This window comes from Vanessa atalanta, chromosome 26 (assembly GCF_905147765.1).
Source record: "Vanessa atalanta chromosome 26, ilVanAtal1.2, whole genome shotgun sequence".
In the NCBI taxonomy this organism is placed as follows: Eukaryota; Metazoa; Arthropoda; class Insecta; order Lepidoptera; family Nymphalidae; genus Vanessa; species Vanessa atalanta.
Window position 1 is genome coordinate 6,480,960 of NC_061896.1, and position 108,588 is coordinate 6,589,547.

The window sequence follows — 108,588 nt, forward strand, 5'->3', positions numbered from 1 at the left end:
TTATTATCATACTTACTCACCTTCTAAACCTTCCCTGGACTTCCACAAATAATTCAAGACCAAAATTAGCCAAATCGGTCCAGCAGGTCTCGAGTTTTAGCGAGACTAACGAACAGCAATTCATTTTTATATATATAGATTGCTCACTTGCATAACTATTATTTTAAAAATAATATCATTACAAGCATTAACTATAATGGCAAAGTGGATGCAGAACAAAATAACAGACAATGCGATTACTCAGAGAGGCCCCGGAGCCTACTGTTGAAATTTGCTCGATTAAGCGCTTCTATCGCGATATCTGTTACGTATCGTACGTATGTTGCGTATCTCTTGATGGCGTAATTCTTTATCTCCCTTATGGCATTACATTTTTATAAAGAAATGGTACGTATAAGAATAAGGTCATATGTGTCAACTGATGGTAAGTGGGCACCGCCAATAGAAATTTTAAATAGATTTTTTATCATTCCTTACTTCGCACAGCGCCACCAATCTTAGGAGCTAAGATCAGCTCATAACGTTACATTGGCTCATTCAACCTTCAATCCGAGATTCAACAATAAGTATTACTGCTTATCGTTAGAATATACTATGAGCCAGATAAGCTTGCATGTAGACAAACTACAAAACAAACTTTTTTTTCTTATTTTCCAAATTCTCTGGTTTGTTGATAATCAGTGGTACGGAATATACGATGGTCTAGGACAAATAAGGTTAAGTTAAAATACTATGCCGAAGCCGAGATGGTCCAGTGGTTAGAACGCGTGCATCTTAACCGATGATTTCGGGTTCAAACCCAGGCAAGCACCACTGAATTTTCATGTGATTAATTTGTGTCTATAATTCATCCCATGCTCGGCGATGATGGAAAACATCGTAAGGAAACCTGCATGTGTCTAATTTCAACGAAATTCTGCCACACGTGTATTCCACCAGCCCGCATTGGAGCAGCGTGGTGGAATATGCTCCAAAACCTTCTCCTCAAAGGGAGAGGAGGCCTTGACCCAGCAGGGAAATTTACAGGCTGTTAATGTAATGTAAAAAAATACTATGATTTTAAAGTTTATTAAATTAATAAGGTCCCAAAAGTCCTTGGTCCCAACTATAATCACACGCGGTTGTGTAAGCCATTAGCGATATCAAATAGAATCACTCGCCTTAAAATTAACCAATATTTGCACACACTGATCTAGAATTACGTGAGCTTGTTATATATCTACGCGTTCCAATAATATTTTAATTTATCGTCCTTGATATAATCTCGTATTTACCTATATTTAATTATGACATTTTCATTTTACAAATATACGTACGAAATGTATTTGTTGTAGCGAAAGAAATAGTCAACACGAGTCCCCGGTTAGGAGACATGTATCTATCTATATGTCCCGAGTGACTAGTGCTATCACTTATTTCATTGTCTTATAACAAGGATGTTAGAAAAGGATGCGCTATATGGACAAACCATTATTGTACAGTAAAAGCTGGACAAAGACCTCCTCTTCCATTGGACGCTTTAGTTGGAGCTTATCGTACTGTTTCTTCTAATCAGTGGATGAACATGTGCCATATTGCACTCCGATCTTTACATATATCTATAGTACTATACTTGCCAGATTTGAACCGGTAATCTCTGGTTAAAATTGATGTGGTCCACCTATTGTTAATACTTTTGACCTGAGGTCTGTCACATCAGCGATTGACATACTTATGCTCTTATTTCAGTAAATGTGCGTGTATGTGATATTTTTTCGTATACTTCGACGGCAGTTCAGGAAAACATCATGACATAAATTATTGTAGAGCGTAAAAAAGCAACAAGATCAAAAGGCATTTTGAAATTTATTTAATGATAAAAAATGCTAAATTTTTATTTTGTTAAAAAAGAGTTTGTTTCGAAGTAGGACTGCATGTAAACTCACCTGGCTTATCGGATACTCTAATGCTAAATTTTTATCTCTATTTATTATTATTATTAATTCGAAAAAAAATCACAATCATTGCGGTGGCATTTATAGGATACAATTTAATAGTATCTATTTTTATTCGTATTCGTTATATTTCGTCTTATTATTTGTATTATTTCGTAAAAAGCATAAATTTATTGAAAGGAAAATTAATGAATTTAAATTATTATTTAAAAACACAATTCAGTTGAAGTATATTATGTACTGTCAATTTCCGTTTCTGTTCGTCCCGTTGAGTTTCTTTCGCCGGTTCTTCTCAGGTCAGGGTGTTTTCTTTTTCCGAACCGGTGGTAGTGTTTAACTTGACAATCAATAAGAAAGTGTAATACTTCTATATTGAATAAAGGAATTTGAGTTTGAGTTGAGTTTGAGTTTCACTTTTTCGTAGAAACAATCTTTTTTTTTTTATATATAAAAAACCATAGCGGAGACAGAGGCTCGACGTTTTAAACTAGTTTTATAATGAATAAGCAATATAGGTACCATCGCTTTTCACGTAGTATCTCATAGACATTAGTTGTTTCCCGCCCGTTTCGCTGGGCATTAAATAAAATAAAAAATATAAAAGGGGAAAGGATTTTGATTTCCCCTTTTGGTTCGATTGGTCTTATTCTCATCATCATACTGTATCAGCAGACTTCAGAAGATTTCACTCGATAGACGCACAAAATAAAAAATACCATTTATATTTATTATATATCTAAATATATAAAAATATCTTATAACTCGACTTTACGCGTCGATAAATTCTAGGTTAAGACTTTATTTTCTTCAATGAAAATCAAGTATATAATTTATTCGAGTAGGCTTTTTACAAATACTCTCGCATCGAAATATAAAATGAAATGTACTAAACGTAAAACTACCACCGGTTCAGAATAAAGATTCTACCGGGAAGAAACGGCTTGAAACTCAGAAACTTATATTATTTACAATCTAAATTCTGTATTTTGAATATTATGGAATTGGAGGGAGGACCTTCCTTTTTCAGAAAAGGTTTTCAGTTTATTTTACCCGATTGCTCAAATGGCACACATGTGACTGATCGACGCATGAAGGTTTCCTCATAAGCACAAGATTAATTATAAACACGAATTAAGCAAATGAAAACTCTGTATTGCTTGCCCAGTTTGAACCCATAATTTTCGGCAAAGACACGCGTACACTAAACCACTAAAAACCATCTCATTGTTGAATGATAATATTAGTTTCATTAGAAGTCGATTTTGATGGAAGACTTAAAGTGCGTTATTGATTCATTATTTAGTCATAGAAAAAAATAGTACAACACAACTTATATTGTTTGTATATTTATGTATATTATAAATATATATTATATACTAGTTTCCGACCGCAGCTTCGCCCTCGTATGAGAGGAAAGTGCAGGTGTTGGGATTTTTTCCGTTTACTTGGTGGTAGGGCTTTGTGCAAACCCGCTTGGGTATGTACCACCCACTCATCAGATATTCTGCAGACAAGCATCAATACTTGGTATTGTTGTGTTTCGGATTGAAGGGTGAGTGAGGCAAGTTGCCAAGATTGGTGGCGCATTGGCGACGTAAAGGGTGTTTAATATTTCCAACAGCGCTAATGTCTATGGGCGGTGGTGACCACTTAACATTAGGTGACCCATTTGCCGGTCCGCTTACCTATTGCATAAAAAAGATCACAATTAACTTATTATGTACTATTCCAGACAATAATAATCTATATCAAAAACTAGGGCAAATATGCCATTCAGATCCGTTCAGCAGTTCCGGCAGGATTGAGTAACATCCATCCATCCAAACCTTCGCATTTACAATAATAGTAGTAAAGTTTTTATAGCACTCCTCTGTATATCCTACAAGCATTTTGACAACCCCACCGGTTGTCCGTTTTTCCGTAGAAAATTTCCTTCGCATGTTTTTTTTTAAAAGCTGTTTTATGTTTTCTGTTCTTTCTGTGGTATTCAAGAAACATATTAACTATTATTTTTATTTAATAAACAGCAAGAGGAAGTAACAAGTAACATGTATTCCGTATTTCAACTAGTTCCAAGCGTAAGGTCCAGGTGAAACGCGCGTCTTCAAATAAGACCTTGACCGTCGCTCCATTTCGCGTCCACTGCAAAAGACAATCAAATAATTATATTACAAATATTTGCCATAAGCCTCGGTTTGTTTGAATTTTTTTATCAACGTCAAATCGTAGTATAAATTCTGCCACGATCAGAAGGAGGCATCATTCGCTTCTCATTTTCGAAGATCTCAATATCTTATCAACATGAAGGTAAATACTTATTTAAATATAATATATTAAGTGTTTTAAAACTGAAAAGTTTATTTGAATCTTAGAATTACTTTTTGCGTTAGATATTTTTTTAAGTATTGTTATATATAGACCCATTAAATGGGACCGCGTTCTACATAATTTATAAGTTAGAGAAATGTTTTCGTGCAAACTATAAAATAAAATCAATCATTTTGAGCACAGTATATTTTGCCCTTTTTAAAGTACTCGTAAATGTTTAATTGCCTCTATTTAAATTACTCTTTAGTTCATATTCCACGATTCTACTCAGGACTAGGTGGATAGGTATGCTTTAGAAGAATTAAAAGTAAGTTTGTATTAAAAACTTATTACATTATAACTTGTAATTAAATGTGCTTCATTTTCTATTTGTTTTACAGGTTTTGGCATTAGTTATTCTCGCCGTGGCTTCCGCATCTGGCAAGGGATCTGGACCCTACCTACCCAGTGGATGGAGGCCAGAAGGGCCAGCCTTCTTTCTACCGTCTGAAGTGGTACAATGATTTATATAGATATTAGAGTTTATAAAGCCTTTACACCTTCTAGCTAAAATTATTTATTTTTTATTAACAATATTTAAAAATAATATTTATTTTGATGCGTTTATATTGTCAATTAAGCATCAGTTAAACTTTCTGTATTTTTCGTGATACAGAAGAAATGATTAAGTTTGTATTTATTTCAGAAACCCTCTGAAAATCCACTTAAAGATGTAATCCTCGCTGGTTCTGAAGCATCAGGATCTGATTTCCTCCGTGAATACGGACCACCGAAAGTTCAAGAGGTGTCCCAAAATTTGATCAACCAAGGACTCCCCGATGTAGCTACCGAACAAACTTTTGACATTATTCCTCTATTTATTGCTGAGGCTAAAGAAAATGTAGAGGCAGAAGTAGAAGCAATCACAGAAAATACTGAAAGTGAGTATTTAATACAAATTAATATCAAACACCTCAAAATTAAAACGAAACTTTTAATGAATTAATTAACAATACTATGTTATCCTTACTTTCAGCTAAAACAGAACAATCCGAAGGTACCACAGAATCAGTCATCCTAGAAGAGAAGACTACATCAATCAATCTACCAATTGTAGAAGTCGAAAGGATTGTCGAAACTTCTCAAACAACTCTTGAAAATGGCGTCGAAACCACAAACACTAACGTTGAAATATCTCAGTTCGAAAATATCGTAACGTCTGAGGGTACTGTTGAGAAGGTAGAAATCACTCAAGAGAGTAGCCAGAAGACAGAAGTAACTAACCAACAGTCAGCCCAAGAATCGACTTCGTCTAACGTTGAGGTGTCGAAAGTAGTTGAAAGGATTGTCACCGAGCAAGTGTCCCAAGAATCAGTAAACCAACAAGAATCCGTCACATCCACAGCTGAATCTCAGTCTGATGTTACAGAAAAAACTGAAGCCGCAATAGAAAACTCAGATTCATCATCAAGTCTCGTTACTGAAGTTACTCTTCAACAAGCTCAAAACATCCCCGATATTATCGCTAGTCTTGAAAACGAAATCAAAGCTCAACAAGTATGTACATGAATGATATTATGTTTTAAAAATATAATGCGACTCTGATTAACATTTAAATAAATCTATAATAATATTACAGGCGGAAGAAAACCAAGCAGTCAGCGACGTGTCTGCTGTTCAAAGTACTGGGTATGATAATTTCGACTTTCGCTAATAATTATTTCCAAAAAAAATATGTTATTTTTTTTTATTCACAAATTCGCACTAGAACAACGTATTGGTATAAGCTTAAAATCTTCTACTAAGAAAGATATAATCTTCATCTACTAATTTACAAATTGTTCCTTTTTTATACGTTATTTTATTACTACGCTAAATCCGGTTCTATTTAATTATTGGATACAGTAAATATAGACAATAAAAAGTTTTTTTCTTATTTATTCAAAAACATTTTATGATTTTTTTTTGTTCTAGTTCCATTGAGCAAGCCCCGGAAGGTTTCCTTGAGTACGGTCCCCCTGGCTTCGCCGAGTACGGACCCCCCAAAGGCGATCAACTTACTCAAGAAGCTAATGAGGTATATACATACATAATCAAGTATATTTACAATTTTAATTATATATCATAAATGATAAATGAACCAGTACGTACGTAGTATCAAGTTTTTATCTTGTAAAAAAATAGTAAGCGTCATTTCTCCGTAATAAAAATATTGTACACATCTGCTCACTGTCTAAGACAATAAAAATAATTCGAAGCCATTAGTTCAAACATACAAGTCATCCAGCAATTTTATTTACAATTAAATGATTACCTATTTACTCATTTCAAATTACTTACAGGAGAAATCCGCAGACCTAACCTTCGAAACCAACGAGACCAGAAGACGTCGTTTCTCACCAAAATTCAAGTAAATATATTTTTATTCCGTTACAAATCTTAAAATTAATTCTTTTTTTTATGGCATTTGTTGGCGGACGAGCATATGGGCCACCTGATGGTAAGTGGCCACCACCGCCCATAGACAAAGGCGCTGTAAGAAATATTAACCATTCCTTACATCACCTATGCGCCACCAACCTCGGGAACTAAGATGTTATGTCCCTTGTGCCTGTGATTACACTGGCTCACTCACCCTTCTAACCGGAACACAACAATACAGAGTACTGTTATTTGGCGGTAGAATATCTGATGAGTGGGTGGTACCTACCCAGACGAGCTTGCACAAAGCCCTACCACCAAGTAAAATTCATTCAATTTCATCGTAAACAATTCAAAGTTTATTCACATCTTTGTATTTGATACAAAATAGGTATTAAATTGTTCACCTATTATTGAAGTGAAGTTTCTTACCAATAAATGAGTTCATTTCGCAATAATATAACTGCAATTTCATGATTATAATGTAATTAGTAATTACTAATTAGTACACACATATTGAGATGTAATCAGTGGCGTAGCTATCGTAGGGCCAGGTGGTGCAGTGCACCAGGGCCCCTGAGGTCTGGGGGCCCTCTAACCTAAGCTATGAAAAGAGCTTTGAATAGAGATGAAGTATGGATTTAACTTACTAATGATATGTTCAACTCACTGTATCCTGTATCCCATTCTTATTACTATCTATAATTTTGAATGCCAATATACGTTAAAGAGGGGGCGAGGGCCCGATTCTTTTTCTATGCACCGGGGCTGCACCCAGCTACGCCACTGGATGTAATACTAATGAGCCAGTGATACCTTAACGAAGATTGCAAATTCAAATGGCGAAAACAACTGAGTTTCCATAATCTGTGTCCACAGTCATCTCGTGTTTAGCGATGAAAGAAAACATCGTGAGGTCCAAACATTCTACTCAATGGAGGCCCTTTGCCTTTTTTGCCTTACTACTTTTATACTTATACATAGTAATGAGTACCTCACTAAGAATTAATGTAGATAATCCTATTACATATTGATTAAAGTTTTTAAAATGTTAATTTTATGTATAATACATATATATATATATATTTTTTAATTTCAGATCGTCAAAGAAGCACTAACGGTAATTTTCACACCAAGGTCGGCTTTAAGATTGTAATCTAGACTATGCTAATCAACATACTATCCTTAGCGCAATATAAAATGTAAACATTGAAAAAATAATAAATATTGATATTATATGCATAAATTTTATTTTAATTATTTCCTTATTTATATATAGTTTTAAACGATAGGCATGAAATTATCCTTTCGTAAGTTTTATTAAGTTATCAACGCCTAGTGTTTTTTAAAAAATAATCTTGAAAACAACATTAATTAAAATCTAATTATATACGCTATGTTTTAATAGTCTAAAATGTATACCTATAGGTATACGTTTTATACTTTAAAGCCTAACTCTTTACTCGTTGGCAATATAAGGTTGAAGTCGGTATTGTTAATAGCAATCTTAGGGGTTCATAAATCTAAAAAAAGGTAAAAATATATTATAAAGATGCAATAAAGTATATTCCAGTCCTAAAACAATTATTATTTTTACATTAATAATAATTTAAATTTTTTATCAGTCGATCGTTTCTGTATACATATATAGGTCAGGAGTAAAGCAAGAAAACAAGCTCGTTGCCAAAATGGTTATAATATTGCTCATAAATTTATTTGATTTGATAAAATAGATAAATCATATTAGTCATAATGTTTAAATGTTTACGGTTAGTCGGTTACGTAAAAAAATTACAGGTACAACTTACAAGTTACAACCGTCAGCAATTAAACCTAACTTCAGGTTATTAAATTTCTTTAGACAGATAAAGTATCGAATCATAATGAACAATGTTAATCGATTATGTTACTCGATACATTAAGTACAAATTGCAGTTTTACTTATATGCTTGCTTTAAGCATGAGCAAATATTTGCCTATTTTATCAAATATATTATATTATGACATAATTTAACCTATGAAATAACATTATTTATCCTATAATATTTGATTAAATTAATTAATTACAGTCTATATGCTAATTGAAACTAATGTTTGCTAGAGCATACATTGCTCATTTATTGCAGAAAATTAATTTATAAGCAGATTCGTGGTTCCTATTTTATCTCAAATGTCAGTGTAATCGTCTATAAAAGAAAAAAAACACCTTCGAGAAAAATCGAGATTATTCGACTTTGTGATCGAATGCGTAGATATACTCTGTGGGCTGTCAGTTTTATTTCACATCTGTGACTAAAGCAAAGAGTCCTTTGCCAAATGGCAACCTTCCACTAACTTCAGTCTGGTTTGGTTAGTCATACAGTTTTGTTGGGTGTCGTTCGTAGTTGTTTTGTTTACATTTCTTTGGACGTATTTTTTTTTTCATTTCGGTTTATGTTTTTAAAATTTTAACAACAAAATTTAACGGAAATGTGTTGTGCTAAACTGTGATATTTACTAAAAACGGTGACATTGCTTCCAATTTAAAGTCGTCTTCGTTATGGTCCAATTGTCTTGTGATTATTTTGATTTTTTTTATATATAATTTGCAACGTTGTACAAATTAAAGTGATTCTGTGTGATAACATCTTCACATTACGGTGAGTTTATGTTATGTTTTCCATTTTAATGTATATATTTTTTAACATTCTGAATCAGCATTGGTTGATCGAGACTTTTTGCCTTATTTGACTTTCATTGCAATTTTTTTAACCTCCTATAGCTTGACCTCGATGTTAAGTATAATCTCATATGGAACAAATTTGAATTGTATTTATGAGTTGAACAAGTTTTGACTCGCATCAACTTACTAACATAGACAATTCAGTTTTCATATTGGTTTAATTGATAAGTATTTAAATCACACATAGATAATTTAAAAACGTGCTGGGCACTTCGAAGTTTTTCATTTGATATGACATCATGAATTTAAAAAAAAAACAACTTTATGACTGAAAAAACACCCAATACCAGAAATTAAAATAAATAAATTGTGAAATTGTCTCCTCTCTCTCTCCTAATGTAAAGATTAACATTGCAAAAATAAGCCATTCACGAAACCTGTTTGGTATTCAAACCAGTACCTTACTTTTGTTGTTCCTGAAACACAGAACTGCATTATTACCATAATTTGCATTTTAAATTCACCACTCATGAGTGTACTTCACAAAACATTAACTTAAACTGAGCATTCGGTAGTTTATTACTAAAAAATAAATAAATTTAATTTTTAAACTTCTAAAAAAAAATATGAATTTATATAATTCATGCAAATTTATAATAAAAATAATCTATTAAAGAATGAAGTTATTAACATATTTTTTAATACAATTTGATAATATTAAATTAATACCCTAGCCAAAAATAAATTAAAAAAAAAAACAGTTAAGTAGTAATTATTTCAATATTAAGACTGCACTTGAATGTTGTTCTGTAGAACAGAGAAGTACATTCAGCATCTTTGATAGTTTATTTAATCATAATTATTGTAAATAAATTGTTTATATAATATTAATAATATAAAATCTTATTTGAACTATATAAAATTCTATGAAAAATTAATTGTTATATTAAAATTATATAAATGGTAATTTTGGTTCAATCATTATTATTATAGCATGGAAAGCAATAATCCGTCTGCTATTATTTAGATTTTACATAACCACTATCTATTTTGTTACATAATTAGATAATTTGATCAAAATGAAGTTGCAAGTAAGAGATAATTAATTTTGAATGTTTAAAATGTCATGTAATGTACAAATTATTAGTAAAACGAGTTTATATATACAGATAGTCTATGTTAATAAAATTGTTACATTTGACTAATAATTTATAAATCGTTCTAAATTTATTAAACAGAGGTCAATGTACATTATTATTACATGGTAACAGGCCTTAAGAGATGCATTACTGTTTCACATTAACTGTTAAGATTCTTCTCGTGCACATAGTGTTAAATTGCTGTTTCGTAACTAGCTCAATAAAATTTAAGGCTGATTACAAACTAGTATAAAAATATTTGATTCATATTAATAATACCTAACTCATTCATAATATTAATAATGTAATTCATAATAATCGTTATAAGCAAAACAGAGAAGAAAAACAAAGAATGCTTAGTCTGTGGAGATTTGATAAAAATGTATTTAAAAAATAAAATAAAAACATAGATTCAAAAGATATATTTATATTTCGAATTTGAAATTAAAATTAACAAGATTTATTATAATTTTACTTTTGTATTAGTCATTGAAATAAAATGAAAAAAAATGTTTTTTTTTTAAATTTTAAAATTGTTAATAGTTTACAGTTCATAGTGTACAGCCTCACATTAAATAAGTTTACATGTTGTATCACATGGTGCACTCGCAGCGTAATAAAAGCACTTGAGAATCATTACTTTGAACATGTGTGAAATTAGGACGACTTGTTAGTAGCATAGTCGATTTCATTGCTCTTATTTCGACCCACCCATAAATAAATTAAAACAATCATGTATGAAAGTGATGTAGGTAAGTATTAAAAAGTTAACTTTGATTTAGAAAATTTATATTTTTGCCTATTTAGATGATAGAATAAATGAATTTGGATTGCAATGGTTGTGTAATATACAGCAATTAGAAAAAAAGATTATGTATAATTAAACATTTGAAAATAGAATTCCATTATTTTTTGTGATGATTAAAAAACAAGGGAGCGAATAGTTGAGTCAGTCAGTAGTTCTCTCTTGGAATTGCATCTGCTATCTTCAGTTAATATTCACTTTTAATCACACTACTGTACCATGACCGTTGTTAATATGATGACTTTATAGTATTTTTTTTGTAGTTAATTATTTCAAGTCTTGTCAAGGTATTCGTTTTTTGTTTCCAATGTCGTGTAATGTGATAAAATTTTATTTCTTCCCTGATGATAGAGGAAGTGAATTAATTGAACAGCTGTGACCTTCACAGAGGTAATGAAGATGCAATTGTGTGGAATGCAATGCGGTATTTTTTCGCGTTATTAATAAGTGTTACAGTAATTAATGAATAATTGATTATGTTTTCATTGAGCAATCTATACATGATTTATATAAAAACTTGTATTGTTCGAGATCGCGTGTGATGTTATGTATTCAATTAAGATAGTTTTTTCGAGTAAAATCGTGTTTAATTCAGATTTTTTAGGCGAGTAGTTTACTAGTCTTATTTTTATTTGTATTAAGTGAAAGTTTTATATTTATAAGTAAATACTGCTTTCAAAATTAAGAAAAATAAATTCCAAACACTTTTATAAATTATAGCGGAAAGAGGATTGCCAGTACTTAATTTTTTTTTCTTAAGTTATTTATAAAAGCTTAGGAATACCGTGCGTTTTTATACCCGTACAATATTATTATCATATACGACGATCTGATAAAAAGCCAGATATGTGGAACAATATTTATCCGAACACGACAGTTAAACCCCCAGCATGGCAACCCTTAATAAGAATGTGTTTAAAACCGAAATTTTGATGACTAAAACGGTAAATATAATATTGCGGTAATTGGTTAAACGAATAAGTAAAATTTAAATTGTCACTGCTTAGGATTACTTGCTTGTTGTTTGGGTTTATATAAAATTCTACGCACGCCGCTTATTATTTAATTTATAGAGGATTATTTCTTATTTAAGAAAACGTTAGATTTTGCTAAATACCTGTGTTGTATCGATTACGATTTATTGCGTTGCGAACGTAATTAATTACGTTTAACTAAAAATCGACCTTGAAATTTTACTTTCGGTAAGTAAATAAAAAAATCGAGTGTACCTCGTGTATTGACTGAACTACAGCCACTGCGAACAACCTTATAAAATAGCCGTAAATCAAAATATACTTAATTCAAGTAGGCTTTTACGAGCACTTTTGAGTCGTCATTTAACAAGCTATATAAGTGAAGCTACCGCCGATTCGGAATGTAGATTCAACCGAGAAGAACCGGCAAGAAACTCAGTAATTACTCTTTTTCAACATTTAAAAATATAGTCATGTTAGTTAAATACAATTATATATGTATGTAATATGTAATATATCCTGCCTGGAAGTCAACTTATTAACTCCAAGCTTTTTTATAATCTGTATAATCTTGTATTGAATTATATGCCTTTTTTAACTTTGTAATTCTGGACTAAAAATTATTTCAAGGAAAAATATCTATCACTGATTCCGATTCGAACGAATCATACCTATAGCCTATTACACTAAAAAGAAGATATCTTTAATAAAATCTATACCCTATGGTATTCATTATGGATTCGCGAAAATGGCGTTTTGAATGTCGGCAAGTAGCTACGCGAACTATGAAAGTAAATTTATTGTGTATAAGTAATTACTTGAAATTGTGTTAATAAACTTTGAAACATATCTAAGTTTTTAGAGTATCTTTTATATATGTAAATCGAAGGTTTGTTTATCTTTATTCCTTATTCGATTGGGACAGGTAAGGTATAAGGTAAATATATTGGAGGTAATTATAGAAAAATAATACCTAACTTATAAGTTTCTTGCCAAATCTCCTCGCTAGAATCTATTTTCCGAAGAGGTAGTAGGGAGCATTTACGACGACGTTCCAAAAGTGATTTTTACAAGATTTGATTAGAGAATAGGGTCAATCTAGATTTTCTAGCAGTCGTCTTGTTGTACAGGTGTGGTTGTAGCTTTAGATATTATACGATTGCAGTCCCTTGTGCGTATTTGGGTTCGAGCATTAATAAAAATATAGTATTAATGGTTATTTTCGTCGCAGCCGGCGGATGTTGGGCCTAGACAGGCAGATGTAGCGTTTCACAGATATAAAATAAAGCTACGATTGTTTATCTTAAAGAACAGAATAAGTGTGGTTAGTGTTACAATTCAATAGTAATATATTTTATGTAATAGCAAGGCGGATAGGCAAATGGACCACCATGGGCAAGTGGTCACCACTGCTCATAGACATTAGCGCTGTAAGAAATATTAACCATTCCTTACATCGCCAATTCGTTACCAACCTTGGGAGCTAAGATGTTATGTCCCTTGTGTTTGCTATTACACTGGCTCACTCGCTCTTCAACCCACAGCGATACTAAGTATTGTGGTTTGGCGAAATGTATGAGACGGGCATAAAGTTCTACCACCAAATAAAATAAAATATAAACGTAAATTATTCAATTCAATGAACTTTAACTGAACTTCGCTTTGCTAATGTCACCATATGGTCTAATTATTTGTATTTTCTATTAACATTTAAATGAAAATACTTAAAGCTGTTTAAATAGCAAACACTTAACATCACATCGACATGTATCTTCATCAGAACTTATATGAGATAAATTAACAATCGTTAGCTCTGTCATTATTACTCTATATATTTGGCAGTCCATTAAATACTCGATGATTCAGAAGCACTCGGAAAAGTCTATTGAAATTTAATTTATTCGAATGAAACGAATGAATGGATACGACTTCAATAAAAAATAATTCAAAAATGGAAGTGGAACGTGAATCATAGGTTTCTTTAGTCTGTGGTTTAACCCCTCTAATTAATTTGACTTTCTAACGCCTACTGTCTATTGATTCAGTAATTATTCCGTGAAACGGTTTGATATAGTCTCTATCTCATTGAGGATAAAGACGAGAATGCCTTGAAATTTAAATAGTAAGTGTTTTATTGAGCGAATCGATGAGGGTAAGTGCATTCGGCGAAGCAATTATATGATATCATTTGACGATTCGCTCTGTAATAGATAGCTTATATGCCACTTAAGTGTTTATTGGTTTAATGGAACCAGCTGCGAGTGTTCAATTGTGTGGCCTTTGCTTTATTAGCATTAGACACGTGATTTATATATATATATTTAAAAAAAAAAAACATTTTGAACGTGAACGATTCGTCAGAACTCAGAAGTGATAACGAATTATATTTCTTAATCTGTGTAATATGCAAGGGTCATAGTATATTACAGGAAGATCGAAACAAATATTAATCTTAAAAATATATTTAAGATAACTTTTTTCTCGTTTTCAAATTTACTTTTAAAGAGCTTTGGAATTGTCAAGCTTTACTACCGGTTAGGATGTAGATTCTATTTAGAAGTAAAACAGGAACAAGATGTATTTTATAAAATAATTTGATTTCATTAAACGAGGTCCATTTAAAAGAGAACATACTTATGTTTAATAAATAAACTCCTTACTACACTAAGTCTTTGAATTTGGATGTTTCAAGAGATAACCGGAAGGTATTACCAATCTAATCGCCACTTACCACAAAATAAACCGTTTATAGTGATATAACGAACGCCGTAAACATGATCCAACAAATTGGGTCGCCTGAAATAGTTTCCGGAACTTTGGAGTCATCTTCTGTAATATCCCCGAATTAATTGAAGATGCGTCGTTGCCAAATCGTATATATCCGTTTCGGGATCTTTATAGCTGTTCCTGAATGAAACGTTGTTTGATTAATACTATGACACTATTACTATTTATAGAATATTTCCGGGTTAGAACGAATCAATTTCAATTTGGAGTAAAAGTAATTCACTCTAATTTGGGTTTTTTCTTTCTGGTATAGTGAAATAGATTTCGTTTATGTCTATGATCGGTACTAGACACGTTACATCAAGCGAGGCTCCTCGTAAAGCCTCTTTAAATAACCAAAAAAAACTATATTGTGGAGTTCTATAAACAAATTTATGAACAGCATATTGTTATTATTAATGTTAATTTTAAAATATATTTGAATTGATTCACATAATATATTCAGGTAGTTCAAAGCATTGAGTTCTTTTCGGTAAGATTCAAATTTCGGACCGGTCCGTATAACTCACACGAGGTACTTGACCGGAATATGGAAGAATGAATATACTTAGGTCTTGATTTTATAATAATCTCAGAGGCTAAGTCATGAGAATCTTACCAGAAGATTGAGTTCAAACCTGCTTCGCTGAATTTTCATGTGCTTCATTACTGTGTCTTATTCTTTTCGTGTTCGGACAAAATGAGGAATCCGGCAAATGTTGGATAAAATTCTGCCACAAGTTCATTCATCAAACTGAATTAGAGTAGCTTGGTGGAACAAGCTCGAAACCATCTCCTCAAGAGAGCACTTTACTCAGCAGTCTGTCAGAAAAAATAATTTAAAAAAAAAAGTAGTTGTAATAAGTGCCACTACTTATAAGAAGATTTTAAATATTAAGTTAAAAATGTGAAAACGTAAAAGAACAGGGACATAACTGTTCAGTTTTTTTTGCTTTTTTTTATGACAGAACAGTTAGTATTTTCTGGGTTATATTAATATGAGTGTGTCTTATTCTCACCTTAGATAACTTGCAGTAAATTCTTGACATAACAATATCGTATCAAGCAACCGCTAAAATTGTAGATCTCTAAGCGAATTTCAGAATTACGAAATTCAAGCGTGAACCCTTTGTTCAAATGTACGCTGAGCAAAATCGTTTTGAATCATTCGCTTCGGTCTGATACAATGACGGTTGACAAAATATATACAGTTGCAGGTCATTCGTGGAACCTTTTTTTTTTAAAATTATCATTCGGTTCATTAATTCATTCTTTTAAAACATTGCCCTTTATAACGAAATTGCCGTTTCTAAACGGGTTAACTCTGGATTGATACGGATTTTTTTATAGTTTTTTATAGTAAGGTTGCGTTTTGGTAACACAATCTGTTGATCAGTTCAGAAGCTCTCTAGCTCAACAACTTGATGATAACAATGTCTTCTGATTGGTTGATTTTAACCACAACGTCTCCCTTTCATGCCATCCGCGCAAAACATATTATAGTACAAAGTTGTGTGCCCAAATTTTCTACTGTTCTACTACTACTACTTCTCGACAGAAAACCCTTATAACTTATTTATTTTTCCGACTCAGAAGCTAAGGGAACCCTAAAAGTTAACGAGGCACTCTATTGACATTCAAAAAACATTAACCAAAATTTCCTAGCCTATGATCTGACAGCAAATATAGCAGAAAGCATTTAAAAGCGGTCGTTGGATGGTAGCTGATCATTCTCCATCAAACTATACGACGAATCGCACAATTATTTCAGATCTATATATTTTTAAGAATATTCATGGGAACCCCCTAGATTTTTAGTGCACCGTTATCTAGGCAAGATTAAAATTGCTAAGATAAATGAGGTCTGAACAATGCTAATGTAATTTCGTATCAGGCCTCGCTTCGCAAGTAATATTGTTAGTTTATTCACTGCGCTAATTATTTTTATCATCATATTTTTCAATGGGCATGAGAAAAATAATTGAATGAATAGACTTAAAATACGGATTGTGATCTTGAATGTAGTGTTTTATTTGTTAAGGAAAATTTTAATGGGTTATATTTAAAGCTATGTTATAATTATGGCATTATACACTGTACTATAAATTGCACACTAAAGTCTTAAATGTGTTTTAATATTTTATGAATGAAGATTTTGATTTTTTCACCAGCAAAGAGATGTTACGTGGCAAACAAATTTTCGAATGTGTTTTATGATTGCCAGCGCTAAAATTTTGTTAATTTATTTTTATACACAAGTTTTGTTTACAATTTTAATACCAGCTCTGAATTTTAAACTATCTTTCGCTTTTGGAAGTTAGTTGCTTCTCAGATTTTAGGTACATAATTGTTTCTTATTTATTTATTTATTAACTCCTTATTGCACCCAAACTTAAAACTAAAAATTACAATTTTGTTATACAAAAGTTGCATGAGGTGCAACAGGCGGCCTTATCGCTAAGCAGCGATCTTATATTACATATATATATATATTAAGCAAATATAATAATCAAAAAAACAAAAAAGGACACTTTTTTTGACCATAAATGTAATGTATTGAAATGACAATTAATTTTATGTGAGCACGCGCGTGTGTAAGTGTATATCTGTATATTTGTATTTATGTGTGATGTTGCATTCTATGAATGTATATATTACATTAGCAGCCTGTAAATGTCCCACTGCTGGGATAAAGGCCTCCTCTCCCTTTGAGGAGAAGGTTTGGAGCATATTCCACCACGCTGCTCCAATGCGGGTTGGCGGAATACACATGTGGCAGAATTTCGTTGAAATTAGACACATGCAGGTTTCCTCACGATGTTTTCCTTCACCGCCGAGCACGAGATGAATTATAAACACAAATTAAGCACATGAAATTTCAGTGGTGCCTGCCTGGGTTTGAACCCGAAATCATCGGTTAAGATGTACGCGTTCTAACCACTGGGCCATCTCGGCTCATGTATATATATTAAATAAATAATATAAAAACCTACCGACTCCATTAATAGATATACACTTAGCAGAGTTTCCGCTCGTCTGTTTTTGCACCATAAAAATAAAACGAATCTGCCAATTATTATGTTCGCTTTGAACTAATTCAGTTTTAATGGTATCACATCTCGCGGTTATAGTTGATGTCTATGCGTGCTAATAACTCGTCTATTCTGCGGTCTGGCTACTGTTAACATGATGTCATTGTTTCTTATGTTCGAGTTTGTTATAATATTATAAACATTGAAGCAACACACTTGACTGACGCTGTTTTTACAAGTAAGTACGATTTTGTTTAGTATGATAAACATTTTTTGTGTTTCTTGTACATTTTCTTACAATAATACCTTCGCTAAGACATTGTTATCGTGGTAAATATTAATTACTTTTGATAGTGTAAGATAATTTTACAGTCAACTATGGTTTTTAAAGTGGTATAGTTCTATTTCTTGTAATCACACTATGAGAACATAGCAAAACTGGTTAGTCAGGGGCTCCTTGCTCTATGCCTTACCACCGATAGGGTTGCAAATGAAGTCTAATTAGCGTTATCAGTTATAATTTACAAGTCCAGGATCTTTTCTAAGGAAAAATGTTTACGAAAAAATATTTAAGATGTTTTTAATATTTTGACTCGTGTAAACTTGATCCAAAGAACTTCTACAATTTAAGTAGAATTTATAAAAGTTAGTGTTATAAATCTACGGCTTTATTACGTTTACGTTCCAAAGTTAAATATATTTTGACTCAACAAAAACAATTTGCCAAAATTCTGAAAGATTTAAGTCGTAAAAAGCAATACAAACAAATTTACTTTAACGTTTATTGATTCTAGAAAGTAGATTCATTAATGACCGTAACAAAACTTTGTGTTCGTTATACCAATCGGTTGAAGATCGATGCCATTGACGTCAATGAATCGGTGTGACGGTTACTGGTTTATGAAACGTCAACCAAACAGCGATCGTCGATGAGGTTCGGCTTTGCTCGGGTAAAATAAATAAAAGTAAAAGTAAAATAATAATAATCAAATATAAATATACTAACTACCGAGTACCGTACTCCTGTATGAAATTATTATTTGGATGACATTTTCTGAACGCACCCGTAAACCTCAAACATGGCCGCCCGTTGAACTGTCATGTCATAGAATTTTGTGGATCGAAATGTCTCGATTATACGAATTTGCGGACATGTGTTGTAGACTCAAAAATCATTGTTTTTTAACAATCTATAATAAAATTGTAGATAGGTTTCGATCGGGTCTATAGTCCTGCATGTAATTACTATTATAGATAAGCATTTTATAATATAGTAGTGTCGATCGACAATCGATCGATCGATGTGGAAACATTACCATCACTAGAGAATAAGTTTTTTCTGAAATCCAATTCAAATAAAATCGGTCACGGTTGTCATGAATAAAATTTAACGTTCAATTTGCTTGTGTTTTTTACAATTCGATATAAATGTATTGAGGTCGATAGTCATACCTATTATAGGACGTATTATGCCGAACTGAAAGAGGTTTTTTTTACAACTTAACATAACTCCATAATATGCATGTTGGGTAAAATTTGCAATGGGACTTACATAATCATTTTTGTATGTTTAAGGTAAGGAGGCAGACTGGCAAATGGGCCACCAGGTGGTACGTAACCACGGCCCATAGTCATTGACACTGTAAAAAAGAAAATCACTTACCTCACATCGTCAATGCGGTACTAACCTGGAACTAAGATGTAATTTCCCTTGTGCAAGCTAACGTACCTTACAAATTAGTTTTTAATAATGATAATAGATAATGAATATTGGACAACATCACATACATTACTCTGATTCCAATGTAAGTAGCTAAAGCACTTGTGTTATGGAAAATCAGAAGTAACGACGATACCACAAACACCCAGACCCAAGACAACATAGAAAATTAAAGAAGTTTTTCTACATCGACTCGGCCGGGAAACGAACCCGGGACCTCGGAGTGGCGTACCCTTGAAAACCGGTGTACAGGCTACTCGACCGGAGGTCGTCCCTTAAAAAATCGCATAGAATATTTAAATGTAAGTTTTGTTTATTCTTTCGCCTTCGTCGGTTGGAATATTCTATAAGTAAATAAATTACTCATCTTAGCACAACATACAGCTTCATGTAAAGCTTAAACTATTCTGTCATAATGTATCTTAATCTTAAATACAATAGGGTCAATCTGTTCATCATAGTTAACGTTATTTTCGTCTCAAACAATTGAGTTCGCCCTCATTCTTGTTTATCTATCGCTAATGCACTGGGAGTTGGTAATGCGGTGGAAGATGTGTGAACGAATGTAGACGAATGGTTATTGTTCTGTTTCATCCATACGAACCGGTTCGATCTAGTTTGAAATATCACTAAGGGTAAGCCTTATGGTATTTGAATTAAAAAAATATATATATTAAGTATATAATTTTTTTTTCGCATCACAAAATCAAAATATACTTTATTCAAGTAGGCTTTTACAAGCACTTTTGAATCGTCATTTAAAAACTATATAAGTGAAGTCACATACTCTATCAACAATAAAAATATCTCGTAACAATAAAAATCAAAATAAAATTAGTACATTTATAAATTTACTTTTTTTAAGCTGAAAATAATAGCAAAGATATATATTTTTAAAAATGATGTGCATTTGATACTTTAAATATTATATTTCAATTAACACGTTATTGTGAATGTTTATGTCACTTCCAAACAATGTTTGTTCTGTGTTCCAGAATCTAGGCATTCAGTGACTTGTAAGTGACTAATCTTTTAATAATTTTATCAGCATTAAACGATAGTGTGCCTTGTTTGTTTATGAATAAATACTATTTTCGCGTTTCATTGATACGTTATTTGCATTTCGAGTTAATAATAGCTGTAAACAGTTTGATAACTTCGTTATAGTTCAGGTATATGTATTAAACTGATATCTTCGTTGGTCTTCGATCAAAATTACAACTATTTTTTTTAAATAAAAAAAAATTAACTTCTACAATTTATTCCATGACAATCGATTTTAATACCAAATTTATTAAAATGCGTAGGATTGTTTTTTTGACATGAAAATAAAATGCTTCGGATTGTTTTTTTTGTAAGTCTGTATTGTTTACTTTTGTAAGTCTGTAAGTAAGTCTTTAAATGGTCATATTTTTTAAAATACATGATATAGATTTTTTGATTGTTATGACCTGGCCTATCACCCGGTACCGGCTTGACGTCGCATTCTGGGACAACCTGTATGTGTTAGCCTATATATATTATATATATATATATATATATATATTTAATAACTATTTAAATGGTATTACTGTTCAATTGATTCAGCGTGAATTACAAACTTATTCCGAAGTGATGGGCCACTCGATAGTGGGTGGTACCTTAAGCATATATTGACAATAGGAAGTTGAAAGCGTTTCTTACGCGGTCATTGCTTCGCCGACCATATAAGATACACATATACAAGTAGATATTTATATCCAGTGCCTGTAATTATCCTATCTTACTCATCTCTAGACTGGAACACAAATAATATAATTGTCTCGTGAACAAGACATTCGTAGATAATGTCCAAATATCGAGCTCCAACAAATAAAAATAAAAAACATGGTAAATATCCCGTTTTAAATACTGTTAGTAATAAAAATAACCATGTTAATTTAAAATCTTATATACAGATAATATAAATTGTCGTTATTGGTATTGCTACTAAATATTTTTATTTGGTCGTATGATGTGTTATGTGTTTTTAGGATATTATTAATAGCATCACGTATATTTTCTTAATTTGTATTTGTATTGTTGTGTTCAGGTTTGAAGGATGAGTGAGCCAGTGCAACTACAGGCACGAGGGCTATAACACCTATGTTGGAGCATTGACGATGTACGGAATGGTTTATATTACTTATAGCACTAATGTATATGGGCGGCGGTGACCACTTACCATCAGGTGGCCTGATTGCCAGTTCGCCTACATATATTGTGAAAATATCTTATGTGGCCCGATGGTGTACTTACCCAGATGAGATTTTAATTTGTATTTAGTCCTATTGCCGGTGAAATGTGCACGTTCTAACCACTGGACCATCGTGACATTTTCTTTGGTATAAAAAAATTATAATCATATATAATGGATACATTTTCTGCGAAGGTCGCTACGTCATCGTTTTTTATCGCACTAAAAGATAAGTCTTATGGTTAGTCGGAACTTGTTTCTTTCATTCTTACAAATAACTTGAATCTTAGAGTTCATTGAATTTTGAACAGTACTGCGATGGAATATAATTGATTTTCGATAAACTTAGTTTATTTGTCGTGTACATGTACATTATATATTATTATTTGAAACTGTATTAGTAGATACATAGTTAATGGTTTGGTGGTATGTTTTTGATGTTAAGTTACTTAGTTTCGATGGTTGACATCTCGTTACCGATCTAAGCCACATTTAGATATGCACGAAGCATGATAGAGCTTCGAATGTATTACCGCTGTTATCGTCATTCCCCTGGCGTATTCGCTCGTCGAGAGCGACTCGTGTCTGGAGAAGTTTTTTTGCTCGAGTCGAGTCAAAGGGTCGTATCCAGGTTATTTAGGTGTGTTTCCATTATAGGCTCACTGACAAACGCGTATTGATTTTTGATTAAATTAGGACAAGTCAGTGTATATGCACGAGGGACATAACATGCTCCCAAAGTTGGTGGCGCATTGATGATGTAAGGAATTTTTTGAAATTTCTTACGGTGTGAATGTATATGGGGGGGGGGCCGGGCACTTATTATCATATGGTCCATTTGCTCGTCCGTCTAACAAATTTACGAGAAAAACTGCGAATGTTACAAGATCAACCTATCTTCTCTTAATTTATATATTATATATATTTTTTTCAAACAATAAGAACGGACAATTTAAAAAAAAGAAAATTGAAATTAAACCACCTCTAGTGAAAACGGCACAAAGATCATTATAATTTTTTTTTTCATTACAAAAAAAAAGTCACATATATTTATTTAAGTATATATATAATATATACACATTACACATAGACTAGTTCAAAAAAGAAATTAAGTTTTTTTTAAGCTAATATGATATGAATGTAAAGTCATCATTCTAATAGATTCGCATATATAATATTGAAACAGTTATATGGCAGAATACATAAACAAAATATATGATCTAACTGTAACGGCATCTCTGTTCCTAGAAGGTGTTATATAAATAAACTCCTTGTATCAATATCTCGAATTGATTCGTGGAAACTTATGTTCGCAATTGATAGAATATATACCTACTTATATTACTTATGTACCAAATGTTGATCTCCTGAATTGCGTTGTGTTATATTTATAAAAATATAACACATCATAATTTAAAATAACTAAGATATTATATATTATATAATACATGATGACATAGATGATGAAAAGTGTTTGGTTAGTTTTCTTTTTTATGGTATCGGGAGGCGGACGAGCAAATGGGTCACCTGATGGTAAGTGGTCACCAATGCCAATATACAATGGCGCTGTAAGAAATATTAACCATTCTATACATCAACCTTGGGAACTAAGATGTTATATCCCTTGTGCCTGTAATTACACTGACTCAGTCACCCTTCAAACCGGAACACAACAATACTGAGTAGGTACTGCTGCTTGGCGGTAGAATAACTGATGAGTGGGTGGTACCTACCCAGACGGGCTTGGACAAAGCCCTACCACAAAGTAAAGTATTTATCGACTTTCAAATTTAATTATAATGATTAAATTATATTCTGCCATATGTGTCCGCCAAGCCGCATTCGAGCAGCGTGGTCCAAGGTGCAAACCTCCTCCTTAGCTCAGCAGTGGAACAGGCTGTTACTATACTTTTTTACTAGGAGAAAAGATCAATTTCGCAGTTTCTTTCCGGTTCTTCTCGGTAAAACATACCATCCGAACGGGTAGAAGGTTTAGATTTAATATATTTTTATAATTCTGTACAATGAGTATTCAATAGTGGTTTGAAAAGCCTACTTGAAAAAAATATATTTTGTATTTGAACTTAAATTACTTCACTTATTTTTCGTTGTTTCAATGCAATTTCTAATGTAGAAAATGTCACGTCTGCCAAGTAAAAAAATTGCAGTAGTAACCACTTACCATCACGGATCTGTGACCTGATGGTAAGTGGTCACTACTTCACATAGACAATGGCGCTGTAAGAAATATAAATATAATTATATCCATTCCATACATCACCAATCCACTTTGGGAACTAAGATGTAATGTCCCTTGCGCCTGTAGTTACACTGTCTCACTCACCCTTCAAACCGGAACTCAACAATCCTGAAAACTGCTGTTTGGCCGAGGAATATCTGATGAGTGGTACCTTACCAGACTTGCTTGCACAAAGCTCTACCACGATCGGATTTATAGGAAGGGCCCAATCGAGCAAGGTCAACGACGTATCTCCTCTTGAATTTAGACTGAAGTAAATTTATTTGTATATAATATCAATTAATATATTTAGCTCACGACTTGGTAATGTAAACAAGTTTTCTATAGAAACGAAATATTTGCAAAGAAATCGCGCTGACGTCAACGTCACGTTAAGTACAAGACTTAATAAATAGCGCAATTTTCATGAACCAATGTTTTTGATTACATTTCTCATTTATTCATCTCAATATAAAACGTGACACACAGATTAGTGTCAATGTAAAGATAATGTGATGTATTTCACTAGAAATTTTACGAAACAAAGTAGCATCGTAATAGTCCCTCATTTAGTTAAGCTAGTTCGAAATTATATGTTTTGTTTTTATATTAGGTTTATATTTATGAAATTATAATAAATATTGGACAACATCACATACATTACTCTGATCCCAATGTAAGGAGCTAAAGCACTTGTGTTATGGAAAATCAGAAGTAACAACGGTACCACAAACACCCAAACCCAAGACAACATAGAATACTAATGAACTTTTTCTACATCGACTCGGCCGGGAATCGAACCCGGGACCTCGGAGTGGCGTACCCATGAAAATCAGTGTACACACTACACGACCATGGTCCATTAGACCTTAAATAAAATAATAAAAAAAAACCAACGCTAATTCTAATACGATCGCGAACAATTTGGGAAGCGCTAGAGTATCAATGTTAGTACTTGGAATTATAAATCATATCTATTAAACTTCTTTTTGTTTGTCATCGTTATAAATTTTCCTAGTAATCTATTTGAGAATGTTAAACAATATTTTGCAATAGTATCTAGGCAAAACAAACTGGCCCACCCGTGCTTATCTGTCTCAGCTTATCACCAGCATCCTATGTCACTGATAAGGGGGTAATTTGAATCCGTACACTACAGGTGTGGCCTTAAGATGACATTATGTATGTCAATTGGATTGATAAGCAAATTCTATTTTCAATATCTTCCATAGAGTAATTTTAACTTTTTACAATCTTTTACTTAGTTAAGGTTTCAGGTATTGCTTGTTTGATTCGAGATTGTTTTCGAGTTATTGTATATATATATATATATCGGAGCGTGGTTACTTTGGTTGTTGATTTGGATAATTAATGAATCGAATAGTTGGCAATAATGTTTGATAGCTGATTTACTTATAAGAGCGGGTCACCCCGAATGGAGTTGTAAGTGTCATGGCAAGGCGAGTCGTTATGTTTTGACAAGCTTCTCGAATGCGATGGTTGCTTGCAAACCCATTTGCTCTTAATCGAGATGAATTATTGTAATCCTTTGATATTATTGTGGTGTACGATTATTGAATCAATGAATATAGTGATTAGACAATATTAAATACGTTTTATTTTGTGAATATCTCCATTGCGTGCCCACATAGTCTTACAAATGTCGGATCAATCCCCGAACCCAACTGTTCGGCATCCTGCTTCTCCGACATATATATATGGAAGGACATATTGCATACATACATATATAATATTAATAGTATTTAACTACCATGACTTTGTATTTTTAAATGTCGAAAATGAGTAACTACTGAGTTTATTTCCGGTTCTTCTCGGTAGAATCTGCATTCCGAACCGGTGGTAGCTTAATATTGTTTGTTAAATGACGAAAAGCCTAATCGAATAAAGTATGATTGGATTTGATTTGGTCTCTCCGATTTCGGCCACGGTTGTCTTGATGATCATTCCCAAGGCAGGCTTTCTGTATAGAGTCAAATGATAATGCACAAGTGAGTTTGGACACAGAGGTTCACTCTCACTCACGATGGGACGGTTTTCAACGGTATACGACCAGAAGTACTACTTGCGTCTTGACGGAAATATCTAATCAAATCGAAATATATTTTATTAATAATGTATTTTGCAAACACATTTTACAGAATAGTTTTAATTAAAAGCTACCACCGGTTCGAAATGTATGTTCTATCGAGAAGGACCAGCAAAATTCTGTTGTTACTTATTTAATTTTGAGGCTTTTGATCCCGGTTTTGAATTCAGAACCTCGGGTTTTGCGGCCTTGAAAGCTAACCACTATTAAAAGCAGACAATCAGTGATATAACATAGTTTTATGATGGTTATAGCATAGGTAATATATATTACTTGATAAAATTTACATTTTAATGGAAAATATATTCATGAGATAACGTTCGTTCGTACATTATTTAAATTTAGTGGAAGAGATAGTCTAAGAACCAGACACTTAAAATACAAAACGTAAGGACTTAAATAGATCAAGCCATTGTCCAGATTTGGGTATGGCTCTAGGGTCTGGTCTGGTCTAGGCATCTGACTCTTATCCATCTGATGTTAAGAAGTAGTGGATCCAAACTCGAAGACGGCCAGTACTATTCGAGAGAATTAACAGCACTAGTCGCCCTCGTCACTCCGGTCCGCAAGATCTTCAAGCCTCGCTTGAAGGAACCCTGGCTATGTGAGGAAGGGAACACGTGTGCTGGTAGAGAATTTCATTTCTTTACGGTGCGACTTAGCTTAGCCAAGATTTCTTCGTATGCGATGGATTTGATGTCACAGTTGGGCGGTGACATCGAAATAATATGGATAAAAAATGATGGTAGAAGCTAATTAAGAAATGAAAGTATATAAACTACTTTCGATTCTAGTAATACCCAGTGATCAAGGCCTCTTATGTTATTACATAGCTGTATAGTAAACTCAACCATTCCCCGGCCATTATTGTTGTGAAGAACGCATGTATAATGTTTAAATTGTCTAAATTACTCGTGTTGCAATTGTCGATTACTTTCCAATATACTTATCTATGGTCGAATTAACAGGAGGTAGCGTCATCAAGTTTTTTTTTTTATGTCAAAAATCTTTATTCAATGAAGAAGTGTTTACTCTTATTTATTGATAGTCAAAAATCTACCACCGGTTCGGAAATAAACATCTCGGACCTGAGAAAAACCGGCGAAAGAAACTCAGCGGGATATATTTTTTTTTAAATTTCATTTTCACAAATATAGTATTTAGTTCATGTACAATAATAATTAAATACATTTTCGTTATTTGAAACAGCCTGGAGGCGATCATCTCGTTCCCATGGTGTGCAATCGACTAAAAAGTCATTAGTATTATAATATCCTTTAGCATACAAACGCTCTTTAACGATTCTTTTAAATTTTACAATTGAATTTTTTTTAATTCTAGATATATAAAATCAATACAATAGCTTATTTTAATATAAATTTGTGATATTTTTTCATTTTTTTAAATCACTTTGCTTTGCATGTATTTAAAATTATTTTTAATTTTCCATTAGGGGATGAGTTTATTATCCTTAACACAGGTTTTAAAATTAACCCATAAAGGATAATAAGCATATAAATTGCCAAACCATACGTAAAAATAGTACTAAGAATTTTTTATTGTAGTCATACTTAATTTTGAAACTCATATGTATAACATTATTTTTATAACATTTGTCTTCTGCGTCAGCATTATTAATAAAACTAAAATCATAACATGACGTATAGAAATAAACAACACGAGTATTTAATTATTATATCAAATATTCATGTTGAATATATTTCTTCGTTTTCTCTTAACTTCGAACCTCTAAATGTTGAGTGACTCGACGATTCTATAGAAATGTTCAAACGGTGTACGAGCGTTGTTTGATAATATTATTCTTTAAAATACAAAATAATGGTTCTTATATAAATATCACAATTCGTACTTATGATTATTGTTGTTTTATAATGATAGCTGCTGCGTGCGGTTTCGCCCGTATTGAAATATATTTTTATTTTTCTTTTAAATTATTTCTTGCGGACTCTTTGCTTGGATGCTAGTCTATAATATAATACTTATTATTTTGTGTACGTATTAAAAGATGGTAAAGATTAAAGTAAAACATGTAGCTCTATAAAAATGTCACCCACACTGAAAAGATATGCTTCTATACAAATGTTATAAATGCAAAATAAATTCTGTCTGCCTTTTTGTCTGTCTGTCAGTCGGTCAGTTGCTCTTCACGGCCAATCAACTGAACCGAATTTTATCTGAAATCTGGTATGCTAGGCTACTTTCTATGCCTATTACTTGACTAACAAGCCCTTAAACACTAATTAATCCTCTCGCATCAACCAGCAAACTATATTTAAGCTGTACAAGCAAAAAATACAATTCAAAGTAACCGCCATTTTTATCGCATAAATTTAATCTTAAGTGACCCGGTAAAAAAAAGACTTAAGTAATTTAAGATCTTTATTATATTCAAATATAATTAAAGAAATTTTATTAAGAAGATTCGTTTGATATGTGAGATTATATTATAATTATATTAATTAATTGTGAAATTAAAAACTATGTTTATTTGTAGTAATTCATGAACAAATATAATATCAAGATTTGTAGTATCGTAAATTTTATACAATTATTGCTAGATTTACAGAATAATGTCTCAATGCTCGTCAAACGCAAATCACCTCTTCAGGAAAAAACTGGAACGCTGTTCAAATCTCGTATTGGGGAATTCACATGTAGCAAATTACATCCAACGAAATGCAGGTTTCCTCACCGACATTAGATGTTGTCCTGGTTTGGATTTCGAATTTGAATCCGCATGTTTGGCTTTAACAATATTTTTTTTTAAACGAGGTTTATTTTAATTAGTAACGACTTTATGGAATTGTAAGATTTTAGTTGCGAATTAAAAATATTTTTATCGTTCATCATAATTGCCAGTTTACAAACATATTTGCGTTTTTTATTACGTAATATAGCAAAAAAATGTAGGCGTCGTTAGCTTTCTAAAGTATAGTAACGAATTATCCGTTTTGTCTCAAAATTGTCATCGAAAACGATTCGTTCCTACAATGTTGGTAAATATAACGTTTTAATATTTTGTTTGATTTGGAGTTTTTTCGACTGTTATAGACTAGGCTATATAATATAAATACACTTGCATTTAAAACTAGGTGTTATAAAGGATAATTATAACTTAAATTATATTTCATTGTGAACATCAGTTCTGTCTAAATATAATATACTAGCTTACCCTATAAGCACACGGGAATAATTTAGTTATATACTAGTGAAAACTTTTTTTATAAATGTAACATTCATTCCGAAGATTATTCTTTACAAACAAACAAATTTTATTCCTGTATAATATATATGTATAATATACAATGCAGTTTTGACTTAAATATATTGATATTTTTAAATCAATAACATTTAAAAAATATATTTTATTGTTTCAAGGTTAAATAAGCTATATCTACATAGTATAAAAAAGTCGCTTCACGCTGGTACTCTTAGATCTTTAATTACGCAACGGATTTTAATGTGGTTTTCATAAACAAACAGATTGATTCAAGGTTTACATGTATAATAAATACAATTATAGTAAATAAAAGCTTAGTATTTCAACTTTCCTAGCCGGAAGTAGGTACAAGAGTTTTTCTTTATATGTTTTTTCTTCAATCTAAAATATGTATAAGACCCTTATTGTATTCGTGTGATTCCGGGATGAGTAGCTAGTATATGTAAACATTCGTAGTTGGTTAGTTATACGTAAATAAAAACCTTGCGCTACACGTGCATTGTTCCGTCGAATCGTTTAGTTTAATAACAAATGTTGTTCACACATGATTACGGTTACTAATATTGGGTTACTAATTCCATTTAGTATTAATTTGCTACAAGCGATTTTATTCGTTACTATAACGATTTAACGACTAATTTCCTGTGCTATGTTTTGATAATGTTTTACTTTTTTTTTGGTTCACTGTCCTATTTCTTGAATCTGCGTTTTTTAATTAGTACAGTTAGATCGAATCGGATTCAGGATGATGAAATGTAAATATGTTTGACCGAGTTGCCTATTGGATGGAACACGTAATATATTAAACGAAGGTCACATGTTCAAATACAGGCGAGCAAAATTTATTCAATTAGGCTCTTACAAGCACTGAATAGTCATTTTAGAATATTAAATAAATTTATTGTCCTTACATTTAAATTTCTGAAAATGATCCAATAATTTTTAAATTCAATAGCGAAGTTCTTATTTGACTTTTAAAAGTCAAAACAGTCCAATCAACGAACACATATGGTAATTTTTACCATGTTCTTAATATAGTCTAATCTTTATAAGTAGTTATTAAAAGTATTCATTAATAAAATCTTAATTTAAAAAAAATAATGAATTAGTATTAGTACCTTGAAATCATTTATGTAATTGGTAGTTGTCTCTACGTCTTAATGTAATCTTCAAATATAACATCCTCGTCCACCTATTGGGCCACTTGTAATGCTACAAGGATGGATCTCAAGGTCGAACCAAGGAGTTATTGGTTTTTGAATGTTTACAATACCCTTACATGAAAGATCCATGAAGCATAGTCCATGATCCTTTACTCGATGGCTGTCAAGTGTCGAATTACCGGCTCATTTTTATAAGTCAGGGAATATACTTGTGTGTGCACATAAACTTGTGCTCTATATTCTCATCTGCGCAGATGGTTAGTCTTCGTTGAGGATAGTCGTGGGTACGTGGGTACAGTCACGTGTGGATACATGAACTCCTACATGAATATTCGTTTTCGTAACGTGACCTACTATACATAGTATTATATAATATTTTTGTTAGAAAGTCATTTACGAAGCTTCTAAGGGAGGAATGGAGTGGGGAGATTAGTGAACAGTATAGTAATTATTAATCTATACTTAGGTAAATTCCACGAATGAGTTTTTATGAAACACTCCCTTTGTACCTAATAAATATTTTTAATATGTCGTTATAGTAAATTTTATGTTGTCCATCTACGTCCAAACCACTAAATTTTATGAAATTTGTTATAAAGCAAGATTAAACCCCAAGTAAGGACATAGGGTACTTTTTTACGCCTAACATCTAACGACTAATCCATTCAACGCGAGCGAAGACGCGGGCGACGACAAGCTGTTATATATTTTTAACTTTTATAGATGAACTAAAAAGGAATTTGTTTATACATAATATACTTTTAATAGTTAAAACAGTCGTTTAACGTTATGTAGATGATATATAGTAGAATAAAAAATCAAAAAAGAAAAAAATGCAACAATTGATGTTTTTGATTTTCATAATAAATAATATAATTATTAAAGTGTATTATATAATTATATATGTAATTTTCTTTGACAAAGGATAGCGTGATTCAGAAACACGAATAAAATGTACAACGACATCTATTGATAAACAGTAAGAACTAAATAAATGTTCAAAAATTATACACAACGAGTATTCAAGTGATCTGTTGAGTAGTTAAGATGTTTATGTGTGACAAACAAACTTAAGAAATAATATTAACTAGAATTACCAAGTCCAGTTAGAAGTGACGTATGGTTAATAATAATTAATTGCTCGTCTCACAATCAATATATCAAAGCGGCTTTGTGTGGGCTCAAATTATTTATTTTGGACTACGTGTGTGTCGCAAGCGCAACACAAGAAAGGCCGTCAGCGTCAGCGTGAGGCCGTTGCGTCCTACGACTCAGCTTAGCCTGTAACGAATATAAGACGTTTATAAAGCGTTTACCGGATGACGTCAAATGATCTTAAGTGATGACTTAGAAGTACAGAGATTTATTAATATTCATAGTATTTTTTATATAAAATAATTATAATGTAAATACTAAATAACATATTTGAATTCATATGTTTACAAAAACTATACAAGTAAATATGCGTATATGTAACTTACTTAAAAATATACTAATAATATAGTTATTTTTTAATATTGACTATATATGTATATAATATATACACCTATGTGTATATATTTAATTTTCATCTGGTAGATTTAAATATGCCAACATCCGGGAATTAAGCTAGTTGAATATTGAAACAGCCCCTACGTATAATATGTAATGACAAGTAAAATATTCTTAATTTTTTTCATATTACAATATTAAAAGTAACGATAATGTACGAAGTCAGAATTGTTAGTGGATTCGGAAAGTTGCAAAACAACAAACTTGATATCGTCTTAATCACATTTTTACCTCCAAAAAAACGTCGAACTACTTTTTTATGATATAGGTAGGTGGACGAACAAATAGGCCATATGGTAAGTGGTCACCTCCGCCCATACATATCGGAGTTGGAAGTGATATTAACCATTAATTGCTTCGCCAATGCACCACCCACCTCGGGAATTAAGATGCTATGTCCCTTGTGCCTGTAGTTACACTTGCTCCATCACCCTTTAAATCGTGATACAACAATATTGAGTACTGCTGTTTGGCGCAGAATATCGACTCTGGAGGAACTTAAATTCATTTAAAGTAGATTTTATAATTTAAAAATTAGTCAACCCTCGGACATTGTGCCTAAGGTTAATTGCTAATTCGTATACGTGTGTAAATTATTGTAGTTATAAAATTTTTTATACGTTTATAATAAATATAATTATTTTATACGATTGCATAATTATTCTTGCGTGGCTTTAAATTTTATTTTATGTGTGAGTGTGGATGTAAATAAGAACACAGATCACACATCTAACAACCGAATGATATAACCTTAAAGCCTTCAGAAGAAGCAGCCATTGCCCAACAGTGGGACTTCAATTATCACTATTAATTAGATCTTACAAGTCGTCCTGATCACCTTTCACGTAGTGGTTTAAGTCTCATTAATTACTCGTTTTGTTAATACTTCGAACTCCTTAAACGTACACTATAATGTCAAGGCGAACGTAATTAAAATCGGTCAATGAATTTATTTTTGAACGAAAGTCATTCAGTGTGTCACGATTCAATTATCTGATTATTTATTAAATATAAGTATGTACTTTTGTTAATGAGATACTTTTGTTTCGTTCGAAATGCGATCTCGTGATGTGATAAGGCCGTTTAAGGTTAAACAGTTACTTGGTAGTAGGGGTTTGTGCGAACCCGTTTGGGTGGGTAACATCCACTGAACGCCGTCAAATTTATCCTTGTGTTCAAGTTTGATGGATGAGTGAGCCCGTGTTACCGTCCTTGTGTGTGTTTTCCCAAGGTGGTGGTGCATTGGCGGTGCAAGCAATGGTAAATATTTCTCACAGCACCATTGTATAACCTGATGGTCACGACACACGTGACCATCAGGTTGCCCATTTGCTCGTCTGCGTATTTATACTTTTTTTTTAAATGTAATACCTATAATGGCGGACCGGAAGATGGGTCAACCGATGTTAAGTGTCAAAAATATGTTAAATAAAGCCATTTTACGTATATCAATGACTTAAATCCAAGTGTTCTATCCATAAGGCCATATAGTAAACAAAATATTATTAAGAAAAACATATGCTTTCTATTTGAGTTACAAATATATAACCATTTAACATCGCTTAAAGAAAGTTTCTTTCTAATGGTCCTTCGTAAATATGCAACACGAAAGTAGCCCTTTTAGTAAATAATGCGGTGGTTCCCAATTACAATCATAGACAGCACAGTCTAGACACGTGCAGACAATGGTCTAAAACATAGGCATATGATTTTTTTTATTTTTATTAATTTTTATTTTTCAATCGACCAGTACTGTCACTTTTATGTCTGTGGATTGTTTGATTTTGTCTATGAAATCAAAATGAAAATAGTCTTCTGTTTTTTTTTATTATATTTTTTTCCCCACTATAATGACATTTTTAGGTCTGTGGATTGTTTAATTGTATACAAAATTAAAATATTCTTTTATCTATTTGCTCCAAAGCATTTTTAAATTTACTTTCACTTTTGAATAGTCAAGTATATACGGAAAATAACCGTAATAAAAGAATACCGAGATGAACTGGCAAGATACGTCTGCCTGGATATATATGTATAATATGATAAAAACGCTTTTATATCTTGTATATGTATATAAGTTTACATATTTAGTGTTCTTTTTTGTATTCGAAATATATGTACATATATAACCTCTGATTTAGTTTGTTTATAATAATTAGTCTTTAATATTTTAGCAACTTTAACCTTTATTACTAATACATAAGATTAAATTCAACCTTATGATAAATTATCTTCACTATTATGAAATATTTGTAACTCAATTACGTCAGAACTAACACCTGTATCTCGTTCATCATATACAGACAAAGCCGCAGTTGGAAACTAGTTAACAAATCAAAAACAGTTCTCGTGTTTTAAATATAAGTTCATTTACTGTTACGGATTTAATTGTATGTTACGTCAAAGTTACATCGTCCATTTAATAAAGATGTCAGAAACTAATTTCTCATCCTTCAGTCTTTAGTAATAGAACTTAAATTCGCTTGTTTACGCAACAGTGTACGTTGTTCTCATCACTTATACCACACGATATTTTAATGATAGTCAACATAAGTGACAAACTAATACGAGGACAATACATTTAACATTACAATATGCGAATTTTAATTGCAAAAACGTAAACTCCATTGTGAATGACGGCGAGGTCTTAAAGGTGACAAGTGAAATTTGAATATTTAAGTAGTTTTCCTCATCTTATGCAAAGATCGAAATCAAAACGTATTTAATTCAAGTAGGCTTTTGCTAGTACTTTTGAATCGTTATTTTACGTATTAAACGTAAATCTACCGCCGGTTCTGAATGGTTGTCTACCGACAAGAAGCGGCAGGAAGCTTGTCCAATATTTAAGGTACAAAGTTATGTATGTATATACATATATATGTATATGCTGTATATACATAGGTATATAATATATCCTGCTTGAAAATTAACAAGTAATAACTCCACGCTTTTTTATCAACTTTATAATCTTGAGTCGAATGCCTTATTTACAAATGTGAATTTTTAAACAAACGATTTGGGTTTATGAGTCGGCATAGATAAGAATAAATTAAAAAAACAAAGATATATTATATTATATATCGAGAAGATCTATAGCAGATTTATCTTTATATCCATCATACACATTTAATTACTTCCAATTGTAGTATAGATACCTATACAAACATTAGATTTACATAGTCTATACGATTTGCTAATAGCTCTGTTATATTATGCAATATATACAATATGTTAATTACTATATCTTTACTTATAATACGACACTATTATGCTTAACTATTTATTTCAACTTTAATTTCAAAGTTCCGATAAGAACTTCGCTAACAATTAAATAAATATATATTTTTATTTTATTCTAGATCTCAACCAGCGATGTCATGTCTATTAAAGTCTACAGTTGTTTTTTGGGATATATAATAATTTATAATTATATTCCATTACCCGATATTAACCTTAATTTACTTTTTTTTTTCAACTAAACACAATTATTATAACTTATTTACAAAAATAAATTAAAAGAATATGCAAAGAAAATAAACTAAACTAAATTAAATAAAACTGTAGAGACATGAATATACATTAAAAAAAAACACGCCATCCATAAGATTGTCCCGGGGCAGTGTACCCAACAATGACACTACTACCTCTCTGTAATGGCAAGGCCTAGTCTTTGAGATGAGTGAGAACCAGCTCGAGGGTCAATAGAAGTGTGGAGTTTCTTTCTAAGAAACTGGCTTAGAAAGATTCCTCAGTCCTCCTGCCATTGAAATCGATTAGATTAAATAATACTCGATATAAACTTTGTAGCACTAAATTACAAAATGATTAGAAAGTTTTACAGAGACAATCCATCATCCATTATATTATTAAAGGCGAAAGTTTTTCTGCGTGTCCGTTACGTTTTCACCGCTGAACCGATTTTAATGAAATTTGTTATAGATATATAGTTTAAACTTTATACACAATGTGGCAGAATTTCGTTGAAATTAGACACATGCTATTCACGATGTTTTTATTCACCGCTGAGTACGAGATGAATTATAAACACAAATTAACCACATGAAAATTCAGTGGTGCTTGTCTGGGTTTGAACCTGAAATCATCGGTTAAGATGCAGGTGTCCACTGGGTCATCTCGACTCAAATCAACAACGTATGAGAATAATTAAATGACAACATATAAAAATGTTATTAAAAATTCCGTGTGAATTGAAACAATAACAAAAAAATATGTTTAAATAAAATGTATGCTATTAATATAAATGTGACAATAACTTCACCCTTTAAGTAATCATAAATTTTGCCGATTAACTTCGATCGGGCGCCCTGTGACGTCACAACAAATAAAGCAAATTAAAGTTCAGTGGTTCTTGTCCGGTTGAATCACATTCTTCGGCGAAGATTCCCGTGTTCGAATCTCCATCTCGGTGATACAAGTATTGGATAAGAGTAAACATGTTTAAAGTAGGTATCAATTAAATTGATTTATTTAATGGTATGCGAGCGAGTCACAGTTGATTAGTATTTAAAATAAATGAATATAAAAATAAATTAAAATTCGACCTTATCACTGATAACAATCTATTACTGACGACCTTGGATGTAATTAGATCGAATGGATTACGAATGACAGTTCGTGATTGCAATGAATTTTTTCGGTATTACGATTTTGAGTAGTGAATTTTTTGTTTGTATATTTTACTTTGAAATAAAGTGACTGACAGATGGAGTATGGTAAGTGGTCACCACCATAAACATTTGTACTGTTAGAGTTATTGACCATCGCTTAAGAACTTAATAAGTAATTTTAAGAACTCGATGTAAATAATATTTATTATAATTATCCAATTTGATTTTATTTATAATCATAGACAAAAAATAACTTCTATCTTTAAGTATAACCGTACAAAACCAAAAATTAAAAAAAAAGAACATTATTGGGTTCCTATACGGTTACGGAGCTCCATAACATCCCTGGTCCGGATCTAAAGTTCATTATTCCCATGTATATTGGAATCGAACCTTGACCGTGGCAGTTCTGTTTCTATCAAAATGTAACATGAAACAAATAATATTGACCTACGTAATTTACCATAAACTAGTAACCGAAATGTAGACCAAGGTCATTGGATTCGATGTAATGTTTACAAAACTAAGGCAATACAGGTCGAGAGAACGAATGGCATAACTCCACTAATTAGAATGATGCGGGCTAATTATATCGCGAACACTCGCAATACCAATTACATTTGTAATGACAGCTTAAAACAATACACGACTCAAAGCAATTTGTGCCTTTGGTTTTAACAAGTATAGTTGGACGCAGTTACTCTAAAAGGATCCAACCCACGAAATGTTACACCTGAGTTGTTCGAGTTGAAAGTTTTACCTGTATTTGCTTATATTCATTGCTTCCTGGAGATATCTATACTAATATTATAAATGTCGGTAACGCACCTACAAAAGCACCGGTGTTGCAGATGTGGAAAGGGTATTGGTAGTCACTTTCCATCAGGTCCTCTCCTGCCATAAGAAACAAAAAATCATATTTGGTTATATGACGCTTGTTTTGTTTCTTTATATAAATACCAGTTATTGTGTGCAGTATCCGCGTTAAACGTTACTGCGTTAAACCCGCGTGGGTGGTATCGTAACGTCTTTAACCTTTATCAATAAATGGCTTATCTAACGATAATAGATTTGAGAGAGACTGGTATATCCTAAAATGTGTGCGTACAAACAAAATCGATTTTTGTTTTATGTTTCTGTTGCTTAGTAAAAAGTTATTAGTAAAATAATAAATCATAATAATGTGTTCCAGAGATATTACACAGTGTGTGCGTACACACACACACACTAAGGTCCACTCTTTTCCTTCATTCTTAGTCCCGATGACATATTAAACGCTATTAACTGTTAACACTTTATAGTTGTATAAACATAGACATTAGTTTGACATAAAAATATCTGTGATTCGATTTTTAAATTCTAAGACTTTATTAAAATTAATAATAGTAATTTCAAAACAAGTTCCCTTATTGGTCTTATTGATTTTTCGCTTTGTGAGAAAAACTGCGATGTGTCTGAGACGTAGCATTTAAGATATGGGAGCAATGTTAGACTATTTGAAGAGGATTTAAAAGAGGCGCACCCTTAGCTTCTAATCCTTTGAGAAGTACTAGTCTAAGTACGCGTTAGGTACAGGGGATATAAGATTTTTGTTTCCAAGTTTGTTGGCGAGTTGGCGATGGATGCTGATGAACAATAACCAAGCATTGGCCTATTAGTCTGTCTTATTGTTAAAAAAAGTCCACTCAAACATATTAATCGATAGTTTAGCTATTAAGCAGATTTTTTGGGATAACTTAGTCCGATATATATTTGTCACTCACTGCGCATGCACCATAAAACGGGCCGTCTGCCAGTCTGCCGTCGTTTTACACGAAATCTCGGGTTACGCCACTACATCTCAGACGGTTCCAATTAAACATAGTTCGTTAAATAAATAACGTAGCCGTGCAACTTGAGATTGTTAACACTTACGTAAGTATCGGCTTTTGTGTTATGTATTTAGTGATTCCTTGTGTGTGTGTGTTACAAGGTTGTATTGAAATTGGTGTTAGGTAAAAGTAGTCATTAAAACCGAGATGGGGCAGATAGACCATGTGAATCGAAACAGTTGATCGTAGGTTCGAATTTCTCTCACAGACAGACTAGTTAAAGAAGTTTCGTAAGAAAATGATGCAGTTCAAGTAAGATAAAAATAATTTCTTCATAATAAATAATAATTAATGTTTTTAATTGTTTTATATGTATTGTGAAACCATTCATCCGATTGTGATGAAACTTTGGTGAGTTGTTCTGCGTACGCCCGAGAAAATTCCCGGCCCGATAAAAACATTTTTCGGAACAGTAAGGATTTTTTCTTTGTATGACTGTCCTTTAATATAAACTTTCTAAAGATTCAATATTCTCCGTACGAAGCCGGGAAGGGTAGCTAATTTATAGTAAATTATATCTTATGAATCATTAGTCTATCTGATCTTATACAAACTAATTGATGGTGACATATCTTCGCCTGAATTAATCCAGCATATCAACTTATCAGTGCTTCGTGCTATTCCTAGACGCCCAATTAAAAAATCTTTTAACACTACAACATCTAAAACAAATTTAGGTAAATATGCACCACTTAACAGACTCTTGAATTCGTTTAATGACTTGTCATCGCCGTTAGATGACAAGTCATTATTGACATCTTTCGTAATAATAAAACTAATTTCGTCAAACATTCCGGAGATCTCATTGTTCGATCTCATACTTAATAAGTAAAATATTTAAGTTTTGTTTTTTCCTTTTTCAATTTTCTAATTTGCTTTTATATTCATCAGTATAGTTTTTATCTTTGTTGTCTTAATTTCAATTATTATTTAGTTTTTAAAATTTGATTTTGTATTTTATATAGTTTAGTTTGGTTTATATAAACTATATCAAAAACATTTTTGAAGGTCAATGTTGTTTACACCTTTAAAGACGTATCAATTTTAATGTTACCCACATCAAATATTAATTTTAAGTGCTTAGTTATAAGTTGATAGTGTAACCTTTTCAATAAATAAAATAAAATTAGTAACGATTGACTACATATAAATGTTAATTCCATGAAATATTTCTAACTGATAACAATTTCATGAGAAAAACCTTTTTTTATATTTCTCATAATAGTTAATCAATCGTCTATATAGTTATAGCTTGTAATATTAAAGTTTTAAATAAACTACAAAAGCAGTCGACCCCCATATATCAGGACTATAATGAGCTCAACGAACGAGGCCACGATACATCAAGATCAACAATTTATTCGATTTAAATTATAATTTACGACTCGCTTCAATTATTTTTTGAGTCGTATTTATAATCGAAATGTCCGATATTCAATATTGTATGTCATAACTATCAGACTCAACTTCTTACGGGTAAAGATTTTATCTCCAAATATTTTTTTAAAGATTATTAAGTCATTAATACACAAAAACATTGAAAGATCCGGGTCACATACTGGGTCCAAGTAAGACTTAGAACGGTCTAGATGATAACCATTTGTAAACCCCCCCTATACAACCCCCAAGCCATAATTACTGTTTAAGTAATCTCGATCGACGAAAAACTAATAAAATTGGGACACCTATCAAATAACTACTACCTTAATGGTAGTGTGTGTAATAAAATGTAACTGTATACGAAAATTTAAGAAAAATAAACGTAATAGACAATATTTATGACCTATTAAATACAATTATATCAGATATCAGCTTATTGCTACCACTTGAAATTGTCAGGGTGTTGAGGAAAACCCAAATTACCAGACTGGCTAAGGTCAGTAAGGAAATAGGTACTCACCGATAACAGAAGTTTTTAAGTGAAAGAGTTTCTAATATTTCAGATATCTTGTTTAAGTTTATGTCAAAAGTTATTGCTAACATTTATTTTTATCTGTTCGTAAAAAAATATTGGTTTCGTCATCATGAGATTTGACATAAAAAACAAAGATATCATTACAGTAAAATACACATAATATCATATTTAAATGGCTTAACCGTCGCTACAATTATAGTATCATTTGAGTGTATTTAAACTTTGTGAAACTATAAGTTTATTGTTTTATAATTGTTCAAAACTATTTAAGAGTAATATACCAAGCAATTATAGCCAGTGTAACAGTAACCACTATACCATCGGGTGACCGATTCGCCTATTGTTTGAGATAAAGGGGAACATAAATTATTTACGGCTCTATTAAGTCGTTTATGTCTTATGACACTGTAGACTAATCTATACTAATCTATACGAATATTATAAATATGAAAGTAACTCTGTCTGTCTGTCGCTCTTTCACTGTGAAACCAATTAACCAAATTTGACGAAATTTGGTATGAAGCAAACTTGAACTCCAAGGAAGGACATAGGCTACTTTTTTGCCTAACACATGACAACCAACCCCTAAAACGCGAGCGAAGCCGCAGGCGACAATTAATATTAGATATCGGCAATGTACTCATTGCCATACCGACGCCGATCGTGCTGATTTTACGTTGTTTCTTGAGCTTGTAACAACACTGTCTTGCTCACCAGCCGAAACAAATCAGCAATGTAAGGCTTCGGATTATAACGTTTGACAGCAGTCTTTGCGAAATATTTATACCCTACGAAGCTCATACCGATCAAGAAATAAAATATATTTATGTAAGCGAGCGTCTTTTAACATATGTTAAACAACCTAAACTAATTTATATTTAATAAACAGTTATGTAACGGCGTTTTATATTACGATTACAACTTCCTTTCCTTTCGCCTTATATGTTCAGTTGATTCGCTTTCTGAATTTAAATCCGTAACTGCCTTTTTACAGACAATGATCCCGATTGGCTAATCGAGTGTCACGATGACGCGATAAACGCCTCTGATTGGCGGTGGACTGCGTTCCGTACGCTGATTGGTGAAAAATGTCGGGTTTGCCGACCAGGGCAGACGACCCGATCAATGGTGTCGATGTTCGGGAGCAAGGAAGCGCTTTAAGGTTAGTATAGTTACCTTGACTGTTTAGGAACGACATTGGTTTCGCATCATAAGGCAAACCGGCTTTTCAATTAACATTGAACGCTATTACAATGTATTGAAAATCTATTTTAGATTGTTTGAATCTAAATGTTGTTAGACTGGTTTTCATTCAATACGATTATGGTTGTAAATTATGTAATTTAAGAACCAGCGAACATTATTATAGTTATGGATTAAGCTATTAGCGTATTTTAACATAACCAGTTAGTCGCAAAACCGTTAATTTTCAGTACTGTTTTATATACGCCTTACAAGACTGCCTTTCCAAGGAATTTGATAGTGAATTTAGATGTGTGAAATAAAACGAAATGCTAAAGAGAATCTAATCCTTATTACAATGTAGTAAGGACGATTATATTTGGTACGTCATTCGATGTAATGCATCCGGGGTTGGTCAGCGGAGCGAGAAATTACTCGTAACCTTCGTTATTTGTCGTGATTGTATCTTTACGTAAATTAAATGCTACGATTTCTGGTTTAATTCGTTCAAACAAAAGTGCCTTACCATAATTTTCTTTTGCAGGTGCTTTAAATGCAAAATGTATTTTTGGAAAGCGCTGTGTATTGTATGTACTTTGTTTTACTTGTGGTCACAAAAAATGCTGTTGATATTTATTGTTTTGTATAGTATAGTGTAAGATACATAGCTAAAACATATATATTATATATGTATATGAAATATAGATATAGTCCATTTCGACCAAAACAGTACAGAAGTCAAATAAACATTTGACACCGAATTGACGCTTGCATAAACTATTAGGTATATTAATTATGGATATTCATTGGAAAAAATGACGTTTTAAACGTCGAGCTGGTATTGGAACTTTGGAAGTAAGATTAAAGTGGATATAAGTAGTCTAGTGGAATAATTCTGTGGTACAAATAAAGATATTAATCAAGATCTGTTAGTACTGGTAGGTACTATAGCTGGGCTTTTGGAAAATCGCGTGGCTTACGTAAATCTAAGGTTTGTTTATCTTTATTGCTTCTTCGATCGGAATAGACTATATATGTGGATAATGAGCATGCTAATGAACAGATCTAACATCATACTCAGTATGTTGTCTGTTAACATGAGGAGCCCTCTCTGGGAGAGTTGGTGTGCCAATCATGACTAGGGCTTATTGCACGGGTGGCCCAGGATAGATAAATACTAACGTAGAATAAGTAATTTTTACAAACGGAAAATTTATGGATCCCTGCTATGAAAAAAAAAATCTTTTTAAAAATCGAATCTGAATCGAAAATGTAATCATTGGAAATATATTTAGAGCTACCGATTCATTATTTAGTATTTAAGTCACTGAATTTCGAACATGGCGTCGATTTTCGAACTCAACGGAATCTCTCCCCCCACCATTTACCTCATCCCTCGTTACGTCTTCCGTTACTCCCATGCAAAGTTCATCCATCTTCTGTTTTATGTAATATTAGTTTCTGCTGGCGGTTTCACCCGCACGTGTGAGGGGAGGCAGGTGCTACCCGAGGTCCTTTTCTGTACCACGTGACAACGTGCTTTAATGATAATAATCGATTAAGTAGTTAAGACGTAAAAGCGCAACAATAAACATAATCACTTTCGTATTTATTTATTTTTATAACATTATAAATTTATGCAAAAGTAACTCTGTCTGTTACCTCTGTGATTTAGATAAAATTTCCTATGGAGATAGATTGAGTTCCAGGAAGGAGATGAGCTACTTTTAAGTAACCCCTCGAGGGGGGAAAATTGGGGGTGACGGTTTATGTGCTATGGTAAAGTTTTATGATTTTCACGCCAAGTTAAACCCGTTTAGGTAGTATATATTTTAGTATGCAAGAATAGATATCAGCGCGTATTTGTATGAATGGCGCTAGTGCCTACAACCTTTCTTAGTGTGTGTGAGATGATTAATATAAGAGTATAAATATACAAATCAGAATGTATTTATAATAATTTTACGTGAACAGTCGGTTTGTAAGTCATTATAATAAATATTTTATATAAAACCGAATTCTGGACATCTCTCAGGAAGATTTGCCAAAAAATATCTTTAAAATTATTGAACCTAAATGAACTCGTTGTGATTGAACTTAATATTCATTTTTATTTATGGAAATAACTAACCGTGAACTATAAAGACAATTTAGTAAATTGTTAAAACGTAATCTAACGAAAAAAAAAACAGTAGATATTTTATATTGCGTTCCGGTTGGCAGGATTCGTGAGCCAGTGTTATTACAAGCACAAGGAACGAATTAATTTCCTAAATACTAATTGGCGACGCATTGAGTAAATAGAAAATTTTCACAAATTATAACAAACTACCGGTTATTTATTTAATACAATGTATGTAATTAAATTACATGAGCAATGAACATCATGAGCAGAAAAAAATGATATTATATCTCGTGCTCGGCGGTGAAGGAAAACATCGTGAGCCAACCAGCAAGTGTCTAATTTCAACGAAATTCTGCCACATGTGTATTCAACCAACGCATTGGAGCAGCGTGATGGAATATGCTCCAAACCCTCTCCTCTCCACTCAAAGGGGAGGCCTTAGCCCAGCAGTGGGAAATTTACAGACTGTTAATGAAAAATAAAAAAAATGTGTTATTACTTTATAGTACGGAAATGCAAAACGACATTATGCATTACTAGAAATAATTTTGTTCGAAAAAACTCATTAATACTGAAGGCGAAGTGGTATGATCTTGCTGGCTTATTCTAGTTGCTCTACGTGCTCCGTCTATTTTAGGGCGTTTTCAAATGAGACGATGAGTCGGAATGATGCCGCGATGTTGATACAATTTATAGTATAAACTTTAATTTAAAAAAACAATAATAATTTATCCCGCTGAGTTTCTTTCGCCGGTTTTTCTCTGGTCCGAGGTGTTAATTTCCGAACCGGTGGTAGACTCAATAAGCAAGTGTAATCACTTCTATATTGAATAAGATTTTTGACTTTGACTTTATGGCAGTATGCGCAAGCGTGCAACATGCAGGATAACGGTCCAAGTATATGGTCGATACCAACCGTCCAATTTGAAAGCGGACTTTTCCTTTAGTTAGTGCAGCTATTCTGTGAGAACAAACTCTAAACTCTAATCATTGACTACAATCATTATTATATTTGAATACATGCATCAATAGCACATCACCGTAAGTAAGTTTTCAATAATTCAAGAGTGAGTTTACCCTTCCCACCGTGGTGTCTATTTGTCCTTTTACTTGCTACTAATCAATGTAACTCTTTAAATGGGTAACGTTATAATAGACTATTTGTAATTATTTTCATTTCAAGAATGAAATGTTTACCCTGCCCATCGTGTTGTCTATTTGTCATTTTACTTGCTATGAATCAATGTAACTCTTTAAATGGGTAACGTTATAATAGACTATTTGAGATTATTTTAATTTCAAGAGTGAAATGTTTACCCTGCCCATCGTGTTGTCTATTTGTCATTTTACTTGCTATGAATCAATGTAACTCTTTAAATGGGTAATGTTATAATAGACTATTTGTAATTATTTTCATTTCAAGAATGAAATGTTTACCCTGCCCATCGTGTTGTCTATTTGTCCTTTTACTTGCTATGAATCAATGTAACTTTTTAAATGGGTAACATTATAATGGACTATTTGCAATTTATTTTAATAGCTTAAAATGTCGTTGTATTGTTACAAATTAACAGATGACGTCAGAGACCTTGAGTCCATATTCGTATGAAAGATTTAGATCGCCTCGTTATAACCATGTTTCGACTTTGTAATAAATTTCGAATGACATTTAAATATTCATGGTATTTAGACATTCCAATGTAAATAGTTGATATGTCTAGAAATAACTGTTGCCGACCAGATTCGTTGTACTTGTTATTAATAGTTATATATAATAATGTTTATGTTTTTAATTAATCTAATGATGCCATACATATTATAATACACAAGTGTTAACACTGGATAACTTCCAAATTCCAAGGCCGCCATTGTGAATTTTGCGGCAAAAAATACAGCTACTTTTTTGATCCGACCCGAAGACTGTAGCCAGGAGTCAGGATCTCGTCATCAACGGCGGTGTAAGCTAGCACCTAGAAACGGGGCAGAAAAATATAAAATGTTATATTGACAACAAAAACGATATTTTCATGTAAAATACTACAGGACTGTATGTACTGACAATTTTAAGTTCACACAGACCCGTCTTAACCCAGGAAGGGTGCTACTTTAAGGAGCACCTCGCCGACATTAGATAAGTCTGAGATTACTGGCAAGGCGCCCAGGATAGGTTTCCTAAAGTTATTCTTTTGGGGGAAGTGAGACTGAGAGAGACTGCCAAAACACTACTGGCACTGCAAGTGCTTGTGATCCTTAAGACGGGGGAGACTTTACAATTAATGTTATGTCGCAATAAGGGTTAGTGTATATATAAATTGCATTTTAATTGACAATTTTATTTGTAGATACTTACCCACCCACTCACTCACTCACTCGCTCACTCATTCACTCACTTACTCACTCATTCATTCGCTCACTCACTCGCTCATTCATTCGCCCACTCACTCACTAAAATGTATAAAAAGTGCGTAAGTATTTAATTAACGATTAAACACATAATAAAGACGATGAAATAACTTCGAATCCAATTGAATGTATTTGTCCAAGCCCAAATTGGAATTACAAGCAATTTACTATATACATATGTATATACGTAACATAAACGTAAAACAATCTCGTAATATCTATGACATAATTTATCCGTATGCCAAATTTCATTTCACTCCACTCAGCCGTGATTGAGTGATTGGAATGATAATATCTAAATAATCATTTCATTCACTCAGTCCTATATTATATAAATACCTATTTTATAGGAGTAGACAGTAGGTACATCGTCTTTTAACAAGATTAATAAATCGTTAAGGTACCACCGCTTCGGGATGTAAATTCTTTAAGTGTGATATTTCTAAAAACGTTTGACAAATGTCTTTAAGTCATTAACTTATATTTCTAACATCAGAAATTATCGACGAAATTCCATACAATCTTTCATCCAATCTTTCATCCTCCATTTAGCCAAAATCATCCTGTAGTTTTCATCCTATCAGTCATTTTAAAATTTTATGGAGTAGATATAATATTAAAATATTTTAAATAGTACTTTAAGCTATTTTCGAGCGCGTTTGTCAATTATTCGCCTATGTCTATAATTCAACTCGGAATCATGTGTTAGTGTAATCTCATTGCGACAAGGTTCTACAAGGTTGGAAATCGGAAGCCATAAATATGAACATGTGACTCTGTCATGTGATATATTATTGAGATAATTTATGTCTTATTTTTAAACAAAGAGAAGATGAACGATCCAGGCAAAATGGTGGGAATATTTTGATCTAAGATGTGTTAATTTTACCTTAAAAACTGATTATTTAACAATGTTATTAATGTTAAAAGAGCCGAGGTGGCCCAGTAGTAAGAACATTTGAATCTTAACAAAATATTGGTGGTTCTAACCCGCGTAAGAATGAATTTTACTTGTAATTAATTTCGTGTTCAGCGGTGAAGGAAAACATCGTGAGAAAACTTGCTAAATTTGCTTCATGTATAGCTAACAGGCTAATTGGATCATTTTAGACTAATACTTTTTCTTTTTAAAAGTTATAATTGAGAATAAACTATTAAGAAATAAAATTTATAATGAATGTAAATAATGTCTAATATTATTAACGCGACAGTAACTTTGTCAGTCTGCAAGTCTGTTACGCTTTGAAGGCTAAATCATTGAACCGAATTTTGTATGGAGTAAGCTTTGAACCCGAAGGACATATGCTACTTTTTTTATACCTAAAGCCAACGACCTAACACGCGATCAAGGACGCGGATGAATTATAATAACAGTATGTATATAGTATGTAGTAACTATAAATTATAAAGGCAACATTGTGTTTAAATAATAAACTGGTCGCCCGCGAGACTACACGTTTATTCAACAGATTTTTAGGAATTTCGAAACCTATGACAGGTTTTGTTTTGATTTCATTTCATTGTAAATTGACGTCGTCTGTACAAAAGTAGTAAATTTAAATCAAGAATCCTCTTTTCAATTTTCTGTAAATCTACGGCTGGAGCTCATCAAAATAAGACCATAGACGATCGATAGATCTTCTACGTGCAGCTATCGTCCCGTAATCACTGAGACAAAAATCGGCTGACGCTATTAATATATAAGATATTTAAACGTTTTACAAGCTATGTACATATAATTGTGAGGCACGTACGTCGTCTTCCCCGAATAGCGACCGCGGAAATGTATAAATTGATGTCGACATAAATAATTTTAACGTTTAAAAGAATTGTACGAAATGTAAAACAAGGAAACGAAAAAAAACCTCTGAGTAGAGGTTTCATTTAAAGAGATATATTAATATGGTCTTCTCGAAAATAAGTTTTTATTTCAGTTTTATTTTGTGGTTTACATTGTTTATGAACAGGTTTGAATGTTACTTTGCTTAATAAAATATTCTGAGAGTTCTGAAGAAAATGTTTTACACGTAATGTAGAAATTGTTTTGATGCTTAATCGACAAATTTTATTGAAACGGGGTGTTTAGAAAGCCTTAGTTAAAATAAAAGCTATCGTCAAAACAACAATGACGCATCAGCATCACCATCAACGCTCAGAGAAAAAACAGACAGGTGGAGTAAGGCGACAATTAAATGGTGTTTAAGACCTGGATTCAAAAACATCGGTCGTGCAACAGCAAGGTAGATGACATTGCAAAAGCCGTGGGCGGAACCTGGTTAAGACCTTGAGGCCAATCCTCGGACAAAAAGGCCAAGGCCTATCCCCAGCGGTGGATAGAATCTGACTGCGGCTTATGAGGATGGAGTACACTTTAAAATTAATAAAAGAAATTCCTATACTATTAAATACTTAATTGACAAAAACCTTCTTTTTGGAAACGTGCATATAAATGAAAATATAATTCACATATTTCTAACCAACCTTTTTAAAAACACGAAAAGTTTAACCCAAACTAATAAAATGTTTAAATGAAACTCAAAATATATCCAACATCAAATAGCAACCAGTAGTCCTAAATATTCGAGCTATAAAACGTTTTTCAATCTTGAAAGCGCACGAGATGTTTATCTCATTTGAAACATAACATTTGAGAGGAAGCAAACATCAAAGTTGGTAAACAGTTGACCGACTGCAGTAACAATTAACATGAATTGATGCAACTATGGGTCAACGAACTCACTATTCCTGGCTGTGTTCAAAGATCAGATAAGCGTAGAGTGTAGAGCGGATTAATGGCTAGCGATGGAAATTCGATCTGGTCTTTGAACTTTACGAATGACTAATAAAAATTTTAATAATAATTGTTCAATTGGAGAGTTCAATTTATTATTTAAGCGTGAAACATAATACATATCTTATATGGATGTCAGTATGTCTATTCGTGATTAATAGACTTCGATGCCGCTTGATCAATTACCATGAAAGTTAGCACATTTGTTTTACTAGTTGTTGTCCGTGGCTTTGCTGGCGTTTTAGGTTTTGGTCGTCAGGTGTTGGGGAAAAAAGCAGACTATGTCCTTCCTTGGAGTTCAAGCTTGTTTTAAATTCGGTTGTGTTTGGCAGGAGCAATAGACCTTCGTTGGTGGTAGGGCTTTGTGCTGACCCTTCTGGGTAGGTCCCACCCACTCATCAGATATTCTACCGCCAAACAGCAGTGTTGTTGTTCCGTTTTGAAGGACGATTGAGCTAATGTACTTACAGGCACAAGGGACATAACATCTTAGGTCCCTAGGTTGGTGGCGCATTGGCGATGTAAGGAATGGTTAATATTGTCTATGGGCAGTGGTAACCACTTGCCATCAGGTTACTTTCGCATTTATAATATTATTATATGGATCTCTAATGTTTATGGAGCAGCTTTGGACAGTAGACTATTCAATTTATTGTAACTGTTTGGTAGATGGCGCCACATACTTACAACCGATCACTATGATCATTGACACATGATATAACATTGGTGCATGTACAGGCAGGAAAATGTCCGATTTTCACCAGTATAGATTAAATATACGTGATATATTATACTGTGCACAATTTCGTCCGGTTATTATGGTAAACTGGTAGGTGATATTTGCAATATGAATTTTATTTCAACAAATTTAATTAATTTCGTAATATAATATTTCGTAGGATGAATGTCCAAGCAATTAAATCGAATTCTGTAATTGGCTTTTAATTATAGCTAAGAGAATCGGTACAGGTTATTAACAATGTCACGTAGGGCGGAGAAGGCACGGAATGGAACAAATGCGCGCGAAAACATTTTACATTATAATATTTTTTCTCGTTTGTAACATTTTTTTTTTTAATTGTTTAGTTTTGTGTTTATTGCTGATTGTGTTTTATTTTATAATATTTGCACTGCTGTATATTGTTAAACCTTGTTTTGAAACATGTGATATATTTTTTATGCGTGTAATCGATATTCAGATATATTATGGTAAATGAATAATCCCAATGCTGTTTTTATTCTTTAAATATTTGCACCAAATCGGAAACACGTACTGTAATGTTTTACCAAAATTCAGTTTTTTTTTTAAATAGGTGTTATTTTTGTTATTAAATTATATATAATTCGGTGATGCATTTTAAAAATCGAACGCTACGTAAACGACTTGACATTTAAATTTAATTTTGATTTACAGTGACATTTACGGAGCTCTTTGTATTAAGTGAGGCGTCAAAATACCCGCTTTTGATGTTTATCTTGTGTTTATTTTATTCTTTGCCAGCGCGCACTGTGACGAAGGAATGATAGTCGGATAGCGTATGTTTTGGTATTTTAGTTTGTCTAAAATTAACGAAACGAATGATTCATTACGGTTTTAAATTAATTGGAGAAATCATATTAAATCTTTGTTAGTTACGAAATTGTATTGTATTTTTTATATAATAAATCGGAAGGGTACAAGTAAATATTCGTTATATCAAGTAATTCGTTAAACTGAGGTTTGTTATGTTGAGGTTAGGTTGGTCTAAAATTCGTTATAAAGAGGTAAAAAAATAGCTCTATTTCTATCATTCACCTCAACATTACGTACTCATCTTGTTATAGTGTACAATTTCTACTATTAAATGATAACACACTTTTGTCAAATGACTGTATGTATTTTCTATTTAAAAACAATTAGGTAGGTAACAAAAATTTTCGGATGTAACTTTATATAAAGGTTGTAGTATTGGGTAACAAAATCCGTTAATTAGAGGTATTTACTTATACTTTCTTGATAGTTGATAATTCGTTATAAAGAGGTTGTTCGAAAAAATGTTCGTAATGTAAAGAGATATTATACATTGACTCATATGGACAATTCAAAGGTGCTAATTCTACTATGCTGGTCCAATGCAGTTTGGTGTAAATGCAACATTTAGGCACATTTTCATTATAAACATGCACGTTTCCTCAGATTGTTTTCCTTCACCAACTTGCAGATAAATTATTATTATTGTCCGGTTTCATCCGTCAATCTCAGGTTAAGATTCACATGTATCGGCCACTGTAATAAATTCGTCTGTAATTATAATATTTATCGTATCCGAATGTATATAAAAGCAACATTGCTCACTACATGTACGGCATCTTGTGCGAAATTTACGATCAAATTAAATGACGTTACGGCAGATGTAATTAACTGTATATTCGTGTTTTCTGAATCATTTACAGGGAAAGTATCGTCGTCGACTCCTGAGTCACTGTTGTTTACATTCAACTCGCCGCGTTTGGATAAAGCTACTTTTTCTACTCTTTATTGAGCATCGCCATGAGATACGCATATCGTTTGTGTAATTATCCCAGTTCTCTGTTACGCTCCAACGGTTTGTGATAAGAAAGTTTTGTGTTTAATTTTTGGTATGTCTGTTGGATGTTTCTAGAAAATGCTCTCTTAAATAATTGTATTGATGATAATACCACCTTAAAGTTAGTTTCTATAAGTTTGTTTATTGAATTTGTCTACGACGAGTATATAATTGCGTCTGCAAAACGTTTATAGTGAAAGAAAAACATCAAGAAACAAGATAAACTCAAGTCTCTTTTTGCATCAGGCCCTTTGCTGGTATATGCAAACCACCTCACTGAGATTTCGTTAAATCGGATGATAATTTAGGAGTGCATAGAAGACAAATTTACAAACGTTTATTTTTATTTAATAAGAAGATATAAGTTATCGAATAAATTTAGGCAATTTTAGTCAATTGGTCAGTATCTAAGTTAACTAAAACTAGGAAAGGCTAGTGGAACAGCTTGAAGATAAGTTGTTCATTTATAATGGTCAATAATTTTATTACAATCAATAGAAATGAACGTCTTATAAAAGTTAAGTAATATCTATGCGAGATCATTTTGCGTACTCGTTGATATGAATATGTTACGTTGTTTTTTATATCGCTTTGCCTGATAAATGACTATATACTTTAGTTATAAGAGGTTGATTATTTTTCCTCGATTCGCGTAAATACTACTACTCCGATTGATATGAAATTTATCTATCTGTTTAAACCGTTTAAAATAGACTATAGAGTACGTCAAAATATTTCATATTTTGACTTCGAACTTATTGAATCGAACGTGGTCAAAACTAAAACATCCAGTATTGAAGAGGTCGCCAAAATGACTTAAATAAATAACAAAAATAACTCGTTTTTTTATTTTTATTTTATCACACATCATCAATCCTTATTAATAAACACAATTTGTGTATTTGTATTGCTTATATAATTAAATCTTATTTTTAAATGCTGTTTGAATTTAGAATAACGGTTGCCTTTGCTTTTTTACAATTATATTTACATCTTTTCATACAATTAATTTTAAACGTTTAAAGTACATAAATACTGCGTTCAAATCTATTACGTTCTGTATGTAATGTATTCTATATATCAATATTTCAACATACTGAATGAGTGAATGGATCAAGATGAATGTGTATAATTATCTAATCCTTATTTCAGCCATACGGAATTGGGACGTGCAGCGCGTTATCATATTAATAGAGACGTGAATTCATCTAATTCAGTTAATTTGGTTCACTGAATTGAAATTTAGATTGCTACTCGACTAATTTAATTAATAATTAATGAAATATGTTTCGACCTTTTTTTACATATATCTTGCGATAAACCTTTGCGCCACCAATTTCAGGAGCTAAGATGCCTTGTCCCTTGTGACCGCAGTCGCACTGGCTCACTCATCCTTTAAATTGAAACACAACAATACTAAGTATTGTTATTTGGCGTCAAAATATCTTATGATTGGGTGGTACCTATCCAGACGGTCTCGAACTCAGCCGTACGACCTAGTAAACGAACTGCCAAATATGTGTAAAGTTAGGGTATGAGCTCTATTCAAAATTGTATCTAAACCACAGTGTGATCACTTACTTATCTACAAATATTTATATTTGTATCCGTGTCGACGCCCTCCGTGGTTGAGTGGTGTGTTTAATGGGTACGTCACACCGAGGTTCCTTGTTCGATTCCCGAACGAGTCGATGTAGGAAAAGTTAATTAGTTTTCTATGTTGTCATGGGTATGGGTGTTTGTGGTACCGTCGTTAATCCTGTTTTTCCATAACACAAGTGCTTTAGCTACTTACATTGGGATCAGAGTAATGTATGTGATGTTGTTTAATATTTATTATTTATTTGTATACCATACAATAATAATAGGAACAGAAAGAAGCATGGAGTTCGTTTTCATTGATTTCCATTCAGAGAGCTAATTTCACTAACAATTTGTTAGTTTTTGATACGTTTCTCGTTGCCGTCCATCAGTTTTCCTATCCTACTAACACAACGATCCAGTTGCGATTCGCTCGATACATTGGTAAAGAAGGCATATTATACAATACAAGATTTTATATATGATAAAAAGCGTGGAGCTAATTCTCGTTGACTTCCAGGCAGGATGTGTTATCAATATCTATAATTGTAATTAATATACCTTTGTATTTTTAAATGTCGAGTAAGAGTACTACTGAGCTTTTTGCCGGTTTTTCTAAGTAGAATCTGCATTCCGAACTGGGGGTTGCTTCACTTAATATAGTTTGTTAAATGACGATTCAAAAGTGCTTGTAAAGCCTACTTGAATAAAGTATATTTTCAATTTTGAAGTTAGATCGATATAACCGTAACGTAACGTAACCGAAATAAATGAGTAGAATACCTCAGTTAAGAGATTGAGCTGAGGTTGGTTTTTGTAAGGACTAGTTGAAGTTGGATCGGGAATATAATTGGCAAGGATCATGAATGTTGTATTTTAGTAGAATTGACCCCTGTTCATCCAATGTAATTGTAGGCATACCGTATACTATGTGTTTCTGAATCTGTTCATGAATGTTGTATTTTAGTAGAATTGACCCCTGTTCATCCAATGTAATTGTAGGCATACCGTATACTATGTGTTTGAATTTGTCTTCCAATACAGAGCAGCTACTAAGGATGGGTGGCCTTCGCCGAACAGTGCTGCGTTTACTGTTAAACATATTAGATACTTGGCAATTTATATGATATTACATGAGTTATGTACAATTTTGTCATTTCTTCCTTATAATGTGTGTGTTAAATTTTACAATGATCGACTGAACAGTTATGATGTCATTCGAATCTCAACTGAATCGGCATTATCTCGTGCAAATCTCTAAGTATTATTATCGTTCGTTTGTATTCTAGATGAGTCAAGTGCAATACAAGAAGGATGTTATCTAATCGAATATCCTACGTTAATCTGTAAACATCCGGTGATTTACATACGACATTATAGTTTAAGTAACATATAATGTGTGTAAATTATGCATTTGATTTTAAAACAATTATATTTTCTTAGAAGTCTATCTATATATATTATATCTATATTATCGGTATCATGACGTCTTCCTGACCGACTTCGTCCAGGCGGTTTTTCTTAAATAGACTGGTGAACTGCAGGGCGTAACTACCGAATCGGTCCTTTGTATTTTAGTTAAGGCCTGATGGGGTTGCAACTTACTCTGATCGAAATGTTCAAGTGAAAGTTATTGTACAGAAATCCAATTCCTTTTACCTAATACCAGGACCTTGGGACCAACGAGGCAGTCAAGCTCATAGATGTTAAGCCACCTAGTGATGTGAAAATACCTGATTCAAATGTGGTTAGTTTGTGGTACTGTGAGTACTGTGTTATTGTTATACCCCACTCCTAACACAGGCTTTGTAATAAATTTGGAGCTACATTAGGAATATATTCAATTCAGTAAAAACTGATAATCATGGTATTTCAAAATAGGTGGTACTAGTTGGTTGAATAAATGTTATCTTTTTAAGTATTTTTTGCAACTTGGTGGTTGAGTGCGGTTTGGTAAGCCCGTCTGAGTCTCCAGTTTAAAAAGTTGTGTTCCAGTTTGAAGGGGCATAATATCTTAGTTCCCAAAGTTGGTGGCGTTTTCACGATTTATGAGATGGCTAATATGTACTGTAAGAATCAATATCTACAGGCGGTAGAGACAAATTACCAATAATTTTCCAGCGTGTCTGCCTTTTAAAAATTAAGAAGCTATATCCTATATGTATAATTCTTCATATTTCCCTTGATCTGAAAAACAAACACCACATATTCACTCAGGACGTACAAACTCGTAAAGTTTAATTAATATACTTAAAGAGTACTAACTGTTCAACACAGTTTCAGGTGACAGATTGCTTCTACCTGACAATATTCAACATTAAAACATTAACTTTACAATCTGCTAATTTCCCACTGCTGTGCTAAGGCCTCCTCTCCCTTTGAGAAGGTTTGCATAGTCCACCACGCTGCTCCAATGCTGGTTGATGGATACGCATGTGGCAGAATTTCGTTGAAATTAGACACATGTATGTAGGTTTCCTCACGATGTTTTTCTTTACCACCTAGCACGAGATGAATTATAAACATAAATTAAGCGCATGAAAATTCAGTGGTGCTTGCCTGAGTTTGAACCCGCAATCATCGGTTAAGATGCACGCGTTCTAATATAATTTCAAAATATTCGTTTAGACAAAAACGTAACAATTTTAAATGATCCGTAACGAGACATTACAAGAATAGCGACAAGCAGGAAGTTTTGGACAACCTTCGTCAGAAATGAGGCATAAGATTTATTTTGGTAATTTTAAAGCTTTGTATACATGTCGTATTTGATAATAATACAATGTTAACTATTCGACGGACCGTATTCACCGTCTGCTAGGCATTTGAAAGCTATTGAATATTCGAGTCGAGCAATGGTTACGTCAATATGATATCATCGATGGCGTTTGTGGAATTTTAAACGGTACCGAATATTTGCATGATTTGGTATTACTTTGTTTTAGGAATTATGTTAAATAGGCAGTTCGTTCCAACTTTGTACGGGTAAAATTCATACAAAGATATTTATTCAATTCCCCTCCCCCCCTTAAGTTATGATTATCAATAATCCTTTCGTTATACAATAGACCTATGTTTAAAATTTCAGCAATCTATCTGGACTCAGTGCTTTGTCTGTGTCTTGATAGTCAGTCACGGCCTTTACTTGGTAGTAGGGCTTTGTTTAAGCCTGGCTGTGTTACTTGTACAACAGATATTGTCGGCCAAACATCAATGCTTAGTATTGTTGTGTTACGATTTAAAGTTTGAGTGAGGCAGTGTAACTGCAGGCACAAAGGACATAACTTCTTGGTAGTAAAGTAGCGCTATGTCTACGTGTGGTGGCGACCACTTATCAGGTGGCCTGATTAGTTGTTCGCCTATTTATATCATAAAAAAAAAATAAAGGGCAAACGACTATTAGTATAATATATTGATTGTGGTAGATTCCAAAATAGGTTTTATGGCTTTTAAGTGGCTTGATCTAACTTTCCAAATATATTAATAGGTAAAGAAAAAACTGTATCCTTTTGAAGCATGTTCCGTGCACAGAGGAGTTTGAGATTTGGCATTCGTTAAAATGAATATAGAAACTGAGCGCAGTGAACTAAAATGTTTATACTAATTGTGCTACGAATTACAATATAATATCAGTAACAGCCTATAAATGTCCCACTCCTGGGCTAAGGGCTCCTCTCATTTGAAGAGAAGGATTCGTGCTTATTCGAACACGCTGCTCCAAGGCAGAATTTCGTTAAAATTAGACACATGCAAGTTTCCTCACGATGTGTTACCAAATATGAAATATTTGGAATTTGAAAGAATGTACTTATCGTATACTATGATCTTAAGTCTCATTTGTATTAACAAATAATTACAGTTGAATTTCGACCAATGAGCGATTTGTAAATGCAAAAAGCTCATACGACAATAGATATTAGGTACATTGATAGGCACAATATACAGGTGTCCCGGAATGCGTGGTCAAGCCGGTACCGGGTGATATTTATTATAAAGGTGATGTATTTTAAAAATTATGACCATTTAAAAAAAAAAACAAAAATAAACGTCCTTTGATGCATTTTCACTTCCCATTTTTACAAATTTCCACTTTATTTTTATTTTTTTTAACCCTGAGTAATGCTTCTGTAGCTAGTAGTCTAAAATTTTAACCTAACTCCTCAATTTTGAAAGAAAATTACACATTATTCTTATATCAAAAGTGAAATTGAATTTTTCGTTCAATTTCAACTGACTCCACTGAAAAATAAATGTACTATACTAGTTGGGCAAGTAGCTTTAAAACTGTTATGACCTGGCCTATCACCCGGTACCGGCTTGACGTCGCATTCCGGGACAGCCTGTATAATCATGAGTGCATCGAATAAAAGTTACTGGGTATTTTTTGGTCCGGGTATTCAATAGCCTTTGGTTGCTATGAAGTAGTTATTGCCAGAGTAAGACTCTTCGAAACGCCGTTGCTCCTCAACCTGATTTCCAATCGTATCTTATCCCACATTTAAGATAATGTTAAAAACTCATTCAAACACTCATTTTTTTTTTTTTTTTGCTTTTATTTGTGCCAAAAATGGACAGATTATTTCGCCAATGTCACGTGCGATGGAGAAGACACGGTAGAGATTGATAGGTGCGGTCGAGATTACAGGCTCCACTCTCTTCTTGTGGAAACCTATATAGCGAAATGTCATCGCTTACGACACGATACAGGTTTTCTCTCTACTTTGCTTTTGTTTAAAGTTTTGCAAGGTGATAGTACTGCGTGGGCGTTTTGTTTGACGACGCCAGAATCAGGTGGCGTATTTGTCATTCCTACCTATGCCATAAAAATAAGTATTAGATTACAAGCGGGGGTAGATTTTTCTTCTGCTAAACAGCACAACATAACATCTTAGTCCCAAGGCTGGTGGCGCATTGGCGATGTAAGGAATGCTTACTGACAGTGCGAATGTTTTTGGGCGGTTGTAACCGTTTAACATCAGGCCTATTTGCGGGTCCGTTGAACTATTAAATAAAAAAATAAAATAGCCATCTTCAGGTGGAATCAGTATTCGATCATACATTGAATACAAATCAATTGTGTTCAGCGTTTCGTGATGAATGTTACTTATTGAAGGCGTTTACGAATGATCAGTTACTATTTATATTACGTAAATCAAGATCTGGCGTCTTGTTTGTTTGTACAATGAATTCACGGCTAGTGTTACGTAAAACATTTAAATAAACGAGACGAAGATTTCCTTTATGAACGTATGTATACACTAGTACTGATTCTATTATTTATTTGCACTATTATTCCAAGGTAGACTTAGAACTGAAAAATACTTGAAACGCCAATCAAAATTTAAAATCAAAATGTAAAATCTATATTGCGAACAGGTGGTAGCTTAACATTAACACAATCCCGTAAAATTGTATTGTAAAAGTGCTTGTAAAATCCAACTTAGGCTAAAAATAGATAGTAACGCATTTTCTAATAAAAAAAAAATATAATTATTTGTTTTATATTTTATAAATATAAGAGCCAAGATGGCCCAGTGGTTAGAACGCGTTCATCTTAACCGATGATTTCGGGTTCAAACCCAGGCAGGCACCACTGAATTTTCATGTGCTTAATTTGTGTTTATAATTCATCTCGTGCTCGGCGGTGAAGGAAAGCATCGTGAGGAAACCTGCATGTGTCTAATTTCAACGAAATTCTGCCACATGTGTATTCCTCCAACCCGCATTGGAGCAGCGTGGTGGAATATGCTCCAAACCTTCTCCTCAAAGGGAGAGGAGGCCTTAGCCCACCCGTGGGAAATTAACAGGATGCTAATGTAATGACTATTTTATGAGTTGATAACCAGACGGGCTTGTACAAAGACCTGTCACTAAGTAAATGTATAACGAATGTATTAATGCAAATTAAATAAAATTACATTTAAAAAATTTCTTTTCATTCAGCTCGAACATTTAATGTATTTAAACTAGATTCATAATCACCAATACCACAGACGATATCACACATGACCGACTGTACAAAACTCGTGGGTCGGGTAACCTAACGCGGCGTCTAGATTACTGTAACGCTAGAGGTTTACGCGATTAGCTCTAATGGTTATGTGGAGTACATGTTATGTAATACATACGTCCATAGCCATGTTAGATGTGAACACGTAAGTCATGTGAGAGTAGAATCAAAGTATTCGTCATGTAAAACTTGATTGTTCTCTTGATTGGCCTCAAGTGTAAGGCCAAGTAGTTCTGTGACCTACATACATACATCTATTTCATATACACACATAAAATTAACAGCCTTCAAATTTACCACTGCTGCGGTAAGGCCTCTTCTCCCTTTGAGGAGAATGTTTGAAGCATGTACCATCACGCTGCTCTAATGCGGGTTGGTGGACAGATATGTGGCAGAATTTCGTTTAAATTAGACACATGCAGGTTTCCTTACAACAAACACAAATTAAGCATGTGAATATTCAATGGTGCTTGCCTGGGCTTGAACCCAGAATCATCGGTAATGATGCACGCGTTGTAACCACTGGGCTATCTAGGCTATCTTTTTCATATAGTTGTACAGAATGTACAAAATAAATACATTTTTGGCCACAAAAAATCGACTGAACAAATTTGGACCTTTTCCCTATATGAATCGAATCATCTATAAAAAATATATTTAAATGTCAAAAGAGATTTTACTCTTAACTTGTAATCTTAATAACAGTAGTAAAATATTTCTTAATTATGACTTATGAATTGAGATACTTTCATTGTAATAAAAATTTAAGAAAAAACAATTTAAATACAAAAAAAAATTCATTCAGTCATTTAATAGAAAAAAGTTATTTAAGGAAAAAAAAAATAAACAAATTTTCATAATGACGCTGGAGGCACCTATTTTTAAAGTTGCATGTGTCAGCTGTTTATAAATACTAGCTGAACAAAAATAGCTCTTATAGTTAAAACGTAAAGTCCAAATAGCATAATCACTAATAAACAAAACACAGTGCAGTCGTAATTAATGTGTTTTGCGTAATTGATCATTGTGAACAAGCGTTAAGATTCATTCTTGCTTGTCAGTAAATTTACGATAATTATAAATGAAATTGATTGCTATGCAATCTACGCCCTTACGGGCTAAATGTTAAAGGTGATTTGAAATTAGGAGAGAATAGGGTGACCAAATTAAAATTATTAGATAGATTTTTATTGTTATTTAAAATAAGAAAGCTGACAAAGGACCACGTATGGTCACCACACATTAGTAATAAATAAGATAATGATAATTTCTTACATTATTAAGGTGCCACCTACCATTGGAATAAAGATGTTATGTCCCAATTAATTGCTGTGTGGCGTTATAATAGTAGTACTACACTCGAACAATTATTTCATGATCATTATGGTACCATCCATCACAAGACGGTAGCAATTTTTTTATTACTAAAAAATAAAATTTTAGCATGTGGTTATATTATAAATCAAAGTAAATTTTAACTCTTAAAATCGGCGAGTTAGTTACAAAATAATATATTTATCTTATTTTCAGTTAAAGATGAGATAAAAATAAGAAATAAATAATATCGTGAAAGCAAAGTCGCGAGACTGTGGTAACTCCTGCAGCATTATATTGGAGTTATATTTTAAACAAGTATAGATATACTTGTTTAAACAAAATATCTTCAGAATCACAAAAACCTTTCGTTTTTATCCGAATCTGTGAAGCTGAATGGTTATATATGTTATGGCTTCGTATGCATGTATATTATGTAGATAAACCTGTATATGTATCGTAGTGTGTGTAATTATTTGTTTATTATATTATTGTATTGCTAATGCATATTTTATTAAAATATTAGCTTTCTGCATTCCTACTCCACATAAACTTCAATAGTGTCAAATCATACACCTCAGTCCGCGTCTTTTTTAGTAAAAAACTGGTACAAAGTTATTGCTTCACGTATTAATATAAAGATAAGTTTAATAACTATTTTTTGTATATGGTCCATTGAATGTATATGTAATTGAAATTCGGCGATAAGACAAGCCAGCTCGTGCCGATGGCACCGTGCAGCTTCAACTTTAACGCTTGATTAATAATTTATTACACGCCTCGTTTAATCGTGAGGAAATCACCATAAAGAAAGACGAGAACTACCTTCTTACAAATGATATTGTTGTTTTTATCAGTGCGTCTGGAATAAATTAATACATTTTACTTGTAACTTATTTACACCGTGAAGCTAACGATGTATCTCATTCGACTGTGTGCAAAACAAACTAAACTTAATATAGATAATATAATTTATTGATTGAAATACTAGGTGTCACCTAAGGCTATGCTTGCCTTTTAGGGTCGGTTGTATGACAAGCATTCGCCATAAAATTATTTATCATATCTAGTTTTACCTGTGTGTTGGGAATAAAGGTCGTAGGTGTTAGACTTAAAAAATATATTATTTCCTTGAGAGTTTAAGCTTGCTTCACACTAAATTTCATCGAAACCGGTTCAGTGATTTGACCGTGAAAGAAAGACAAACGTAATTAATTTAGTATTTATAATATAGATAATTGTATTAGTAAGTTTGTATAAAAATGAATAAAATTTGTAATATTATTGCTCTCCATGCTATCTGTTTATTCGGTACTATCGGTATATTCGATAGTATCGTTACAATTTTTTTTTTATATGTTATGTCACAAATAGTTTTACATACGACACGTTACGATAACTTTAAAATTCTTCTCATATCGATATGAAGTAACAACCCGGCGTTTTGTTTCTATTATCATGTTGTCAGTCATCTGTTATCAGTCTGAGATACAACGGAATTTCACGTGTTAGGTATATTTGATATGACAGTTTATTTTCTTCATTTGTATTTGTAGTCGTTGTGTATTCAAGAAGTTACAAGTGCTTATTATAGGTAAAATATTAATATATGAAAGTGTCAGTTAGTGTTAGTTTATAATGTTTTATAAAGTAAATAAAATTCACTTCGAAATTGGATAAGTTACAGTTTTAAAAATATAATGTAATTAACCTTTTTCGTCTATAAAAATGTATTTTTGTGAATTCTTGGTGATTTAATGTTATTGAGAAGAGTTCTGCGAATGTGCGCGTCAAAAAGTGAACCACGGTGAGGCTGTTTCTATAAAATATATTTTATTATTTTTGCACGTGAACCGCACAGGTTGGTGGAGATGTTAGGGATAAAAAGAACCCTAAGTGCTATTCCAGACTACAATCAATCGTCAAGCGTAAACATATAATCAATACAATCGTGATTGAGTAACAAACAGACATACATACATCTATTCAAACATTCGAATTTATTATATTAGTAAAAAAGTATGTGTGCTATGGTGTAGTCGACACGGTTGCTAGTGTTGGTCTAGTATAATTATAAGGTTGCAGATCCCGAGGTCGTGTTTACCAATTCCGAGTCGGGGTTGTAAATAAATTGTTGAGTTGTCTTTCAAGAAATTCTCAGTAACAGCCCGGTGTTAACTCCCATGATTACGAAAAAATCGTTTGCTCTGGTCGAATCGATCGAAATGCCGTCCGATCGAATTATGAGAGTAAGAGTTAGGTAGGTAGTTAGGTTTTTTTGTTCAAACTTATCCACTATATCTAGTGCGCAGGTTAGTTTTTAATAATGATATTCGTTTTGGAGGGCATTATTAGCATCATTGATTGGAATGTGTTGACACAAAAATACGGTGAACTATTTGGAAAAAGCCGTCAATATTATATTTTCGTGTATAAAATCGAAATTAATATTTTGGCCATTTTAAGTTGTCAATAACCTTTAAACACAATTTGCTAATATTATTAAATAAAACAAAAAAGGTTTTTAAGTATTGTACGTTTTTTTTAATAGATTTCTTTTTTATTTCAAACATCATGGACACCCTACACGTACCGAAATATCCACAACAGATGCAAAAGACGACACATGCCAGATTAACTTTTATTTATATTTCACGACACGCTTTTATCCTCAGATTTTATTTATCAAAACTGTGTGGTTTTATTTATAGTCATAATTCGTGATTTATTATATTTCAGTATTGCTTTTGGTCGCAATTAAGTAATATTATTGGTGACCAAATTTTTAAGTACCGTATACTTAACTTTGGAATGATATGTTACCTTCCTCTATAATAAAATATTGTTCAAATTCTATAATTATCAATACTAATTTTATAATTTACTTCGTGGTAGGGCTTTGTGCTAGCTCGTCGGGTAGGTACCACCCACGCATCAGATATTCTACCGCCAATCAACAGTACTCAGTATTATTGTGTTCCGTTTTGAAGGGTGAGTAAGCCAGTGTAACTACAGGCACAAGGGACGTAACATCTTAGTTCCCAAGGTTGGCGCATAGGCGATGTAAGGAATATTTCTTACAGCGCCATTGTGGTCCGTGTGCTCGTCCACCAACCGGTACCATAAGAAATAAATAAATGTGAAACTAACTATGTCTGTCTATCTGTTGCTCATTCTCTGCCGAAGTACTGAACCGAATTTGGTATAAAGAAAGCTTATTCTCCAAGGAAGGACGTAGGCTACTTTTTATGCCTTATATCAGAAAACTGATTTTGACTGATTTTATAATTTATACCATAACATAAGCTAGGTTCTTTTACGTCATTCTATCATTCGTTGATCTTTCATCATTCGTTCATTCTTTTCCGAATATGTGGTGATGTTAACCGTGACTATCAATGAGTAAATACTTCTATATTGAATGTAATAGAAAGTTCCGGCGAACAAAGAGAGTTGAAAACTAGTACGTTAATAAAAGCTGAAAGTGAAACTGACAAAGGGAACGCGATGCCTGAAAATAGACTGGTTTCCTGTGACGTCACGCTTCCGTGCCACATTAGCTAGACCTGAATGTGTACCTAGGTTTTAGCGTTCATATTGTGTGCAGGGCATTGCCCTCAAATGAGAGTTTTATTGTATACGCTTAGAAGTACCCAAGGCTGTACCGATTTTAATTAAATATATCTTAAATATATAGAGCTTATTAATTTAACGTTAAAATTTCCGTACTGTAATCATTTGTTGTATTGTTTTGAGTGTTTTTTTTATTGACAGCGAATAGTTTTTTTCTTGCCGGTTCTTCTCGATAGAATCTTCATCCCGAACCGGTAGTAGCTTTACGTCTCATACGGTACCTACTGTAAAATGATGATTCAGAAAGTGCTCGTATAAGCCTCGAGTAAAAATTCTTAAATGCTATTTGAATTTACTTAGACATAACATAAAATTACACGTGGCAAAGAACTTTAGCCGCTATGCTTAAAAAGCATAGGTTCCAAATTTAATTAGGGTTCAAAAAAAGCGTTTTTATTAAATTTGTCTTATTGAATGTTAAAAATTTTTTTAGTAAGTGTAAATCGTTAAAGAAATTTTTAATTTTTTTTAATTTACATATACTACTAAAAATAAAAACTTTTGTAAGAACTCTTTTGTTGATGACGATGATTAAGTAATAGTTGCGTTGTTGTCATCTCTTTTGCGATAAATACATACAATTCTTTAAAAATATATATATTTGTATAAAGTGTAAATGTGTGACTTTGTAAAGAAGTAATAAATGTTACTAAGTTTAGGTATGAGCTGCAGCATCGTTAAAAAACCTTTAAAACGTATTGCAATGTTTTCGCATTTCGCTATTTTTAAAATACCTATAACCACTAAAGTTTAAATGTATATGTGTGTTACGTGATTACATTTGAACTACGATGTATTTGAATAAAAATAATAATGAATTTAAAATACGTAACCATCTCGTCTAAACTTATCGAAGCGAGTCGTATATACATTATAAATATATATATATATATATATATATATATATATATATATATATATTAAAGTAAAAGGTATTATTATCTTGATTTTCCGGCTGTTCCGGTGATGTTCCGGTTCGGCTTATTGTTGTGTAAGATAAACTTATTAATTTGAAGAGTTATAGTGAATAATAAATTGCATTCGTTATGCTAATGCAATTCTGACCGATGTTCCTTCGGTAATAAGGTTCACTGTTCAGTATACATCTATCCTACCCATAAGCCTATTTTACAAACTGATAATTTCATAAATTAACTATACTTCTAGTTGAAATGGCTAGTCGAATAAAAATATTTATTTCAATTGGTTTGATAATTAAATTAAAGTTAGCTTTTTAGTTAAGTATTCTTTGGCAATCACCCAAATCGGTCTCGTTTTTGAGTAAGTTATATACAAAAACCACTTCGGACCGCACATATAACTCATGTATGAAGTCAAAATATATGTTTTTAATGAAAATTCATGTCTCATAACCAGTATTTTTTTTTTATTTTAGGGTGGCGACTAATACTCCACACCTGGTCAGTCTCGGCACTGGGAGGCTGAGTACCGCCGTCACACTACACCCAATCAAACAAGGTATTGCTTTAATTCTATCCTATTCTATATGCAATGGTAATTCAAGAGGCCATCTGTTGGTAAGTGGTTACCACCGCCAATAAACGTTGGCGCTGTAAAAAATATTAACCATTCCTTACATCGCGAATACGCCAAACTTGAGAACTACGATTTTACATCCCTCATGTAGTTACAGTGCTGCAATCACTTTTCAAGATTTCAGAAAAGAAGGTTCTGGAAGACGACTTTTCGTCTGTATTTCGTCTTTATTTTATTTGGAAAACTGACAATGTTTTTATTATTTGTATACATTGATTTTAGTACAAAAGTATATTATTCACTGACCATGTTATGTTACATGGATAAGTACCTAGTTTTCATTTTCTGATGTAACATTAACGATCAGGTATAGTCAGAGTAAGAAAACTTTCGTCAGTTTTCAAATCCATTCCTGTATCAAGTCGTAAACTCTTAGTACATTTTGAAACTAAAGCATTAAACAGAAAACTGCACATAAAATTAAACTAAAATAGTACGATAACTAGGTTTGAAATAGTGTACATTGCGACGCAATATGTCATACTCAATCGGTAAAGCAGTATATCGCGCATACTGAACACACGAAAATAGACCTTAAGGTGACGAACCTTTTCTTACAGTTTCCATAGACAACATATACTAAAAATATAAAAATTGTATATTATTCAAATTAATTACAATTGAATTGTTATGAGTTTATATGTGTTTTTAATCTTTTTGGCTTAGAGGTATATTATGCACCGATCTTGATGATTCTTTTTGTATTGGGCTCAGTATATATAGCTCCATAGATTCAATTTCATTAATATTCATATATTGTTAACTTTTTTTTAATTAATGCGTAAATTAATGCAAATTAATTTTATATATTATGTTTAAACATTAAACGTGTTCACGAGATCTGCGAATGATATTTGGTTTTAATAAGAAGTGTAACTAATAGATGACTTTAAAATTAATATCTGATATTGTATTAATGGAATACATCGCCCCCCCCCCCACACATACACACATATGCAAATAGAGAGAGAGAGAGATACATCAATGCGCGTGTATACAAGTTTTCTTATGCTGAACATATCTGACGTTTAATTTCAGGTCGCGTTACCATCGGTTCAGATCCGACATGTGATATTTATGTGGTTGGCACGGGGGTAGCGAACGTGCATTGCAGGGTTGAGAATTCACACGGCGTTGTCACGTTGTACCCCATCAGTGGTACCACTCTGCTCGATGGGCTCCCAGTTGAAAAACCTACCCGTCTATCTCAAGGTATCTCTTCGATATATTATGTAAAAGAACATCAACTTGACGCTTCTTACGACTTTTTAGAAGTGTTATAATAAATATACAATTAACTAGTTGTCGCTTGCGGTTTCGCTCATGTTTTAGGAGATGGTTGTCACGTCAGGTATTAGAAAGGATAATGCCTTAATCCATCCATGGGCTTCAAGCTGGCTTTATACCAAATTTCAACTTATGTTCCCACTGAAGTGGCGTAATGAGCAACAGACAGACAGAATCACTTTCGCATTTATAATATGTATTATTATAGATATTCTAGATTAATTAATTTATTTAATAATTTATTAATTGTGTTATATTGCGTACAACTGTGTATGTAGGTGTGTACGTTTAGCTTGAATATATACGATTTCAATTTCAGGTAGTATGTTGACAATCGGTCGTTCCAATTATCTCCGTTTCAACCACCCCGAGGAGGCGAAGCTGATGAAGTCCGTCCTGCCTTCCGGTCACGTCTCCATGGCTCCCATACAGTTTACACCGAACGAACAATGTGTATCCACAGGTAACTTTTTGACTAATCACTTGCAATCACAATCGTGTTAAACTGTTAGATATATTTATTGCTAAATACCGATTACAGTGGATTTAAGTTTGTTTTGGTTTATTTTTATTATATGTATAAATTTAATTTGGCAATTATAATATTGTTTTTAATGCTGGTAACACTGAGTCGTTGTGCCAATTGTTTTAAAAGATATAATAACGGGAGGTATTTTGTTACTAAATAGTGGTAATAGAAAGAAATTACTACTTAACAGCAGGTGATATATAAACTTGCCTTTGCCTTCTTGATTGAGAAGTAAATTTATTTAATTATTGTGTTGTCTACTTCTCAATTTAATTTAATTTAAATAAAATTTAAATTAAATTAAATTGAGAAGTAGACAACACAATAATTGCTTAAAAAATATACTGTCGATACTATACAATGAATTACTAATATTATTCTTTTCCACACCAATAAGCATAAAGCTTGTGTCAATAGTGTCTCGCTAATTAATACTTAAATTGTGTTTGTTATTAAAATATAGGTATATATATATATATATATATATATATATAATATTTTTTATATTGAAGTGAACAAAATCCACAGTAAATTTGATCGAGTTAATGAAATTATTATTTATTATCAACAGGCTATGTCAACCACCACTCAGATACAAGCAACCAATGTTACCAGAACACAAACATACAAAAGATATACAAAGACCATTCCCTGTCGCAACTGGACCAAGAATTAGACATGACACTCAGGGAAATGTCCAAAAAGAAACCGCCCGTAGCACCCAGGAAGCCTTACAAAGATTTAGACACGTCAGATTCAAATTCAGACCAAGAATCGAGACCGAAAATTGGCAGTATAATGGCAAAGGTGTCAAAGTTCGAATATTATGCCAAACAGCAGAAATGTGTTGGCAGAAGTCAGTTTTACACGGCCAGCGAAATTGAAATATCACCGAAAGTATTCAGCGCAAACTCGCTAACAGTGAACACGCCAGCAAAAGACGTCCTCGGTAACAGAAATATACCGAATTACATGAATAAAGTTAAGCAAGAGCAGAAAATGATCGTCCTCAACGAAAACAATAGTCTAGATCCGAAGAAATGTTCGTACGCAAACGTAGCCATACGCAATAAGACCAAAATCGACGACATTGTCAGGAATTTCGACGATACCACCAGAATTGACCAGAAATTACCGAAAAAAATTAACAATGACCAGCAAAGCAGACCAGACAATAATATCTATGGAAAAATAAACGTTGATCGAAAAGATACAAGAAACAATCTAGATTGCAAGATTGAATCTAGCAAGAACAACTTGGAATGCAAGAACGAATCAAGCAAGAATGAAGTTAGCAAGAATAGTTTCAATTGCAAGAATGAAAAGAGTTTGAATATGGATCTAAGTGATTACGGAAGGATTTGTGGTGTCGGTAAAGTTGTGTGTTTGCCGTCTCCAGCATACGATAGAAATCCTCAATACTCACCGGTCTACGCGAATTGTCACTACGATAGGAGTTTCGAAGCAGAAAGTATGAGAATCAAGGTTTGTGTTATTGTTTAATTTTTAATATATGTGTTTGTGTTTATATATGTATGCAGTTGCTTATGTATGCGTGTTTATTACTAATGTCAGACATATGAAAATATTCTGAGAATACAATAGCAATAAAAAAGCCGTCACGGGATGCAGATGGTTTCGAATCATCATTAAAGGTTTTTGAAAAAAATATAATTAAATAACACTGATATGCGCTATGCTGTTTGTCGGCAAAGAATACGAGCCAGTCTTACCCCCAAAGCGCGCCAATAAACAACGTGGGTTAGAGAGAAAGGGGAGAAGTGTGCCTACCGCTGCCGTATGCGTAAGAGAAAGGGAAGCCAGACAAATTGGCGCCGTAACGCGTTACGTAACGCAACGGTTTACCCTCTCATTCTCACTTCAAAAATCGATAACATGTTTTTGGTTGTCATAAAGTATGAATCCTTATCAAAATAAATAACATATTCATTTTAAACGTCTTAGGAAATAAATATTGCAACAAAAATATTATCTAAAACTTCAAGGTCAGGCAGCCTGCGTGTCGCTTGAAGTAGGTTACATGCTTATTAAATAATACTAAAACCGTCCGTGTCATTATTCTCAGCCGTATTGTAACTCACACACACGCGATGCATTAGTGCGGTGCACACACACATTGAATCGAATCGTTTTTTAACAGTACGAAAATTATATGTTACATTAATAAAAATAATATTTATGCTCACAACTGTAACTAATTTAAAAATGAAACAAGCGTATTTTACTTAAACATTATGAATTAAAAAAAAACCTACTAAATTTATTTATAAGTAACATAAATATCTAAATGACACCCAGCACTGTTACGGTCGGTCTTGAATTTGTCCCATTAAAAAATATTAATTTCCATTGGTTGTTTGAGTTGAGTGATTTATGAATTAAAATAATTACAAAGCGGTAAAGTTTAAGTACGAAATTAGATTTATGAACTTTTACACTCCAATTATGTATTTAACCTTGAAACATCCGAACAATCAACATATTTAATAAAGTGTTTTCGCATATTTGTGTTACAAATAAAATATTATTATTAATATGGCGTGCTAATTAGAACTATTAATTATAATATTTGTAAAGTATCACTCATCGTATATTCGACCGCCATCAAGAATACTTTGTTATGTTCCGGTTTGAAGGAGTGAGATAGAGTAACTATAGGCACAAGGGTTATAACATCTCAACTTAAGATTGATGGTGCATTTGTGAAGAAAGGAATGATTAAATATTTTTTAAGACACTAATGTCTATAGGCAGCCAGTCCGACTAGTAATGTTATAAAAAAAATTCACCGTCAGTTTCTATTTAAATTTCGAACCGGTGTGGTGGTAGCTTTATATTTATTTAAGGTAACATCCTATGATGTTTTTAATAGTGTTTCCGACCTTGCCAGACATATAAGGAAATATATAACTGAAGACAGTTATATACGTCACATTATCAACATTTATAGAAGAATTAATACTGATAAAGTTATAATCAGTCGGTAAGAAAACAATCGCTGTATCTGATAGCGAAGATAAATTGACGATGCGGTGTTACTGCGACAAATTAGTTTTAATAAAGATTTCGTTCAAACTCCTCGTTTAAAAATATCTTTCTTTTTTTTGGTGTTGTTGATAATTAAAAAAGTTCTAAATCGACTGTTGAATAAGAAAAATCTTTTGTGATTTTTGTTTTATACGTGATAAAAAAAATATTTAATATTATATATAAATATATATTTTAATTTTTCTCTGAAACACGTGTGTGATATTACTTTGTGTGACATACCAGTGGTATTGTTTAAAATTAATTGTTTCAATGTATGAATGTATTTATGTTTGTTTATCATTTCTAATATTATTATTTTCCAAAAGGTCACAAATAATAAAAACACTCAATGAATAAAATAAAAATTATAAAAAAAATTTAAGCTTTCATCATGTATAATAAAAGTGTAAAAATGCCTAAATCTCAACCAAATAACAATAAGGATTTTTCACATAAACGTCTGTTAAAACTATTCGTTACGAGCCTCAAGAAGAACACGCTTGCTCTAAAGAATTTAAAGATAAGTTTCGACTCGAAAAGTAACCGCAAAGAAAACTTCGACACCATAATCGACGTAGCGAACTCTATAAACGAAAAACTCGAAACAGTTCATAAACTTCGAAACGACATCAAAATATATCGTACGATAAATACGATACTAACCAACCATTACATAAAAGAAACAAGAAATCACGAAAACAGTATCGACGCAAAAATTATAAAACTAGAGAAACAAATTTTGCAATCGTACGATGTTTTACGTAGTGACATTTCCAAGATGGCCGACATCTGTGTTGCCTGCGAGAAAAAATCGAATATATCAGCACCGATACAGAATAGTAACGTGATCGTTGTCGGTAACGATTTAAAAGTAAACCAGTTCAACGAATTGTATATAAGGAATCAGATTTATAATACAATTATTAGGAAGATTGATAAATTATTTGTTAATTTGGTGAGTCTTAATTATAAATAAGTCTTTATTACTAACAGTATTCTCGTGAACAAGACATTCGTAGATAATGTCGAAATATCGAGCACCACCAAATAAAAATAAAAAACATGGTAAATATCCCGTTTTAAATACTGTTAGTAATAAAAATAACCATGTCAATTTAAAATCCTATAAATAAGTCTTTATTATACTTTAGATGATATCTATCATCAAAACGATAGGAGAACCTAGTAAGGTATAGGCAAGTTATCATTGAATTCTGATATAAGTTTCTTTAGTGCTAAAAAGCAGGCGATTATAATGTAGGTTGCGCTTAAACGCAAAAGCAATAAACAGCAAGACATCGTTAGTCTATATATGTAACCTCCTTACCGATTTATCCAACATCTCTTCTTCTAACCAAAAGTAGTCAGGAAGTGATCGTACTCATTATGGATTCCTGTAATATATGTTTTTTTTTAACTTGGTAGGTGGCATATGGATTAATTGGTCATGGGAAGTAAGATGTTCTGTCCCTTGTGCCAGTAGTGTACTGGCACAGGGGACAGAAAGTCACTCACTCTTTAAACCGGAACAATAATTCTAAGAATAACTGCTTGGTGGTAGCATATATGATAAGTGGGTGGTACCTCCCCAGCACAAAGCTCTCCTAATATCTTACTAATTCAACAGTTGTTGCCTTAAAAAAAAAAAAAAAACAGAATTTGAACTGTTATTTAAATAAAATAAATTTTGTATGTTAAATATTTAGGGCAACATAACGTGCATGTTTATAATTGCATACATAAATCTGCATGTGTTTGGACATTTACGGACTCCTAGTTTATCTCTTTCTTATGTATGGCGTTAAAAACGATAACAATCATATATTTGGTGTTATCAAAGAAATTTGTGTAACCTAAGATCCTAAGAAAGTTGTCTGAGAAAAATCGTGGGAGTTGACGAGGCTTGGTTGATGTCGACTTTCTTGAAATGGAATACAACGAATTTACATTTTTGATGTGTAATTCTTAATTTGTAATGGCAATTTTTTTACAATTTAAAAGAAGATTTTTTCTAGAAATATGTACCTATCTCTCAAATTAATTCGGTAATACACGGAAAATTACAAAATCCTTTTGTATTGTGAGGAATTCAATCGAGGTCAACTTTTAAAAGTATTCAATAAAAGATCTCATTTGACAATTTAATTTATAGTATATATATATATTATCTGTGGAATAATAAAATTTTAATTATCTGTTTCAGGCGTATCAAGATAGAATTAAAGAAGAAGAACAGAAAGAGGCGGAGACGGCTCGTCTCGAAGAAATACTCAACATGTGCGCTGAATATGAAAGACAAATAACTTCAGGTAATCTAGAGTGCATTTTAATTGGGTTAGATTATCTCGTTAGGTCATCGACTGATTACGTTTAATAGATTACTAGAGATCTCAATGTTATAAATATTTGTACGCTTTAATTATTTATACGTCGATGTAGACTGTCAAAGCGAAGAACGCGTCGAAAATAATTGTGGCCAAAAATTGTAAACTAAGTACCTACACGCACACTAGTAAAGTAATAGTAAATAATCTTACTTGGTGGTAGGACTTTGTCCAAGCCCGTTTGGGTAGGTACCACCCACTCATTAGATATTCTACTGCCAAATAACAGTACTCTGTATTGTTGTGTTCCGGTTAGAAGGGTGAGTGAGCCAGTATAACTACAGGCACAAGGGACGTAACATCTTAGTTCCCAAGGATGGTGGCGCTTTGGTGATGTAGAGAATAGTTAATTCTTCTTAACACATCTTGGGACATTAATTAAGAGATTTTTTTAAATAATTTATACTCAATAATGACAATTAAAGCGAAAAGGAAACCTCTTCCCATCTATTTAAGTTTACACTATTTTAGCGCATAAGTAATATGACAGCGCAATGTATTAAGTGAGGCCATTGTAAAAAAAATATGTAGAGATTAATTTAGAAAGTAAAATGACGACTTAAACAAGATAGATGTCTAGTAAATATTGTTACTTGCCTACTGTATATAATACTACTTTTAATAATCATAAAATGTAGTATTGATCTCTACCCGTTGTCAAAAATACAGTGCAAATTTTTCTTATGGCATTGTAATAGAGCCGAGATTTATCCAGGTGTACAACTCATGCTTAATCAATAACAGCGTGGATAAACCCCGGCAATCACCAGTGTAATCTTATGTGCTTAATTTGCTGTAGTTGTGCTCGGCGGTGAAGGAAAACATTGTGACGAAACCTGCATGTGTCTTTTTTCAACGAAATTCTGCCACATATGTATACAAGAACATGTATCGGAAAAGCGTGGTGAAATTAGCTCCAAACCTTCTCCATAAATGGAAAGTAGGCCCTAGCCCAGCCGTGTGACATTTACAGGATATTACGTTTACTTTTATTAAAAATTTTATATTGTTATGTTCAGGTATACCAATAACTCCGACAGAGAAGAGGCCGCACAATAAGATAATAACAAACGGATCGCTGCCGAGGAGCGTAACGCTGAACAATCCCAACTTTGTACAAACTAGCGAGGGTTACTATAAGTAAGTACATAGTAATCCTTAAAAATACTAGTAATTTTCGTTTATGGTATTTAAATGCTAAGTAACAGAGTTAAATGTAATTGAAAATATAATAAAAGTTTGTAAATATTTATAATTAGTGACCATTTTTTTATATGACAAAGATACGATTGTTTATGAATCAGATGAAAAAATACCTTACAGAGATTCACAATGTAAACCAAACACAACACTAAATATGTGATCGGTGATTAAGTTCCTTGTGTTAGATTAAAACTCAACATTACAAAATAATTTTGGCTGTAATATAATTTTATGTGTTTCCCAGATTGCATATAACCGATACCGAGTAATTTATTTTTAAACATTTAACTCTGCTACGTATAAATATTTAGTTAACAATATTTAAAGAGATATATTTATTTAACATTGCCATAGATAAAAATATTTATCTCATTCTATAAATATAATTGTTAATGTTTTAAGTGAAGATCAAATGATAAGTGTTATCAATTCCAGGTTCGATACTAGTCATAATAGAAGTTCGCCTTCGAGTCAATCACTTCCCATACAAAGAAATATATCTAGTTATGAAAATTACGAAACATCACAATCACCAACACAATTAGAAACATTAACACCAGAAGTAACAATACCAGCTGATAATAATTATGAAAATATAGGTAGGATGGACGAAATAGGAATACCAGTATTCGATGATGTACCCAGAAACGATTTGTCTAGTCCAATTATGATAAGGAAACTTCAGAATGGTTCATTGTCTTCACCGATCGGCAGCCCTTATGAAAATGTCTACTTTAAAAATAATTTAGGCTTCAAGCCAAAATCGCCAAATACACAAAGCCCTAGAACGAGAATAAAGACTAGTTTCGCGCATAAAAATCTACCGTCTCCTCAGTATTTCATATTCCCAACACCACCGCCCGTTGATAATTCAACGAAACCTAATTTCAATACTGAAGGTCAGAATAACGATGGCATTCATATTAATGAAGACGATAAGGTCAAAATGAGTGGTATTGAAAAACAATTGAGCTTAGAAGAGGAAATACCGATGATTGATGATGCAGATTTAACTAACGATATAGAGTTCAGATATTCAAAAATAATTCCCGATAAAAATAATGATTTCACTCAAGAGGCAACTGAAAATGTAGACAAAAATGATGAGGTAATCGAAGCTTCGATGACTAAGAACAAAAGCTTCGATGACGTTAAGAAGGAACTAATGGCGGATATACCAGAATTAGAAGAATTCGAAAAGGATTTAAAAGAAAACAAGCGAGAAAAAATGATCAAAACTATCGCTGAAGATATTAAAAAAATGGACGCAGAAGCTGATTCTATAGGTTCAGCGGTTTTGGACGAAAGTATAGATGAGTTGAAGGCCAGATACGATAATCTTAAAGAAGAAAGGAAGAAACTGGTCACGGAAATACACGAAATTAAGTGTAAGATGACTGAGATAAGATCTCAAGAGGACGACATATTAAGAGAGGTAAAATAAATACTATTTAAAACTGTATATATTTTAAATTTAGAACAAAGAACCATTTTTAAAAATGATATATCGCCTTAACTAATAATAATTTAAAAACTTATAAGTTTACTACTTATTCTATTAAACTATTATCACAGACTTAAATTTCCTTTTTTTTATGTTCAAATAAATTTAACTATTAATTGTTTATGTTGATTTAAGTTGGAAATGGAGAAAGCACTCATCAAGGGCGAATACGATTCCGAAATCGCAATTCTCAACATAGAACAGAAGAAAAAAACCGACTTAGTTGACAAAGCGAAAGCAATAGAGGAAGAAATCAAGCAACTGAAAGAGAAGCAGGAAATAAGACAGAATGAGATGCGCGATAGAGTGGAAATCGCCACTATGAAAGTAGACAGGTGGGTAGAGTTAGTCAAGATTTTTTTAAAGATAATTCGAAATTCAAAAATATAACAAGCTATAATTTAGAATGAAATTAAAATTACATTTTAAGATGTATGTTAATTATTTATAAAAAACTTGGACTAAACTGAAATACAAATTAAGTTTTATTTTTGTTACAGGATTGTAAAAGACTTGAAGGAGAACAAAGCTACGTTAGAGGAACTTCAAAACGCTCAAGATATCTTAGACAATGAGACTAAGATATTTGAAGATTTAGAATTCCAGCATTTGGAAGAAGAGTCCGAACTGTAAGTTTTGTCATTACTATTTATAACTTAATTTTTAACTAATGTTTTAATTTAAGCTTCCATAAATAATGAAAAGATAAAATATTGCTTTAGTAATGTTTGTTTGTTTCACAGACTGTCGAATAGAGAAGACCTTCAAAATGATATAATCCTTCTCTCTAAAAGAATTGACTCCCAAAAAACCAGAATACTCACTTTGAAATCAGAAGCCAACAATAATTTAACGTCAGCGTTAGAAGAAACAAAAGTACTTCAAGCTGAATATGTGAAATTACTTAATCACGTCGAACATTTGACTGGAAAAGTACAAATAATTGAAAAAGAACTTAAACCTATAGTGGCTAAACTAAATGATATCGAAAGAACACAATCTCCTGATAGTGCGTTTTACACGGATCAGACAAGAGCGAAGTCGGGTGAATTCGGTTACTCGCCTCAAACATCTGACAGTGATGACATAGACGTTGCCAAAATGTCTAATTTCGAAGATCATACCAAACTATTGAAGGATAAATTCAATTCTATCGACCAAATGTCTCAATCAATGATTGTTGATATCGAAAGAAGGGTCGTTTCAGATTTGGATGATCCAATTGAAATAGACAGTAGTCCTTCGAAATCTTCCACGTCGTCTAAAGAAAAGAAAGGCTTCTGGGAAAGAAATTTCGATTCGTTGAAACGTAAGAGCAAGGAAAAGAAAAAACCAGAGAAAGTCGATATAATGTCGCAGAGCTTGAATGAAAATATATTTTATAACGACAACATAGAAGTCGACGTGTCTTTAGATAAATTTAATAGTTTGAGAAATTCGAAACGAAAAGATAAAAAGGATAAGGATAACGGACCACTTAAAAGTAATTCATCGTCGAAAATACCAACCTTTGCTGCGTTGGGAAAGATAATTAAAAAAGATTCCTTGAAACGCAAAGAGAACGCTCAGAAGGAAGCTAAGAATGACGAATCGGACCAAAATGTTAAAAATCGTTACGTGAAGAATAGCAAACCGGTTATGACAGATAATAAATACGTCAAATCGAAATCGTTGTCGCCGGATAAAGTGTCGAACGAACCAATCAAAGAAGAAGACGATCAAGAACAGAATAAGACCTTCGATGGATTGTTACGTAAGGATGGGAAGATAATGCATAGAAAAAGTTGTGGAGATGAACCGAATGTTCGGATAGAATTCCAAAAGATGACGGATTCTGGTAAAATTCCTTCCCAAGATGATATAGATAGAATATCGAAAGTGACCATGGACGCTCCGATATTATCAAGCGATACAGACGTCAATTCGTTGGGGAAACGAACTCTGGACAGCTTAATGGAAATCGAAAGGAAAAGGATGGAAATGTTGGAAGAAAAAGGTTTGTTATTGATGTATTTTTAGTAGCGGAATTTATTTTTTATATAATATATTTTTAGTTCTAGCTTTTTGGTCTTTATAATATTTACTTTTTCTAAAGTATTAAAAATCAAACAAACATTTTATAATAGCATAAAAATGCATGGTAGTTACTTCTTGAAAGGAAAACTAATTAAAAACTGCTCTAAAATTAGTTTTCTTATCAATAATAGATTATTAACGGGGTATTAAACTTACAGGTTGCCAAGTTATAGAGAACGAACGTGAAAAAATATCCGAATTGAAACGGCGAGTGCAAGACGAAACGAAAAAACTCTGGGATCAGCGGACCAAGGGCAAGACCGACAGCTGTCAGCTGTCAACCGTCAGTCAGCGCTCGATCGGCAGCCACCTGTCAGCTGTCAGTCACCTGTCAAGCGATTTTGACAGCTCAAACGTTGAAAGCGGGAAGTCGTTCGGGAACAACACGATCGATGACGCCAGTTTCGATGAGTTCAACATTACCAACTCTACGATTTACGATGAGAGGTTAGTTATTGGTTTTTTTTTCTAATTTTATAAAATAATGTACGTTAATTGTATGCGTTTTGTCATATATAATTTAATAAAAAAATGTTAGGTGATATTTCGTAGTGACGTAATTTTTAAGTATACAATTTAAAATGTATTAATGATTAAAAGCTTATATGTTATAAACCTATGTGCTATTCCAAATTACAATCTATCTTTTTGCTAAATTTCATTCAAACCCGTTCAGCTTTCTGAGTCACAAATATCCATTTATTCAAACATATGCATTTATAATATTATTAGGATTTGTTTAGGATGTATCCCGGTATCTTAAACGGTAATTTTTTCCCATTGTATATTTGTTGATTTTGTATTCGGTATTGTATCGTGGAAACGATTGGAGCTCTGTATCTGTACTATTGTTCAAAACTATTAGAATTATAGATATTGTGTAGCGGTATAAATATGACAAATTTTATTAGATAAGGTGCTTGCCCAGATTTGTTCTTTAGTGATCCACATTCTGTCCACTCGGTCTCAAGGATTAGATACCTTGGCTTCCTGTGGGAGATTGTCGCCCCCCTACTACTTTTAAAGCACGTACAATATTTAACATTAAAAAAAAAACAATCATTTATTTTTGCGAGTGCTAGGAACAGTTTATGGACTTTTTAAATACGAGTTCTCAAAACGCCCGAAGCCCGGGTGTCGCGAGTTTAGGCGTAAATCCATCACAGGAGCCATCGCAGCTCTATATAAACATAGATAGTGATGTCCTTCAGGTCGATTTTGGCCTCGGTGAACATTCTTAAGACTTGAATACTACTGACTACTAAAGAATATGTAGGAACTACAGGATTTCCTGATAGTTCAGACGTGTATTCGTAAACACAAAGGCACTCCCTCGCTCGTAATCTGATTAGCCAATCAGACACGAAGGGAAAAAGCAAGGCGTGTGATAAATGGCATTACGTGCTCTTCGAGGTTCAGGATTCTTAATGCTGCTAATATCTAGACTTCAGGAATCGAAATTTCTCAACAATTTAAAAAACGTAATCAATTAAAAATAAACTAAACTAAAATAAAACTAAAATAAACTATTTTTGATAAAAATGAGGAAAATTGACAATTCAATAATGCATCTAAATCTTATATGTATATTTAAAAAAAATATATAGAGTCAAAACGTTGATTAATAAATTTTTTCCGTTATTCCGTAATTCTTTCTTTCATTTTTACATGTTGTAAAAGCGCGATAAATCAACACATATCAAAACATGTCGATATTTTACGATATTAGTTGAAAGTAATTACATTTTTTATATAATCCGCGAGCAACTAAAACCTGAGTCAATATATGACCTATCTGATAAGCTATCAGTCGTTAGTTGAATCGCGAACGCGTTACGAGCGAGACGAAACGACACACGCTCCCATATATATCGTTGTGTATATATATATTCTTTGTGTGATTAAAACGTGTAGTTCGTGTTTTGTTTAAGAAAATTAAAGTAACGTAGTTAAAAAAAAAAAACAATTTTTTTTCTATTAAATAGTATTTTGTCGATAGCAATGAAATGTCAAAATTTTGACAGATTTTTATTTTTGTCTTCTCGCTGTTTTGTCAAAATTTAATTTAATAATAATATTAAAATAATATTTAATGTTTTTTAAAAAGTTAAAAGTTCCTAGTAATGTTATAATTGTGAAAGTTTGTGTGTTTAGATGTTTGTTACACAATCACGATAACTACTGAATGGATTTGAATGAAACTTTGTACGGAGTTTGTGTTTGTTTATTTGAAAATTTTACGTACTTTATAACTTCGTGACAAAATTAATAGTTTATTGTATACTAGCGGAACGTGCGGCTTTACCCGCGCGAAATGTATAAAACATTACTTATAGCACGCAAACTGTCAATCCCTCCCCCCATTTATCCCCTCAAGGGTTGAATAAAAAAAAGTATCCTATCCGGAATTCGAACTATCGCCGTACAAAATTTTATTGAATTCGATTTAACGGTTTAGCGTGACAGACAGATAAACTTTCGTATTTATAATATTAGTATATATGTAATTACATAATTTAGGTATTATATGAATTCCGATTATTTACCTTCCGAGACCCTGACTAGACATAGATATATATATAAATATATTTGTTGATCTATCTGATTCTCTGTTACTGGGTACTACTGTCAGGATTGTTAGTTATAGCATCGTTCGAGTTTTAGGAGTTAGTTGTTAGGCATAAAAAATACTCTTAGTCCTTTCATGGATTTCACGATTGCTTCAAACCGAATATCAACAAATTCGTTCAGTGGAATGCGCAACCGACAGACAGAGTTATGTTCGCACTTATAATATTACTGTTGATTAGTAACCGTACGCCGGAAGGCTATGTTAAAGTAGGGTCTACGCCGCGGGACTCTAAAGTTATATATGACTGAGAATTCAATAATGATAATCATCCAATCAATAAGGATATTAGAGTTTTTTAAAAAAAGAACTAAAGTGTTCCATTCTCGAACAAAAGACTAGCTACTCGAACGTGGATTGGTCGATATATATGTCGGGAATATCAGGATTGGTTGATTTTCCCGTCATAGTTTGATGAATTGGAAACACGAAAGAGTTTGCTTTTGTTTGAAACAATTAATTCACGTTCCCTTTAATTTGGAACTGTTCCCCATTTGCGATCGATGTATCCTATTTGGCTATTGCGATTCTATATTCAATTTTTGTAAATTACAATGACGAGCATGAGTAATTTAGTGATATTTTATCAATATGCTAAGTCGTTGTTTGGGAAGTATATTCCTGAATTTTTTTTTATGATATAGTAAGGCGAATTTTTGCCACCAGATGGTAAGTGGTCACCCCCACTTATTCCGTACATCGCCAATACGTCACCATCCCTGGGAGCATGTTATGTCTCTTGTGCCTGTAGTTAAATTATTTTTGATCATAAATATTTGTGTATTATTAACAAAAGAAGTACTATCAGAAACATTTGATACTGATAATGGATACATCTAGATAGGAAGATATTATCTCCTAGACGTTATTCTTGTGACGTCACAAATACTTACTCTAGTTCATATTTTGATTTGATTTAATGGTAAATGCACGTAATATATGTATATATATATATATATATATATATATATATATATATATAAATACTATTTTTTTTATGGTATATGTTGGTGGACGAACATATGGGCCACCTGATGGTAAGTGGTTACCACCGCCCATAGACAATGGCGCTGTAAAAAATATTGACCATTTTTTACATAACCAATGCGCCACCAACCTTGGGAGCTTAGACGTTATGTCCATTGTGCCTGTTGTTATACTGGCTCACTCAAATCTCAAATCTAAACACAACAATACTTAATACGGTTGGTTGACGGTAGAATATCTGATGAGTGGTTGGTACCTACCCAGGCGGGGTAAAGCCAGCGTAACTGACGGTTTGTATGCTATAATGGGTAAGGTTTCATAAATATCGCGCGGTTAAAGCGACAAATTCAGCTAGATTGCAATACACGGAACATTTAACAACTGACCTCCACGATACGTAATCGCCGGACAAAGGAACAGAGCTATCTTCCTACGAAGGGATCTCTAATTCTTCCTATCTGTTATTATTAAATACTAGACTCATATTATGAATTCTTTACTTCCAAATTTCCGATAACAGTTTTGTCGACGTTTAAAACGCCATTTTTTTCGCAAATCCATAGTGAATATCATAGATTAATCAAGCTGTCGACCAATAATATCGCGTCAATTTGCTGTCAAATGTTGTTTATTGGGCTTTTTTCCTGTTATGGTTGGAATAGAGTATACAAACAAACCGTCGCTATAACTGTATCAGATTTCTATAATGGACCTAATTATTATGAAATTTGACCCTTATTGTCCTATATCTTAATAACAACAAAGTATATTTACCAAGGAAAGTGTACTTTATGTATAAAGTAATAAAGTCGTTTTTCTAATGAATATCAATCCATTGTTCACTTGGTATCGACCTAGTATTTGTAATCATCACAAGTACCTCTATATGACACATTTATGACACACAATCAGGACGGCCTTAGGAATACAAACTGTGCTATATATTATACAGCGTGATTAAATTAGTTTTTTAATGTTTCCGATATAATTCAGATAGATTTTCATCTGATATCGTTGGATACGCTTTCAACCTAACGCGCCAATTTTTAAACGACCCCGTAGGTTAATCTATTTGATGACTTGTTTTAAAAGAACAGAGAGGTCCCATGGTTAGGACACGTGAAGTTTGTCGTGATGTAACGACCGCCCATAGACGTTGATACTGTAAGGAATAAAAATACTTCAAACTGGAGAAAGTTTGAAGTATTATAGTTGTTTAGTTATAGAATGTATGATAAGCGGGGTCTACCTACCCAGGCGGGCTTGCACAAAACCTTATCACCAAGTAATTCAACACCAACAGTTTCACTTTTACTCTTTTTTCAATTGATCAGGCAATGATCTTTAGCATAAGTCATCATTCTATTGCAAGACTTAAATAAATGTTTATATGATTATTATAAATATCTAACCGAATACGAACCCACAACCTTCAGCTTTAAAAGCGAGTTCATAGCCGCAGTGCAAAACATTTTTTTATATTTTGAAACAAAAATTTTGTCATTGCGTCTTTGTTTAAAGTTAAAAAGTATATAACATATGTAAATAATGTTAATCAATTAACGTTTTAAGTGGTGTATGTACTTAAAATTGTAATTGATTACGATAAACCCAGAATGCTTTTTAGTCCCAAAAAATATGTTATCAGCTGCAAAGTTTGCAAGTTTAGTAAGCAATGATATCCCGAATTCGGATCTCGACTTCGGTGGTGTGAGACGGGTAAGCTAAGTTAAAGAAAAACCGAGGGCCGGTCTAAAATAAGGCATTATTAAGAAGTGCTTAATCAGAGCCCTTAAGTGGGTTCCGTACATGTTGCTTGAGTCGAAGGTTTCTCGCCATTGATCTTGTGCGTAAACTCACTCCGAGCGGGAGAGTACTGCTACATTTGCGCGCACAATTGTGATCTCCAATTGGCTAGCCTCTCGATCTTCAAAAAGAGAGTCACATCTCTTTTAAAGTTCCTTCGAAATGTATTCATATTAAATATTATATAAATGTACATGAGGAGCGTTCCGTATAATCACGTATATTACATCTACACGGCTTGCGACAATTGTGTACACATGTTTTCACTAACACGTACGAGTGTGTGTGTGTGTGTTGCATTTGTCAGCGATACTGCGTTCGAGACGTTCTCTAGTTTCTATTTGTTTAAATGTCGTAAGTTTTGTGAAATTTAGTATCGAGCTATATTCGTTTATATTTATTGAGATGTCTCTGTGTATAGTTCAAGTTTGAACGGATGTACCGTTGAAAGTGTAGCACGTGTCAAAATTAAACGGACCTACTCATGAGGGACCGCGCTTTAATTAGAATTAATACTAGAGAATGTATTTGTGTAACTACTTTTTTTGAATGTGTGCTAATATCTATAAATGTGTATCGTTGTTGTACATTTCTTTTTGTAGTAGTTATCGATGTGAATGAATTATGTAATGAAGGTATATCTCTCAGATATATGCGGTTTTAATCGAGATTAAAATTATAAATGTGAAAGTAACTCTGTCTCTCGCTCTTTCATGGTCTAGATCTCGAACGGTATTTGATAAAATTGATTATATAGGAAGCTTTAACTCAAAGGTAAAACATAGGCTTTAGACATGACGACTAAACACTAAAACGCATGCAAAATCACGCGCGTTAACTAGTATTTTATGTTTGTGTATACCTAATTTATAAAGCCAAGTGTTGAAATTCTGGATGCAACACTGAATCTTGTTTGTATAAATCATCTCGTTTCGGCAATGATGGCTCGCGAAGAAAGCGTCTGACGAATGATGTTCTGGTGCATACATAAATAAGTCTATTTATTTTCGTGGAGCTCGAGACTCCCTTTGGGATGTTTTTAATAAATTTGTAATACATACTAACATTGGCTTCACAATATTATTATATTATGTATATTCACAATAATATAGATCTTTTTGAAAGAAACGGTGACAATCATTGTATAATCACGAAGAGGAAAGATAAACTAATAACACCAAGTTTCCGACTTCGCTAAGCTAATTCATACTTCCTGGACCATTCGTTTCTGTAATAAAGTACACAGTTATTTTTAACGTAGCTCACATTAAAAATTTTTAAAGACCATGTCTAAAATAAATTGATAAATAAGGCATATTACTCAATACCAGATTATATTAAAGATAAAAAAGCGTGGAGTATTTGTTGATTTCTAGGTAGAATGTTTAAAAATTTAATTGTACTGTACTGACATACTATCTGATTCAAATGGTAGAAAATAGTAACCACTGAGTTTCTTGCCGGTTCTTCTCGGTAGAATCTACTTTCTTAACCAATAGTAGCTTTATAATTAATTCAACACTGTTACATGACGATACATGACTTAAATAAAGAATATTTTCATTTATGTATCGTCCAATAAAGTTCGACCATGATGTTGAACCACCTAAGAATTGTGGGTTGATTTAAATGTCCTTTCGTGCTGTTTTAATCTAGATTATGTCGTCATTTTGATATGGGTTTGTACAGTCATTGAAATATGTGTACTTTTTTTTTTAAAGACGTTGTCGTTAAAGACGTTTGTAACATACATTTAATCCCAAGTAGTAACTATATACAAATATGATTTAAAAATAGTAGTAGTATCTAATCATCCTTTTTTTTAAATATATTTATGAGCTCTACGATTGTATTGATGTTTCTATTTTCTTGCAAATTATCCTTTATATGTATATTAATAGTGGAACCTATGGCTTAACCCACACGATATCAGAAAACTTTACATTTTACTTAACATTTATAACTCCATTCATGTCTATATAGTAAACCGTCACCAAAATACACCACCCCCCCCCCCCCCTCTATTTTACCCTTTGAGAAGTGAATTAAATACAATAAAAAAATTGGCCTTTGTTATTCTTCGGGACTCAAACCATCTCCGTACCAAATGTCATCTGAATTAGTTCAGCAGTTTAAGTGCGAAGAGGTTTCAGACAGACAGACAGAGTTACTTCCGAATTTATAATATTAGTATAGATTGTAAATTATTTGTCTATGTAAGTATAGCTATAGACAACAGATAGTTTATAATTATAAGATGCTTTGTATAATATTGTGAATGGAAATTCAATAAGAGTGGCGCCATAGATAACAATTTATCTATGATAATGTGCACGATATAAGTGTCAGAGCACTTGTTATTACAGAAAAGAATAACTGTAACAGTCTGTAAATTTCCCACTGCTGGGCTAAGGCCTCTTTTCCCCTTGAGGAGAAGGTTTTGAGCATATTCCATCACGCTACTTCAATGCGGTTTGATGGATACAAATGTGGCAGAAAATCGTTGAAATTAGACACATGCAGGTTTCCTCACGATGCTTTCTTTCACCGCTGACCACGAAATGAATTATAAACACAAATTAAGCACATGAAAATTCAGTGTTATTTGCCTGGATTATTCGCAATCATCGGTTAGGATGCACGCCTTCTAACCACTGGGTCATCTCGGCTGAAATGAATAAAGCCAATTTTTTTTATCTATGCGAATTTCACAGAAGTAAAATTCTTTTGGAAGCCGATATTTTTAACTGTGTGTAATGTTAAAAGACGCAAATTCGATCCCGACCCCTTGACTATTCTCGTATCCATTTCTAAACTACGATTAACGCTTAACTGGAGTGGAAAATGAGATAATTAATTAGTGAGTAACATCCGTACATAGACAACATACTTAGTGCTAATATAATAAGTATTATTTAGTATAGTATAGTAAGCTGTAAATCAAATATTAAACAATTGAGAGGGATCTAGGACCAAAACGTCATAAGAGACAATAAGTTTCTGTAATTACTAGTACATTTGATGATTGGAACATATGTACTTTAAAAAATAAATAAATAAAATAGTTTCATATCCATATCCATAGTACACATCCATAGTACACTATACTAATATTATAAATGCGAAAGTAACTCTGTCTGTCTGTCTGTTGATATTTCACAGCCAAACAAGTGAATCGAATTTAATGAAATTTGGTATAATAAAAACTTGAACCATAAGGAGGCTCCCATTGGCTACTTTTTTATTACTAACACCTGATGACTAAACCCTAAAAAGCGAGTGACACCACGGTTTACAAGTAGTCAATAATACATTAACGTTCAAAAATGTATTATAAGTCTTCTATAAATTGAACGTCTATTTATAGTTCTACCTCAAATCTGTCGATCAAATATGGCTATTCAGTAATAAATTATTTGAAATAGTTTTTATTGATAATGTTCAGCTCGCGAGTGTCATAAGTCATATCAGTTTTATTGGTCGTAAACATTCAACAATAAAAATTCAATGATGGATAAAAAGAAAAAGAACGGATCACTTATGTGTTGGTATGTATGTTATATATAAAAAGGAATGCATATATATACATATAGTTTTACGCCTTTCATAAGTTCCATGCATGTCTTAATTCTAGATATATAACTCAAACGATAACATTACTATAAGTTTGATTTATGTATTTAGAATTCTAGATAGTGTCGCTCTATAAAAGAACGAAAACAAACGAACCAACTTTATTATCTTGGTGTGAGTGACAGCTATCTTAACACCCGCCAAACGTCACACTGCTTTATTGGTGTGCGTGTACTTAGTGGACAACTTGGACAGAATTTCGACGCCTTCTCGGCTTTTAAAGTATGCTTAGACCAGTAGGTGGGCAAAGACCCCGGTGCATAGGTAAAGCATCGGGCCCTCACCCCCTCCCTCCACCCCCTCTTTAACTTATATTGTCCTTCAAAATTATAGATAGGAATAAGAATAGGATACAGTAAATTGAACTTATCATTAGATGGCTAAATCCATAGTACGTCATCTCTATTTAAAGCTCTTTTCAAAGCTTATGTTAGAGGGCCCCCTGAGCTTCGGGGCCCTGGTGCACTGCACCACCTGGCCCTACGATAGCTACGCCACTGGCTTAGAAACAGATTAATAGTAACATTGTATTTTATGAATGAATTATATTATTGTATATGTTCCGGAATGTTCTACAGTTGTTTTTTTTTATTTCCAGAGAACTACAATTATTTCCTGCTGCTGTCATATCTTATTTATATTTTTTATTTAAATGTAGCATTTGATTTGTTTTAAAGTAAATTTGAATTTAGAATAAAGTTTGATTTTTTTCTCATTATTTTCGTAATTGATTATAAATTTATACTATGTGATTTGTTGATTGTTCAAGTATTTTAATATTTATTTTTCCTTTTCAGTTCTGGGTTTATGTCGTCGTCAATTGAGGAGGTGAGTTGATTTTTATTTCTATATCTATATTTCAAGATTAATATGTGTAAAGTCTTAAGCGCTTTAATACTTGACTTACCCTGGTTTGAATGCGATGCCTTTCGTTTAGGTAAACGTGTTCCACCAGACCGGAGAATAGTTGATATGTTCACGAAGGCGCAAACCTACACGTTAAATTACAGGCGTTAATTAGTATAATATAATAAAAGTATTATCTAATTTGTATTTTTTTTGCTATCTCTACTCGTCGTCTCACGCACACTAAGACATCTTTTAAGTACGAGCGTCACTCACACCAATGCTCTCATACACACGATAGTAATTTCACGTAAAGTTGCACGTAAAGGTGCGCGCCGTCGTGAGTGAATAGATTTATAGTATTTAAATACTAGAAAAATATATGATTCATTCCATCCTTTTATAATATAAGCTTTACAATATAAGTACGTGTTATTATAGATATATTACAAGAATTCCATTTTTGTCATTTATAAAAGTATCATTTTAAAACTGATCTCTTTCTGATTTCGATTAACGACCAGTCTTAACGGAGACCTACGCAGGAGATATTACTGTGGTCGGGTGTTCGCGTAATTATAGGTGGACTCCTTATTCCCTTATTACGATGGGACAGCTATTCGTATGGAATGAAGAGGATTCCGACATAGGACTAATGGCATTACTTGCTTTCCGAGGTTCGGGGATGTTTTTTTTTTTATGTTGTCCGTGCCCTTGTTATATTGTATTTGTAGGAACGTAATTGTCTTACTCGGCTTACTTAGTAGAGTAAACTGGCGGAAATCGTCACGTAAGGATAAAGCGTAATTGCCAAAGAAATACTTCTCTTCAAGGGTCTTCTCAGGTCAGGGTATTTTCTTTGCCGGACCGGTGGTAGTGTTTAATATGACATTCAATAAGTAAGTGCTTCTGCAGCTTCTGTAAAGAATTTAGAGTTTTGAGTCGAGTTCCAAATATAGGCTCAATTTAGTGGATCCAAGGTTTCAAAGGTTCAAACATAAATTTGGTGGATCCAAGGTTTGAATTCAGTACCTCTATTACCTCTATTACCTACATAACTAACGAGGCAGTTCCGAAGTTATTAATAAATCATTAGGTATTAAGAACGTGCATCTCAAGACTCCGTTGATGTCAATTAATTCCAGGAAACACCTTACACGGTCTTGTAAAGGAAATTCAACGCATCCGTGTACGAAGGAAACCATTCATCTATTCATAGTCTCAAAATAGACCGACAAATTGATTTTATTATTAGTAATTATAAACTTGGGTGGCGAGAGATTTAGAAAGGATGCATTATTGAGTTGGAATCGAGACAAATGTTTGTTTAATAAGCAGTAGTAATGGAAAATGTCTAATTAATATTAGTAATTGTGCTTACAATGAGGTATGTGAGAGGTCTTTACGATGAGAGAGCGCAGGCGTGAATCTTAACCGATGATTCCGAGTTCTAACCCGAGGCAACTAAACGTGAATTCATGAGCTGATTTTAGGACTCGGCGGTGAAGGAAAATATCGTAAGGGAACCTATACGTGGTGTATGAAAATCTGCTATCCACCATCAAGCATTGGAGCAATGTGGTGGAGTAAGCTCCTAACCTTATCCTGTAAAGGGTAGAGGTAGCTTTGCCAAACTTTGCCCAACTTTTTTTACATTGAGGTCTTAAATTATCGTTTTTTTGCAAAAAAAAATGTAGCCAATACGAGTCTTATCATTTGATAACGAACACGGCATATTTCAGTTGTTGGAAATAAACCAGATTTGATCGAGATTTCTTTTGTTCCGGCGATGAAAGATGAGTAACTACTCCACTTCGCGATCGTCTGATAAAACAATGTCAACATTCGCAATCGAATCGAAAGGTAATCGTTGCCGTTCAGCCGTTATCCTATTCTCCTAAAGATTAAATTTAGGTTTATTTATGTGAGGGGAAGTCGAAGTTGCATTGGAATAGATTCGATTTCGTATCGTATTCGTTATATGTTAGTTGAATTAAAATGTCAATATGTCTTGACCCCTTGGGTTATTGTCGTCCTAATGCAAGTGATAAGCTTAAAAGGAAGGGTAAATAGGAATATATACTATTAAATATGCCGAGATGGCTCAGTGGTTAGAACGCGTGCATCTTAACCGATGATTTCGGGTTCAAACCCAGGCAGGCACCACTGAATTTCCATGTGCTTAATTTGTGTTTATAATTCATCTCGTGCTCGGCGGTGAAGGAAAACATCGTGAGGAAACCTGCATGTGTCTAATTTCAACGAAATTTTACCACATGTGTATTCCGCCAACCCGCATTGGAACAGCGTGGTGGAATATGCTCCAAACCTTCTCCTCAATGGGAGAGGAGGCCTTTAGCCCAGCAGTGGGAAAATTTATAGGCTGCTAATGCTATTAAATATATTTAACAAAACAATTGGTCTCAAGATTGGAACATAATAATTTACGATTCGTGTTATATCCGACGACGAACCACCATCGCAGATCATGAGCTTACGTTATGTTAACGTGATGTTGAAATGCGTTAAACATTCTTATTTACATTGAGCGTCGCGTTATCAGCACGCGTTATCAGTTATCAGTACATATTTTTAGTATTCACACATACACTACCTTTGTTCCGCGTTATCACAGCAACTTCAAACATTAATGACTTCAACTGAAACTATTTAGTGTTAATGATTGAGTCATTTTTATTATATTTATGTTTTAAAATTTGTTAAGTTGTAATAAAATTAATTATTACCATTGTTTACGATTTTTTTTTAATTACTATGTAAACGCATTTGCATATTCGAGCTTATGTCGAATATTATGTGAGTATCTGTAGTTAGTTCCTTTAATTCGTGGTAGGGTTTTTTGCAAGCCCGTCTATATTAGACATTCTACTGGCAAACAGTAGTACTAAGTATTTCTGTATTCGGTATATGTCATAACATCTCAAGATGTGATATAAGGAATGGTTAATATTTCTTACAGTGCCAATGTAACGGCAGTTATGCCTACTTAGCATCAGGTAGAGCAATTGTCCGTCTACCTATTATGTTAAAATATATATATCTGGATTTAACTAGTTAAATGAATTACAATAAAATATTGATATACTTACTTAAAAAAATATATGGACTCAATTAGAATCGACATTAAATAAAACTAATTGCATCATTTAAATTTGTTTCTTTCAAAAAGTTAGCATTTTGGAAATATATTTTTCTGAAACTGTTTAAAAATGGAACTCAATACACGTGTTCGTAATTTTATTCTGTTCCAAAAACGTAACATATACTTTACCTCACGCGGCCAATGAAGATTCAATTCAAAATTCAGCAAAAAGAACGCTTATATTTAAAATTGGAATGCACTAAAATACTTGATGGATCGTTCATAAAAATCAAAGTACATCCCGAATACATCACCGACACGTCAAAGAGTATTAATCAAAAGCAATCTAGTTACCATTATAAAACTAAAAAATAACCTATTAAAAGATGACTATGGACGTAAACATTAATACAATCGGTGTTCGCCCACGATTTCAGAAAACTAAAATTAACTTTTAAATTATTCGTAGTGTCAGTGTAAAACCGGCTGGCATCGGGGCTAGTGTCAAGGTGCCATAAAAATATATTTTTAAATTAAAAAGTTGTTCTTGACGTTTCAGTTGGCGCGAAAAGTTTCGGTTGAAACGACGTGTTTTTTTTTAAGTACGATAATAAGTGACCGGAGTGCTTTTTTTTTGTGGTGTAAATTATTTCTGTGATTTACTTATCAATATAAAAAAAAAAAACAATTAATTTACTTTATAATAATGTCAAATAAGAATAATAATAATAATAAAAAAAATAAAAATGATGTATTTCCATAATAAACTTACAAAAACTTTTTTTTAATGATATAGTAACTTAATTATCTATGAATATACAAAAATAATTGTTTAATTATCGTGGTAATATTTATAAACAAATTCCAGATTCCGAAAGATTAAACAAACAATAATTCCTCCATCTTTATTGAGTTTCGCCATGTAGAAACTTGTAAACATTTTCATGCGTCAGTTCGATGAATTAAATAATACCAATTTAAAGAACGTGTCATTAATACGACAAAAAAAATAAAAAATATATAAGATATGTATTAACGAACACTCAAGCATTTTAAATGATATTATTACGCTTTTGTTTTATTTTATATCTATTAAATTAATTGCGCTATAAATATTATACTGCATCTATATATATATACATATATTTTAATAATAATTAATTTAATAAAATTATGAACTATAATCATGACGACTATTGTCGTCGAATTTAGAATTTTCTCAGAGTAATAATTATATTTATTAATAGGTAAAGACAAAAATGTCTGCGAAAGGTTTATATATATGTTACTGTAAAAGCTCGAACTAAGATAAATCTTAAGATTTTCCAGTAAAACCTAAGATTTACCGACATGAGTTGGTAAATGTAAGTAAATACTTACAAGTCGCCTCTTTATAATAAATATTATAAAGGGACGAATTTTACCATTCCAACCTAACCTAACATGTAAATCGTTTAAGTTTTATGGACATTTACCATTCATAATCGGTAAATCTTAAGTTTTACTGGAAAATCTTAAGATTTACCGTAGTTCGAGCTTTTACAGTAACATATATAAGAATACATTACTTTAGGAAGGATGTATATATACTCTTCGCAAAATCGGTATTGTATAACGAATACAATAAACCGTTACTCAGTGGAAGGCGTTTAATCATATTGTCTGGTAGATTATTAGTACGATGGTTTTGGCAAAGACCTTCGGCCAACTGTTCACTTTGCCATACTGTAGTGTTTATTACGCGGCTATTATATTGGTGCCAAATAGATGTTATACAGACCAATATTGTTGCATTTAATAATATCAAGTAATAAACAAAATAAATAAAATAACTGCTGTTTTGACCTTTTTGCAATACTTTACGAAACTAACAAATCTTGATACTTTTAGGATTTTTTTTTCATTTCATTAATGATTTGTAACATTGTCGAAGAAAACCTGACTTTAATTGTTTTACATTTGAATTACAAAACACACGAAATAACACTTTGTTTTAAATATTCGCTTGGTATGATAACGTTTCATAGTTCATCTGTACTGGTTAATGTTATACCTGTATAGATAAAAAAGTCGAATAGTGGAGCTCGATTACAATAAAATGAAATCATTTCGAACAGTATACTCTAAAGATGTTAGATTACGTTATCTCAATGAGGCTAAATAAAGGTATGAAAAAATTACCTGTCAAAAATAGTTGTATGTAGTCCATGGGTGTGTAATATCGTGTAATGAAATGGAATCTTATTCAGCTGGCCTGCAGTTAATCTCTCTGAAATTTCGTGCACGTAAACGGTAGAAAATAACAATAATAAACGACAACATCTACGTAATATTAAACCCGTCTCAATACGCATATTTGCGTTTCAGGCGTGTTACAGCCCACGTGACGCTTTTAAGCGACTGACATTAAAAACTTTTTTGTCTAATATTTAATATCATATAATTTAAGCAAACTGACTGTAAAATCATTATTTATTCTTTTGCACGCTCACAAACTTTCTTTCTGAAACTTTCTAAGGTTGACTGGTAGAGAATAATTTTAGTATTGAAACCTAAACACCTTAAAACCTAAACTAAACCTAAGCTGAACTTTTTTTAAAAGATATATTTCTCGCTGTCCAATAAAGTATAAATAATTATAAACAATGTCGGTACAAAGTGCATAACTCCTCATGACTTAATTCTAACCTGACTTCTGAAACTGTCTGTTTTAGTTAAAATTAAAACAGCCTAAACGCCTAAACAGAGGTTAAATTCTACGAACATGGTCACTATCCCAATCGAATCGAAACATAAATGTTCTCTATAGCTGTGTTCCAATCTAGATCGGCGTAGACGCCGTATAAAAAAAAGTCGTTTTCCGCCGTCTGTACGCTTAGATCTTTTAAACTGCGCAACGGATTTTAATGCGGTTGCGCTTTTCGTTAATAAACCGAGCTATTCAAGAGGTAAGTATGTATAATGCTTGGATGTTATGTTAGAGAAAAGCCGATAATATATTTACGTTTTACGTTTTTCTTCAATCTTAAAGTTGTAAATGTTACTGTTACTACATACTTCTTAGTATGTCACTGTATATTCGTATAATAATTGTTTGACGTCATCGGAAGAGACTAGCGTCTGAGACAGGCTCGGCCTAGTTCAGGCGCTTGTACTCATAGAATAAGTACATACAAATTGTAATATTATCCATAAGGTATAAAACATCCATGTACATTATTTGGTTTTGGTTTCAAATAAATAAATAAAATATACCCTTATTGTACCCGTGTGAACAAAAATCCAGTTTCGTTTCGATAGATGACTATTAATTGAAACTACTTTCTATTGAATTTCTTGCCGGTTCTTTTCGGAAGAATTTACTTTCCGAACCGGTGGTTGCTTTAAATTTAATTCAACAGTGTAACATGACGATTCAAAAGTGATTTTACGAGCCTACTTGGATAAAGAATATTTTGTTTTTGATTTTGATAGAAGTACCACTTAGATGTCCGAAAATCCACAACAACGCGATTTTTAAGACATTTTCTGCCTCGCACAACTACTCTTTGGAACCAGCTTGCGCCGGCGGTTTTTCCGAACCGATACGACTTGGGAACCTTCAAAAAAAGAGCGTACTCCTTCCTAAAAGGCCGGCACCTGCAACCTCCCTGGTGTTGCATGGGCGGTGATAATCACTTTCCATCAAGTGAGCCTCCTGCTCGTTTGCCCCCTATAACATATAAAAAAAGTTGGTTATAAAACAGTTCATAAACATTGCCAGTTCTATGATGGTACTGCGGTTGAAATGCGTCAGTAACGTTCAGGCGTTTTGTAGTTGTACTGCAGATCAGTCTATGATGATTGCAAACTATAGTAGATATATACGAACACAAGAATTTCGCCCAAACAAAATGAGCTAATTCCGACCATAGGCGATTCTAGTAATAATTATTGTAAATAAGCATTATCAAATATTTGTTTCGATGAATATACTCGTACATCGAATTGTTTCTCTAAGGGCGGTTCTTTACCGAGTGCATTCGCGTATCGTCTATACTGTAAATACATTTTCGTATTGCCATAATTACTTTCAAAATGCTGTTACATTTAAATCACGGACAAAATCGTTTTAATTATTTGTATAGATGTAAAAAAGCCGTAGTTTCTCTGGTCAGATCCTGACCAAAGCCGTCCCCACTCCTAGCACAATCTTTAAGCTGAATCGTAGGGGTAAATATGAATATTATTAATTCCTTATAAATAGGTATTGATATATTTTTAATATATCTATCCAAAATAGATAAAATATTATAAAAGCGAAAGCTTGTAACGTATGGATGTTTGTTACTCTTTCACGCAAAAACTACTGAATGGATTTTAGTGAAACTTTACAATAATATAGCTTATACATCAGAATAACACACAGGCTATAATTTATAAAGATATTGTGTGAATAATACCTGAATGAAGTCGCGGTCGAAATTTAGTTCAAAATTTTGTAAGAAAAGTTAAATTATTGGTCCTCTTTTGCATCTATGACATAACACCAGCATAAAGATCATCCAGCTGACTAGTTATCCTTAACGCAATCCGATTTGGCAAGAAAATGAAAACTTCACACTGAACGATGAAATTTTTTATTACTTGTAACGGTGAGGAATCTTGACGTAACAATCGGAATGACCTTGAGAATGGACGTCTGACGCACCCCGCGGTAATGTTGGATCATTTAAATGTATCACTCGACATCAAAAGCGTTGTAAATTATTTCAAATCGTCTCGTTTTTTTTTTTCAAAAGAAAGCGCCATTTTTCGAACATTTTCCAAACATTCGAGATAAAACTTCTTTTTTTTTATGGCATTGGTTGGTGGACGAGCATATGGGCCACCTGATGTTAAGTGGTCACCACCGCCCATAGACATTAATTTAAGATATATGCAGGCTGGGCAAACGTGCCAACTTATAGTAACCACCACCTCCCATAGACATTGGCGCTGTCAGACAGTAACCATTCCTTACACCGCTAATGCGCCACCAACCTTACGAGCTATGATGTTATGTACCTTGTGCCTGTACAATGGCTCACTCACCCTTCTAACCTGAACATGAAAATACTGAGTATTGCTGTTTGGCGGTAGAAGTTTGGTGATGAGTGGGTGACCCAGACGGACTTGAAAAAGTCCTACCACTAACTAGCAGACAAAACGATTTGTTTATTTATTGTTATTTTTAATTTAATTTCAAATAATATAAATTTATTGTTGTCTGTTTTTTTTTAATCCATAATTTTATCATACAATTTTCTTTATTAATAATAATTTATGAACGAAGCCGAGGCGCGTCGCTTGTACATAATATTTATATCGTTTTTGCTCCAACATCGGGTTTCAAGCAATGAAATTGCCACTAAAACGATGAGAATAATTTCAATTCAGTTTCGAAAATGTTAAACGATCTTTGATATCATGCATTTGGCAAGGGCGTGGGACGGATAACATTTATCGCTCTTGGTAGACTGGTTGGCTGTTAACGGAGAATAACTTTGCGATATTTTGATCGTTTTTTAAAACATATGCTCAAAACTTTTAGATAAACAATTATATTGAAGAAAAAAAACAAACTAAAATTCCTTAATTCATTATAGAAGCATTACACTTACTTATTGATTGTCAAATTAAACATTACCAACGGTGCGGAAAAGAAAATACTCTGACCTGAGAATAATCCGCGTAAGAAACTCAACGGGTCTTCTTTTTTCAATTGTAGGATTTCCTAGCGTTTCAGTTGGCGCGAAAAGACAGACATTCCTGACTAATCATTCAATATGAAAATGATTAGTCAGGAAGCGATCGTTTCATTCCCAAGGCGTGCTGTCAATCATAAACTCACAATTATATATTTAACTATATAACCTTTAAGACAAGCGTTCTTTCCAAAAAAAAAAAATGTCAACAGGGGCATTTTGAACGCTTTCTAGGTTCCTGTTGTGGAACCGTATACATTAACTCACAAAAAAGGTTACTAAGTCTATACAGTCGAATGACAGGAGTATTTAAATACTGGAAGTACTGGAGACTTTAAATAAAAAATATTGCGTTTGTTCCTTGTACAAATGCTATGAGTATCATATTTTCTCATAATTTTAAAATGTTATTGGCCATAAGCTCTGTCATCGCGGTATGCACGACATGAACAAGCGATCCAGTGATGTACCTAATAGACGGAGTAGGTACCGCTGTTTTTAGTGGGTATGCCGGTGTGCTGGAGCGCAACGAGCGTTTTAGATGCCGGCGAGTACCACGTTCTCCCCCCTTTATGTAGAGGAAACTCGTAAGAGCGTTTTATCAGCGAGAAAAATGACAAAACCTATTCGTATTCCAAATTATATCCAAATCGCTCCAGCCTTTTTCCGTGATCTAATAACTAACATACAAACTTTACCTTTTATAATATTAGTAGAAATATTGTCGTTATTGAATAGGAAACAAGTTATCAAATGGGAAATCTATTACAAGATATGTTCCGTTAGTATATATATATTTTTATACTTGTACCTAATCTCGGCCATGTTTAATACGGTATGTGTCAAACCTATTATAAAATTTGCGAATCTAACCTCCAAATTAAAAATATACTTTATTCAAGGTAGCTTTGAAGATCATGTTTACAATTATTATGTTTACGGGAGATAACCTACATATGCACATCTTAAAATTATTTATAGAATATTATAAAGCATTAGTAATGTTGTTTCAAATTTAGGTTATTTTTTTTTTCAATAGGTTACGTTGGTAGGGGCTGGTTTATGTATGTGGTCGCCAACGTCCACAGACATTGGCGCTATAAGAAATATTAATCATCTCCAATGCGTAACCAACATTGGGAGCTATGAAGCTTATAAAGCCTTGTGTCTTTAATTACACCGGCTCATTTGCTCTTTTAAACTGGAATTAATTAGTAGTGCTTAGCAGTAAAATAAGTGATGGTACCTGCCTAGTCGAGTTTCGATAAAGCCCTACCAACAAGTTTATTTTGAACTTGGCATAGTTTTTTGGTTGGCACAATTTTCGTCAAATTTCAATTCGATGTTACACAAATTCTCAAAAACACGTACGATAATATTATATTACTTTAATCACGAGAAACACGTGAAATTAACACATTAAAAATAATAATAAATTAAAACGTAATAAAACTCTATATCCCAGCAATAATAACTGTTTACATGCAAGATTTTAATTTCTATATTACGAGTGTAAAATAAATTTTATGTCGCGTAGGTGTGGCGGTGACTTAAATAATTTGTACAGATTTTCGCATCTGATGTTTACGGGTTAAGCGATCGCACATTACAGAATTATAGCTGTGAAGTCGATAGCCGATGTTTTAGTGGATATTCGGATACATACCTCTATTATATAAATAGGATTTTATATGACAACCGCGATGACAATCAGACGGCGCCATTGTGTTTTTCAAAATATAAATAAATAAATCAATATTTCGCTTTTATATTTATATATGCGTAATGTACTTAATTCAAGTAGGTGAGTATTCCCATTTTGTTAAAAACATCCCGAAGGGAGTCTCTTGATCAAAGATTATAAATAGGACCGGTCGAGATCTTGAATAATATAATCTGTGACATTCATTATGGATTCGTGAAGCAATGACTTTTTGAATGTCGGCGAAATTACGATCAGAACTCTGAAAGTATACATATATGTTAATAGATAAGTTATTTAAGAATATAATTATATTATACATAAATATATGATAATGGAGAACAGTAAGGCTCCGCTCAGTAACTCACCGCAGGACACGAGCGGGAAATGTCAGAACAGTAAGTGACATGTGTCATTGACTATAATAATTATAAAATAGATAGGATACATATATCAAGATGGCGTATCACTGTAAGTCAGTTGTCAACATTTGTGACGAGTGAGATACGAAGTGAATTCTTACAGAGTCGCAATGTCGTGTCGCTATTTAACAAATCACATGGAATATGTATATGTCAGGTGTGTTTGTCTTTAGTCCTTTGGAATAATGTAGACAAAATCTCCAATAAATATAAGTAATTGAGTGCTGACAGCGTTAATAGCTAATTATATTAGTTAAGCGATATATTAATATTTAGGAAGATTCTAATACATGTTTTCCCACGCACGTTTCCTGTAGGGTGACAACGTTTTGCGTTCATGCCAGCTGGACACGATTCACCTGAAATTCGTTACAACTAATCTCTAGAGAAATATTTACTTTAAATTGTTTTCTTATAATAATAAATACATTAACACGATAAAAATAAAACATATATTTTTTATATAATATTTAATATAGTTGCGTAAATTGTCGTTGCGTTTCGAATACTATTAGCGAGTTATTTGTGTTTTATAAAAGTGACTGTGTCATTTGCAGTTTCGAAATTTTTAGTTTAGACCTTAGGCGTAATTCCCATTAGTCGGTGTTTGGGTGATGGCAGTGTTTTCACTCCAGTGCCTTACAAAACACGTAAAGCCATTGGTCCAGATCTCCTTCACAGTGATGATGGATTACTATCCACTTGGATTCTTAGAGTAAATTAATAGTAGAGGACGTTTGAATGTGGCACCGGTAAGCGAGAAGTTACATGGAAGCCGGCTGTCATGGTATGGGCATGTTATGCGGAGGAATGAGGATCATGTTGTGAGGAAGGTCTTGAGCAACGTGGATGGATGAAGGGGTTAGAGGAAGGGGCGACCAAAGAAACGATGGATGGATTGTGTGAAAGACCATATGGCTGGAAAGAATGTTACTTGTGAGATGACGTCAGGCAGAGATGCTGCGCCGAGCCCAAAGAAAATTGGGATAAGGGCACGAGGATGATGATGTATAGTGCGCTACGTGTCCTGTGCAGTTGGCTAGTTGAATTGAGCACCTTGGTCGAAATCAGTCAGGAGACAGAATGAGAAAATAGTATCCCTGTATAGAAATACTTGTGCAGTATTATTTCATTTGCAATCCAAGTATTGAGATTGTGATGCTGCTTGGAAATAAAATGCAGGCATATTGAAATATCTTAATTAAATTATTAAATTTAATAAATAATATGATATAATAACGGCACGAGTAGCACATATGTGGAGCACTTATAATAATATTAAAATATATATATATACATACATAACTCCTGCACAGGTCTCTCTTTTTAATGGTGGCCTGTAATCGATCAGAGGGTCAATTCTACTGAAGTATATCGAATATGATACGTTCCCGATTCTACTCCAATCGTTCGACTGGCTTCCTCTTAAAAAAAACTCAGATTGATTGTAACCAATATGTTGTTCAAATTTAACTTCGACCGGACCGCAACTGTATCGTGTTATACGAATAGGGAAACGGCTGAATGGCAGCGATTCAATTGTGATAAAGTGTCAAAAAAAAAAACAAAATCAAAATATACTTCATTCAAGTAGGATTTTACAAGCACTTTTGAATCGTCATTTAACAAACTATTTAAAGTAAAGCTGCCACCGGTTCGGAATGTAGATTCTACCGAGAAGAACCGGCAAGAAACTCAGTAGTTACTCTTGACTAACTGAGTAACTACTGAGTTTCTTGCCTTGCATCTCTGTCAATTTGTTAGAAGAATAGCCCAGTTATCTGTCTAAGAGGGAAAATGTCGACCTCTTCCACCCTACTGGCGGCAATAAACGCGACCATATTTTCTATGTTAAATATTCCAGCAGTGCGCCTCAAGCTGTTTATTTTCCGTGACGCTTAATTTTACAGCTATTACGATCTTTCGCTTCGCACGGTAGGTGTGTCCGATACCTAATTCGTTACGCGACGAAATATTTTCACAGCGGTATTTCTGTCAGAAAATACACTACGCATCGCCAGCCGCGTTGTGTTTGTAATAAATTGTTTTAATATATATTTTTTACCGATAAAACGTGAGTTTTTAAATTATTCTCTCCGCCATGTGTCGGTAAAGGAATGTTGTTTACACGATAACGAGTCGAAATTTAGCCACTTATGTTGATCACGTGCTTATTCATACGGGTTTGATAGGTAGGCGGGCAGAATTACCCTCATGGTAAGTGGTCACCAACATTGGCTCTGTAAGATATATTAACCATGCCTTACTTCAACTTGGGAACTACGACGTTATGCCCCTTGTGCCTGTAGTGACACTGTCTCACTTAACCTTCCAACCGGAACAAACCATACTAAATATTGTTATTGGCGGTAGAATATATTATGAGTGGGTGGTACCTACAAAGACGGGTTTGCGCAAAACCCTACCACCAATTAAACTAATTGCCACCTATGTGTTACGTTAGGCTATGAGCTCTTTTCCAAATATTATAATAATGAAAAAAAAAAGACCCGCTGAGTTTCTTTCGCCGGTTCTTCTCAGGTCAGGGTGTTCCTTTTTCCAAACCGGTGGTAGTGCTTCATTTGAACATCAATAAGTAAGTGCTTCTATGTTGAATAAAGGAAGTTTAAGTTTATCATCCAAATCCCTTCAGCGTGTTTGTGTAACAAACACCACAACGTACGGACTTTCACATTTATAATATACGTGGGATTATTTTTACACTTGAAGGTTTCGTGTGTATACCGCGAGTGCTATTCGCGTGTCTTCGTTGCTTTGTTAGACGCGATGCGAAGCGCGTAAACAACTAATAATAAATGTTTAACGGCTGTTTGGTTGAATACTTCCCTTTTTATCATCATTGTTTTTTCATTCGAAAGAAGAAGACAGCATCTTTTAACTAATCACCTGCTGTTAGACAAGAATTTAGAAATGAGATTTAAAATTAATTGTTGGTGAAATTGGTTGAAGCCAAAATCTTTGTTGAAAGAACAAGAAAGTCTGAGTCTTTGGTAGGAAAAATAGATATTTTTCATCCGGGGGACGCCCGCATTGTTATTGGTTAAATCTGTTGGAAATTAAGCCACAGATCACAAATAGCAATAATTTAACCTAAACATTATCTAACATGACACTTACTATACAATTATTCAATACAATTATTTTACTTAAGTATATAATAATAAAGTATATAAACATATGTAAAAAATATATTGACATGAAATAGTTCGGAAGACGTCGTTATTATAAAACCGTAAAATTTTAAACAAGGAACATTAGTGCTTAAAGGTTATCCAAATAAAAAAAAATTATTGAACATAAATGAGTGCTGCATTATGTCTGTGTGGCTTACACTGATAAAAAGTTCGCGCTGGGGCCTCGATAATTGTGCACCGAAACCCTTATTCGTAAGTATGCATTGCAGCAAGACATATTAGTAACTTAGAGCCGAGATGGTCCAGTGGCTAGAACGCGCACATCTTAACCGATGATTGCGGGTTCAAACACCGCTGAATTTTCAAGTGCTTAATTGCATCGTGATGAAACCTGAATGTGTCTAATTTCAACGAAATTCTGCCACATGTGTATTCCACCAAGTGGAGCAGAGTGGTGGAATATGCTCCTAACCTTCTCCCCAAAAGGGAGAAGGGCTTAGCCCAGCGGTGGGAAATTTGCAGGCTGTTAATGTTAAAATGTTAATGTTTCTTACGTTTTACAAATTCGTATGGTTGTTTCAGCTATCGTTTAACGTTAAGATATCGAATGAAAAGTAAAAAAATAAGTGATTTAAATGTGGTCTTTCTTGTGGTTGTACAGATAAATATATATTATTATTTTTTAAATATATTAATAATTATATTATAATCAGGTGATCGGAATCAGGAGACTGAGATATAATGTATGTATTTATTGAATTTTAGAGTTAATTTAATATAGAAAAAGGTTTTTAGTAGGTATTGACAAAAATACGTGATCACATATATAGTACGAAGTTACGAATATAAGCACCCACGATATACAGTATATAGCATTTTAAAAGGAGTAAATGAATCTTATATTATTTTTAACGGATTTAAATTGTACAATTTTCAAAGGTATTTTTAAATATTGTCAAAATATTAAATTTTTCTTATGTAAGTTTTGACTTTGTATTTTGACGGTTCTAATCAAGTCCTTTTTAAATTAGTTATAATAAAATTTTAACTATAAACAAAATACAATTTGTCCGTCGTTCTGAGTTCATCATTGTAAGGTTTTTATATTGTATTTTTCTCGCAGCTTCAAGTTCGAAACTCTCGCACCGAGTCCACAGAGGATGACAAGCGAAGCGATGACAGTCGTCCCCTCAGCCACGCATCGGACTTCAGCAGAGATAATATATGTGAGTTTACTCATGTATTATATCCTTTGTTATATAGTTCATGGTTTGTCGTGAACTGACAATGGACTTGGGTTCAAATTCCGGTTCGTTCCAATAAAAAAGGAAAATTTTAACGTCTGTAAATTTACATATAATGAAAAAGAATCTTCTATATATATATATATATTAAAATGAATTTCACTTGGTCATGTTATAAATAAAATTGACTTTATCGATCTTATAAGTTTTCTAATACTTTGTAGAAGATTCTTACAGAAAGATGTATAATTTAAGAACAGTGACTACGAGCCATATATAATATGAGTAATTTTTATATCGTTTTAAAAGCGTCAACGTCAGCGTTTACGGGCCGCCTAGCGATGTAAAAAGTCGCAGGATCGTTCCTGACCCCTTGGGCTGTTGTCGTACCCACTGATAACACAACCTTAAAAGGAATATTAGTAATTCCTTAATTAATTATGGGATGCTATTATTTAAAAAAAAACATACGCACATAAACTAATAAATAAATAAATCTTAACGTTATTTATTACCTATTTAATATTTTATTGCTAAGTGCATTTTACATTTTCTTTAATAACAAACTACACCCGAAGCCGTTCCTTGTATCTAATAAATTAGGAACAATTTGTACGTTAAAATGTAAACATGTTATGTAGAAAGTTTAAGCTCTAAAAATAAATAATGTTATGTGTATTTTCAGTATCGGCTGGCAACGCACCGCGTCGCAGCCGTCGCGGTATTGCCAACGAATGGCAGAGACCGCTCACGCGATACTTGCCGGTGGACCGCGACGACTTCGATCTACGGAGACATGTTGAATCCGCAGGTATATAGATACATGTACTATATATATATATATATATATATAAAGCTTTGAACGCAGTTATGTCTGAAATACCGTTTATTTTAAAGAAAGCAGTAAGATTCGGTTAGAAATCACTTCGTATCTTTGTGATACGCTATTTTGATCTGTGTATCTAATAAAATTAATAAAAAAATTTAACGTCACGCTCCGACCCCACGGGATGACCCAAGTAACGTTAAATGTTAAATTTTACTTGTTGATACCCACTCATCAAATATTCTACCGCCAAATAACAGTGCTCTGTATTGTTGTGTTCCGGTTAGAAGGATGAGTGAGCCAGTGGAATCACAGGCACAAGGGACATAACATCTTAGTTCCCGAGGTTGAACGCTACCCTCTTTTTTAGTTCAATATAGATACTATTTCGTACTTTTTATGCCAGTTACGTGTTTTTTTTTTTTTTATTTTCTCTTTTTTTATCGGCTTTGTGGTCTCGTTGTTATGTTTTATCGTATCGATCCAGGACATCAAATCGAGTTGTGCCCCTACGTGACGGTCAACTCGACTTCCTGTCGCGGCTACTTGCACAAGTTGGGGGCAAAGTTCCACACCTGGTCCAAAAGGTTCGTACACATGTTTGACGATTATAAACGATATTTATATTGTATTTTTTTTTTTATAAAATGCAGCTGGAACAAGGAGATATTCGTTCTGGTAATCGAATCACTTGATCTCTCATTGTATAATTTCTCTTTCTTTAGCCTCTGCATTTATTCTTCAAATAGATTAGTACGAGCTGCCCAAAACTCTTTGTAATTTCGGTAGCAATCTTTGTCACCCGGAACCCAAAACCCAGGACTGTCCTGAGATGTGTGTTATGTATTCAGATGTCTGACCCGTATCCTCTGGTTTCCGTATATATTTTGGTGTCACAGCAATCGTTCCCGGTAATCCGGCCCTTGGCTAATTGACAATCTTCGCCAATGTAGATAATGCATGATAGAGCTGGTTACAACTTGTAAGCGCCTTAGCGATTTAACGACCTCCGTGGTCGGGTAGTGTGTACACCGGTTTTTATGGATACGCAACTCCGAGGACACGGGTTCGATTCCCGGCCGAGTCGATGTAGAAAAAAAGTTCATTAGTTTTCTATGTTGTCTTGAGTTGGGCTTGTGGTACCGTCGTTATTTCTGATTTTCCATAACACAAGTGCTTTAGCTAATTACATTGGGATCAGAGTAATGTATGTGACGTTGTCCAATATTTATTATTATTCTGATTGCTTAGTTTGAATTTTACTACATGTGAAAGTAGATTGGTAGGGAGTATGATCGGTACTTCAGAGTATAACATGATTCCATATGTAATTTGTCGGATTACGAGGAACTCTTTTGTAAAAAAGTCCGAAATATAGGAACTCCTAGGCACTACTCTATAATCCGACAAATTCAATAGTCCGACACTACCCTCCAGAACGTTTGTCGGATCCACTGTTCTATAATTGGTCGACCTGTTATTGTTTTAATTTTGCTTCTACCGAAGTGATCTCTATTTATATTCGATATGTTTATTAACTGTAAGTATAGAATCGTAAAAGCTGTTAATTACAAGTAAAACCGTTAACGTTTTCTAGGTGGTTCGTTTTCGATAGAGAAACGAAAACGTTCGTCTACTACTGGGACAAGAGCGAGAAGAAACCGCGTGGCGGCGCTTACTTCCAGGTATTATTGTAATAAGTTTCACTTCATAATTCCACAATTTTATATATTTGTATGAGATGAGCCACTTTGGAATTCGTCTGGAAAAACGTCACAAGTAAAAATTTTTACGATATTTTTTTCCTTGAACGTCGAACATGAGATTAAATTGTCGTATGGATAACTTTTAAGTCTTCGATTTGAAGTACCAAACTTCTGTTAAAGATCTACTTATTCTGTTAACTTAATTACCGTTTTTTATGTATTTATATATTGTCTAATATGTAGAGTGTTCAATTTGTACTCAAATCAAAATAAAAAATACTTTATTCAAGTAGGCTTTGACAAGCACTTTTGAATTTTACAAACTATATTAAATGAAGTTACCACCGGTTCGGAATCTAGATTCTACTGAGAATACCGGGAGAAACTCAGTTCACAACTTCTTTACTTTTTCAATATTTAACATACAAAGTTATGTTAGTTAAATTAATTAACATGTGTATATAATACATCCTGCCAACATCCTGGAATTCAACAAGTAGCTCCACGCTTTTTTATCATCTATACATTCTTGTATTGAATAATATGTAGTAGTTTTTACAAATGATTTTGTAATTTAAGAATAATAAAAATAATTTATGATTTAAGAAAGTTATAAAAACAAATTGTTTACAGGTTATTGAAGAAGTCTATCTTGATCATGGCAACACATCGAAATCTCCGAACCCACAGACAACATTCATCGTGAAGACGCGCCAGAGACGGTATTATTTAATGGCGCCCTCTGGAGAAGCTGCCAGAATATGGATAGATGTCATATTCACCGGAGCCCAAGGGTACACTGAGTATTTAGAATAAAAAACGAAAATAAAAACTTGGTGTGACTTTGTGGGATATGGCCAATATGGCGGCGTACATCAGCCATATTCCGTATGGCAACTATGCCATATTTTATAAGGGGTTCTATAGAAATAATCTCAGATAACGTTATTTCGATTTGCTTTTTCAATATTTGTTGGGATATAAATAATATGGCTATTCTTAATGCCACGAATATGGCTATGGCAATGTTTATGGCATACGGTCACAAACTTCAATTTCAATTTTGATATATCTACTTGACATGTAAGGTTTTTGAAATGTTGTTCAATTTCAAATAAATTTTTAAACAGCAACACTGATAGTGTTGCCATTTTTGTACTAAATATACAATTTTGTATATAATATTGTATACGTTTTATATACAGAATTTGTGTAGTCGTTCAATGAATTTTGCGTTATGATTTTTGAATGAGTGAAAAGATACTCTTAAAAGTACATAATTGTTTCGTGATATTTTATTTTAATTAAAAGTATATTTTATTTCCAATTATAATATCGATTCGTTTGAATTTAATCGATTAATTTTGTAATCGATTTTAATTACATAAACGAAGGTAGAGCTGATATAAGTACTGACATGTGTGTCGGATTTATAATTGATTCTACTAACACTGCGTTATTCTGATCCGATAAAAAAATCGAACGTCGTATAAAAAAGTTAACGACGATTCGGATAATTTTAGCTAACAGTTTTGTATCGCGTCGTCGCTTAAAGTGTAGACACGAGATGTATCGAGAAAAAAACCAGCAGCTGGAAAGCGCTGTAACTGCTGGTTTGAAATAATTCAATATAATTTATCCTCTGTAGTAAACTAGATTATGAAATGGAATTGAAGATGATAATATTTTAGACAATAATCTGTGCCAATTCCCTAATTAAATGTAATGGCAACTATTTTTATACAATTATTGGTGAATATCGGTGCCTTGTGGAAGACTGAAGACAAATTAATTACCATTTTTTTACATATTTGTATATACATATATTATGAAATTGTGTGGTTAAAATGCAAGTTTTAATATTATTTTTTCATATTTATAAATTATATAGGAATATAGATCGCATTAAATCCTTCGTGCACGCTTATTAATTAGTTATATTAATAATGTTACCATATGAAAAATACTGGCAACTTTACATTGCTTCTAAAATCGAATAAATTAAAAAAGTATATAACTATATTATAAACCATTGCTGTATTTTTTTTAATATCGAAGGTACAGTTACTTAATAATTTGTAAATACGTCCACAGCATGTTTCTATAGATAAAGAATAATCTTTATAGGTTAAAAAAACATCTCATTAGAAATATATTGTGACTGTGCCCTCAAGTTTTACTTATTACTTTGTTTTTAATCATTTTATAATGCATTTACCTTTCACGTTAATTGTAACATAAGTACAAAACGTAATTTTCATTACGAATCTAATACCAGTGTAAAAACTTTATTTTTTAAGGCTTGCAACATTATTTTAGCTGTATTATAAGTAACGGCTGATACCAATATTTAAGTGTAAGGTCACATTATCTTAACGAAATTAATAAATCATTTAATAAAAATATTAATAATATTAATTGTTTTTTTTTTTGTGGTTTTTAAATTACACAATAAATTTTATATTCGTACCTTTATAAAATTTAAAGCTTGCTATTCATGGTCACTGGCCAAGAAAAAGGTAAGTACTTATAAGCATTACTATAAAAGGTGTCCCAACCCTGGCAATACTCTGATAACTAAAGTAGATATTGTGTTTTAATAATATCAAAAACAAATCAAGACTAAGTATTCTTAGTTCGAAGATTTCTTTCAAGTAAGTACTAGAAATGATGTCCTTCTGACCGACATCAACCACGATACACTCAAAACAGATTATAACTACCGTGTAGTTATATTATAATGCACAAATCTCTGCGCAAACTCTGTTTCCTGTGCTTAATATTCTAAGACTAGTAACAGAACCTGTAACTTTCTGAAAAACTTCTTGAGATTTAGTCAGAGTATTTTTAAATTCGGATAACATTATTATCTATTTTATAATAGTTATTTCATAATTGTAGAGCATTTTGAGTGAT

General features: G+C 32.8%; 2 protein-coding genes across 2 annotated transcripts; both read left to right on the top strand.

The window, feature by feature from the left end:
- The first annotated feature begins 4,218 nt into the window (after nucleotides 1-4,218).
- LOC125074023 lies at nucleotides 4,219-7,896 on the top strand. Its single transcript, XM_047685200.1, has 8 exons — nucleotides 4,219-4,241; nucleotides 4,643-4,756; nucleotides 4,948-5,182; nucleotides 5,278-5,798; nucleotides 5,881-5,930; nucleotides 6,216-6,318; nucleotides 6,584-6,651; nucleotides 7,762-7,896. The coding sequence occupies exons 1-8, from the start codon at nucleotides 4,236-4,238 to the stop codon at nucleotides 7,778-7,780; spliced, it is 1,116 nt and encodes a 371-aa protein (XP_047541156.1). The 5' UTR covers nucleotides 4,219-4,235; the 3' UTR covers nucleotides 7,781-7,896.
- Nucleotides 7,897-9,042: 1,146 nt separating this feature from the next.
- LOC125074075 lies at nucleotides 9,043-108,086 on the top strand. The gene is made up of 19 exons (XM_047685307.1): nucleotides 9,043-9,301; nucleotides 41,685-41,852; nucleotides 65,693-65,775; nucleotides 66,892-67,065; nucleotides 67,460-67,603; nucleotides 68,241-69,154; nucleotides 72,924-73,029; nucleotides 74,124-74,244; nucleotides 74,743-75,742; nucleotides 75,947-76,146; nucleotides 76,312-76,440; nucleotides 76,555-77,807; nucleotides 78,046-78,334; nucleotides 87,740-87,770; nucleotides 103,020-103,122; nucleotides 103,826-103,951; nucleotides 104,454-104,553; nucleotides 105,564-105,651; nucleotides 106,306-108,086. Exons 2-19 carry the CDS (start codon nucleotides 41,779-41,781, stop codon nucleotides 106,486-106,488), a joined length of 5,118 nt encoding a protein of 1,705 aa, XP_047541263.1. The 5' UTR covers nucleotides 9,043-9,301; nucleotides 41,685-41,778; the 3' UTR covers nucleotides 106,489-108,086.
- The last annotated feature ends 502 nt before the right edge of the window (nucleotides 108,087-108,588 follow it).

What these genes read in the sequence shown, in the direction of transcription:
- LOC125074023 (XM_047685200.1), top strand. An exon ending in TCTTTCTACCGTCTGAAGTG is followed by an intron (nt 4,757 to 4,947) that starts GTACAATGATTT and finishes TATTTATTTCAG; the next exon opens with AAACCCTCTGAAAATCCACT. An exon ending in TCTGCTGTTCAAAGTACTGG is followed by an intron (nt 5,931 to 6,215) that starts GTATGATAATTT and finishes TTTTTGTTCTAG; the next exon opens with TTCCATTGAGCAAGCCCCGG.
- LOC125074075 (XM_047685307.1), top strand. Translation starts at nt 41,779, where the DNA reads ATGTCGGGTTTGCCGACCAGGGCAGACGACCCGATCAATGGTGTCGAT. An exon ending in TTGGAAGAAGAGTCCGAACT is followed by an intron (nt 76,441 to 76,554) that starts GTAAGTTTTGTC and finishes TTTGTTTCACAG; the next exon opens with ACTGTCGAATAGAGAAGACC. An exon ending in GTGGCGGCGCTTACTTCCAG is followed by an intron (nt 105,652 to 106,305) that starts GTATTATTGTAA and finishes AATTGTTTACAG; the next exon opens with GTTATTGAAGAAGTCTATCT.